General features: G+C 42.8%; 1 protein-coding gene across 7 annotated transcripts; it reads left to right on the top strand.

Moving 5' to 3' along the window:
* The first annotated feature begins 13,983 nt into the window (after positions 1-13,983).
* ZC3H12C (zinc finger CCCH-type containing 12C) lies at positions 13,984-102,126 on the top strand. 7 transcript variants are annotated; one of them, XM_086679179.1, is made up of 6 exons: positions 13,984-14,251; positions 51,446-52,197; positions 86,773-86,912; positions 91,838-92,072; positions 93,915-94,021; positions 95,102-102,126. In XM_086679179.1, the coding sequence occupies exons 2-6, from the start codon at positions 51,518-51,520 to the stop codon at positions 96,496-96,498; spliced, it is 2,559 nt and encodes an 852-aa protein (XP_086535305.1). In that variant the 5' UTR covers positions 13,984-14,251; positions 51,446-51,517; the 3' UTR covers positions 96,499-102,126. The 7 variants fall into 7 exon arrangements, with proteins under 7 accessions (XP_086535305.1, XP_086535306.1, XP_086535300.1 ...); XM_086679180.1 differs by lacking the exon at positions 13,984-14,251 and adding an exon at positions 17,696-17,840; XM_086679174.1 differs by lacking the exon at positions 13,984-14,251 and adding an exon at positions 17,907-18,608.
* The last annotated feature ends 844 nt before the right edge of the window (positions 102,127-102,970 follow it).

Genomic DNA, 102,970 nt, shown 5'->3' with positions numbered 1-102,970 from the left:
TCTGCAGACATCACCAGACACGTCACATCAAGAAGCACCAGGTGATGAAACATTCCATTTGCAACCCCAGGCCCCACGTTCATAAGGACTTTGGAGGGAGATGCAGTTTAACAAAGGTATAGATTCTTTTTTTTTTTTTAATGGAATTTATTGCCAAATTGGTTTCCATACAACACCCAGTGCTCATCCCAACAGGTGCCCTCCTCAGTGCCCATCACCCACTTTTCCCTCCCTCCCACCCCCATCAACCCTCAGTTTATTCTCAGTTTTATAGAGCCTCTTATGGTTTGCCTCCCTCCCCTCTAACTTTTTTTTCCCTTCCCCTCCCCCATGGTCTTCTGTTAAGTTTCTCAGGATCCACAGAAGAGTGAAAACATACAGTATCTGTCTTCCTCTGTATGACTTATTTCACTTAACATAACACTCTCCACTTCCATCCACGTTTCTACAAAAGGCCAGATTTCATTCTTTCTCATTGCCAAGTAGTATTCCATTGTGTATATAAACCACAATTTCTTTATCCATTCGTCAGTTGATGGACATTTGGGCTCTTTCCATAATTTGGCTATTGTTGAGAGTGCTGCTATAAACATTGGGGCACAAGTGCCCCTACGCATCAGCACTCCTGTGTCCCTTGGGTAAATTCCTAGCAGTGCTACTCCTGGGTCATAGGATAGGTCTCTTTTTTAATTTTTTGAGGAACCTCCACACTGTTTTCCAGAGCGGCTGCCCCAGTTTGCATTCCCACCAACAGTGCAAGAGGGTTCCCGTTTCTCCACATCCTCTCCAGCATCTATAGTCTCCTGATTTGTTAATTTTCGCCACCAGCCACGCTGGTCACAGCGTGAGGTGGTATCTCAGTGTGGTTTTGATTTCTATTTCCCTGATGAGGAGTAACGTTGAGCATCTTTGCGTGTGCCTGTTGGCCATCCGGATGTCTTCTTTACAGAAGTGTCTATTCATGTCCTCTGCCCATTTCTTCTCTGGATTATTTGTTTTTCGGGTGTGGAGTTTGGTGAGTTCTTTAAATTATTTTTTTTTAAGTTTATTTATTTCTCAGACAGAGAGAGACAAAGCATGAGCGGGGGAGGGGCAGAGAGAGAGGGAGACACAGAATCAGAAGCAGGCTCCAGGCTCTGAGCTGTCAGCACAGAGCCCGACACGGAGCTCGAACTCACAGACCGCGAGATCATGACCTGAGTTGAAGTCGGTCGCTCAACCGACTGAGCCACCCAGGCGCCCCGATGAGTTCTTCATATATTTTGGATACTAGCCCACCAAAGTGCAGATTCTGCCAGAGGCTACTGACTTTTGAGACTGTTCTGATTCCCATGGTACAATCCCTGTCTGCCCCTTACACCCCCTCCCTCCCTTGCACACTACGCTTGATTGACAGTAAACTACTCCAGTTCCCCGAACCCGCTGTGTCTTTCAATCCTCCTCATCTTTGCAACCTCTGCCTCTCGTCCTTCCTTTGCCAACCTGTTCATCTACCATACTCCTGTCATTCAAGTCGCTGCTTAAGGAAGACCCCCTCCCTCATGCCTGCTGGCTTCCCTTCTCCCCTCCCCTTCTCCTTTCCCAAAGTAATCCCTCCCTCTTCTGTACTGGAGATGGATGGTGCGAAGTTTTCTAGCTGACTCTCTGAATTCTAGTTAACCTGAGTTCAGCTCCTGGCCCTACCGCGTAGCGATGGCAATCTTGGACAATTTACTTAACCCTTCCGGTTCCCATTTCCTGACCTGCAGAAGGGGGCGATAATACTATCCACCTCGTAGAGCTGTTAGAGCTAAACAATGTAAAGAAATACAAGTGCTTGGAGCAGGTTCTGACGCATAGTGAACCCTTCTACCATTGATCATATCACATTGGGGTGGCTACACATTCGGTTTCACTTCACCCCACTGGACTGGCAGCTTCCTAAGATGAAGAATCATGTCTAATTTATCACCGGGCCCAGCATATGGTAAACGCACAACAAGTGGGCTTTTAGCTGAACCTAATAGTGGTGTAAAATATGAATGTCAGAACTCCTTGCAATTCAGTGCAATTCAAATGCAAGGGATTTTAAGTGGCTCACGCTGTACTAACCGCGGTGAGAGATCCTCCTTCCCTATGCTCTCTTTATAACTGCCTTTTCCTTTATGACTTCACCTGAGCCGTTCATCCATCAAGCGCCTGCTTTGGGCCAAGCACTGTGCTAAGACAGTTAAGATTTCTTAGTGAACAGAAGGCAGTCCTAAGCCTCTAGAAAGACACAGACAAGGGACGCCTGGGTGGCGCAGTCGGTTAAGCGTCCGACTTCAGCCAGGTCACGATCTCACGGTCCGTGAGTTCGAGCCCCGCGTCAGGCTCTGGGCTGATGGCTCGGAGCCTGGAGCCTGTTTCCGATTCTGTGCCTCCCTCTCTCTCTGCCCCTCCCCCGTTCATGCTCTGTCTCTCTCTGTCCCAAAAATAAAGAAAAAAAAAAAGTTGAAAAAAAAAATTAAAAAAAAAAAGAAAGAAAGACACAGACAAGTAAACGAGCGTAGGAACCAGGTCCTGTGAGAGTCACAATGAACTAGCACACAAATGCCAAGGGAAAATCTGAGGAAAAGCAACCATCTGATTTTTGATGTCCGAGGAATGAAATCTGGCTGAAGGTAGGACAGTGGAGTCTTCGGGAGGTGTAGTCTTCACCCACTAAGTTAATAACTGACCAACCAGCTGCCCAGGGGCACCCTTCTCGTGTTATTAACGGCAGCCCAGAGCAACCCTAGCTCCCTTGCAACATTACTTCCTAAAGAAGACGCCACCCTTAGAAGTGGGTAGAGTTGAAGGCACAATATGTTGTGAGATGCCTGGGGCCATATCCTAGGTCTCCTAGAATTCGCTGCAATAAATCTTCCTGCTTTATGCAACTACGTCTCTTCTTGGAAGGATCCAGGTGTTTTCAAAGCACCAGTTAAAATTATACACGCATCAATGATTTTTATTATGGTCACAAAGACCTTGATTCTCTTTGCATGTAACGTGTGCTCCACATCTAAAACATTCGGAGACAATCTCTAAGTTCTTGCATTAGTGAAACATTTATTGGACATCTACTGGGGCACCGTGCGTATTACCGCTACCCCCAAGGGCCGGCATCTCTTGACTTTTTAAATTCTTCATTTCCTTTCTCCATGATCTCACACTCCGTTTCCCCACACCTGTGGGTTCGTTGATACAATGCAGTAAGTTGAGGGAAGTGTAAATACATGGGAGACATGAAAGTCAACAGAATCCCTCATCGAGTTTTGAGTGGCTTCTGGCCTTAGCCAGAGGGACTCCATTCTGGGACTTCCAGTCTGGTTAGCAGGGAGTGCCTTCCTTTATCTGAGCATCACCGTGGAGCAGTCCTCTTTAATTCACACTTTTCCCTCCCCGTGTCAAGTACAGCACTCCCCCTCTCCTATTAGCAACAATATAATTCTACATGTTGAATTTGTGTTCATTGGTAAAGGTTAAGGGTTCTGGCGTCAGGCAGAGCTGGGTTTGAATGCTGCTGGCTCCCGACCAGTAAAGTCACTGTGTGCTTTTGGGTAAGTTACTTAACATGTCTGGACCCAGCTTTCTCATCTGAATAGAGTTGTTGTAAAGATTAAATGAGATAACATATAAACAGTTTAATCATTGTTCTAAGTGCTTTATTGTATGAACCCATTTGTCTTTTACAAGGAGCTCATCCCGTAGGGAACTTAGGGGTAAATATCATGTCACCATTTTATAGCGATTTCTGCCAGCCCACACCTCCCTTACATGCCACATTCTGTACTTCCCGGGCACAAAATAAAGGCAGCTTTCCTGCCGCGGCTGGCCTTGAGATGTTGCTAGCCCCAGGCACCCAGCCCTTGAGCCCTTCTGAAGGGGACCTCTGGCATGCCCACTGTGGCTGCTGGGCTCAGACAGCCTTCAGCACTTTGCACTAGCTGCAAATACATCTTGCATTTTAATCCAAGAGAGCGGGCTTTGCTGACATTAAGGACGTGGTGCAAAGCTCAGCTCTTTAGTTTCCAAATGAATGAAAATGACACATTGAAAGCGAGGCTGGCCACAGCATCTCGCTGGAAAACAATAATGACTCACAGGAAAGACAAAGACTGAGTAAGCACTAACGAAAGGCCGCTCATACCTTCATTAGCATCACACGGGACAATATGGTCTTGCTATGGAACAACCAGAAGCATATGGACAAAAATCTCCCAGGCTTTTGAGGACAGTCTCATTCCCATCTGGCTTGTCAACTGCCTGTCTTCCAAAGGAGCTCCACTAGGAGTTGACAGAGGATATACAGGGGTCACGGATATACAAATGTTTGCATGTGGCATGCATCTGCATCAGGACTGGCATTGCTAATCAATTGTGAAATGACTATTAGATAGCTTTAAAAAGCAAGCTTATTATTTACAGTCGAGATGTTGGACCACAAAAACATTCCACTGGTGACAAAGAGAGATTGACGTTTCTTTCTGTAAGTATATACTGTCAGAGGTCAGGGGAGAAAAAGAAAAAAATCTAAGCATAAATCAAACATTTAATGTGTGACCCTTTCCTTGTTTATTATTATTACTGTCATTATCATCACTTTGTAATGCATATCTTAAGCACAATAGCATCTTATAACACGTAAGCTTTTCTTTCAACCTATTCATTATTTTTATAGGTGATCACTTATTCGCTGTATTAATAATTATCTTTGTGCAACAACAAGAAAACACATCTTGATTTTTAATGCTAGTAAATGTTCACAATTTTGAAGTAAAAAAACTATCTACATACCATCCCACAGGGAAAAAAATTACTGAGGGAAAAGGGTCTCATGAATCACTGTTGCCTTCACTTTCTTGGGGCCTTCTTGGGAGTTACCAGCAAGGATTGGGAGCTAAAAGGAGATGTCTAGAATCTTTTTTTTTCCTTAATTTTTTAATGTTTATTTATTTATTTTGAGAGACAGAGCATGAGTGGAGGAGGGGCAGAGAGAGAGGGAGACACAAATCTGAAGCAGGGTCCAGGCTCTGAGCTGTCAGCACAGAGCCCGACCTGGGGCTTGAACTCACAGACCGTGAGATCATGACCTGAGCTGAAGTCGGAAGCTTATCCAACTGAGTCACCCAGGCGCCCCAGTGTCTAGAATCTTGTATTAACTAAATCAAGTGTTTGGTTACCAACATCAAGCATTCTTAGAAGACACACTTCATCTATATTTTTAATGGTTTTGGTTCCCCAGCATCTAAAACTCTTTGCTTGGCTTGAGAAACCTAATGAGGCAGAGCCCGCCCCTCACTGCAGAAGCTGAACATTCCAGGTGCCAGTTTGCCCAGCCGCCCTTGCAGCTATAGCACTGGCACATGGTCTAAACTGATTGGATGCACTCACATCAGAATTTGAACCAGGAGCTAGTGACCGAAGAAAGAGAGCCCTCATGGGCTACCTTCTGGCAAGAATCATAAGAGGGCCAGAAGCTACACTTGTTTTCCAGAGGTGCAGCAATCCTCGTGGCCCCTTCTGGTACCAGCATGGGGTGGTGATAGGAAAGCTGTGGTGTCTGCACCTGTCACCAGAGACGTGGCTTCTAGGTCAGCTTTCTTGCTCCATGGGACTTTCCCTCATTTTCTTCATTGTCTTTCTACTCGCTCGTCAGCATGGCAGAAAATTGTGCATGTGTAGACTGCTCTTGCCATACTATCTCTCATCAGCTTTAAGGAATTTCTTCTTCCTACACCTCTGAAAGAATAGAAAGTCTTTTGTGGGAATTATATCTTTATCCTACTCCCAGAGAGTACTGCTACTTAAGAAAGTTTTCAGCAATTAGCTTAACCCTTCGATTAAAACCTAAGTGGTCTCCTACTAAGCCACCAGGCTGCTTGGGACCTAAGTGATTCGAGGTGGTTACAGTTCACATAGAGCTTTCCAAAGCAAACATCTATGAAATTATAAACATGTCCACTTGATAAAGGAGATGGTAAGCATTAGAAAAATATACTAACTCGCCCAACGCACAGAACTGGTTGAAAGTGGGACTAGATTTCGGAGACTCAAAACCCAGGCTTCAAACTTCATACTTTTTCCTCTATGTGACTGTATCTCTCAGCTGTGTCGTTCATGGTGGCCCTCACACTCAGAGCCCAGAGTCATTTCCAAGGGAAATTGCTCCGTGCTGAGCCCCTGCTGACAGGATGGCTATTCACACCCCTCTCTGGCTTCTATTGATTGAACAGGGGCGGACAGCTGACCCCAAAGAAAGGCAATCCACAGACTGGTCAGCAGTCTCTGAGGTGGCCTGACACGAGAAGTTTTGACTCAACAGAGGTGACCTGAGTCAACCAGATTCTAGCTGATTCTTATTGCTTCTAACCGGGAGACCATAATTGACTCAACCTTTCTGTAGATAGTTGCTGTAAATGCTATTCTGATAAACGGATTGTGTAGAACAAACTTGTTCAACTTTCTATTTTACCACTTTTACATAAACATGTCCTGCAGGACCTCACATGTTTGAAACCTCCCAGTCTTCTTCATCTCCGATAACTATTTTCCTTTTAGAGATTCTGTTCTGTGGGCTCCTCAGTCCCACACAGTCTCGATCCTTTCTCTGCATGATAGGCAGCACTTTGAGCACTGAGCCCTCAGTGCTTTACATAAATTATCTTCTTTTAAGGCTCACAGCAACCCCATAAAGTAAATACTATTCGTGTCTCCATTTTACGGATGAAAACACAGAGGGGTGGTGGTGGTCTGGGTCCAGGTGGTGATAGAGGAGAAAAGGGGGCAGATCAACAGATATATTTCAAAAGCGGAACCAACAAAGCCTGACTGCTGAATTAGACGTGGAAGCCAGGGAGGAGAAGAATCAGGGATGATGCTTAAGTAACAGAGGGAATTATGCAGCCATTTGCCCAACCGACTGGTCATCTCTAATTGGATGTTCCAGAAGCCCTTCCAGAAGACAAGTTCACCATGTCTAAAACCGAAGTGTATCATTTTTCCATAAGACCTGCTCTTGCTTTTAATATTTTCTTTTTCAAAGAGCATCACCACCACGATTATTAAGTGGCAGGTACTTTGCAGAAAGGATTGCAAATGAGAGAAGCCGTTTAAGACTACAGTCCAGATCCTTCTAGATAGTCAAAGTTTTCTCCAACTTACCCATCTGTTTACTAGACTTTTAGCTTCATTGTTTGACCATACGCTTTTCAGGGGCAGAGATTGTGTATATAATTAGAGCTAACAGTTACTGAATATTTGCCAAAGGTCAGGGCTTATGTTAAGCACTTTGCAGGCATCATCCCATGTAGTTCTCCCAACAGCCTTGGGAGGCAGGGCCCAGGGCACCATGGTTAAGAGCCCGGGTTCGAATCCTGCCTCTGGAGTATGCTTTGGGGGAAGTTACTCAACTTTTCTGTGCTTTGGTTATCACACGGGACCCTGGTAGAATAGAGGGGGGACCTCTAACTCAGAGAGACAAGATCAAAGAAGGCTTTCTAGAATGGAATGAATTGCTTTGTTCACAAAGTATTAGGGGAAAGGTGTTGCCAGCAGAAAGAGCACACCAGGTGGAGGCCCAGGAATAAACCAGAGCATGGAACCTTGTGAGAACTGCCAAGGCACTTTACCAAGAGCAAGGAAGGGGGACAAACTCAAGTGCCTACAAGAGCCAGGCAGGTAAGGTAAGTGAGAGGGGCTGGCCAGGGATACGATAATGGGAAGGTGTGAGGTTGGGGCAAACTGGAGAGCAAGGAACCATCCACTGGCGCCAGGTTCTACTCCCAATACAGGCTTCATTCTCTTCCCTGACCCACCTGGCTTACACTGCCTTGGGGCTCCTGCACTTGCTATGGCCTCTACCTGGAATGTGCTTTGCGTAGGCTGGCTCCTTTGCATCATTTCTGCTCAGATGGGAGTTTTAAAAAAAAAAAAATTAGTTTATTTATTTTGGAGAGAGAGAGAGAGAGAGAGAGATTGAGCGAGCACAGGTGGGGCAGGGGCACAAAGAGAAGGAGAGAATTCCAAGTAGGACCCACACCGTCAGTGCAGAGCCCAAGGTGGGGCTCGAACCCACGAGCTGTGGGATCACGACCTGAGCCTAAGTTGAAAATCAGACGCTTAACTGACTGAGCCACCCAGGTGCCCTAGCTAGATGGGATTTAAAGGAATCCTTCCCTGATCACTGCCCACAGCCACCACTGACCTGCTATGCTAGTACTCCGCTCTGATTTCTTCAGAGCATTTGCTAGTATGTGAAATTATTTTCCATTTATTTGTGCCTTTCATCTGTTGATTTAATTGTGTATTTTTAAATACAAGTTCTACCAGAGCGGGAAAGTTTTCCAGCACCTACAACAATGGTTGACATAGTGGGAGCCCCCAAAAGGCCATCTATTCATTTTGAGTAAACAGAAGGTGCGTTTACTGTGCACCTACTCACTGCCAGATACTCTGGGCTGCAGAGATGGATGTGGTAATCACCAGAATATAGGTGGCACTTCATGCCACAGGAATGGGTGAGAAGACCCGGGACAGGCATGTGGAGCCAAAATATAATGGGTCAGAGAGGAATTCTATGTAGGAGTAGACAGAACAAAACCCCAAAGAGACGGATCTGGGGAGGTGAAAGGGAAGCAGGAGAGATGTGGTATCACAGAAACCAAGGGAGAACAGAGCCCATGATATAAATTACCACTTGATTAGATAATCTGCTTCTGGCTGATGATTCTGTGCAGTAGCTTCTTGGGATGTGGCTGAGACTTGTTGGCTGTGTTGTATTTGTGTTGTGTGCCCATTGGGGACTTCTGAAGAAAGCCTTATCGACCTATCTCCTTTCTGTCTGGGTTTCCTGGGATATAGCTCACTAGTGATGTCATATCTGTTCTCCTTTCACCTTAATTCAAGTAAACTTTCCAGAATTCTCCTCTTCGGATAAACAAATCTCCATTTATGTAGGCATCCTAGCTGGAAATAGATATCTGTATCTATATATCTCTGGTATCTGTCTATCTAAATCTGGATCTGGATCTGGATCCGGATCTGGATTTGTACCTCTCTCAGGTGATTATAAGGGCCCAAAAAAAAAAAAAAAAAAAAAAAAAAAGGCAGGGTTAGGGGATGGAGAGTGACCAGAGTATACATGAAGGGAGGCTATGTGTGATATTCCAGATAAGAGTGTTGAGGGATGACTTTGCCGATAAGGTGACATTTGAGCAGAAGCCTGAAGGAATTAAGGAGCAAACCTTGTGGATATTTGGGGAAGAATGTTCCAGAGAGAAGGAATGGGCAGAACAGCAAGAAGGCCACTGTGGCAGGTGGAGAATGAGCAGGGGAGAATAGCAGAAGACAGGGGGTTGGCCATGTACAGGGTGGACTGAAGGCAGCAGCCTTGGCCTTCAGCTTAGGAATTCTCCAAGGCTGCTTTAGGGAATAGGGGGACATCCCAATGGTGCCCAGAATAGAGCAGGTGCCCAAAAAGCACTTGTTAAATGAATGAATCCCTAAGGCGGACAGAGAATTATTTTGAGATCTGCATCCTGGAGTTCACAGCTAACTGAGTGAGTCCCTAACTCAGGCAAGTTTAGCATTTGATTATATTGAATTTAGTGTTTTCCCTGGATTTCCCCCCCAGTGTATGTCTTAATGTTTCCTTTAAAAATTTGGTATAGGGTCGGGGCGCCTGGATGGCTCAGTCGGTTGAGTATCTGGCTTTGGCTCAGGTCATGATTGCACAGTTCATGGGTTTGAGCCCTTGTCAGGCTTTACACAGGCAGCCCAGAGCCTGCTTCAGATTCTCTATCCCCCTCTCTCTCTGCCCTTCTTCACTTGTGCTCTCTCTGTCTCTCAAAAATAAATAAACGTTAAAAAAAAAACTTTATTTAAAAAATTGGTTTAGGGGCACCTGGGTGGCTCAGTTGGTTGAAAGTCTGAATCTTGGTTTCAGCTCAGGTCCCCATGCTGGGCTCTGCACTGTCAGCATGGAGTATACTTGGGATTTTCACTCTCTCTGCCCCCTCGCCCCCCCCCCCCCCACTCACATGTTTCCTCCTTCCCTCCACCCCCCCCCTTCAAAATAAATAAACTTTTAAAAATAAATAACAAAAAACAAAAATTTAGTTTATTTAGGACATAGGCCATGTCTTTTATTTTATGATGGAAATTCCAGTGCTGGAATTCAACACTTGCTTGGCTTAATTAAATCAAGAAAGGTAGTGGAATATAGATACAGAATTTAAAAAAAAAAAAATTTAGTGTTTATTTACTTATCGGTGGGGGGGGGGGGGCTCAAACCCACAAACCGCAAGATCATGACCTGGCCCAAAATAAAGAGTCAGATGCTTCACAGACTGAGCCACCCAGGCATCCTCAGCAGTTCCTACTTTTTACTGGAAACCTTTCTAGAGAAATTCAGGAACTTATTTTATTTTGGATAGCTCCAAGAGGCAGTTAAATGTTCAGTAAGTTTTGGCAAGGACAACTTGTTTACTAGAAGGCATGTCCAGATAAAATATATTGCCATCACTTTCTGTGTTTACTTTGCTAAACTACGTGTTTGTAACAACATTTTAGAGTGTTGGTAGGATTGAGTCTATACAATAACTTGTATTGTCTTGGGTGGTCAATTCTTTATATACAAAAGCAATAGCTAGGATTTACCAAGGCTCTTTTATATATGCAGCTGGCCGATAGTGAAACTGAGGGTCAAGTACTCCTGCCTCATGGATCTTGAACACGGTTAACCACGGAAGTGGTTTTCACTGGCTTTTCTAGTACCGGGTAGTATTCCGATGTAGTATTTTAAATTATCACGAGAATACATGTTCATGGCAGAAAGTTTTTAAGACATGTAAGAACACAAGTTTTCAGAAATAACAAATTATCCCTCATCCCATCACCCAGAGATAAACAGCCACCCTTACAATTTAAAAAAATGTGGGGGCTCAGTCGGTTAAGAGTCTGACTCTTGGTTTCCACTCAGGTCATGATCTCACAGCTCATGAGTTCAGGCCCCACATCGGGCTCTGCACTGACAGCATGGAGCCTGCTGGGGATTCTCTCTCCCTCCCCCCCCTCTCTCTGCCCTTCCGCCATTCATGCTGTCTCGGTCTCTCTCAAAATAAATAAATAAACTTTAAAAAAATAAAAAAACTGGAGGAGGTCACATGATAACTAAAGAGCCAGAGAAACATTTCAAGGGAATACTGATGTTGTTTCAAATAAGGTAACTGTTGTGACCAAAATGAAGGACCATGAGGGATAGGAATCAATACACGGCTGAACCCTAGGCTAAGGTACTGCCTGACTCTGCCTCTGCTTGTTAAGTGTAAACCTGTATGCTCTGGACTGACCACAGGATCAGCAAGACAGAACACAAATCGCTCCTCTATGATCAGAGCTCACCTCCACCAAACTCCTGACTGTGATCAGCGACTTCCCAAAACCACGAAAAGCCATCAGATATTTGTATCATATTTCTCTCTTGAGCCTCGGTCACCTACCTAGGCTTGTGGCACTCACTTAGGGGACCCGTAGAGATGTACTTAATGCTTCCTGCCTGGCGGGACTCCTCGAATCCTCATTTTGGACTCCTGGATGCTCTTTGACCGAATATCCCCTGGAATGTCTACATTCAGACCCAAAGAGCCGAGAGTGGAAATTTCCCTGTGACTTCCTCTCTTAAGGTTACAAGTAAATACCCAGAAGCCTGTAGGTTGGCTGTTTTCCCTGTCTCCCTCTGACCTCAGCCACTAGGCTCACTCACCTGTCCCCCATCCTAGACTCTGAAGCCAGCCTAGACCCTACATCAAGGTGACTTTCCCAACCTAACCACCCAACTCTCCAGCGGCACAGTGACTCAGCAGCAAACCCGCTCTGCTTCCTGTGAACTGCAACCCTAATTATAGGGCTCTCGCTTCCATTTTACTGTTGTGCTACTCGTATGTGTTTGGGGAAGCTGTCTTGCTCTAATTCGCTTGTGATTGGTTATCTTTCTTTTTTCCTTCCTTCCTTCCTTCCTTCCTTCCTTCCTTCCTTCCTTCCTTCCTTTTTCTTTCCTTCTATCTTTACCAAGCCCCTACCTGGTTCTGCTATTCAGTAGTTGGCTCCTTGCCCTATTCCTCTATGCATAAATAGTTTTCTACCTCCCCAGTTCTTCTGAGATTTGAATTCTGCTTTGCCCATGCTCCCAGATGCTGGAGGCCTGAGGCCTGGCTCCCCTGGCCATGTCTGTACTGCCTTCTGGCAGATTAATGCCTAAAGAGGCAGCCACGGGCTAGAGAGTCACGTGGTGCTGTGGTCCCCAGAACGGAGCCAGCTTGAGTGCTTTCTACACGTTGGGCACAGAAGAACTGAGGACACTGCAGAGAGCAGGACAGACAGAGCTCCCACCTTCCAGGAGGTTACCTGCTGATGTGAGGAGACACAATAAAACAGATAAGCAAATATAATTCTAGGAGTGAATACTGTGGAGAGAAAAGAAACATGCTCATGGGCGCCAGGCCTCCCGCTGATTTTCTGTGATGCCAGCCGCTTACGTGAACTGGTCCTGTATCTGCTCGTGAGAACTTCCCTGAAGGCTCCTTTAAGGTAAAGCAGTTCCCATCAAAAATCCTCATAGAATCTGAGTTTGAAGCTTTTGACAATTAAGTTGTGAAAACAGCGACTAATCCCGCTAATGCTGGCTGGGAATCCTTTAGCAATTATGGGACCTCCCCTTCCACATGACCATAGGAATCTTTCCCTTCACTGGGAAGCCCCAGAACCCACACATGCAACTCACAGGACTCTCAACTTCCTTTTCCTTGTGGCTGGGGTACTCTTTGCAAAAATAATATCTGCTTATCTATAAAATCCAATAGAAAAGGGCAGACAGTAGCACATATCACCAATAAAGGTAGACTTAAAAATGTTGGGGGGAGAGCTAAATCAAGCACCCCATTTAAAATTCAAAAGCTATAAATGGTTATAGAATAAAAAGGGACTCTCTTTTCCATGCGTCCTTTGAATAATCATCCAGTCCCCCTGCCCAGGACAACCACCATGACCAGCTTCTTGTGTGTCCTTCCAGAGATAATGCAGGCACGTGTAAGCACATGTAGAAATATTCTGTTTTTCACACAAATGGTAGCATATTATATACACTGGTATTGACATCACTTTTTCAAAAACAATTCCAAATGCATTAAGCCACTTCATTCTCTTTAATAGGTGAATGACAGTCTAATGTATGCAGATACCACAATTTATATAAATAGTCTCCTATGAATAGATATTTAGGTTTATTCCAGTTTTGTTTTTTTTTTTTTTTTTTTTTTTTGCCTCTGCCAATAATGCTACAATTAATATTCTCGTGATACAGCCTTTTAACACCGGGTATACTTTAACCCGAAAATTCCATCATTCTCTTTCCAACTGGCTCAGTTATGTGCGTTTGTAATTCTGTATACGAGTTTCCTTTTAAAACAAGGGAAGCTTGCAGAGGTGACGAGGATGTTTCTGGTACACTTAAAATTGCACAAAAAAGATTTTGTGCAATTTTTACAACAAAAAGTCTTTCAACTTCTGGGCAAGGTGAACTGTCATGACACATGTTGGTCCTTGTCAAAATGGCAACGTGCCACCTTAGGAGCAGTTTTAAATTCAATAGTAAACGTTCGTGATTCTCAAAATTCCTATGTTGACCAAATGTGGTAAATTAGGGCAGCCACGCTGTCTGGTTCAGGTAGAAAACCAAGCACATGACTGTATGACACAGCATATTGAAAACCTTGTGTTCTGCTCTCTGGGGGCCTCCCACAAATGCTGGAGAAAAAAAAGAAAAAAAAACAGGAGTCATGCTGCTGATATAGAATCTTGTGGTAACTCCATCAAGAGAAAGAAGTCCTGGGATTGGTCAACAGCACGTATCTCGTGCCCTCTAGTTTCCTTTCCCTACGAACTCAGCATTAAAAAGCAACTCTAAGCAGTCCCTGAAGGACCTGGGCAAGGATGTGTTTTTTCCCTCTGTGTCTGTCTTCTACAGATCATACTGTTTAGGGGAATGATATTATTAAGAAAACTTTACATTTTGTGGATGGTTGGAATTAACCAGAATTGTCTGGAAGACACAAACCGAATGAAAAGTCACAGCAGTCGTCTGGCTATGGGTGCAAAGCTCTTCAACCACAGGAAGTCGAGTGCTGGCCAAAGGGCTGGCGCTGAATGAAGCGCACGGAAGGGACCACTGACATTGTCTCAGCTGAGTAAGGTAAGTGCTTTGGTGGAAAAGGTGGAGGCAGGAGAGAGAGTTCTTTTGCATCCTCAAGCATGTCCATTGTATACACACATTTTCAAAGAGGAAACTTCGAAGGACATCACTAGGAAAGTTCTGGATAGAGTAGAAGCAGTTGCTGAGGGTGTGTGACACTTCTCAGTCTGAGAGTGGCTTATGGGCCCTCACTTTTTAAGTCCCTGGAGGTCTTAGAAAAGGCGGCTGGCAATTGGAAGTTCCAGGCTGAGGGTAGTCAGGTGGGAGGTGATGGCCATCTCAAACTGTCTTTTGAAGTTCAAATGTGAATATAGGTGTGCAGCAGTCTACTTGGGAGCTATAGTTTAGAAAGAAGCGCTGCTCTTTTTTTTTTTTTTTTTAAGTTTATTTATTTATTTTGAGAAGGAGAGAGAGAGCACAAACAGAGTAGGGGCAGTGAGAGAGAGAGGAGAGGGAGAATCCCAAGCAGGTTCCATGCTGTCAGCACAAAGCCCGATGCGGGGCTCGAACTCAGGAGCCATGAGATCATGACCTGAGCCAAAAGCAGACACTTAACTGACTCAACCACCCAGGTGCCCCACCAAGTGCTGCTCTTGTACCCATTCTCTCCACCCTGACCAACCCCCTGTCCCTAATCTGTTCTTTCCAAAGCATTTGCTTTTAACTAGTGAGGCTGTCCCAAGGCTTTAACTTCTGTGGAGCTGCGGCCACTCAAATTCTTTTCATTATGTGCAATTCAAAGTCACAGCTTGAGGTCCAAGCTTGATTTTATAACTAAAATACAGATTGGTTGTCTCTCCAGAATTGGTCATGGCAAATGTGCCATAGTTGCCAAATGCCTATTTTGAAATTTTATTGTCAAGACATTCAAAGTTTGATCCTCAATTTCACCGTCTGCAAAACGAAAAGTCGGATCAGGCCAAATGAGCTCTTAATTTTCTCTCATCAGTCTGATATTCTCTGAACTCATGGATTTTCTTTCCTGTATATTCTTTTGCTTCTAAGTTAATATAATCTGGACTCAAAAAGAGAGACATTCCCTAATACTTATTTGTCTCAGGGGCACAGAAGCATTTTATTTTTGTTAGAGATTTTCTTTCAACTCTTGTTGACTTAAGACGAATAACCACGCCTGGTTATTCTTATAATAGTGAGCATTCAAAGTTTTCATACCCTCTCTGTAACATAAAAGTCTCATTTATGTAACTATTTGTCTCTTCTAAATAAGGCCATAAAACATTGCCACATACATATTCCACTATTACCACAAATACATGCCTAAAACCAAAGTATTCTCAACATTTGTTCAGGAAAGTAGTTTCCCTACCCCTAGGCTTCCTCTTTTGCCCAGTCTGCAGTACTAAAGGTTTTACATTTACACTCACAGAGTTACTTTGGACTTCTCCCGTTTCTCACGTCTGTCTTGGTCAAGTGTATGCAATCATTCACAAAGCCTCAGTACTTTTCAAGTCCCAGTGCGTCACTAAACTGTCCCTTCCTCTCCTTCACTATTTACTTCAGTATTTCATGTCTGTTCTGCCATATTGGCTGTCAAACGTGTCTCACTGCACATACCCCGTCCCTCCCCTTTCCAAACCATCCAGTAACCATCACAATATTTATTTTCCTAAAATAGGATGTTCTCCACGTCACCCTGCATTCAAAACTCTTCACAATTCCACAAAACCCTTCCAATTCATTGATACGCCTTTCCCCATCCGCTCTGTTTATCAAAATACTATTCCTCATCATTATCCAGCTTCATTTTCTTGTCTTTTTGAAGCCCAGGCTCTTCTTCTATGCCAGTCTTCTCAACTGCTCCAACTGAAGGCAACCCTTCTTTGGTCTGAAATGTCATTGGATTTATGACCCATGACACACACTAAACACTTATAAATTCTCTTGTCTTCTTTGAACTTTCATGTGTTTTTATTTCCCCAGCTGCGTCGTGAGGTAACTAAGGGCAGTTACCATATCGTGTTCTCGCAGTGGGTCCTGATTCCAGAGGGAGACTGTGCTCCCACCCGTGCACTGTTACTGACTGTGATCTTGGTCTCAGTTTTCTCATCTGTGAAATGGAAATAATGATACTTACTTCCTCACAGGGGTTTTGTGTGCCTAATAGGAGACAACACATGCCAAGTCCCTAGAATGGTAAGCATTCACAAATGTTGGCAGTTGCAATAATTATTCATGTCTCTTAGCTCCAGACTACCTAATATAGTGCCCTGGTCTGTAACTATGCTTAATCAATACTGAATGGAATTCAGTTGAGTCAATGAGGGAACTAAGACTGTGTGGGTGATATACTGTGGAGTAGGGGAACTCCTGGCATCACTAAAATCATGCCACAGATGCTGTCACTTATTGTCAGCCAGCCAGCCTCTTTTTAGGTCCCCGCCGCTCCCCGATACTGCACAAGAGACTTCTGAGGGTTTGGCTCAGCGAACAGGGGATGATTTCCCAGAGCATCCCTCCCTGCTTGCCAATCAAAACGGACCGGGCTGCAGAGATCAGGGCGCCAGACAGCCTGAGGGTCTTAAAGGTGATACTAGAAACGTGGACCAGAGAGCTCTTGTGTCCCAGAAGAAGCCTACCCGTCTGCTATTTCCTTTAATAGGCCCCAAGCCCAGCCTGCTGGAGGGGAAAGCAGGCTCAGCAAGGTGTACCTTCCGTCTTACAGTTACCAGGATGTCCATGGGCACCAGCCAGCAGGATGCTGTCAGCTGGGACCCCGTCATCAATAGCTAAAGGGCTACAAATGTTGGCCAAATAAGTGGGGACACCTGTACTGCTCGACGGAGCCATAGAGGCAGATTTTTTTTTTTTTTTAAGAACTGGGAACTATAAAGTTGTAGCCCCAATAAGGGGTATGGATGTCACTACCATTAAGTAACCCAAGCAAATTCAGCAGATCCCGGCTTAAATCACATATGCTCTATTGAAAACAATTCAGAGAGACAAGAGAGAATTTCATTAAAGGTGAAAAGTCTCATCATCAAAGGCATGATGGTCCAGTTAAACAAGGATGTGCTTGGACCGCAGACAGGCCTGTATATCCTTCCTGTTCAAACCGTGTCGTTTCAGCAAATTTTTCTAACCTCAATTTTCTGAGGGATAAAGGGGATAATAACACCTAGCTCACGTGGCTGTGGTGACACACACATGAGACAATGCACTTAAAGCGGGCTACCCAGTCTGTGGCGCATGGTAGGGACACAAGCCACATAAATTCCCTTCCCTTTCACTCCCAAGGCGGATTCATCCGGCCCAAGGCTAGGAGTGGGGCAGCCGCTGAGAATTCCACAGGCAGGCGAATACGATTATTTGAACATTACTGAAATGTTGACCTAAATTGTGCCGGCGGTTGGACTACTGACAGGAGAGAAAAAAAGGCTCTCTGCTCTCAGCGCTCTTCACTCTTGCAACTCAGCGCACAGGGCTGTCCGTCTCCTCCCAACCTCCAGCGGGAGATCTGGATTTATCCCGGGTTTAACCTCGATTTTGACACACTGCCATTTCCAATAAGGCCAGTTTCCTTGCCGAAAGAAGTCCTTCCCCTGGGTGAAATCCCAACAGCTTCATTTGTGTAAGTTCCCTTATTGGTCTTGCTAACGCGGGTGTGGTTTTTCCTCGTTACAGAATATTGATAATCAGCAGAGGAGCACGGGCAACTCGCCCTAAGTAGGCAGCCTGTCGGTTTCCCTGCCCGCCCAGGGAATGAATGGGCCGCCTTATTGCTGCGAGGACGAGGTGTCGCCGAGCAGAGAGGCGCCCTCCCGGACGGGGCTGGGGGGCGGGCCGGGAGAGGAGGCCAGGACCCCCGGGCCGGGCCGGGGGAGGGCAGGGGTGCGAGGGGAGGAGGCCAGGCGGGCTCGGTGGAGCCCGACAGGTTCCCGTGGCTCCCCTCACCCCTCTCCACGCCTCCCGGGTTTTCCCCTTGGCTCGGGGTTTCCTGTTTCAGTTCTCGGTGATCTCCAGCAGCAGGTGCTGGTTTGCCAACCTCGGCTCCAGAGGAGGCGAAGGAGAAGGAAAAGAGGGAAGGGGAGGAGGAAGCGGCGCGGCGGCTGCGGCTGCGGCTGCGGGCGGGCGGGCGGCCGAGGAGCGAGGCGGCAGGCGGGAGAGCCGGCTTCGCTCTCGCCCGCGGAGCAGCGGCGCGGGCGGCGGGCGAGCCGAGGCCCCGGCGCGCGGCCGGCCGGCCGGGCGGGCGGCATGGGGGAGCCTCCCGCTCGCCCCGCGCCCTAGCGGCGGCCGCGGCGGCCCAGGGCGGAGGCGAGAGGCGGCCGGCCGCCGGAGGGCCCCGGGGCCGCCCCGGCTTCCAGGGCATGTCGTGATGGCCGCGGAGAAGAGACCGCAAGTAGGTTGAGCAACAATTCCGCGTGCGCGCGCGGCCGGGGCGCGAGTTGTGCAAGCCCGGGGGAGGGGGCGCCGGGGCCGCGGTCCGCGGGGAGGGAGAGAGCGAGGGCGCGCGGGCGGGCGCGGCTCGGCGCGGGGAGGGCCGGGGCCGGCCGCCGTCGCTTGCGGGCCCCGCCGCCGGCGCGCCGCTTCCTCGCGGCGTCGGCCATGCCGGGCTGCGGCCGCCAGGTTTGTCCCCCCGGCGGCGGGGGAGGGGGCGGACAGCGGCCGGAGGGGCCCTGCGGGAGCCGCGCGAGGGGAGGGCGGCGCGCCGGGAGGCCGCGCCCGGGCGCCGGGCGGAGAGGCCGGGGAGGCGGCGCCGGGCGAGCTCCAGGCCCGGGCGGGTCTGTTCCCCCCCCCCCCCCGGAGGACGGGGAGTGCGGCGGGGAGGGCGTGGGGGGGGGGGAACCGGACTGGGCGCCCGCGGCTCCCGCAAGCTCGGGTGGGGCCGAGCGGAGAGCCCGGCCCGCCGTCCCCGCGGCCGGAGCCGTCCTCGCCGGCACCTCGGGCCGGGTGAGGCCGGAGACCCGGGCCCCGCGGCCTAGGGCAGCGGTCCACTCCCGCCCACCCGCCGCGGGGCTCGGCCGCCGAAGATGGAGGCGAGCCCGGGCGCTCCGGACGGAAACGGACCCACGGCGCTGCCCCCTGCGGCTCTGGGCGCCGCGCGCTCGCGTGGTGAGGCAGCCCCCGGCACCTCGGATCCAGCCCCAGCCCTTAGCTTTCGTGACGCGGCCCCGGCGGAAACCCCTCCGGCGTCCCCGTCCCTCCTGCGCCCCGCGCCCCTCACCCCTCGGCCCCGGGGCGCACCCCGGTTTTCACCTCGCGTTCATTTTAGACGGGCCGCTGCTTCCCACCTTCAACCCCCGACACAGCCCTGTTCCACGTCGAACTCGGAGAAAGGATCCCCGCTTTCCTTCCCTAAACTGCCTCCCCTTTCACCCCTTCAACCCGTTCAGAAGCAGCCTGAGCTTCCAAGTACCGATTACTCTAACTGGGAGTCTTGCCATTTGGGTAACCGTTAACAATACTGGTTTGTGCTCCGTGCTTTGTGATAAAGAGATGAAATCTGAATCCAGATTTAGTCAAAGTTTTCCTATTGGTTGCAAGGCTGGGTTGGAGTATCCCCCAGGCCGGTGAGACGTTTATTGATTCAGATTTCTTTTTTCTTTTCGTTCTTTTCTTTTCTTTCCTTTTTTAAACCATCTTGGAATAGTTACAGAGACACTTGGGCTAGTATATTTAGAAATTTGGTAAAATTCATCAATTCTTGACTCATTTCCTCGTTGAGTTTTTCCAGTGCATCTTCTAAACGGGAAACAGTGGATATGCCTCAAACACTTTTTGGGCTTTCCAAGAACCACAAGCAATACAGCGTTCTATCCATATCTATCTCTATAGATAGATAGAGGTATCTATAGAGATAGATAGGAGGTATCTATAGAGATAGATAGGAGGTATCTATAGAGATAGATATGTATTTAAGTCTACATATGTTTAGGTTGTAGAAGTTTGTTTAGGTTGTAGAAGGTATGACTTACATGTATTTAAACACTCACATTTAAGTTAATTTTAATGGCAGTTTCTTCATCTTGGTGTTACCGGACTATAAACATAGCTTCGCCAAATATTTGTAAAATTATCTTACTATCTTACCTCTCTGTTCACCTGTTTGCTTCTAATTTGGTGTTCTTATTTTACGTTATCTATACCTGTGTCTTTGAAGATACCCTTAAATATCGGAATGATCTAGTAACTGAAATCTAGAATTTGAAACGTTTTGAAATCTAGAATCCAAAACGTTTTGAGTTTGAGTATTTTTACTTAAAGAGTGGGTTTTACTTCCCAAGTACTGTAAAATTCAACCTCGGGCATCTGGCCATCACTAAAATACTGGAACATTACAAACAAAGTAAAATAAACTTTTTAACCAAACGACAACAAAAAGGCCGTTGAATTTAAATCTCCCTTTGATAATGAACATCTAATGAAACTAGTTGATTAACAGTGGAAAATATTAAAGAATAGGAAACAGAAGCGTGGAATGTTTGCATTGTTGATGGGAGTTTTTATTAGTCACTTCCTTTTATTAAGTATTTGTTGTAATTATCAGACTAATAAAAATAACCTATTTTATATTACTGGCTTCTCCGGGAGCTAGGTTTCACGGGTTATATCTGCCAAATTGGACCCCAGGTGCTTCATGGAAATTCTATTTTTGAAGTATTTTCCTCATTCTGCACCTGAGTTACCTTGTCTTCATTCTAGCAGACCACAATGGCTTTTACATTAATTTTAATTACCGTAACAGACGTAAAAGTGTTGCTATCATTTTATAGCTTTCAATTCCTTTTCTGTACCCTCTTGTAAGTTTTTATACTCTTTCTGGGCTTTTCACTGTTTTTGTGCGTAAATTTAGAAGAATTCTCTCATTCTGATGGGATAGCAATTTTAAAGAAACAAACATAAGATATTAAGTAGATTTTTTTTTTTTAATCCTGTTAGTGTTAGAATGTAGGATTGTAAACCAGTCTCCAGTTACTGCTCCCTGGGCACCAGTAAACTTTTATTCCCTCAGCAGATAATTAATTTAGTGTTGATCTAGGTGCTGTATAAGGCCCCTGACCTCTAGAAGAAGAGACATTAGGAACAGCTAGAACATGGTGCTGGATGAAATGGACTAAGGGGGACAAACGAAGAATAGGAAATGCAGGTATTGTAGTGGGAAAGGCTGTTGGCCAGGTCTCCAAAGTAAGATTCAAGCTGGTAGAGCGGGGTAAGAGTCCCTTCCAAGCGAATACTGTGAGGCGAGGAAGGCAGGGCGTGGATGGGCCAATAGGAGCACCGAGTGGCAAACACGGTTTCCGGGTATAGCTTTTGCTGGACAGAGAAATAGTAAATAAGGTCAGTGAATAACAAAAAAATGTATTAAGTCAGGTTTCCAAATGCAAACCAAAGTGAAACCAAATTTAGAATCCTGAGATGCTGGGGTTTGATCTCCAGTCTACCAAACGTCATAAGAAATCTTGTGTCTCGGAGGTGCCCACATGCCTCGTGGACTTACAACGTCTGAAATACCCTGATTTTTACAAAACTTGAATTTTAAGGTCCACCAGAAGACCTGTTATAATATTTGCTGCTGTTTGTAGTTTGGAGAAATGATGAACAATTGAATTTTTTTTTTATGTATTTCATCCCAGAATATATCTCCAGTGTCTCGGGGAAGAGACTTTATAGGGCAATTGAGCTATTTAAATGAGGTGGCCTGGGAAATGTGCACCCTGTCTGTCACATCTGGTGCTTTATGGCATAAAGGTAGCTTTCAGATCTGTGATCTGGAGACACCAGTTCTCCATCCTTGCTGTGGTTTTTGTAGCTGACATAACAGCTGTTATGTATTGTGTGCCGATGTGCCCGACCCCATGCTTACACACTGCTCTTCTGGTCCTCATTCTATAGATGAGGAAACCCAGACACAGCGTTCAAATAGCTTCGAGTCACACGGGTAGAAAGTTGCAGAAGGGAGCCGGAACCTTTGCTGCCTGACTCTGAAACCCATGCCCTTACCCCTTGGGCAGTTCTGTCTCCCTGTGATTCTGTTTTTACTTTGTTCCCTAAGACGTGTCATCGTGCGTACATATGTAGACACACATCGTTTGAAAATTAAGAGGTGCATGGTCATTAGCCCTGATGGGTCTGGAAGATGAGAAGACATACACTAACTTACTCTCTGCCAAGTACTCCCGGGTCTGGACAATATGAAATCCCGTCTGGCCGAAATAGTTTGGAGGCAAGGACCGTGTCTTTTCAGCAGATTGCTTAGGGTCCCTAAGAAGACAAACCTGAAGACAGTTTTAGTCTGACATGGGGAACACTTTAACAGAAACGTAGTCCCACCAGAAGGAGCATCTTTTGGCAGAAACCACAAAGGTTTTTATGAGTAGTGATTTTTACTGACGTTTACAACACTTTTTTTCTGGCTAGAGTAACGTCACATGCTTCCTGGTAAAAGACTCAGAAAACGTAGACAAACGTAAACAGTTTTTTAAACCTCTATGACCCAGAGCTTGCTAAAAACACTACGATGCATTTCTCTCTTTAACTTTGCTGTGTACCAGCAAAGGATTGTTTTACTTCGTTAAAATGAAAATGGAAAAATAATCCCCCCGTAAAGCCTAGTGTGTGTGGTTTTACATCACAACACTGACAGTGATTCTTAGGCTCAGTGAACGAGCCCACAAGCAGATGTCTGAAAAGTCAAAGTGTTCTGCCTTCAAGGTAATTACCCACTCCTTAAGGGTGGATAGGGAATAAGCAGAAAATCCCAAGGTTGTCCTGTTTGCCTGGAACATTATCTTTTCTTCGGCTCCTGGCTCGCTGTCGAGGCCTCTGCTTAGATCTCATTTGGTTTGCTTTGTTGTATTTTTAAGGCTGACGACAGTAGGTAACACTTAATTGTGCCAATCCTCGTTCCAGGTGCTGTCCGTGTCTGTTATACTGCACTGCCCTTGAAAAAGTATTTATGGCCTCTTTTTCTTTCCTCCCCTGATGAAGAAAACAAACCACAATGTGGTCAAATAACTTACGGAGGTCTCACAGTTAATAATGGCAGAGCCAGGGTTCCAGGTTGGTCAGGTTTACAACCCCCTGCTTTAAACAAATATTTAGGGCTCTGTAACCTAATGTGTGTTAATAAATTTGGTAATGTGAGATTTAAACAATGTGATGGAATCCTCTTTCTTAGAAGTTTGGTTCTAAAAAGCTTGGTTTCTAAAAAGTTTGGTTCTAGAGGTCTTTTTCTTGTGCAGGTAGAATGATAGAGCTTTGCCCCCCACCTTCCCATCCCCAGGTAGCATACACTAAGGATTTTCTCAGGATATTCAAAGTATTTCAAACATTTTCTTGCTAAGAACATGTCATTTAATCCTTATTCTGTGTGAGTTACACATGTTTTTCCCCCAATATTTTAATATCATTATGCTTTAGCTGAACATCCCAATGAAATGTTTTCTGCACCTGGGTCCTTAGGAGTCATAGAAGTAATGTTCAAACACAACAAGCTTTAAGGTTTTTGATGGCCAGAAAGCTTTCCAGAAAAGTTGAATGGATACGTATACCTGTTAGCAGAGAGAGAGAGAGAGAGAGAGATTGGATTTCATCATGTTTGAATGCACTATGGACTTTTTGGGGCACCTGGGTGGCTCCAGCGTCCATCTTCGGCTCAGGTCATGATCTCACTGTTGGTGAGTTCGAGCCCTGCATCAGGCTCTGTGCTGACAGCTCAGAGCCTGGAGCCTGCTTCGGATTCTGTCTCCCTCTCTCTCTGCCCCTACCCCGCTCACACTCTGTGTGTGTGTGTGTGTGTGTGTGTGTGTATACGCCCTTGTCTCTCAAAAATAAATAAACATTAAAAAAAATTTTTTTAATAAAATTTTTGACAGTTTGCTAGATGAGCATTGATACCTAATTTTAATGCTGGCTTTTTTTTTCGCCTTATATTTTAAATTGTTTAAGTACTACAAGTTGGTTAAGAAAAAGCAAAGAGAGAATGAAAGCCACCTGGAATCTCCTTACCCAGAAATAACTAATGTAAATATTTGGATGAATCCTCTATTTTTTATTCCCATAGGTGTACTTTACAGAGTTTTTACTTGGGTTTTTAAGTAGAAACACAAGCGTTCCATAATCTCCCAGTTTTGGGCAAAATTATTTGCTTGCTCCCCTGTGTTTTCAAAATATTACATATTCCTCCCTAATCTTTGAATATTTGTCTATGTTTAACGGTTTACTTCTTTCTTTTCTGCTTTTTGCACCTCTACTCTTCATCTGCAAACAGAAAATACTACCTAGAGCATAGATTTGTCATAACGATATAGTGATAATACAAAATGTTGATAACAGTACCTTATATGTGCATATGATTTTTTTATCTTGTTTTAGGTTCCCTGAGGGCTAGGACTCTGTGGTCTACCTTGTTCTAACCCAACTCTGATACAACGCTTGGCACCTAGTAGATATTTCATGAATGTGTTGTTATTGAAGGGCCACATAGCACTTAAAATGAACCTGCTAATGTGGGTGGGATGAACAAAAGCCTGTGGATGGTGAAGAGATGGTCACAATAATTGATTCAGAGCAAATAAGAGAATTGGTGCCCAAACTGTAAAAATTAACTTAGAATGAATGATGAGATTTCTTGAGGGGCCATACAGGTTTGCCTTCTAAGAATATAATTAACCTTATCTACCCCACTTAGCAGGGGAAGGATATTATAAAACTGACTTGTGTAAAACGTTTATTCTTAAAGTCTTTGAAGAGTGAAATGTTTAAACTGTTTTAAGTGGAAGATTTTGTATGCAGACATGATAGTTTTCTACCTTCAAATAATATGCAGCTTATAATTTCACTTACTGTGAAATCTAATAATAGCTAACATTTATTGGGCACTAACTCTGTGCCAGGCACCGGTATTAAGCACTTTACTTACATCATCTGATTTAGTTTCACACAGTTCTGTTAGGTTTATACTGTGGTTGTTTTGCCTATCTGCTAGGTGATGGAACCGATGTCCAGAGATGCTTATAACTTGGCCAAGGTTATCGAGATTTCTGGTTTATCCTAAAGTAAATGGCAATACTTGCTCATGCCTTTTTGTTTGTTTGTTTGTTTTTTAAATGGCGGGGGCAGCGGGACCTCATGATGTATACTGATTTATATCAGCGAATTCTTTGGTCTTCTTGACGTTATCTGTTCCTTGCTGACACTGTCCCTCCCTCCCTCCCACTAAGCCGGGTTGGACAACTGAAGGCTTATGCTGCACAGAGAAAGCAGGTGGGACCTCAGAATTGCATCTCAGCTCTGCCCTTCCCAGACCATGACCTTAGGCAAGCCTCAGTTTCCCTTTGACTTTTCTCAGCTATCAGACACTGTGTACTTCGCAGAGTTGTTTTTACTGAATCAAGATCATGAGCACAGAAGTGTGCCAGGCACTCAGGATTATTAGAAAATGCTTTAGCTGTATCCGTTGATTTGATTGGACAGAGATTTGGTTTGTTTTGTTTTTCTGTCTCCTTATTCACAGGCTCTTAATCATGTCCTGAGTGGTTGGGATTCCCAGGTAGGAAAAGCCTATAAAATTGAGTTGCCGTTACTGCTTTTAATATGTCAGTTTGTATTATAGATTTTCCGAAGGGCTTTCAAATCTATTACTTCATGTTTTTTAAGGTAAAGCTAAAATTAGTTTTTGTTCTTTGTTCTTCGTCATCTGTCCTCATTTACTATTCAAAATTATGTGGGTTTATTTTATCCTTATTCTGTGACTTAGTCTGTTTCACATCTTGGCTTTTACTTTCTAGCTCATTTTTATTGTGTGCTTACAGGGAACAAGTTCCCCATGTAATTGAGGCTTTCTGCTTGTTGTTGACTTAGACATTTTTGTTCTACCTTTGAATTGTCATTTTTGTTAATTGCCTCACTGATGTGGCGATCTTCTATATTAGATAACTTCTGGAATTTTGCTATAATTTTAAATGATTAGTACAGACTTAAAAGGCTTAAAACGTGCAGTAAATTATCTATGTTGATAAAGCAAGTATTCCTGTTTTTGCTAAGAGAGAAAAGTACCTTAAGTAGCATAAAAGTCATGGGCATAAAAGTATGTTAAAATTGGCAATATAGTGCATAGGAAGAAACACTCTGAGGTAGCGGAAATATTTTCTAAACTGCATTTCTATTATTTTGATACTTCACTTTATCTTTTAAAATTAAATTTTGAGTTTCCTTAACACCTTCACTTTATCACATTTTTAGAATACAGAAAAAAGATCTAAAATGATGCTGAAAATCATCTGTGATTCTCACCCAGAGATCATTTTGGTATCAGTGTTGCCATTTTTAAACTTTTAGCCCATATAAACACATTGCTTGTGTTGAGAGAGACAGAGAGAGAGAGAGAGCTAGCGGGGTAGGGGCGGAGAGCGAGGGAGACGCAGAATCCGAAGCAGGCTCCAGGCTCTAAGCTGTCAGCACAGAGCCCGACGCGGGGCTCGAGCTTGTGAACTAAGAGATCAAGACCTGAGCCAAAGTCAGGTGCTGAACCAACTGAGCCACCCAGACGCCCCGATTCTGTTCCTTACAAATTCCTAGATGTGTCGTGAAAATTGCACCATTTTATATTCTTACTGGCGGTGTGTCTGTCCATTCTTTGTACCTGTTACTATTTCCCCACATAGGCTAGCTTTGCTCATTTGAGAGAGAAGAATGGGCATGATGGTGTTAAGCAGCTCATTCTTTGGAGGCAGAGGGACTGAGTTTGAATTCCTTTTCTGACACTTACTGGCTATGTGATCTTGAACAATTTTTTTATTTCCCAAAGCCTCAGTTTTGGGGGGTTTTTTCCCTCTGTAAATTTGTGATAGTAGTACCTACACTCATGGTACTGTCCTATAATAGTGTGGTTGTGGAGATTAACAGATGATGTGTATTGAAGCATATGTCCTTGAGAGATTTTAGCTGTCGTTATTTATTATAAATGAGATTTTCCATCTTTATATTTTATAATTTGGTATGCCTATATTTTATACCTAGTCGTAGCTGGTATAAAGGAAAAGTTACTCATTTTTAAATAACCATCTAGCTACCTTACTGAACTCTTTTATGTGTACTCTTAAATTGTAGGACTGAGTTCCAACACCTTTTCAGTCTGAGTCTCTTGATTTTTCAGAATAGGTAATGGTGATAACAATAATAACAATTTTTTTCAATACTTCAATTCTACTTTTTCTTCTTATATTGTGTTGGTTGAATTTAGACAACGGTGTTGATGAATAGTAGGCATTTGTTGATGACTTGGGCTTATTTCTGATTTTAATGTGACGTCTTCTCTGGTATTTCACTTACTAAATGTCAGTGGCTGTTGCTTTCATAGATAGGTAGGAATATATACACATATTCCTGCAAATAACCATAAAAGTCAAATGTGAGAAACTTGAAAATAGATTTATGTGTTACGGGAGGATTCCCTTAAGTTACTAAATCCTTAAGTATCTACTAGGCACATCTTCAAAAATATGTTTTCAGTGTTTAATTCATATTCTCTTCTTTTTTTATTGAACATGCAATCAATCAATTTAAGTATATCTTCAATTTCAATAAGTTTGAAATATCACTGCTTTCAATGTACTTAATGATTCGATCCGTGTCTCATTGATACACCCTTCAAGACCTACTCTTGTTTTCACTTTTGTCCATTGTTGTATCATATTTAAATGAAATGAAATCATATTTGAGTAAATGAAACAGTTTTGCCCCTGGAATAGAACCTTTTATTCAAATGAAGTCTCAGGATCAGGGTCCCAGCGTCCTCGTTATTGAGCCTCTGAGGCCTCTTTTAGAACACTACTTGAAAACTTCTTCCCCTCCGGAAAGATTCAAGTAATTTCTAAATCCCCCAAACTGACAGTGCCACTAAACTGACATTTTCAGAAGTTAGCAGGAGAACTACCTCGTGATCTCATGAGGTTTTATTAGATTTTATACTGAAGTCCTAACTTAGCATGTTTACAGAGATGATTAAGTATGGCAATATGTGCTACAATGAAAATACGGTATTCACAAATCTAGGTAGTATCTTTCTATCATGAGGTTACTGAAATTTTGGTCCTTGAGTCTCTTCTTTTTTCTACATTCTTCCATGTATCCATCATTATGGTTTAAAACCCCGTCAATATGCCAGGGATGACCAACTTTATCTCTCTCTTATGCAGCTGCCTTGACACAGCTCCCTTTGGATAGCTATTGGTATCTGAAATGGAAATCATCTACAACAATTTCTATCCTTCCAAATCTGTCTCTTTCCAAGCCTTCCCGCTTGAGTGTCCTTCATTACCTTCTTCTCAGCTGCTCAAACCAAAAATCTACCAAGCCCTTGATTACCCAGGTCCCTCCTTCCTCTTCCACAACCAAGCCAGCGCATGAGCCTTTAATCCATACACATAAGGAATTGAATTAATAAGGTTCTTCAATATTAGAAATATCTATTATCATAGAATAAAGTCTACCCAGGTAATGTGTGTTGTGACAGTTTGAATATGCTATGCAATTCACTTTATATGTAGAACTTCTATGGATAGAAGTAAGATTATGCATATATTTAGTTTCTGTGCTATTTTTGTTAGGTTTTGTCACCAGCATTATATTAGACTTTTAAACCAGTCACATGCTCTCCATGGTGTCCAGTGCCCTCAAATAATCTAAGTGAAGCTGGATGTTTTGAGGTTTTGCTGGAACACACCCATGGAACCTGTAGGCTCAGCAGCCTTCACCAGGAATGGAGTCGAGGGTATAAATCTTTCACAAGGTTGTATTACTTCCATGGTTATTGACACTCGTAACCTTTTCTTAGGTCAGCTTTAATGATGGATTCTTAATTGATTGGCATGCAGATTTCTGGGAAGAATCCTTTTCATCTCCGTGAACATGACGTGTGTAACATTCCCTATCTGCAGGACTCCCCACCTCTTGGTCACAGTTTCAGGGGGGTTGTCATTCATTCGTGCATTCAGAACCACTCCTCCTTAACTGGTTCTGCTTTTTCCTTTTTGCTTCCTAATTTCTTTGTGCTTTTCATTTTATTCCTTTGTTCAACTTTATTTGGTTCGCTTGCTCATTTTAACCTTTCCAGTTTAAATTTTTAATTCCTTTATTTCTTGTCTTCTATTAAAAACAATTAAATTTTCTTTGAGTTTCATTCTGGCCACATCCCATAGGTTATAATTTTTTTTTTATTTCTTTAACTACAGAGTTATTTGGAAGAGACTTCTAATTTATAGATCGGTGGTTTTTAAAATCTGTTTTTGGCACTCTGCTGCTAACTCCTGTCTGTGTATCATGGTCAGAGTGTACTTCCATTGTCTAGGCTTGGGTTTTTACTAAATGCCTTGAAGAAGGTAGGCTCGTGTCCATGGCTGTCTGTATCTTAACTTTGAAGTCAGGCAGCCTGTGGCGAATTACTCTGTGAGTACTTGAGATAAGGCTCGTTGTTACCATCATTGTTATGGCTTAAACACAAATACACCTGGGAGGTTAATGCCCTCATCATCATTTAAGGCCTGTGGATAAGAGAAGTAAATCTAACATTTTGCATTTGGGGGGCTGTCATCTTTGTGTCTTAACTTCCAAAATAAGCTGTTTTCACAGTTGGTTTTAAAAGTGTTTTAAGCGGAGCTCCTCTCCTCCTCTAGGAGGAGGCCACACTTCTTGGCCCTGGTACCGACCCTTCCTTTGTGCTTTCTAGGATGTTCTGGGGGTAGGAGCTGAGCGAGCACCTGTGGCTTCTCCATGGTCCTCCCTGTGCTCTTCACTGATTTAACGGTATGACGGGGAGCATCTTCCGAATCCTCCCCACTGCCCCCCTCAAGACCGTAAAGCTTTGGAAATAAAAATGAACTGTTCTTTCCTGACCTGTGTATGGATGGCTGGATAAACCGGCCAAGAGGAATGGCAGAATCTTTTCCCATTCTTGAAGGTGGGGAGTGGTGGCAATTCTAGTGGCTCCTGTGACAAAATTAACAAATTACTCTGTTTCTGAAGGAGAACCAAGTGCTTCAAATTACTGCCTTTTTATTTCCCGGTAAGCTCCCTGCTGTCCAGTGTGCTCTGAGGTCGTCTGCTTGCATTCGGGGGAGAGCTGCTGATTGGTCCCCACACGTCCGCGCTCTTCCCCTTTCTTCCCCTTTTGGAGAAAGATTGCGAGCTGGGAACCAGAGCCTGCTAATGTCTGTACCCCGTCCACAGATGACACAGATTTTCTGTACCGAGACAGACCCTAGACTCAGAGTGCAGGTAGCTGTTTAAAGTACGATTTTGGAGAAACACCAGGAATCCGCTTGTTAGGAGAAATCTCGCAGAATTGATGCTGCGACTTTGGTCGAGGGAGGCAGTTTTCCTGCTGGCCTGGGCGGTGGGCAAGCACGTGCCAGGCTGGCAGCTGCAGCTCGGCCTGGAGACCACCCCGTGCCGCGAGAGCACCTGAGGGAAGCCGGGGCAGGTGGAGAAAGCACTTTGGAGCTCCTGGGTGACAGCCAGCAGCCAGACTGCCAGTTTGGCAAGTGTGCTGCTGGGTGCTGAGTGTTGGGCCCGAACGCTCCTGCGAATAAACAGGTAGATCAGCAGTGTTTATTACCCACCTTGGTAGCAAATGAGCACTTAGATTCTTTGTGCATTTCAGTAGATTGGGTACTTCTTTGATGATCAGCACCTAATCCAAGCAGGACAGTTCAACGTGGATTCACGTTTGATCGAAATAATTTTTCTTGTCACCACGTGCTAGCCTCGGACTCGATTTTGTGTGTATTATCTCTACAGAAATTATCCAAACTGGAAGATAAGATAAAGAGGTGAGTTACTTATTTTAGAAATACTAGTTCAGAAGACTGATTAATCTGTACGCTTGCCAAGTCTTTGCTTCACAGTAATGTAGCTTTTTGTTTACCAAACCAAATGGGTTAGGAGTCTCTTGGAAGAGTGAGGAACGGGATAAGCTGACCCTGCCCTCCCTGCACCCTCTGTTCTCTGTGCACATGCGTGCACACGCGAGCAGGGAGGAGGTGAGGTGCGGGGGCGGGGTAGGGGGGCTGAGGACCCACAGTGTGCTCATGCTGTCACGTTTCACCGGCTTTCATCAGCTTCCCCATCTAAGTAGTCATTTGCTCTAATGAGCTGTCCTTTCACCCCGTCCTCCAGAATCCTTCTCACTTAGATGTGTGATGACTTCTTGAATTACACAAGCCTCCCAGCGCCCCCAGTGGTCTGTCTTTGGGAGTTTGGGGTTTGGGTGGGGGAGGGACTGAAGCAGCAACATAGGGAGTCTGTAGGCGCGGCATTAAGCCCCAGGTGTGGTGAGGGCTGCTCAAGAAGGTGGAAGATGTGTTAGAAAAGGAGGCAGGAGAGCCACAAAAAACAAGCCCCTGCTCCTGAGTTTCTTGCCGGGAGAGGCTTTTTCTCTCTCGCCCCCTGGCAGTCCTGGCCCCCTTGGTCGCACAGAAGCAGGGACAGCCTGAGAGTTGGGGTAACGTTAACAGGCTTGTAGTTGTTCTCATTCACTCATACACAGATGTGCGCACCCTTTCTCTCTCTGCCCCACTGACTCCATTCTCCTGCCTTGTGCTTCTTAAAGAGGAGAAACCTCATCCTTCTCCAACACGCCCCCCACAGTCTCTTTCTGCGTCTTATTCCTTGCCTGCCGCCAAACTTCTCAAAAGGATACATGTGCTGTCCTTTCCTCTTCACACACTCTGTGGCTGGGAGTTGTAACCTGTGGCCTGCGGTTCCCCGGGGGACCCATGGGCAGAACACGGGCCTTTTGTCATGTTGGGCGGGAGGAAGTTTACGTCTTTGTGTTCCTGGATCTCCTATATTCCTGATATTCAGCGTTTCCCCCGATGGTGAATGTAAGCAATAAACCCGATATCAAGAACAGCCTACCTGACTTTGTCACCCGTAGAAATTGCAAACGTGTCCCTCTCTGTTTCAATTCAGGTAGATTCTCTGAAATGCCTTTTTCACTGTTAGCTGCAAAATCTCGGTCCGTGTCAGGTCTGCCTCTGCATCTTGTTCTTTGGGATGTATGTTTTTATTTTACGTATTTACCAGCACTTCTTTGAAAAGCGATCTGTAGACTTCATTAGCCCGCGAAGGGGAGGTCTGGCACGCTCGGAAAAAGCATCTGCCGTCCACCCCTCTCTCCGTCGCCCTGGAGTAGCTCCCTGCGAGGCCGCTAACCGCCTTAACCCAGTGTCCTCAGCCTTTTTGCAGGGGATGTGTGCCATTCGCTGCCCTCGATTTTTTAATATTTTACTTCTTCTTGGTCTAGACCCATTGGCTCTAATTGAGATAATATATCCTGTTTGTTTCTTTTCTTTTTTTCTGTGTAGCTTTAGATACCTGTCACCATTTGCTTGGCCTATTATAATACCTTCCTGACATGTCGTCTTTGAGTTTCTTTTACCCCCCTCAAAACCAATGCAGCTGGAGTGATCCTAAAATGTAGTTAGAAACACATCATTCCCATTGTCAGAAACCTTCAGGGGCTCCCCATTACCTTTCTAAATTGTGGGAAGAAACAGACCAGTCCCTTTAAAAAATTTTTAATTCCCGTATAGTTAACATGCCATGTAGTATTCATTTCAGGTGTAGAATATAGTGATGATTCAACACTTCCATACATCACCCAGTGCTTATCACAAGTGCCTCCTTAATCCCCTTCACATATCCCCCCCCCCCACATACGCCCCCATCTACCTCCAATCTGGTAATCATCAGTTTGTTATCTGTAGTTAAGAGTCTTTTGCTTGGTTTGTCTCTTATTTTTCCTTTGTTCATTTGTTTTGGTTTTTTTTAATTAAAAAAATTTTTTTAATGTTTATTTTTTGACAGAGAGAGAGAATGAGCAGGGGAGGGGCAGAGAGAGAGGGAGACACAGAATCTGAAGCAGGCTCCAGACTCTGAGCTGTCAGCACAGAGCCTGATGTGGGGCTCAAACCCACTGGCTATGAGATCATGACCTGAGCTGAAGTCAGACACTCGGGCAACTGAACCACCCAGACACCCCCATTTGTTTTGTTTCTTAAATTCCACATATGAGTGACGTCACATGGTACTGGTCTTTCTCTGACTAACTTATTTTGCTTAGTATTTTACTCTCCAGCTCCATCCATGTTGTTGCAAATGGCTAGATATTCTTTTTCATGACTGATACTCCAGTGTGTGTGGGGGGGGGGGGTAGACATATTTATTCATCAGTAAGTGGACACTTGGGCTCTTTCCATTTTTGGGGGGGTGGGGAAATACCCACTAATGAAATTAGTGGGTCATAGGGTAGCTCTGCTTTAACTTTTTGAGGAACCTCCATTTGTTTTCCATGGTGGCTGTACCAGCTTACATTCCCACCATCAGTACATGAGGGTTCCTTTTTCTCCACATCCTCGTCAACATTTGCTGTTTCGTATGTTTTTCATTTTAGCCATTCTGACAGGTGTGAGGTCGTATCTCACTGTGGTTTTGATTTGTATTTCCCTGTCGATGAGTGATGTTGAGCATCTTTTCATATGTCCGTTGGCCATCTGGATGTCTTATTTGATTTGGAGAAATACCTATTCAGGTCTTCTGCCCACTTTTTAAATTGGATTATTTGGTTTCTGGGTATTGAGTTGTATAAGTTCTTCACATATTTTGGATACTAACCCTTTATCAGATACGTCATTTGCAAATATCTTCTCCCATTCAGTAGGTTGTCTTTTAGTTTTGCTTCCTTCACTGTGCAGAAGCTTTTTATTTTAATCTTGTCCCTATAGTTTACTTTTACTTTTATTTCCCTTGACTGAGGAGATACAGGTAGGAAACTGTTGCTGTGGCCCATGTCATAGACATTACTGCCTGTATTCCCTGCCATCATCACTGTTTAAAAAAAAAACCTTCAATAGTTTCCCAGTACCAAAGTTGAAACTCTAGTATGGCCTCTTTCTGGCCTCTTCTACGGCAGTAGAATTAATCAAACAGCAGTATTAATCACACAGTGTTCTGCATATTTTATTATCTGTCACATCTCTGGGCCTTCGATCCTGTTCTCTGGGCAAAAATCCTTTCTCCTCCCACCTTACCTTGCTCACCACCTTCCCCCCAGCCACAGACACATACACCATAGTCTGGGTGGGACTGATATCACCATCTGTCTGTACTCACCTCTCAGAACCTTCTCAAATCATAGCCAATGTCCTTGTCTCTTGTACCCTTATGTGTTAATAGCATTAATTTTGACATACCCTCTACTACACAGATGGTCATTTATCGGGTCTCCCTAGTACACCTTTATATCCCTTAGGGAGCACTTGTATCTATGTTTATATCGTCTCTCATCTTCGCTCAGCATTATCCCTTTGTCACAGCGGGTTTTAAATACACACTTGCTGAGTGAGCACGTGGACTCCTGGAACCCAGATTTAAGCTCTCATGCAGTGTGGTTGGGTGCTCACGGACGATGCTAGTTCCCCGCCTTTCATCAGAGCATTACTTCTTAAATGTATAAATGAAATGTGATCAGCTGCCTAACTTCCATAAAAATGCCCTAAGAACCGAGGTGCTCCATAATTAATGATGTTACTATCGATAAAATCCCTCAGTCATAGGAATTCTTTCTTTTCATAAAAGATTTTGTTCAATAGCAATTATTTAAGGGAAAAATTATCACAGCTTTAATTGTTCAATAGTTAATAACTTCTAGGTCTTAGGAGAAAGCTAACTCTGAAAAGTGAAGCAATTTATTACTTTAGGAAAGTTCTGTGGAACTTTTAGGAAATTAAAATGTTAATGAAATTGTGAGAGAGGTGGGAGGGGATCGCCTTGTCTAGAGCCATTTATTTCACAGCCCACCATCTAAATTGTTAAACTGAAGGAAATGTTTTCTTATTTTCTACAAGAAAAAAAAAAAAATCCTTGTTTCCTTTCAGGTGCCTCTCATTACTTCTAATTATGCTTCCATTTTCTCCCTCATCCGTTTACTCCTGCCCACCTTCATGCCAGTGTTTTTCTTCTGAATCACTGACTCCCAACCACCTTTATCATCATGTTCCCTTTTGGCTTTCCCTCAGCATCTTGTAATTATTTTCACTGGCCGAGATATCATGACCCTTCAATCTTCAGCTTTTCTTACAAAAAGCTTGGGTATGTTTGGCTTTTCCAAACTAAATGTTTGGAACTAAACTAAACTAAGTGTATTAAGTCATTTGATCTGTATAACAACCCTGTGCTGTTGGTGGTATTGTCCCCATTTTCTGGTTGATGAAACTGAGAGCAATGGAATAACTTGTCCAGGTTACTCAGTTGTTGGAAGAGGGCATGGTATGGTGTTGGTTTTTATATTCATAAATTAGGAGGTCAGCCTCTTTTTCTTTGGACCCTATGGTGGAACAAACTCTGCCCTGGAATTTATAGTCAAGGTTCAGGGACGTGGTTCAGAATAGCACTAAACCAGACCTGTAGAAATAGTGGTTCCTCTATCGGAAAGCATGGCCCACCCAGTCTAGTCAGGCACTCTCTGGTACACTGACCGTATCCCTTTGCTAACAGCAAAATTGTGCCCAAATATGGCAAAGCAAATACTTAAGGAAAGTGACAACACAATCTTATATTTGATTCAAAAATTCTTGGGGAAATGTAAGCATATATAATCCACAAAATGTAATTGTGTTTCTATATGAGACAATCTATTAATATAATTCATAATGTTAGTAAGCCAAAGAAAACAGTATGATCACTTTAACATATTAATGCAATCCACATTCCTGATTTTTTTCTCCGTATCTTTCATGTAGGAGGAAAATGTATTTCTATAAGTGATTTTTCAAAGGCTCTATATAGTGTGATGTGTATATGTATAGTTGTATATAAACAAAGAATTGCATATAGCTCACACTTGCTGAATGCTTACTATGTGCCTGACACCATTCCAAGTGTTCTATATTAGCTCATTTAAATTTCAGAGCAACCATATCACATCTTTTTTTTTTTCTATTGAGAAAAATGGGGCCTGGCGTGGTAAATAAGCTCAAGGTGAGGGATTATGTGTTGTATATCTGTATGTGTGAACACCACCTAGCCGGCAGTCCATATATGCTTAATAATAAACTCCCAGAGGCATTCCCATCAGTATTGGGAAAAACACAAAATAGCCATTGTTATCTAATAATACAGTGTAATTAGACAAAAGGATGGAGTAAGAGATCTAAACATTGGTAAGAAAGAGGCCATGTGATGATTTTACGTTATTGTATGTATCTGGAAATCCCCAGAGCCTCAGGGAGACACTGATGGAAACATGCGAAGTTCACGGAGGTACCTAGTTCACTGAAGTTTTATGTGAATAAAATAATATTTTAGACACCAACAATAACTAGTCAGTAAATATAATGACAGGAGAAAAACTTCATTCACAGCAGCAAGAACAAAAGCAAAACATTTTAAGACAAGCTTAGTAAGAAGTTTGTCTTTTGTGAAGAAATCAATTTTTTTTTTTTGCTGAGGTATAATTTACAGTCAATATCGTATGAATATTAGGTGTACATCTTAGTATGTTCATACATTACAAGATGATTCCCATGAAGAGTGTCATTACCAGCTGTCGCCATACAAAGTTATTACAGTATTCTTGACTCCACTCCCTAGGCTGTGGATTACATCCCCGTGGCTCATTTATTTTGTAATTGGAAGTTTGTACCGCTTAATCCCTTTTTTTTTTTTGCCCCTCCCCTGCCCCCCCCCCCGCCGCCGCCCCTGCCCCTCGTAACCACCAGTTTGTTTCCTGTATCTCTGCGTTTATTTCTGTTTTGTTCATTTGTTTTGTTTTTTAGATTTCATGTATAAGTGAAATTCTATGGTATATTTATTTTTCTGAATTATTTCACTTAATCTCTCTAGGTCCATCCATGTTGTTGCAAATGGCAAGATCGCATTTCTTTTGATGGCTGAGTGATATGTGTGTGTACCAGATCATTCTTGATTCAACAGTTCAACAAATCAGCAGTACTTTTTAAGCAAGTCCTACTATAGCACAGTCTCCCTCCAATTACCAACAGCTTTTTGATTAAAATCTGTCAAAACGGTTCTAAAGTATCTGCATGTACATGTAAAAATAGCCAAGAAGAGAATAAGAAGATGAGAAAAAAAATGTAATTGGGGCACCTGGGTGGCTTAGTTGGTTAAGCGCCTGACTCTTGATCTCAGCTCAGGTCTTGATCTCAGGGTCGTGAGTTCAAGCCCCACATTGGGCTCTGTGCTGGGCGTGAAGCCTGCTTAAAAATGTAATGATAGAAGACTTGCACATTCAGGGTCCCCAATATACTATCAGTCTACAGTCTTAATATATGGTATAGGCACAGAAATAGAAAAAAATCAATGGAACAGAACTGATAGTAAGTAAGCCCAAGTTTACAGGACATTAGTATAAAATAGGGTCCTATCACTCCCATCTCAGATTAAAAGCCAAGGCCTTAGTGTGACCTCCAGTCTTGCTTCTCACCGTAGGGTCAGTGGGCCAACAGCCATGGCCTCAGCTGTGAGCTTGTTAGGATGCAGTATCTCAGACCCCAGCCCAGACTTCCTCAGTCACAATCTTGAAGATGTTCATGGTGCAAATGCTATATAAAGTGTGTGAGGCACTGCCTTTTAGAGCTCCACTTGACCTGGCTTCTTATGTGGGTCCCTTTCCGTCCTCATCTTCTCAGTCCTCCCCCTGCTCACTTGCCACCCGTCCTGCTGGCCATGTTGCTGTTCCATAAACACACACTCCTGTCAGGCTTTTGTACTAAATCTTCCCTCTTCCTGTGCACATTTTCTTTGCTGTCTGTGCAAATATCACCTTAGCAGAGAAGCCTTCCCTGACTGAAAGTTTCTTTATAGCCTTTTCCATCGCCTGACATTTATGTATTGTATATATTCTCTCCCTGTCCCCCAGCCAGGCTACACAGTAAGCCTGGGGAGAGAAAGGGGCTTCCTTCATTCCTACTATCTCCCCAGCACCTGCACCTCAGAGGTGCTCAATTACTGAGTGAAACTGGCATTAAAAATACCAGTCCTAAAGGTTCTGAGGAGAGGGAGAAGTTACACTCAGCTCTTATTCTTCATCGTACTTTTGTAAAGTTGCTGCAAGTCCTGAACCATTGCTCCTAGAGGAAATAGAGGAGTAAGTTCCTGTGAGCCTCCAGTCAAAACACTTCCATGGACCAATCAACACATAAACCGGTTGCCAGTGTGTTGCTGTTTAAAGACTTTTTTAAAAAATGTTTTAACATTCACTTTTGAGAGACACAGTATGAGTGAGAGAGGGGCAGAGAGAGAGGGAGACCCAGAATCAGAAGCAGCTCCATCCGGGCTCTGAGCTGTCAGCACAGAGCCTGACGTGGGGCTCATAGTCCCAGAGCACGAGATCATGACCTGAGCTGAAGTCAGATGCTCAACCAACTGAGCCACCCAGGCACCCCGTAAAGACTTGTTATTTCATATATAGTGTTGGTTCGTTCACCCACACCGACCCCACGGCCAGCAGTGCTTGAGGCCGGGCCTACCTGGGGCGTGTGCTTTATATGCAAGGCCTTCCTGCGCTTCAGGACACTGGACAGCGCTTGAGCGCCGGGCTGGAGAGCCATTTAAACTGCAAATCCAACAAAAAGCACAAGATGCAGAAGACCCAGCAGTAAATAGTACTTTTCAGCAGCCATGTTGACAGTAGGAGAGCTTGAAGGAAGAGGCACAGCCTCACTAAGTTCAGCCTCAGCTGGAATGTGCCTCAGGCAACTCCGATTTTCCACCTCTCCTCACACAGGCCCGCCAAACGGCTTTGAACGAGTATGAATTTGGAGGGAACAAATATTTCTTTACCAGGAGGCAGATTTGCAAACACAGAATCTGCCAGTAACGAGGACCACCTGTACATCAGTCTTTCAATAAATATGTATTGTGTTTCTCTGTGCTCTGCTCCTAGAATGATCTACCACTCAAACATTTATCAAGTCCTGGCCATAGGCCAGGCCCTGTGCAAAACTCAAGTCCTCCAAAGATAAATTTAACTATGTTCCAGGAAAGGTTTCTGCAGATTTGGGGCTTAGCTGAATCTTCAGTAGTAATGGGTAGGATTTTAACACGTGAAGCTGTGAAGAAAAGGTGTTTTAGAAGAAAAAACCTGTAAGTCACTAGCCATTTTAAACTTGGGTACCCATTAGACACACCTGGGCTATCGCCAGTTCAAAATAAATAAACAACTAAACCTCTCTAGGCATGAGATTCTGGCATCCATATCTTTTAAAACCCCAGATGGTTCTAGTGTGCAACCAAATTGAAAGAATCATTGCTTTATTTAAAGCACTTAAACTCGTGTTTGGGAAGAATATAGGTTATGTGACGGGAAGATCAAATCAATCTGGAAAAGGGATTTTGACCCAGGTATTGAAATGCTGTCATTTCTTTATTGCATATGTCTTGAGTGCCTATTGTATGTGGAGCACTTGGCGGGGTACGGGGGATCCATCAGCCAGACCCCAGGAGTCCCTGCCGTGCTAGAGTTGACAGACGCTGTTGGCAGCTGTTGAGGGTGATTCACATTCTAAATTTAACTTCTTATAGTATATGGTGATTGGTATGGAGGAGTCTTGTCAGGGAGGCTCATAAATCTAAATTTAGTATCTAAATGATTACATCTCTCTCTTATGGAATAGAACTCTGTAGAGAAAAATGTTATGAACTCCTGTGCCGATTTCGCTCGGCAGCGTCTAACACAACCGTTCGGTTGGCTAGCCTCTCCGTCTTGTTCAGTTTCTTGAATACCAGGACAGTTGGCTAAAGTCAGTAGTGCAGTACTTGGAAATCACTGGCGTGAGGGCCTTATAGGGCACTAGCTCCAGCATTTCATGTTCCCGTCTTAGAAGAATTGGTATGTCAGGAACTTTTTCTATCATGACTATTAATGAGAATTTCGATGGAATTCTTAATAAAGAACTTTGGTTGGGTCATAGTTGGTTTGTAGTTACTTTTGTGTCATTTTCTGCATCCCATGCTTTTCTCTCCCCAGTTCCTTTCTACTCCGGTCACTCTTACACACTCTTCTGGGCCATTCGTAAGATCAGACTTCATGACAGAGCTTTCTTTTAATTCTGTCTGATAGTTATTCTTTATAGCCTGACTCTGTCACTTTCACTTTTCAACAAAGCTCTTGACCATGCAGTGTTTGAATTAGTTTGCTGCGTGGAATTATTTAACACCTAAAGAACCAGACCCATGTCCGTCCTCCACTGGGATGCACAGGCCGCAGGTACCGTGTTGTACATGAACGAGTACACAGTGGGTGGAGCGGGGGTAACGGCAGAGACAGTGGACGATAGGGGCCCCCACAGCATCAGGAGAGAACAGTTCTGACTAGGCTTTGATAATGAGGTTGCAAATATTGTCATTACTGTAAGAGGTAAGGTGTCATCAGGTTGTCCTAATTCGGAGAATGTCTTACCTGTATTTTATATAAAATTACACACTTTGGGTCAGCTTTTCTTGAGAGTTTCAGTTATATTTAATGTAATTGTGTATTTTAATATGGATGATATCAGGTGATTTCTGCCTCTTTTAAAATCATTTGTGGCCTTTTATGCCTATGAGTTTTCTCTCCCTTTACTCCCTTTTACATTAGCCGCTTTAGGAACCTGTGACGTGAGCATTCAGGATGTCATTTGTACTCACTGAGATTTTCTAAAATTCCTTGTTCCTTGATTATTTACAAGTTTGATAAGAATTGAAGATCATCTTAAAGTTTTTTTCTATTCATCTTTGAGAGAGAGCGAGAGAGCGTGCGAGTGGGGGAGGGGCAGAGAGAGAGGGAGACACAGAATCCGAAGCAGGCTTCAGGCTCTCAGCTGTCAGTACAGAGCCCTATACAGGGCTCAAACTCACAAACCGTGAGATCGTGACCTGAGCCGAAGTCGGACACCTAACCGAGTAAGGCACCCAGGCACCCCGAAGAGCATCTTTTTAAAGACTTACTGCTTAATGAATTTTCGAAAATACTGAATAAGAAGTTAATACTGGGAAATAATTGAAGCCTTACACTGTGGAGTATGTTGTCACTTAAAATGACTGCAGAAAAATTTTGCTTTTAGTCTACTGGGAAGAAATAACTGTTTTTTGTGTATTTGCTATTTGTCTCTGAACCCTCTTAGTGATGTAGCACTGAAAGATTGTCAGACCCTTAGAATTTTGATATTGAGGGACATTATCTTCCCTCTTTTAAAAAAAATGTTAACATTCATTTTTGAGAGAGAGAGAGAGAGAGAGAGAGAGCATGAGGGAGGGAGGGGCAGAGAGCAGGAGACACAGAATCCGAAGCAGGCTTCAGGCTCCTAGCTGTCAGCACAGAGCCTGACAAGGGGCTCGGACCCACAAACTGCAAGATCACGACCTGAGCCGAAGTTGGAAGGTTAACTGACTGAGCCGCTCAGGCGCTCCTTATCTTCCCTCTTATTACGGGACTTTTTCTTATGTAGAACTTTTTTTTTTAAGTTTATTCTGAGAGCGAGCATGCCTGTGCATATGGGAGGGAGAGGCAGAGAGACAGAGAATCCCAAGTAGGCTCCACACTGTCAGTGTGGAGCCCAGTACAGGGCTCAGTCTCATAAACCGTGACATCATGACCTGTGCCGAAATCAAGAGTCAGATGCTTAACCAACGGAGCCACCCAGGTGTCACAGAATTTTTTCTTTTTTAAAAAAACGTTCCCATTATATGTGTTTTAACTGTAGTCTGACCAGAGTTAATTTACCTAAGTCTTCATACCATTTTTTGTTCCCCTTAATAGCTCTTGATAGCAAAAGCTTCTGTTGAATGTTGTTTGAGGGGGTGTTTTTCCTGCCTTAGTTCTGAACCAAGTGAGAAATAGACAAAGGAGCCAGACACATGGACATCAAAATAGCCTTTTTTTTTGGTGGAACCATGGCAGAGCCCAGCTTGGAGGGCTTGATAACCTTGAACGTCCAGACTAGAAAGCTTTAACCACCCAGTCTGGGGCAGTGCTGGGGAGCAAGGCAGCCGTGTACTCTGTCCGTGGGCAGATGCCCAAGGGAAAAGGGCAGAGGAAGGGGCCAGGCTTTGCTTACAAAATTCTTCTTCCCAGACTCCCCCACCAGATCAGTCCTCCTCCAGTGAGGAGGCAGAGGCCAGATGGAGTGTTGTACCCAAGGAGGCCACTGTAGTTGGGAAGTTGAAGCCAGAGCAGGAGACACCAGGAAAAGACCTCTCATCACAGAGAGGCTGATGTGCCCTCAAGCCACCGCTGCCTTGGATGTTGACAGCAGCCTCAGTGGCAGAACCAGGGCTACAGGAACACTGCAAAGAGCTGAGGGCTCTGGGAGAAGCTCACCCTGTCATGAAAGAGAAATAAAACTCGCCCACGAGCGCTTTCGTTCACATGCTGGTACCGATTGATTTTGCTTCATTCTCTTACCCTGTGTGTGTAGATTAGGTTTTTGTGGGTTGGTTATTTTGTTTCTTAGTTTAATTCTCAAAAATTAGAGAAGAGTTTTGGCTGAAATTTTAACCTCTGAACCTTTGGGAGACAGTTGGGAAAATGTGACATGGTAATTTCACTTCCATGGTGTTAGGATCAAGGAAGATCGTGTACTTTGGGAAACAAATCCACATTAGGGGGAAGGTACTGGGAAGCGGGCTTGTATCACCAGTGATAAAGAGAATTGATTTCCAGACATCAGCATCAGAGCCCACGTGTTCACATTCAGACTTGAGCAAACAAGGTCCTAACATTAGACACCCCCTTGGCATTGACAGATTTCCGCGCGCTCCCCAAATTACAAATGACACCTGCCTTGTTTTTTCCTGTCTTAGCCGCAGGCCTGCTCAGCCCTGGTTTGCGACGCCCCGGAGAGAGCCCAGTGCAGCTGTTTGTATTGGCTTTGGGGTGGGGCGTGGCGGGGGGGGGGGGGGGGGGGAGGGCGGGCAAGTGGACCAGGCAGTGCCTATGACTAAGAAAGCCAGACGGGCTTTTCACCTACAGATGTTTTAATGTGCTTAACATTATCCAATACTAGCAACCAAGATAGTCTAAATACCCCAGCAGGATCTGATTAGCTTTTTCAGATCACTGCCTTTATTTGCTGTTTGCAAAAAAGCTTAATCCAGTGCTAGAGATCAGGCTCCCTGCTGAGCCCTTGGGTAGTTTTCTCTCATTCTTTGTGTTCACAGTGGCAGGAATTAGTGAGAAGATTCCTCCTCCTCCTCCTCCTGAATTAAAGCTATAAAGTAGTAACTATAGTAGCAGGGGATAAAGAGAAGAAAGGAAACCCAGGGGAAAAGAGAGGACTTTCTATTCATACTAAAGAGTTTCCTTTTTATACACACAAAAAAGTTTTAATATGAATTCATAAATATTGACCTGTCTCTCTGAGTGCATAGCTTAGGTTTTATTAGGGTTTAGTTGTAACTACTTTGCTTTCGTGTGTGTTATATTTTTTATTTTTTATCTTGCTAAATCAAACTCCATTTTACCAAAAGAAGTACATTTGCTAACCATCCTAGTGGCCTTGATTTATGTTTCTTACTCCTTTTGCTCATGAAATTTTAAAGAGAAATACCACCACGTCACTTTTAAAACATTTTTTAACTTTCTTCGCTTCTGTTACATTCATATGCTTACCCAAGACATAAAGTCTAAACTCTGTGTAATTTACCTTATAACTTGCAGTAAACTATGTTAGAGATGCTTTATCTTTAATGCGCTTACAACATTAGACCATAGGCTCACCTAACTGCAGAAACATTACCGTAAATAACCCTTGGCAGAAAAAGAATGGTTTCTGCTTTAGACCTAATAATTACACTTAGTTAGAAAATATTTCCACAGATTTTGAACTTTTCTAACATTTGGGAATGATATACCTTAATAAAATAGTAAACTCTTTGGAGAAAAAATATAGACAGTGATCTAAAAAGTATACTCTGTGTTTTTATTTTATTTCTGATAACAGGACTTTTTCAGGCTTCTGGTAGGCATAAGGAATGTTTTCTTCAGTGAGATAACTGAAAATTTGTAACTGTATGGAGTAGGCCTTCCTCTTGGGTTGTAAATAGAGAAAATCTCATTGACACTTGAGTGGACACAGTAAGGGCGTGGCCAGGAGTCCCAACTGGCACTTTTCCCCCAAGTGTTCACAAATGACCCTAACGGAGAGTAGCTCCAGTATTTGTGATTGGTTTCTATCGTTAGGGGTGCTTTAGCCAAATTTTACATCTTGGCTCTCATAATGATACAATGATAAATCCTAGGCTGTGCATAATTCAGCCTGTATCAGAAAGTCGAATTTTAGTAGCAGCTCCTGCTTTACCTGGAGGAGAGTGAAAAGTGGGTGCGTGCTTGTGTGGGCGGGTGGGGGCGCGAGCTCACAAAAGTAGGTGGTGCGTTGGAGGTAGGTTTCCTTTAGCGGGGGGGGGGGGGGGGGGGGGAGTATTTTCACAACACCTGAGGGGTTGTAAATTTTGGTTGAACTTCTTTAATTGAGGCCACTCAGGATGAAACTGCAGCCCTCAAAAGCATGTAGTGGTAGCATTGTAAGTACTGCATTCTGGAAGTTGGAAATAAATCTGGGGTAACAAGCTTCCTCCCCGAGGAGGTCCATTTTGGTCATTCTTCCCCCCATATTTCTTCTTCATAAAGTTAACTTGTTCCTGAGCTGGAATTTGAGCTGAAATACAAATCCCTTTAACAGGTGTAATAATGTTGTATATTAGAACATAATGAAAGCTTTTATTTAATGAGATGGGTGAGTGGAATCCGTAATAAAAGAGTTTTACGTGGCGTTGCACATGTGTAAGGTGAGCCGTGCTGGCGATTTTAGGCTGAACGTAAGCAGTTTTGTCTAAATGTATAGTTTGGATGACACATTTGGCACACAGTTGGACCACACTCGTTTCGTCTTCCCACACTACAGGACTAGTGAACTCACTTTTTAAAATTCTGTGTGTAAGCTCTTATCGCTCCCCCTCCCTTTTTTGTCTTTTTATTGGCCTTGCAACAAACGAACCAATACCTAAAAATATTTTGGATTTCCCAGTGTTTCCAGGGAAATCGTTTGACTGTAGCCTTCTGTCTCATTTCACTAGTCACTCATTTATTAAAGAAAGGGATTACTGCAGTAGGGAATCGCTGCTTTGACACACTTCATTTTCTTTATTTCTCAAAACCCCAAAGCTAATAGACTGGAGTGGAGCCTCAACTTTTTGGAAACATGCAACTCTGACTACTTGAAAATAGAATTGGTTTCTTTGTTTGGTGCATGAAAAGCAAGGAGGAAAAGCCGAAGGCCGCCCAAGCCAGGTGTTTCTTGTTGGCAGCCTGCTGCCTAATGACTCCGCTCCCAAAGAGCAGCTGCCGGCGAGTGGCCTTTGTCTGGCCTATTGTTGCCCGCACACCCCTCGTTAATACACACGCTGCCCGGGGCAGGCCCCGGGAATGACATCAACTCGCTTATGGTAGGAACCTGCGAACCTGACGCAGGGAGCCGAGCTTGGCCCGCATCTGCCCAACTAATTGTGAGCTCCCGCGCCGTGATTGGCTGTCCCTCCACTCGCTAATCGGTTCAGCCAAGACATTGCCATTGCATCTGTCCAACCATTCATTGTTCTTCCTGGCTGCCTGCACGTCTGCGGCTACCACTGTGTTAAGGAGTTCCCGCTGAAGCTGCTGCAGAAACGTCTTTGTATTTTCCTGCCGCCGTGAGTATCTGCGCTACTTAATGCCTGCCTCCCAAGTTCAACTTGGCTAAATACCGAGAGTATTGACTTGAACTTTGTAGAAGAGAGGATACGCCTCAAACGAAAGCCTACAAATTATTATGGAGTGCCAAAATACAAGATCATTCTCTCCGTAAAATACGTGCAGCAGATCTTTTACAGGTTTATCTTCTGGAGTCCGATCAGTCATTACAGCCTCATGAACGTTTGCAAGGCGCTGCGCACGGCACGTGATCATTTGGTAGTTAAAGATAAGTGATGATCACATGTTCTGATATTTTGACAAACAATGAATTAGGATTTTATCTTGTCACATTCTTAGGTTCCTTAAAGTGTCACTGTCAGACTTAGGTGCTCTAAGCTGATAGTAAGATATGATCGATTTTCCTACTGTCCTAAAACTCTAGCTTGGGGAGATGGACCGATGCACAGGTAGATGTTTCAGAGAGCTTGCTGTAAATACAGTGACTAAGTGTTCACCTGCTCTGTCAGCGGTTTTTGATAGTAACATAGAGTTCTGATTTCTCCCATCTCTTTTTCCCTGCAGTGGTTTCAAACATTAGGCTGAAGATGTCGTTCCCATAACTATTGCTTTCACGAGTTGTGTAATGGGGAAAGGAGGAGGAGACAAAGACTTTCATCTATCAGTTGGGAGGGAAAGAGAGAGCATAAAGAGTTAAAAAGAGGTTTTCCTTTCTACCACATGCCCTATTGTGTGAACATATGCAGGAGTCTATTGAAAGTTTTCAGAAGATGGGCAGGCCACCAGTTGCTGGTCTCCTGCAGTTCTAGTAGACATCTGCTGCCCCAGAGCATTAACCAATCTGTTCAAAGGGACATCCTTCCTTTGTTAGCTAGAGGGATGCGGACAACAGCACTCACTGAAATACAATGGTAATTAAATACACAGAGACTACAGCAGTAGGTATTTATTACATATTCATTATTTTATTTTCATTGTTCTCATAGTATTACCATTTGGATAACAACCAGAACCCACTTTATGGCATTGTAACTTTACATTACAAACAAATAAATTGATTTAACTACTTTGTGGTCTAATATTCCGGATCTGTGAGGCTCTTTAGAATAAAAACAAAAACAAAAACTTTTTTACTGGATTTGAGGTGAAGGATTATCCAAGTCATCTAATGAGAACTTTCAAAGATCTCACCAAACGGGGGAATTCGTGTGTATACAACACATTTCTAGTAAATAACCGTTCTATTATAAACCTACTTTCAGCTAATAGAAAGTTTCTTTTTGACAATTAAAATAGTTACACTTCATCATCTACAAAATTAGCATGAAAATTTGGTTATTTTTCAACAAATAATATTATTTGATTTTTAATCTATTAGGCCTTTGGCAAAGAAAATTATTTCTGTGTCCAGGATAGTATCTGGACGGAAGCTATAGCTTTGTAAGTGTAGAAATCTGTGTTCAGACCATGATATTTTTGCCCAGTGCTTTTTGTATTCATGAATATAGTGTGTAAAGGCCAATTACAACAGATTCCTGATATAAAGCTTAAAAGTTAAGCCATATTTTTTGTAGTTTTTTGATAATGATGGGAGTATAAACGCTGACCTATTTTATGTGTGAAATTTTGTCTACGTTGCTTTTTCATGAACTGGGGGAAATTAGCCTTATTGGTTAATAGTTGATTAAAGGTGGTTTACCTATGTTTGCATCTGAGTACATGCAAACCTTAAAAGTCTAGTAAGCAATTTAGAATTAAGGAGAAAAGTATTTTCTGTCTTACATGTAATAAGAAATGTGATGGTATTGAAGTCTTTGCTGTCTTTTTCAACATTACATTGATAATTTTGAAGGCCCTGAACAAGAGTAAAGACCCTTTACTGTTCTTTGTCCTAAGATTTCTTGTAATAATTCCTTTAAGTTTTGTACATGACATGAACAAGTACTGCAGCCTATGAAAATATTTTTTCAGCTTTTAAATCTTAAGACTCGCCTTTAATATTTTATTGAATGATTTCAAGATCATTTGTGAAAAAAATTTTAACTGCCATATTAAGTCAGGGCAGTCTTTTACTAATTACGAATGGGTAAGGAAGCATTTCAGAGATGAAAGTTTTAAAAACCAAATGTTTGCCATTTGATCGGTACAAATAAGGCTGCTTCAGATTTGGATTATGTAGTGAAGAAAATCTGTGTGGCTTATAGGCCTGGTAACAACTCCTTTGCCCTTAAACTTACTGTTTCATATTTAGTCTGTTGATTGACAGAAACTAAAAATTATTTAACTGCTTGTTTAGGGAAGATGACGTTGGAAAATTCTGAAGTAACCAGTTGAAATATGGAACATGAAGAGAGAGGCCTGTCACTGTGGAAAAAAAGGTTCAGTGAGAATATTTGAAAAGAAAAAACTGTTTTGCCTAACAAAATAAAATGTTAGTTTTTTTTTTTAAAGTAGGGTAGATCAAGCTTACTTTTATCCTTAGTGTTAAAAATCATGTTAGCCCAGTTATCGTAAACTTTTTATTTAAATAGGATGTATAAATTACATGAGTGATTATAAGTTAAAGGTGTGTGATATTCACTGCATTTGTATACAGTTGCGTTTTCTGTGGTTTAATATTATAAAAAGTAAACTATTGGCAATCTCATTTTTTCTCCCTATTTTATCATTATAGCTGTAGAATAAAATTTAATAGAGCAGTTTTACATTGTGTCATGAACACTTTTTTAGATTAGACTGAAGTGATATAGAAAGATTTAAATATTTGTTTAGGGTGGATCATTTATGGTTTAAAAATCTTTACAGTATTGGTTTTCATTTCTTTGGAAAATGGGAAAATTCAGAATAATTTCACTTACTCTTTAAACATAACATTTCATTTCCCTGTTCCCCAGTGGCTGTGTTTTTGATAAAGTATTCATCTTTTCTGAAACTGTCCCAAAGGAGGACACTACTGCTCAATATTAAAATAATATCTCCTACTTCAAGTCAGGGATTGGGTCAGTGAGTCATTACCATGAAGAATTATCCCACAACAGCGCTTGTGCAGAACCCAAACTTTTCGGGGGAGATCAGCAGCGTGGCCCATTAAATACACTTCCTGCAGTCAGAACAGATTGCGGGGTTTACGGAACAATGATGTGGGAGCTTCCAGATTGGCCTGGCAGCTGCATTGTTCTCGGAGGGTAAACCAGACGCACTTAAGTCCCAGTCTCTTTTATAGGCTTTTGTTCATACCAAATTATTCTTTGACTGTGCTAGCATTCATGATGGCATGTTAAAAGAGTGCAGCTTAGCAACCAGCTTCTGGTTGCCAGGCAGCCCAGCTTCCAATAGGGTTTTCCTTGTTCGAGATACTTTTGGTGGGAGCTCTGCGAAGGCCACGGTGCAGATTTTTCTTTTAACTGTATCCCTTCATTAGGATTCTGTTGTGATTTGTTACTTGCATTATGGTGTCAGTATATTACAGTAGTTAATAAATCACTGGGTGTAAAGATGTGCTTTCAGAATCCCTTCCTTTAATTCTAAATAATTGGGCTCGTGCATATCCATATTAATAGGAAAAAAATGAAATAGATACGGCTCAGAGTTCTCCTAAAGAGTGTCTCTTTTTATCAGTTGTGCCGTCCCAGGCCAGGAGAACTTGCTGTTCCTTTAAGACTAATGAACGCTCTATTAATAGAACAGCGTTATCTGTCTTCTCGAGGGATAAAACCCGAAGAAACTCCTGTAGAAGTGTGTAGGAGTTCCACACGGAAGAAATGTTAAGTGTGTGGTTATCAAGCTAAAGATTCCATGTTCTGTTCTCTAGTATTTACCATACTTAATAGAATTTATTTCATTATGTGGAAATACTTCACTCTCTAATAAGTTCACCAAGTATGCATTCAGATGTTTGACTTCTTAGAAGAACACTTAGCATTTTTCTCTTAACATTTATATAATAGCTCCTTTCTAGTGTAAATAAGATGTTGAAGAGCTTTAGAATAAAATGTTTTTTACAATTTTCTTTTTTAGATTACTTAAATAGGTGTTTTATGACAGTCTCAAATTCAGCTACCCCTGCCTTACTAATCTCCCCAGATGGAACACTGGAATTGCCTTAATAAGTAAATTTACAGCCCTTGCACTGAAGCACAAGAACAGATAATTTTATTTTGCTAACCTGTTCCTGGTAGAGAAATAACAATGATTCCCAATGACTTTAAGGAAAACTAGTAACACAGCAAAAGCATTTAAAATTTTTTTTTTTCAACGTTTATTTATTTTTGGGACAGAGAGAGACAGAGCATGAACGGGGGAGGGGCAGAGAGAGAGGGAGACACAGAATCGGAAACAGGCTCCAGGCTCTGAGCCATCAGCCCAGAGCCTGACGCGGGGCTCGAACTCACGGACCGCGAGATCGTGACCTGGCTGAAGTCGGACGCTTAACCGACTGCGCCACCCAGGCGCCCCAGGAAAAGCATTTTAAACAGCAAAGCATTCCTGGGGGTGGCAGGGGAGGGAGTAGCAGAAAGGATGACTTTTTAGCGAAACATAGATAATGGTGAACTAATTATCTGATATAATACAGAGAGATATTTTCTTCTGTAAAATGCAGGAAATTAAGATAACGGTCAGTGTACTTAACTGTATGCTGCTAATTTTATGAGAACGATTTCATTTCTGCGCTTTCTAGCAATGTGCACAGAATAAAAAAGAGCTCTTTTCCCCTGGAGTGAAGTAGATGGTAGTGTCCTTGACAGTAAGGGTGGCGTATCATTAAGATTTGTATTCGTTACTATGTTCAGCAGTCACAAAATAAAGATTGTTAGGACAAAACTGTTCATCTCCTAAACGGAGTAGGATTCACTCTGTAATTATTTCATTCTTTGTTGGCCGTTGTACAATTGTGCTTTTACAGCACACCCCCTAAATTTTTTTTGAAATGTCTTTAGGTTGTTGTTAAGCTTGATCCAAATTAACGTCAATTTTTCAATTACAGTAAAGTTAATGTTTTCCTTTCTCTCCGTATGGCTTTCTCTTTAATCTTTACAAATGTTTATGAACTCTTTTAGAGAACTTGTACACAACCTATCCTGGTATATCTAAAACATGCTTTGGGGTAATGTTCTAGGTGTCGCTCTGGAAACATTGGCCTTTCTGACAGTGGAAAGGTCTCTTCCGTAATGGTCGAGAAGCATCATGACAGAGTGGGCGAAGCATGGGTTTGGGAGTCGGGCAAAACTGGGTAGAAAAAAATCCAGTTCCACTGGTTATTTTCTTTGTCACCTCAGAGGGATCGCATGGCATTCTAATTCCTAACTTCTTCATCTGAAAAATGGGGCATGATGCCATCTTGGGCAAAGGTGTTCCGCGGGATGAGAAGACGTAGGTAACTGCAAAGTATGTATTCGGTATAGTTTGGTAATAAATAATCTTTCAACTTCTTCACTGAAACAGGAATGAAACTGTACATAAGAGATTCTAAATATTTTACATTTTTTCTCTAGGAATACGGGGTGCTTTGCATTCAGGAATACAGAAAAAATAGCAAAGTGGAGTCAAGTACACATAACAGCTTCATGGGCTTGAAGGATCATCTGGGGCATGACCTAGGCCACCTTTATGTGGAGAGCACTGACCCACATTTAAGTACATCTGTACCTTGGTCAATGGTGGAAAAGCCAACAATGGATAAAGTTAATTCCGGGAAGGAAGAGAAAGAGGTGTCTGAAGAGAATGTGAGCTCTGGTGACTCTGAAGAAAGCACAAATTCCGATAACGAGTCAGACCAGTCGAGAAGCATTTCAGCAGAGCCATGCTTATTAACCAAGACTCACAGACAACTGTGTAGGTCTCCCTGCTTAGAGCCTCACATACTCAAACGCAGTGACATTTTGCAAGACTTTAAACCTGAGGAGTCCCAGACTACCTCCAAGGAAGTGAAGAAACCCCCCGATGTGGTGCGAGAATACCAAACAAAACTAGAGTTTGCACTGAAGTTAGGCTATTCTGAAGAACAGGTTCAGCTTGTGCTCAATAAACTCGGTACCGATGCTTTAATCAATGACATCTTGGGAGAGCTCGTCAAGCTTGGAAACAAAAGTGAGGCCGAACAGACGGTTAGTACGGTCAACAGTCTAACGCGGGAAGCGCCTTCCCTGGAGTCTCAGCGGTCGGACTCTCCGATGCAAGAGCTCGTGGCGGATGACGGGGAGAACCTGAGACCCGTAGTCATCGATGGCAGCAATGTGGCCATGAGGTAAGTGCCAAAGTCTTCACTGGGTATTACTAAACCATCTTTGAGAGGTGTTCCTAGTGTCGTGACCACTTTCTCTTCTAATAGTCACTGAAGTCAAGGTTATTCTGCATCCCCACATTAGCTTATGTATTTTTTGAAAAATGTTTAATGTTCTCATTTATTTTTGAGAGAGAGACAGAGAGAGCAGGGGAGGGGCAGAGAGTGGGGGACACGGAATCCAAAGCAGGCTCCAGGCTCTGAGCTGTCAGCACAGAGACTGATGTGGGGCTCGAACTTGTGAACCGGGAGATCACGACCTAGGCTAAGGTTGGCCGCTCAAGCGGCTGAGCCGCCCAGGTGCCCCTAGCTTACATATTTGGAATCGCATCTCTTTCACTTTTCTTCCAGCTGCCAGGGGGCTCTGCCAGTTCTCCTCCCGTTCATCCTTAGATACAGACCCTCTTTCCCCAGATACATGTCTTTTTGTTCCTCATCCGGCTAAATTACTGTGGCGTAGAAATCCATGCGTATTCCTGGTTGAGTGTTGACCACTAGTTTTAAACGAAGAACTTGACTGTGATAATATTCAACAATTTTGGAATCTAGTCAGGTAAACGGTCTACTTCTAGGTAAAGGCAAATAATCCTAGGGGGAAACACCACTTCCTTTAGAAAACTGTTTATATTGATTTGGGAACAAATCAAAGTTAGAGTTTCAAATTTTTTTGTTTCACTTAAGAAATGTAAACTCAAAAATAATTCCTTACAAGCTGGGGATAAAAAAGCCAAAGCGAAACTTCTAATGAAATTCTTTCTATGAATTTTAAGAACTCAAAATTTTAAGTGCATCTAAATTCAATTAGTGTAAAGTAAATAACCCCCAATGTTCAGAACACTATGAGGCTTATAAAGATGTGTAAAGGCATTGATTCTTTCAGAGAGCTTAGCATTTCACACATGGTTTCTTAAAAAGTGATCTGAGGATACCACAGAATCGTCGCAGAACTTATTAGAAATGCACATACTAGACCAGTGCTGTTCATTGGAAATGCACTGTGGGGCATGTGCATCATTTAAAATTTTCTGGTACCTACATCAAACAGTTAAACAGGTAAAATTAACATGGATGGTATATTTTATCTAGGCTTATAGACCCCAAATATCCTTTCAACATGTCATTGATAACGTTATTAATTAGGTATTTCGCCTTACTCTTTTGATACTGAGTCGTAAAGTCGGCTATCTTACACTCACAGCACGTCGCCGTTCAGACGAGCCTTACTTCAAGTCCTCAAGGGCCACCTGGAGCTGGTGGCCACCATACTGGGCTATGTAACTCTAGAGACCTGCCGGCTCTCCACGCGGACTGCCCAAGTCCAGACCCAGGTGCAACTCACACATCTCCTTGTGTAACGAATATGCCAGCTACCAAGAATGTGTACTGACATTTGAGAAGCACTGTTTTTAGCGGGTGAGGGTGAGGACTTACACACAGGGTATGAGAAGGACCAATTTGTAAGCCTCAAGATAACCTTCTCAGGTAGGACCAGCATTATCTTTCTTTCAGTTATAAGCCAATGAGACTTGCAGGATTTGAACTGCTCCTCCCAGGTAAAGCATAATTCAAACCCATGTATACCTGACTTCGAAGTCTGTACTCTTTTTATCGGATAATGAGAGATAAAAGCAAGTTGAAAAGGTTCAAGTCAGGCCTTCTAAGGCCTTGAGTGCCAAGCTAGAGAATTTAAACTTGACCCTGATCCAAAGATAATTGAAGATTTTTGAGAAGAGGACTATAAGAGTACAGTTGTGCCTTAGACTGTTAATCTAGCAGTGATGTTTAAAGTGGATCATAGGGACACCTGGGTGGCTCAGTTGGTTAAGCATCCAACTTCAATCACTTCTCAGCCTTTTGGCTAAGGTCAAGTGTAGTGTCCAACTTCAGCTCAGGTCATGATCTCACGGTTCGTGGGCTCTAGGTCTGTTTCGGACTCTGCGCTGACAACACGGAGCCTGCTTGGGAGTCTCTCCCTCTCCCTCTCCTTCTGTCCTTCCCTGATTCCCACTTTCTCTCAAAATAAATAAACCGGAAAAAAAAGAAAGTGGATTATAGGAGGTAGATCAATGTGGGTGCAAACAACCCTTTCTAATGGAATAAAGAGGGCCTGAAGTGGCATAGAAGTATGAAGTGTACATACGGCCTTGAGAAGGCTTTCAGTAAAATAACCTACTGTTTAATCTTTCCCGAATGAGTTTTTTTTCCTTGTAAAAATCCAGAACTAGCGAACAATTACTTTAGCAGAGTGATCATTTGTAAGGTCTAAACATCATGAAATCTCCAGGGGAGAGCCTAACGAATGAAGGTTCTGGAGGGTCACCTGTAACTATAGCCAGATATGACAATCACCAGGGCAAGTCTTGGGCTCTACGCTTGGAGAATCTGAATGAACGGGGCTGTGGTAGAGCCCACATCATCATATATTTTTGAAGGGTGAAGGTATTTCGGATGTATAGCCAGTGTCAAAAATCACTCAGCATGAGGGGGCGCCTGGGTGGCGCAGTCGGTTAAGCGTCCGACTTCAGCCAGGTCACGATCTCGCGGTCCGTGAGTTCGAGCCCCGCGTCGGGCTCTGGGCTGATGGCTCAGAGCCTGGAGCCTGTTTCCGATTCTGTGTCTCCCTCTCTCTCTGCTCCTCCCCCGTTCATGCTCTGTCTCTCTCTGTCCCAAAAATAAATAAACGTTGAAAAAAAAAAATTAAAAAAATAAAAAAAAAATCACTCAGCATGAAATGTGCATATTTACAGATCAGGAAGCAGAAGAAAGTGATAGTTCAGGGAAAGAGTAGTGTGAAAAGCACAACTGTTAGAAAAAAGTAAAATGCTAGAAAAACCAAGGATGTACTAATGCCGTCAAACTCGAAGAAGAGCAGGCTTTAAGGAGAGAGATTAGAGGACACGACAGCCAGGAAGTCACTGTCTTCAGGAATGCCACATGGCATTAAAGATCGAAGCCCGGTTACAGGGATGCCAAGGAAAGAAGCAATGGGGGTGTCTGGCTGGCTCAGTCAGTAGAGCACGTGACTCTTGGTCTCAGGGTTGTGACTCCAAGCCCAGCAGTGGGCATAGAGCCTACTTGAAAAAAGAAAAAGGAAAGAAAGAAAGCAATGAAGAACTACAGCTAGGTCAGTATTGTAGAAAGTTGACAGAGGAAGTGGAAAAATAGGATGAAGGAATGTTGGGGCAGGATTTTGTTTCGTTTTCAGTTTAAGAATGAACCTAGATAAGGAGGGGGTGGGAAAGAGAGTCTCCACAAGAGACGAAGACAGTAAGACTAGGACGGTTTGGCCTTCAGACCGAACCAACTGCCAATTCTGACGGAGGAAACAAGAAAGGCACAAGTGGAGTATTTGGCGTTAGAGGGGAACGCGCTTTTAGAGAGGCGCAAAGGGCATGAGATTTATAAAACCTGGAGCCCGCAGAAATGAATTTCCGAGATGGGTGTCCTTTAGATAAATGATGTCACAGTTGGGTCAGCCTCACATCAACTCATATGACCCAAACCGGCTCCCAATGGAAATGAAAGGTACTTGGATGATGGAAAATTTACGTAAGACTCTAAACTTTACTTCTCCCACATGGTGCAAATTATCCACAGGAAAACTGATTCAAAAATAGATGGCATAATGAAGGCATTTGAACAATCTATTCTTACATAATTATGAAAACAAACGTCTACCCCCACACCCTTTTGGCACCCCCCTGTATCGCTTGCTGTAAAGACGGGACAGTGCAGATTCTGTTCTCCTCTCCGTCATATATTTTAATCTGACACTTAAACGAAAGTGCTTCAGGCATTTCAGGACAGAACAGGTTGACAGGAAATTTTTATTATAGCAGAATTATACTGTCAGTCACAATAAAATGTTGTACCACGTCCATAACTTTGAAAGTGCCAGAACTCATGAAAATTCATAGTAAACTTTCATATTCTGCCATTTATAAGATCTACATAAAGTAAAAAAAGTCATTTAAAAATACATATCTACTTCAGATTCATAATCTTATTTTAACAGAAATGTAGATAGATTTCATCCATGTCATGTCTCATAAAATATAACATGGTCTTTTCAGATTAATTTCCCACTCATGATAAGTTAAGCAAACCTATTATATAATAAACTCATACACAAAATAAGTAAATACAAGCATGAGTTAAGAATAGAGTACTATTTTATTTTCTTTCTGATCTCTGAGGCAGAATGATTCCATATATAAGATGAGTATATTTTAGTTTCATTTAAATGCTAGCTATAGAAGTGATAGAAAATGATTAGATAGAAGTTAAAGGTAGAAAAGCCAGGGCATTTTTATTGAAATTGCCAAAGGAGACTTTTAAAAAAATTAGTTCTCGGGGCGCCTGGGTGGCTCAGTCGGTTGAGCGTCCGACTTCAGCTCAGGTCATGATCTCACGGTTGGGGGGTTCGAGCCCCGCGTCGGGCTCTGTGCTGACAGCTCAGAGCCTGGAGCCTGCTTCGGAATCTGTGTCTCCCTCTTTCTCTGCCTCTCCCCCGCTCGCATTCTGCCTCTCTCTCGCTCTGTCTCTCAAAAATAAATAAAAATTTAAAAATTTGTTTAAATTAGTGCTTTACATACCACTTTTGTGATTCTGAATTGTTAAAACTTTCCAGCCCCACTTTTCAGAACTGAAAAAGGGGGAAGTCTTACGGGCTTGTTATTAGACTTAAAGGTAATTAATACTGGGGCGCCTGGGTGGCGCAGTCGGTTAAGCGTCCGACTTCAACCAGGTCACGATCTCGCGGTCCGTGAGTTCGAGCCCCGCGTCAGGCTCTGGGCTGATGGCTCAGAGCCTGGAGCCTGTTTCCGATTCTGTGTCTCCCTCTCTCTCTGCCCCTCCCCCGTTCATGCTCTGTCTCTCTCTGTCCCAAAAATAAATAAACGTTGGGAAAAAAAAAAAAAAGGTAATTAATACCAAGTGCCTGGGATGTAATAGGTGTTCAGTAATTACGCTTACTGCATTAGCTCTAGCTTCTAGATTTCAATCCAGAATATAGTAACTCATGTAATGAATACTTTGTTATCCCAGGGTTTTATTTAAGTGTTTAATAAGCATAGCAATTTAGCAGTCCATTTTGTTCCTATGATTTATAGGAATATTTTAATTTTTGCCTTAATTTTATATCGGTGGTTTTCTGTGATGATTTCTACAGTTTCATAAAGGAGCCTTGGATCTTAGATCTGGGTGCCTTCAAAGTTGCACAGAGACAAGCCGCATAACCAAGATAGACCCCAGAGTCCAAGGTTGCAGGGGTCCTACTGTGTTGCCTTGGAGGGAGCATGCTTCTACTTCCCGTTGACCAACATGCTTTATTTTCCTTTATGTTTATTTATTTTGAGAGAGAGAGCGAGAGCACACGTGTGCATGAGCAGGGGAGGGGCAGAGAGAGTGGGAGAGAGTCCCAAGCAGGCTGCATGCTATCAGTGTGAAACCCAGCTCGGGGCTCAAATTCATGAACCGTGAGATCATGACCTGAGCCAAAATCAAGACACTGAACCAACTGAGCCACCCAGGCGCCCCTGATTAATATGCTTTTTAAAATGCGCCACATGGATAGAAGTTCTGGGTAAGTCTGTTGAATAAACAATTCACCAAAAATTGACAGTTCCCCAGAACTTACTGTAGCATAATTTGTGATACTATTTCACTGCTAAGTATGGAGGACGTCAGTGTGTTAAAATAGAAAGGTGAGCTAAGTTTAGAGAAAGCCCTAAACTTTTGCATATAAAATAGTAAGAATTCAAAACCTGTTGGGTTTCTGAAATATGAAACAGAGTGAAAGTTATACTGAGTGGAGCTGGAGTAACAAATCCTGACAAAAAAGTGCGGTTGGTTTTAATTCCTTAAAAAAAGAAAATCCCTCTTTAGTAATTTAGCAAATTGGTCATTCAGTCAATAGGCCTCTTTCCTTAATGGGACAGATACTTGATAATGTAGATATTCCATGAAATGTATGCCTCAGAAATAAAGCATGATTATTATTTATCATATTTCTGAAACTAAATTCTTAGGATACTGTGATTTTCATTTCCTCCAAGTAGCTTTACAACTTTTCAAACCCTGTGATTCCGTTAAACTGAAGGTAGTTCATCAGTGGAGTTGAATTCGTCTCAGTCCACATGTATCCAGTAGTTTAAATTTTTTTTTTTACATTTATTTATTTTTGAGAAACAGACAAAGCGTGAGCGGGGGAGGGGCAGAGAGACAAGGAGACACAGAATCTGAAGCGCAAGCTCCACGCTTTGAGCAAGCGGTCAGCACAGAGCCCGACGCAAGGCTTGAACCCACGAACTGTGAGATCATGACCTGAGCCGAAGTCGGATGCTCAACCGACTGAGCCATGCAGGCGCCCCTGTGTCCAGTAGTGTAAATTCATATTTTTCCTTAAAGAAATCCAGTGCTCTTTTCTTTTACGTGTGGCTTAAGTTACCAGGTGACTTGTCCTGTCATTAACGACGTACAGTTCTGAGAGCTGTCATGGATGGGAGTATGATAACTTGGGGTCAGTGCACTTTGATGACTGAGATTCCTTGATTTCCTTTTTCTTTTTAAAAAAATTTTTTTTGATTTCCTTTTTCTTGAAGTATAATTCACAGACCATGTTATATTAGTTTCAGGTGTACAACATACCGACTTGACAATTCTGTACGTTGCTCAGCTTTCACCAGGATAAGTGTAGTCACTGTGCACCGTTATTACAGTAATATTGACTGTATTCCCTATGGTGTATTTTTCGTTTCCATGACTTATTTTATGTCTGTGAGTTTGTACCTCTGAATCCCCCTTATCTGTTTCACCCGTCCACCACCAACTTCCCCAGTGGCAACCACCAATTTGTTCTCTGTATTTAAGTGTGTTTTTTTTCTTTTGTTTAGTCGTTTGTTTTGTTCTTAGATTCCACATATAAGGGAAACCATAGGGTATTTGTCTTTCTCAGCCTAACTTATGTCACTTAGCCTAATACTCTCTAAGTCCATCCCTGTTGTCACAAATGGCAAGATCTCACTCTTTATGACTAAGTGATATGCTTGTGCATGTGCATGTGTGTGTGTGTGTGTGTGTGTGTGTGTGTGTAACTATATCTTCTTTATCCATTTAACTCTAGATGAACACTGAGATGGCTTCCTTATCTTGGCTATTGTACATAATGCTGCCATAAACATAGGGGTGCATGTTTCTTTTTGAATTAGTGTTTTCCCTTTCTTTGGGTAAATACCCAGTAGTGCAATTACTGCATCGTGTAGTGTTTCTATTTTTAATTTATTGAGGAACCTCTCTACTCTTTTCCTCGGTGGGTACATCAGTTTGCATTCCCACCAACAGTGCACAAGTGTTCCCTTTTCTCAACATCCTTGCTAGTTTGTTTTTTTGGTGTTGAATTGTATGAATTTGTGAGATATTTTGGATATTAACCCTTATCAGACATATCATTTACAAATATCTTCTCCCATTCAATAGGTTGCCTTTCATTTTGTTCGTTTCTTTTGTGCCAAAACTACTTGGATGTACTTGCAATAGCTTATTTTTGCTTTTGTTTCCCTTGCCTAAGAAGACGTATCTAGAAAAATGTTTCTACAGCTGACGTCAAAAAACTTACTGCCTTTGTTTTCTTCTAGGAGTTTTATGGTTTCAGGTCTTAAATTTAGGTCCTTAATCCATTTTGAGTTTATTTTTTGTGTAAAGAAATATTTACTTTGGAAATATTTTATTTAGAAGTACGAATTTTGGAGTAAGAAAGTGGTCCAATTTCCTTCTTTTGCATGTAGCCATCCAGTTTTCCCAGCACCATTTATTGAATGGGCTGTCTTTTCCCCATTGTATATTCTCTCCTTTGTTATAAATTAACTGACCATGTAGATGTAGGTTTGTTTCTGGGATCTCTAGCCTATTAAACTGATCTGTTTATGGGCCAGTATTATACTGTTTTGATTCATAGAGCCTTGCAGTATATCTTGAAATCTGGGGTTGTGATATTTCCAGCTGTTCTTCTTTCTCAAGATTGCTTTGGCTACTCAGATTCTTTGGTGGTTCTTTACGAATTTTAGTATTATTCTACTTTTGTGAAAAATGCTACTGGTGTTTGATAGGCCTTGCATGGAATGTATGGATTGCTTTGGATAGAATGTACATGTTAGCAATATTCTTCAAATCCATGAACTTGGGTGTATCTTTCCATTTGAATCATCCTTAATTTTTTTTTTTTTTTTAATCAACCTCTTCTAGTTTTGTGAGCATAGGTCTTTCACCTTCTTGCTTAAATTTGTTCCAAGGCATTTTACTCTTTTTGGTGCAGTTGTACATGGAATTGTTTTCTTAAATTCTCTTTCTTCCCCTTTGTTTTTAGTGCATAGAAATGCAACATATTTCTGTGTATTAATTTTGTATCCTGCAACATTACTAAAATTAGCAGTTCTAGTAGTTTTTGGTGCAGTCTTTAGGATTTTCTATGTAGAGTACTAAGTCATCTGCAAAAAGTGATAGTGTTATTTCTTCCTTACCAGTTTGAATGCCTTTTATTTCTTGTATTTGTCTGATTACTGTGTCTAGAACTTTCAGTACTATGTTAAATAAAAGTTGATGAGAGTGGACATCACTCTCTTCTTCCTGATTTTAAAGGAAAAGATTTCAGTTTTTCACCATTGAACATGATGTGAGCTTTGGGTTTGTCATATGCAGCCTTTACTATGTTGAGGTATGTTCCCTCTGTACCCACTTTGTTGAGAATTTTTATCATGAATGGATATTGTATTTTATCAAATTGCTTTTTCTGCATTTATTGAGAATATCGTGATTTTTATTCTTCCTCTTGTTAATATGATATATCATGCTGATTGATTGCAAATATTGGACCACATTGGCATCCCTGGAATAAACCCCACTTGATTAGGATGAGTGATTTTTTTTAATGTATTTGTTAATTCGGTTTGATTATGTTTTGTTGACAATTTTTGCATCTGTGTTCGCGAGACGTATTGGCTTATAGTTTTCTTATTTTGTAGAGTCTTTGTCTGGTTTTGGTATCGGGGTAATACTGGCTTCATAGAACAAATTTGGAAGTTTACCTTCCTCTTCTGTTTTTTTGGAATAGTTGAAAAGAGTAAGTATTGACTCTTAATGTTTAGTAAAATTCACCTGTGAAACTATCTGGTCCTAGACATTTGTTTGTTGGGAGTTTTTTGATTACTGATTCAATTTCATTAATAGTAATCAGTCTGTTCATTGTTTCTTTTCCTTCCTGATTCAGTCTTGGAAAATTGTATGTTTCCAGGAATTTATCCATTTTTCTTGGTTATCCAGTTTGTCGGTGTGTAATATTTTATGATATTTTTTTATAAACCTTTCTATTTCTGTGGTGTTCATTGTTACTTCTTTTCATTTCTCATTTTATTTATTTATGTCCTCTTTTTTTCTTGATCAGTGTCCCTAAAGATTTATCAGTTTTGTTTATCTTGTCAAAGAACTATCTCTTAGTTCCATTGATTTTTCTCTTGTTTTTTTGGTCTCTATTTCATTTATATCTGCTATAATCTTTCTTCTTCCTTTTCTTCTTCTAGCTGCGGGTTTTATTCTTCTTTTTCTAGTTTTTTAGGTGTAAAGTTAGGTTATTTGATATTTTTCTTGTTTCTTGATAGAGGCCTGTACCATTACAAACTTGCCTCTTAGAACTGCTGTTGCTGTGTCCCAAAGATTTTGGACCATTTGTCTTCATTTTTATTTGTTTCCATATATTTTTTAATTTCCTCTTTGATATTTCAGTTGACCCATTCATTGTTTAGTAGCACGTTTTTTATTTTTTTTATTTTTTTATTTTATTTTTTTTTATTTATATATGAAATTTATTGTCAAATTGGTTTCCATACAACACCCAGTGCTCATCCCAAAAGGTGCCCTCCTCAATACCCATCACCCACCCTCTCCTCCCTCCCACCCCCCATCAACCCTTAGTTTGTTCTCAGTTCTCAACAGTCTCTTATGCTTTGGCTCTCTCCCACTCTAACCTCTTTTTTTTTTTTTTCCTTCCCCTCCCCCATGGGTTCCTGTTAAGTTTCTCAGGAGTAGCACGTTTTTTAGTCTCCATGCATTCTTGTTCTTTCCAGATTTTTTCTATAATGGATTTCTAGTTTTATGCAGTTGTGGTCAAAAAAGATGCTTGATATGATTTCAGTCTCAGATTTATTGAAACTTGCTTTGTGGCCTATCATGGTATCTGTTCTGGACAGTGTTACATGTACACTTTCAAAAATTGTGTATTCTGCTCTTTTGGGAGGAAATGTTTTCTGTCTGTTAGGTCCATCTGGTCTGATGTGTCATTCAAAGTCACTACTTCCTTGTTGATTTTCTGTCTGGGTAATTTGTCCATTCATGTAAGTGGAGTGTTAAAGTCTGTTATTAGTGTATTACTGTCATTTTCTCCCTTTATGTCTGTTAATATTTGCTTTATGTATTTAGGTTCTCCTATGTTGAGAACATAGATATTTATAATTGTTATATCCTCTTATTGGGTTGATCCCTTTATCATTATGTAGTGTCCTTTGTCTCTTGCTACAGTCTTTGTTTTAAAGTCTTATTGTGTCTGATAGAAGTATTGCTACCCCTGCTGTTTTGGGGGCTCCCATTTGCATGGTATGTTTTTCTACCCCTTCACTTTCAGTTTGTATGTGTCTCTAGGTCTAAAGTGAGTCTCTTATAGGCGGCTTAGAGAATGGTCTTGTTTATCATTCGGTCACCCTATGTCTTTTGATTGGAGCATTTGGTCCATTTATATTTAAAGTAATTATTGACAGCTGTGTACTTATTGCCATCTTCGTTGTTGTTTTCTGGGTGTTTTGGTTTTTTGTTTGTTGGTTTGTTTGTTTTAGTTCTTCTCTGTTCTTTTTCTCTCTTCCCTTGTGGTTTGATAGCTTTCTTTAGTGTGCTTAGATTCCTTTCTCTTTATTATTTGCATATCTCTTATACATTTTTGATTTGTGGTTATCATTGGGTTGATAGATAACATCTTATGTGTATAACAGACTATGTAAGTTGATGGTTACTTCAGTTGGAACATATTTTAAAAGCCCTAAAATTTTATTCCCCCCACCATGTTTTATATATAGATTTCATATTTTCCAACTTTTTTTGTATATCCCTTGACTAATTTATGTGGATATAAGTGATTTTACTGTACTTTATATTTGCTTTTACCTGTGAAGTTTCCTTCCATAATTTTCTTCTAGTTATGGCCTTTTCTTTTCACTTTTAAAGGATTCCCTCTAATATTTCCTGTAAGGCTGGTTCAGTGGTAATGGTCTTTAATTTTTGTTTATCTGGGAAACTGTTTCTCTTCTTACTCTGGATGATCTTGCCGGGTAGAGTATTCATGGTTGTGGCGGTTTTTTTCTTTCTTTCAGCACTTTGAAACATACCATGCCACTCCTGCCGAATTTTATCCAAAACTTTATCTCGCCTGTAAAGTTTCTGCCCCCAAATCAGCAGACAGCCATAAGGGATTTCCCTTGTATGTAGCTATTTTCTTTCTTCTTGCTGCTTTTTAAATTCCTCTTTAACACTACTTTTTGCCATTTTAATTATTGTGGGTCTTGGTAAGGACCTTCTTGGGGGCTATTTCTGCTTCCTGACCTGGATATCTGTTTCCTTCCCCAGATTAGGGAAGTTTTCAGCTGTGATTTCTTCTTATAAACTTTCTGCCTTCTGCTCTCTCTCTCCTCCTTCTGGGACTCCTCTAATGTGAGTGATATTACTCTTGATGATGTTGTTGAATTCCCTTAACCTACTCTCATTTTTTTATTATTTATTTTTTATTATTTATTTATTTATTTATTTATTTATTTATTTATTTATTTATTTTTTGCTATTCAGCTTGGTTGCTGTCCATTATCCTGTCTTTCAGATCACTGATCTGTTCTTCACTGTCCTCACATCTGCTATTTATTTTCTGTAGTATGTGTTTTTCTTAGTTCTGTTATTGAATTCTTCAGTTCTGACAGGTTCCTGTTTCATATTTTCTATCTCTATTTCTATCCCTATCTCTATTTCTATAAGTTCTCACAGATCATCCACTCTTTTCTCAAGTTAGTACCATTACTTTGAATTCTTTCTTAGGCATATTGCTTATCTCCATTTCATTTCGCTCTTTTACTGCCTTGTTACTTGTCTTGTTCTTTAGTAGATATTTCTCTGTCTCCTCATTCTGTCGGACTCCGTATTTGTTTTCCTGTGTTAGGTAGGTTCTCTGGGTCTTCTCGTCTTGCAGTGGTCTCGTGTAGAAGAGGTTCTGTGTCCTGTGTTCCCCGTGTGGACTGCATGTTCCTTGCTGTCGTGGCTCATCTGGATTGCTTTCGACCCAGCCAGCGGCATTGACCCGCTTTGTCTAGTTTGGGCATACTGGGCATGGTTTGGTCCCCATGCTGTTGAGAGGCCTGAGGCCACTGCCGTGGTTGCTTGGTGGGCAAGCCAGCGGTCAGACTCGGTATCTGCAGTTAGCTTCTCTGCCACAGCCACAGGGCGTGCTCCCCGTGTGACAGAAGGGCTCTTGTTGGTGAGCAGAGCTGGCGATCAGACAAGGCGCGTGCCGTTGGCCTCTCTGCCACATCTACATGTGCACTGAAGAGCAGGGCTTACCCCCCTATGCGGCCAGCTAAGAGGCTGGCCTGCTGGAGCTGTGGGCGCATCGGCGTGTGGGGTTACCTCCCTCCCGGGGACAGGAGTCACTTTGCAGTGGTGCCGGGCCCTCTGGGATTGCCTGCAGGGTGTGGTGGGACACAAGCTGCTTTGGAGGCCTGCCCGCCAGGGTGGGTGGATGAGACGGTGCAGGTCCGCAGGGGATGCTGGGGCAGGGTTTGTGGTGGTAGCGAGGTGGGTGTAGAGTGGCTAGGGCTGGCTCCTGCAAGCCTCTGGCCGTCTGGACTGGGCATCAGAAATGGCACCTGTCAGCACGTTGGCCCCCGGAGAAATCCACAGTTCTCTCCCCCTCCATCACACGTTCTCAGATTAGCCAATAAATCTCTTACGTGTATACCACAGGCGCTTTTCAAACTGCTGCTACCGTGCTGTGCCTGGGGGTGGGGGGGTGATTTTGCTCCTCTGGCTCTTGATGGGCAGGGACTCGCTTTCCTCTTGCCCTCTGGCTCTACTGGCATTAAGCCCACTGATGTTTGTGGTTCCCCGAGTTGAGCCCTGCTGATTTTTAAAGCTCCTGAAGTTAAGCCCCACTGGTTTTCAAAACCAGATGTGGGTGGCCTCATCTTCCCAGGACAGGTCCCCTGGGGCCATGGGCACCTGGCATGGGGCCACGCCGTCATCTTCTCCCCGCTTACGATTCCCTCCCACTTGTGGGTGTTCCCACCAGAGGTTAGGTTCCCAGCCGGGGCTCCACCCCTCCCACCCTTTTCAATGTAGCCCCCTTCCTATGACTACTTGTAAAAGGTCTGTTCTGCCAGTCTGGGGGTCATTTTCAGAATTAGTTATATGGGTGTAGCCGTTGGTGTATCCATGGGACAAGGTGAGCTCGGGGTCCTCCGAACCGTCTTCCCGACCCTAAGAGGGAGAGAGAGAGAGAGAGAGAGAGAGGAGAAGGAGAGGGACAGCGAGCGAGAGAGGGGAGAGAGACTCCCCCCCGCCCGCTCTCGCTCTCCCCACCCCCCCCCACCCCCCAGTCCTTGAGTTCTTCAGCAGGCTTCCGTGACCTGGTCACCTGATGACTTCGTTAAAATTAACTGTATCTCCACATTTTGCTTTAGTTTCTATCCGTGATGTGAGTAGTGAACAACAAGAAAAAAACCAGAGCGTCATCAGTCCCCCACATGATGATGTAGTACAGATTCTCCTGTTGAATGGAATGAAAACGAGGCACACCAGCCTTTTCTTTCTGATATGAACGAATTATTGAAAATCCTCCCTGTCCATTCCCCTGCATCATGGCAAGTCCTCTATCTTGGTCAGGGAACCAGTATTTCTGGGTTTAGATCAAATCTCCTGACTGGTAGGTAGCCTTTATTGGTGTATTTTTGTGCAGAGTATTAAGATAAATATTTTCTTTGCTGCTAATCTCAGGTAGACCACTTTTGGCCAGTAGGGTCCATGCTTGTATTGCCTCACTGATAATGATAAGGAGCCACCAAAAAAAATTACATAAGGGAAGAGTGGTATATGAAATTTGCCTTGAACAAGTTCACTCTGTAGAGAAGTTTAGAGAAGGATTTCAGCACTGAGACTGCAGAGAAGGGGACAGAATTATATTTGAAAATATATGCAAAGGTTAAATGATGGACAACTGGAAAAAAGGATGAACTAAGAATATTCATTGCTCTCGTACACTAATCAAAGGGCAGAGAATGGAGACGTTAACCATTTCTGCCTCCACCCCCAAATAAGGCTTGTGATCGGAACCAGCCGGTGTTAGTTAACAGGGATGTAGACAAGCTCTCCAGGTGAAACAGTGAAGTCGTTTCCTTAAAGAGTGAACGGAAATCAGATACAGATTTTAGAGTCAGAGTGTGAGCAGAGAATATGTGTAAGTTGTGATAACTTTTCTTTACATCAAGACTAATGGGGTAAACCCAGATATTTATAACCTACAAGCAGAGTTTAGTATTCTTGATAAATGTGATTTAGCTTCTGATCTTTTCAAACCACAAAGGCTTTCACGTATCTAATCTGGTTTGTGAGGTTTTGTGAACTTGAGAACTGGTTTCAGTTGTCAGTTTGAATACTGAAGGTCATTTTACCCAGGCTCTAAAATTTGCCTCCACTTATCTGGTGTATTCCTTGTCCTTGGGCCTGTTTGCCATTGAAGTACATCCCCCAATTAATAAAGTAAAATCCTCCTGGACACCTAGTGCAGGTGTTCAGTTTGCACTAACAAGAGAGACTGCGAAATGCCAGAGTTCATTTGTATTTGGTTTTGGTTCTCAACACAAATCAAAATTCTTTGCAACGGACCTGTGTGGCTTTGAGCACTTGTAAGGTACCTAGTCCAAATTGAGATACTCTGTAAACGTACAATACATACCACATTTTGGAAAAGTATGCGAAATTTATTAACTTCTGTGTTGGTTATGTTAAAATGATCATTTTTGATAAATCGAGTTAAATATTGCTAAAATTGTCTCAGCCGCCTTCTCCTTTTAAAATGTGCTATATCATGCCTTTTAAAATGATGTATATATGGGGCGCCTGGGTGGCGCAGTCGGTTAAGCGTCCGACTTCAGCCAGGTCACGATCTCGCGGTCCGTGAGTTCGAGCCCCGCGTCAGGCTCTGGGCTGATGGCTCAGAGCCTGGAGCCTGTTTCCGATTCTGTGTCTCCCTCTCTCTCTGCCCCTCCCCCGTTCATGCTCTGTCTCTCTCTGTCCCAAAAATAAATAAACGTTGAAAAAAAAAATTTTTTTTTAAATGATGTATATGGCTCACATTGTATCTCTACTAGATAGCCTCTCAGCGGAATGCTTTTTATGCCCCAGCTTAATCGGGGCTTACCTTTAATTAAAGGACAGCTTAATTTCCCCCTAAGTGAGTATCCTGGGTATTACTTACAGGCTAGCTGGCCGTGTCCCATTTCTCTTACTGTTGTAAAGAACATCCTTAGAGACTACAAAAAGAATCGAAGAATCATGACTAGTTTTCTGTTTTTAATTCTATCAGTGTGGAATACGACAGAGACAAGTACTAGTTATATTCCACTGCATCTGTTTATAATCTTAAATCCACAGATGTGGTGGTCATCAGTCATGAGTTTTAATAGGCCAGTGGTCCATAAACTTTCCTGTTATCTCAGATGTGTTTAAACCGTAACCTAGCAATCAGCAACCTTAGTAATCCTGTTACCTGTGAATGAAGTTAATTAAAGATCACCTAAGCAGTGTTCCCAATGATAAGACATGGGAAATGTTACCCAGCTATATGCAAAAGGAAAAAGTGATTAGGGTCTATGTTCCCTACTTTTGCTGAAATTGAAGACCTCTTTACATGTACTTAATAGATACGTTCTCTTCAGCACTTGGATCGAGATTAACTAGGTGTGCTTCCTGTTACTAATTTTGGCTTCAAATAATGGACCTCATAAAGTCAACACAGTCTTTCTCCTTCCCTTTTTCCTTACACTTCTCCATTCTCAAAACTCTCTTGGCCCCCCTGCCGTTAAATCTGTAACCAAGTGGAGGGTAATGATAAACTGTTTTACATTTCATATATTTCATCGTAATTTGGGCGTTGAATATTTTCCTTATTCCATCAGTGATTTTTCAGACTTGTATTTTCTTAAAAGCAGTATAACCCTGCAAATCTTGCTGGAAGCCCATTTTCTTTTTCTTTTTCTTTTTTTTTAATTTTTTTTTAACGTTTATTTATTTTTGAGACAGAGAGAGATAGAGCATGAACGGGGGAGGGTGAGAGAGAGGGAGACACAGATCTGAAACAGGCTTCAGGCTCTGAGCTGTCAGCACAGAGCCTGATGCGGGGCTCGAACTCACGGACCGCGAGATCATGACCTGAGCCGAAGTCGGACGCTCAACCGACTGAGCCACCCAGGCGCCCCAGGAAGCCCATTTTCAAAACCGACAAAATCAGAGATCTGTTTGAATTGAGTGGTATAGGCAGAGCTTTGTTTCCCACTTAAAAATCCTCTTCCCTGCTGCCTCGAAGGGTCTCTGAGCCACAGTGTGGAAGTTGGGCATTCAGTCTGGTGAACACCGATTAAGTACTCTCTAACAAGGGAGAGATGGTTAGAGATTACTAACAATCTCTAACAATGTAGTTTCCGGTGGTACGTGCAGTATCCTCAAGACCAGGTTTAGCTTCCAAGTGATCTTGGCCTATCGGAAAAAAGACGAGAGATCATAAACTTGAGCAGCTGTACGAGTGCCAAAATTGGCATCGGTCAGTCAGTCGTATGAACCTTCAGGATAAAAGAAAATTTTGGATTCCTGGGAGGCAGCACCTGGAATTAATTAGACATTCTCATACAACATAAAATTTAATTAGACTCCAGAGTGATAGAAGGCAAAACTTTCTCTTCTTTCCATATTCAAGGTTCTATCCAGCTCCACTCTTTTCTGCCTGCTTAAGGAACATAGGATAGGCGTGAGACATTCTTTTCCATAATCAGAAAACGATGAAAAAAATATGTTAGTGAAGAAGGTCTTAAAGCCATTTTTTAAAGAGTTCTTTAAAATTAAAATCTGTTTTCATATGTCCAGTATGGCCTATGTATGATCAGGGCCTAAAAATTGAGAAAAAAAAATCAAGTAGTCAAATATTTGAAGAGCCCCTGACTATATTAATAATTTAGTGCTCGATATTTTTATTAGTTTTATCATATTAGTTATTCTGTCATTAACATCCTGTGCACCCTGACTTCTTGCCACATAACTAAGTCTAAACTCCAAGGACTTAGTACAAAAGATTCAAATATGGTTTTCTAGTTTAAAGGGATACCTTTGGCTCTTACATATTTCACTGTAGGCACTTGACTGACAAACCCTGCTAACTTGTATCCTTGCAGGTAGCTTGATATAATGACCCATTAAAGCCGTAGGAGTTTTATAATCCTCCCTGGACCTTCCAGTGGAGGGGAGCGCATACTTCTAGGTCATATATTATACTTATATAAAAAATGATATACAGAAGATTATAAAAAAAAAGGCAAGTGTCCTTTTTTCAGTCCTCTGATTGATGAGCTTGATTACTTTTTGGTTTCTTTTGAAAACTCAGTGTGGTGATCTCTGTACATCAAATACATTTCCCTCAAAATCACAATTTACTGTTACTGGTGAGATTATTTTATCAGTTGCATTTTCATTCCAAAGTAAGTGTTTTCCATTTTCTACAAATTAGGACTACAGGGACACGAGAGAGTAGCGGCACTGGTTTGTCACCACCAGTGAGGTGACGAGGGCTCTCTATGCGCCTGGCGCCCTCCTGGGTGCCTTACGGACGCCGCCTTGTTCGTCTCCCCCCCGCAGGGTACACAGGTTGACTTCCGTTTTAAACATTAGAAAATTGAGGTTCAGGGTGACTTACCGCGGTCCACAGAAAAGTGGTAAAGATACCTGATCACTTGTCTCATCCCAAAGGTCGGTCATTTTCACCATATTGGCCCACTCCCTAAGAGCCATCCCTGTTGAGCAGTCCTGGTATTATAACTGCTGTTGTTTCTGTCACAATAATTAGCTGTGCTACTTTATTACTAGTATGACCTTCTAGGTATTATTTTTATAATTAGATCAGTTATGGAAAGACTTGTTTAAGCAGGAAGAGCTTTCCTTTGATCCTGTAAGTCCTATGCTTGCTACATCAATACCAAAACAAGAGAATAAAAATCACTTATTTTTTTTATTGAAATATAGTTGCCATATGCCGTATTTGTTTCGGGTGTACAACATAGTGACCCCACAATTCTATACATTAGAAAAGGCTCCCCACACTCAGTGTACTTATCATCTGTCACCATACAGAGTTACTGAGATATTATCAACTCTATTGCCTGTGGTGTACTTTTTTCCCTGTGACTTATTTTATAGCTGGAAGTGTGTCTGTCTCGGTCCCCTTCACCTCTTTTGCCTTTTCCCGTAAATCTCTTCCCTCCGGTGATGGCCAGTGTGTTCTTTGGGCACAAAGAACGTGTCTGTCTGACTTATTTCACTTAGCATAATACCTTCTAGGTCCATCCGTGTTTTCATGAATGGCAAGGTCTTACACGTTTTAAGGCTGATAATCCAGTGTTCCATTGGATTATCTACCCCACATCTTCTTTATCCATTCTTCTGATGGACATTTAGGTTGCTTCCCTATTGTAAATAGTGCTGCAATAAACATAGGGGTTCACGTATCTTTTCGCATTGGTGTTTTCTTTTTCTTTGAGTAAATACCCAGGAGTGGAATCAGTAGACTGTATAGTACTTCTTTTGTAATTTTTTGAGGAACGTCTATACTGTTACCCATAGTGGCCAGATTATGGCAATTTATAATTCCACCAACAGTGCTCGAGGGTTCTCTGTTCTCTGCTTCCTCACTAACACTTGTTCTTTCTTGCATTTTTGATACTAACATTTTTTTTTTTAATTTTTTTTTTTCAACGTTTTTATTTATTTTTGGGACAGAGAGAGACAGAGCATGAACGGGGGAGGGGCAGAGAGAGAGGGAGACACAGAATCGGAAACAGGCTCCAGGCTCTGAGCCATCAGCCCAGAGCCCGACGCGGGGCTCGAACTCACGGACCGCGAGATCGTGACCTGGCTGAAGTCGGACGCTTAACCGACTGCGCCACCCAGGCGCCCCGATACTAACATTTTTGAAACTAGCCATTGTAACCGGCTTGCAGTAATCCCTGATTGTGGTTTTGATTTCCCTGAGGGTTAGTGATGTGTTCAGCATCTTTTCATGTATCTCTTGGCCATCTTCATGTCTTATTTGGAAAAATGTCTGCTTAGCTCCTCTGCCAATTTTTTTAATTGGATTATTTGTAGAGTTTTTGTTTTTGAGTTGTACAAGTTCTTTATATATTTTAGATAGATATAAGATATACTCTTGTACACATAACTTCTCCCATTAGGTAGGTTGCCTTTTTATCTTGTTGATGGTTTCCTTCTCTTTGAAAAGGATTTTTTTTAATGTTTATTTTTGAGAGAGAGAGAGAGCACGAGTGGGAGAGAGACAGAGAGCGAGGGAGACAGAGAATCCGAAGCAGGATCCAGGCTCTGAGCTGTCAGCACAGAGCCCGACACGGGGCTCGAACCCACAAGCTGTGAGATCATGACCTGAGCCAAAATCAGATGCTTAACCGACTGACTCACCCAGGCACCCCCTGCAAAAGGTTTTTAGTTTCATGTAGTCCCAGCTTTTTATTTTGGGTTTGTTTCCCTTGCCTTGGAGACAAATCCAGAAAAATATTGCTGAGGCCGATATCCAAGAGATTACTGCCTATGTTTTCTTCTAGTAGTTTTATGATTTGGGGATTTAAATTTAGGTCTTTAATCCATTTTGAATTTATTTTTGTGTACGGTGTTAGAAAGTGGTCCAGTTTTCCCAGCACCATTTATTGAAAAGTCTGTCTTTTCCTCCTTGTATATTCTTGCCCCCTTTGTTGTAGATCAATTGACCGTAGAAATGTGGGTTTGTTTCTGGGCTCTGAACTTCGTTCCAATGATCTATGTGTCTTTTTTTGTGGCACTACCATGCTATTTTGAGTACTATCGCTTTGTAATACATCTTCAAATCTGGCATTGGGACACCTGCAGCTTTGATGTTCTTTCTCAACATTGCTTCAGTTATTCGGGGTCATTTATAGTTGTAGACAAATTTGAGGATTATTCTTCCAGTTCTATAAAAAAAATGCTGTTGGTATTTTGATAGGGATTGCATTGAACCTGAAGACTGCTTTGGGTAATATAGACATGTTAACAATATTTATTCCTTTATCCGTGTCTCACAGTTTTCAAAGTACAGATATTCTATCTCTGTGATTAAATTTCTCCCTAGGTATTGGGGCACCTGGGTGGCTCAGTTGGTTAAGCTTCCAACTCTTGATTTCACCTCAGATCATGATCTCACAATTTGTGGGTTCAAGCCCCGCATTGGGCTCTGTGCTGACAGCACGGAGCCTGCTTTGGATTCTCTTTCCCCCTCTTTGTCAAAAATAAACATGTAAAAGAAGATTTCTTCTTAAGTATTTAATTCCTTTTGATGCAGTCGTAAATGGGATTGTTTTTTTATTCTTTATTTATTTTTGAGAGAGACCTTGAGACAGAGTGCAAGTGGGCGAGAAACAGAGAGAGAGGGAGGCATAGAATCCGAAGTGGGATCCAGGCTTTGAGCTGTCAGCACAGAGCCCAACGCAGGGCTGGAACTCACAAACCATGAGGTCATGACCTGAGCCACAGTTGGACACTCAACCGACTGAGCCCCCCCAGGCGCCCCAAGTGGGATTGTTTTCTTAATTTCTCTTTCTGCTAGCTCGTTATTAATGTATAGAAATGCAGCTATTTTATATCATGCTACTTTACTGAACTCATTTATTAGTCTGATGGGTTTTTGATGAAGTCTTTAGGATTTTCTGTATGTAATATCTTATCATCTATAAATAGTGACTGTTACTTCTTCCTTACCAATTTGGATATTTTTTGTTTTTGTTTTGTTTTGTTTTTTTGTTGTTGTTTTTGTTTTTGTTTTTGTCTAATTGCTTTAGCTAGGATTCCTAATACTATGTTGAATTAAAGTGGTGAGGGAGTGGACATCCTTGCCTTATTCCTGATCTTAGAGGGAAAGTTTTTTGTTTTTTTTCTTTACCATTGAGTATGATGTTAGCTGTGGGTCTGTCACAGATGGCCTTTATTATATTGAGGTATGTTCCCTCTGCACCCGCTTTGTTAAGAGTTATCATGAACAGATGTGTATTTTGTCAAACGCTTTTTCTACATTTATTGAGATGATTGTGTGGTTTTTTTTTTTTATCCTTCGTTTTGCTAATGGGGCAAATCATCCAGCCTTGCATCCCTGGAATAAATTGAGGTGAATGATCCTTTTAATGTATTATTGAATTGTTTGTTGATAATTAATTGAGGATTTTTGCATCTCTGTTCAGCAAGGATATTGTTCTGTAATTGTCTTTTTTTTTTTTTTTTTTTTCTGGCTTTGGCATCAGGGTCATGCTGGCCTTGGTAGAATAAATTATGCTAGCTTGTTTAAAACAATATTATTGTTTCAGGAACTGGGAATGATAAGGGATCGGGTCCTAGTTGTCCAGGTGGGATTCAGGAGCCCACAGTTTGTCAGGTGACTCTGTCTTTCCCATGATCCTTTGGTTCTGCTTTCTCCCATGTAACCGTCATTCTCAGACTCTTTCTGTAACAGCCCCACAAGCTACTTGTCCTTTTCTCATCCTTAAAAGAAGAAATAGGTGATGGTCTTTTCCTCAGAGCTCCAGAGAAAATAGTGAAAATTCTCACTGGCCTAACTTGTGTCCTGGGTCTATTCCTAAATCCGTCAGTGTGACAGCAAACACTGGTCCTCAACTTGGGGAGCTTCTGTCTTGGGCCTTCGTCCCGGGTAGGGAGAGGGAGAGAAGGGTGCAAGAATTGGGTCAGGTAAGAGTGGCTAGAAGCCCATCCTTAAATGAAAAGACCATTAGCCAGTCAGGAATAACAAGCCAACACCTGGATGTACCTCATTTACTGGGTATTAAAAATAGCGAAACTGTATCTTACTAACAATTTTACTTGATGTTTAATGTGAATGAAAAACAGGTTTTCTCAGCTCTCTTGTTTCAGTAGTACTGTGGTATTTAACAATTAGACCATATACAAATGTGAAAAAAATGGGGGTGGGGGGTAAAAGCAGATGTGCTTGTCTTGTTCTGATCTTAGAGGAAAAGCTTTTCGCTTTTCACCATTGAGTATGATGTTAGCTGTGGGTTTGCCATATGTGGCCTTTACTACATTGAGGTATGTTCCCACTATACCCATTTTATTGAGAGTTTTTATCACAAACGGGGATACTGAATTTTGGCAAATGCTTTTTCTGCATCTGTTGAGATGATCATGTGGTTTGTCTTCCTCTTTTTGTTAATGTGGTGTGTGACACTGATGGGTTTGTGGGTACTGAACCATCCTTGCATCCGTAGAATAATTCCCACTCGATCATGATGGATGATCCTTTTAACTTAGATTTGAATTCTGTTTATATTTGGATGATGATTTTTACATGTATTTTCATTAGGGATACTGGTCTATTTTTTTTTTCTTTTGCAGTGTCCTGATCTAGTTTAAGATTAGGGTAATGCTGACCTCAAAGAATGTATTTGGAAGCATTCCTTATCAGTTTCTTGTAAGAGGGATTTACTGTTCTTTATGTGTTTGTTAGCATTTATCTGTGAAGCCATATGTTCCTGGACTTTTGGTTTTTGACGGTTTTTTGATCACTAAGTTTCATTACAGTAATCAGTGTGTTCAGATTTTATGTGTCTTCCTGATTCAGTCTTAGAAGATTGTATGTTTCTAAGAATTGATCCATTTCTTCTAGGTTACCCATTTTCTTGGCATGTAATTCTCCAGAGTAATTTCCCATAATCCTTTGTATTCTGGTGATGTCAGTTGTAAACTCTCTTTTCTGATTTCATTCATGAGTCCTCTCTTACTTCTTGGTTAGCCTAGCTAAGGTTTTACCAATCTTATCTTTTTCAGAGAACCAGCTCTTAGCTTCATTGATCTTTCCTATTCTGTTTTAGTCTGTATTTCTGATCAGTATTGTTTCCTTCCTTCTTCTAGCTTTGGGTTTTATTTCTTTTTTTTTTTTTTTAATGTTTTTTTTTGAGAGAGAGACAGACAGACAGACAGACAGACACAGAATCCAAAGCAGGCTCCAGGCTCTGAGCTAACAGCTGTGGGGCTCGAACCCATGAGCTGTGAGAGCATGACCTGAGCTGAAGTCAGACATTTAACCAGCTGAGCCACCCAGGTATTCCTGTTTGTTCTAATTTCTTTAGGTATACATTTAGATTTTTTATTTAAGACCTTTCTCATTTTTGAGATAGGCCTATATTGCTATAAACTTGACTCTTACAACTACTTTTACTGTATCTGAAAGATTTTGAACTGTAGTGTTTGCATTTTCATTTGTCTCCAGGTATTTTTTTTTAATTTTCCCTTTATTTTTTAAAATTTTATTTTTAAGTAATCATTATTCCCAGGATGGGGCTCAAACTCACAATGCTGAGTTCAGCAGTCACGTGCTGTACCAACTAAGCCAGCCAGGTGCCCCTCTGGTTGTTTTTATAGTACTTCTCTGCTTTCTTGCTCTTTGCTTGTGATTGATGATTTTCTTTATGCTTCGGTTTCCTTATGCTTGGATTTCTCTTTGTGTGTATTTATTACAGGTTTTTGGTTTGTGACTATCATGAGATTGCTATATACTTAGGATGCTATATATGAAGCTGATGGTCACTTAAGTTCTAACACATTCTAAAACACTACATTTTTACTCCATGTTATGGTTATGTCCTATTTTACTTCAAGTGCCTTGTCTAATTTTTGTAGATATAATTTTACTACTTTTAATCTTTGTACTAGCTTTGTAAGTGATTGATCTGCTACCATTAAGTTTCCTTTTACCAGTGAAGTTTTTTCTTAATTTGCTTCTAGTTAGGGCCTTTTCTTTTCACTTAAGTTGTCCCTTTACTGTTTCTTTTCAGACTGGTTTAGTGGTGATGCACTCCTCTAACTTTTCTTTGTGCAGGGAAACTTTTTCCTTCACTTCTGATCTCCTTGGGTTCATCTTGTTTAGGGCTCTTTATGCTTCCTGGAACCCGGAGGTCTGTTTCCTTTCCCAGATTAGGGAAGTTTTCACGTCTTCTTTCTTGTAAATTTTCTACCCCTTTCTCATCTTCTGGGACCCCTATAATGCAAACATTAGTGTATTTGACGTCCCAGAGATTCCTTAACCTCTCATTTTTTCAAATGTTTGCTCTTCAGCTTGGGTGCTTTGCATTGCCTTGTCTACCAGCTCGCCCATCTGTTCTTGTGCATCCTCTAATCTGCTGTTGATTCCCTCTAGTATGTTTTTCACTAAGCCACTGTATTTGTCAGCTTTGACTGTTCTTTTTTTGTATTTTCCCTTTGTGGAAGTTCTCATTGAGTTCATGTATTTTTAGGTCTGTCATCCATTGAGCGTCTTTAGGACCATTACTTTGAACTCTTTATCAGGTAGATAGGTTATCTCCATTTTGTCTAACTCCTTACCTGAGGTTTGGCTTTTTTTTGCTTTTGGATCACATTTCTCCATCTCCTTTGACCGTGTGTGTTACTATGTGTTAGGTCAGCTACGTCTCCTGGCCTCGTGTACGAGGCGTTCTGTGGTGTCCAGAAGCACAGTGCACCCTCCTGCTGCGGCTGGGCACAACTCCTCTGGATGCTACGGTGAACGGAACTGCCTTTCAGCCCAGCTGTCTGCAAAGACTACCAGGGCCACTGCTGTGGGCATATGATCAGTAGGGCTTGTCCTTGGTGCCTCTGAGAGGTCTGGCTGTAGTGTAGGTGCACTGGTTGGTGGGGCTAAGTGCCCCATCCCCGGGGGAAAAACTGCTATGGAGAGGTGCCGGTCCTGACCAGGGCTATCCATTGGGTGGGGTGAGTCCTCAGGGGAATGTCTGGGCAGGAAGAGTAGGGCTGGCAAGGTAGGTGCGGTGTCCGACTTGGTTCCTGCAAGCACTGGGCCAGCTAGAGTGAAGGAGAGCAAGGAGACCGGTGCCCAGAGCACCTTCAGATCCCTGCCCCTTACGTACACCTCCCAAATTAGTAACACTTCGCATGTATCCCAGGCGCTTTGCAACCTGCTGCTTCTCTGCTGTGTCATGGGCTAAGAAATACAGCATGCTGACATTTTAAGGGAGGAGACACGATTTACTACAGCCCTCGAGCCCCCCCCCCCCCCCCAGAGTGAAGCCCCACCAGTTTTCAAAGCCTGACGTTCTGGTGGCCTGACTTCTCAGTGCAGGGTCCCAGGGCCAGGTATGCCCTCCTTGGTCGCCTCCCTCCTCAGGGAATAACTGCTCCTGTGGTCCCCTCCCACTGGGGGGTTGCCGCCACACTGGGGTGTCTTTCCCCATGCCTGCCTGCTGTGTTGGTCTCCACGAAGTGGAGGGGTTGTGTCAGTGCCTCCGGGGAGGGGAACGTGCTCAGGATCCTCGTGCTGCGCCTTCCTCGTCCTCCTCCCTGCAGCCTTCTTTACAGGCGACACAAATAACACGTTAATGCAAAACAAACACTCAAACTATAGCAGAATCAATGTGGAAGAGATAAGATAATGAAAAAGGGACTCATCTGTTTTCCTTTCAGTGCCATCAAAAGAATTGAAAAGCAGTCCCTTTTAGTAGATCCCTCATTCCACTTTTAGATTTCTGTGTTTTTCAGTTAATCCTCCTGTCTACCACTGATGACAAGTCAGAATCCTAAACTTTTATTTTTTAATGTTTATTTTGAGAGAGAGCATGAGCAGGGGAGTGGCAGAGAGGGAGAGAGAGAATCTCAAGCAGGCTCCACACTGTCAGCGCAGAGCCCAATGCAGGGCTAAAACTCAAAAACCGTGAGATCATGACCTGAGCTGAAATCAAGAGTCGGACACTTCACCGACTGAGCCACCCAGACACCCCTAGAAGTTAGAATTCTAAAGTAACCCTTCCTATCCTTTGGCTAACCCAGTTAATGATATGTGCATATATAACTTGAGAAATAATATAGGACATTCTATTTCGTGCATATTGCTGATGGAACGGTTGGCCCATTAGCCCCCTCTTCTCAGTCTTGTTTTGTGGCAAACTACATTACAATACGTAGTGCCCTGATTTTTTCTATTACAAAGTATGCCTTTATAGCCCTTTAATCATCAGAGGTGACTAAAGACACATCAAGAAGTATACTTTAATTCTCCATTGGGAAGCGTATGTGGTGGTGTTACATAGCAAGGCATGTTATTTTGAGTGTTTATGGAATTGTCCTGTTGAAGACCAAACTGTGTGCTTTTCCAATTTGTTACAGAGGTACATATGAATAAAGATAGTTCTGTTAGATATGGAGACCATGAATTTACGAGTGAAAAGTTAGGACAGTGCCAGTCTTAGGAAGAATACGCCAAGATGATCTGCATCTATTTTAGCTCCCCTTGGGTTCCAGGGTCCAGTTCACAGGGGGTTGCTCGTGTCTGTGAGTCAGAGTCCCTCCACAGAAGTCTCTGGGCCTCCGTCACCTGGGCCCGAACTTAGTACTGATGTTACAAAGCCTGTCTTCTTCAAACTCTGCCCACGGCCTGGCAGACACTCCACAAGTATCTACTAAGTCAGGTGCCTGGTCTCTCGGGGGCTTCCAACTTCCAAAATACTCTGCCTGTAGTACAGAACATGGCAGCCCTTAATACTATACAGCAGGTCTCTTCCCCACAGATTAATGGCATTGGGGGACACCAGAGGGACACGTGCTGCTCAGGATCCTCACAGGCGAAAGAGCCAGTGGACAGGTGTCTAGGTATACCCACCATCGTGTGTGTTTCTGGGCCTGGGTGAAACAGGAAAAGTCCATACAAATTGCAGACACGAGCAAGGACAGGGAAAGGTTAAGGTTGGATGAAGACATGTTTCTTTTCTATTTTTATTTTTTAATTTTTTTTTTAATTTACATCCAGGTTAGCCTATAGTCCAACAGTGATTTCAGGAGTAGATTCCTTAATGCCCCTTACCCATTTAGCCCATCCCCCCTCCAGTAACCCTCTGTTTGTTCTCCATATTTGTCTCTTATGCTTTGTCCCCCTCCCTGTTTTTATATTATTTTTGCTTCCCTTATGTTCACCTGTTCTGTGTCTTAAAGTCCTCATATGAGTGAAGTCATATGATATTTGTCTTTCTCTAATTTGGCTTAGCATAATATCCCCTGGGTCCATCCACATAGTTGCAAATGGCAAGATTTCATTCTTTTTGATTGCTGAGTAATACAACATTGTGTGTGGATGTATATGTATATATATTTATGTATATATACATGCAGGTATGTATATGTGTATATACATATACATACACATACACCACATCTTCTTTATCCATTCATCCATCGATGAACATTTGGGCTCTTTCCATACTTTGGCTGTTGTTGATAGTGCTGCTGTAAACATTGGGGCGCATGTTCCCCTTTCAAACAGCATACGTGTATCCCTTGGATAAATGCCTAGTAGTTCAGTTGCTGGGTCATAGGGTAGTTCTGTTTTCAATTTCTTTTGAGGAACCTCCATACTGTTTTCCAGAGTGGCTGCACCAGCTTGCATTCCCACCAGCAGTGCAAAAGAGATCCTCTCTCTCCACATCCTCGCCAGTATCTGTTGTTGCCTGAGTTGTTAATGTTAGCCATTCTGAGAGGTGTGAGGTGGTATTTCATTATGGTTTTGATCTGTATAACCCTGATGATGAGTGATGTGGAGCATTTTTTCATGTGTCAGTTGGCCATCTGGATGGCTTCTTTGGAGAAGTGTCTATTCGTGTCTTTCGCCCATTTCTTCACTGGATTATTTGTTTTCTGGGTGTTGAGTTTGATAAGTTTTTTATAGATTTCAGATACTAACCCTTTATCTGATATGTCATTTGCAAATATCTTCTCCCATTTCATTCAGTTGCCTTTTAGTTTGGCTGATTGTTTCCTTTGCTGTGCAGAAGCTTTTTATTTTGATGAGGTCCCAGTAGTTCATTTTTGCTTTTATTTCCCTTGCCTCTGGAGACGTGCTGAGTAAGAAGTTGCTGCGGCCAAGATCAAAGAGGTTTTTGCCTGCTTTCTCCTCGAGGGTCTTGGTGGCTTCCTGTCTTATATTGAGGTCTTTCATCCATTTTGAGGTTTTTTTGTGTATGGTGTAAGAAAGTGGTCCAGGTTCATTCTTCTGCATGTCGCTGTCCAGTTTTCCCAGCACCACTTGCTGAAGAGACTGTCTTGATTCCATTGGATATTCTTTCCTGCTTTGTCAAAGATTAGTTGGCCATACGGTTGTGGGTCCGTTTCTGGGTTCTCTGTTCTGTTCCATTGACCCATGTGTCTGATTTTCTGCCTCCACCTTTCTCCATCATTTCCCAACGCCAGTATGTGAGGAAGTGTATATATCCTTATTACCCAAGAACTTTGTCTCTTACCTGTGCCTGCATTTCAGTAACAAGGTAACCAAAAAAGCGAAGAGGGTTAAGGGTCTCTTCTGATCTGCCCCTGAATCCATGCCCATGGGTCTGGAAAATGCATCTGTGAATCACAGATGCAAACGGGTGGAAGACTCATCCAGCCACAGCCCCATGGCTTCTCCCAGGTCACCTTTTCAGAAAGATTTCAAAGACTGCCACGAGCAGTGCCTCCCAGCAGGTGTGTGAGGCTTCAGGAACAGCCTGCATTGTCGGAGATGCCCGAGGCCAAGGCATTTGGTTGGGGGGGGGGGGAGGGGGGGCTCATGTTTAGCCCCCGTCATTCCTGTTCCATGTCATTCCTGTTCCATGCATCAAGCAGAGCCGTGCAGGGTCACCACCCCAGGCAGGCAGCCAGTATCCGTCTTCCCTCGGAGGGCTGTAGGACTGAAGACCTGCCGTAGAGGACTTTGGTACATGTCTGCACGTATCTGCAGAGCAGGGGAAAGTAAGTGAAGATGGAGAATGTCAGCCATGAAAAGGGCACCTGGGCTCTTTCCCTGTCTGATCTACCCAGCAGTGCTGGGTAACTTCTCAACGCCCTTGAGTCCTTGCAGCTCCTAAGGGAGAAGGCTGATCTTCCCCATGTTGAGATGAAAAGTTGCTTTGTATGGCTCTCCGGCCAGTTTCATCTTACTGTTTGGTAGCCTGACTCCTGTCTCCCCTTTCTTTCTAGTTATCAGGGCAACCGTTTGCCAGCCGGATACTTTCTCTTACCCCAGTTCGCAAGACTCCTTGTTCCTTCCTCTTCATCATTTCTGCTGCCCTGTGTTTTGCACGATGAATGTAGGGGATCTTGGAGGTAGAGTTCACATCAGAACATTTGGGTAAGGCCAGCAATTTTCCTTCTTCCAGAGGGAAGTTATCCTCAGACCCTGAAGCCACTGGGAAGTATCCATCCAAAAAGTTGTCTCCTTCTTCTCAGTTCCAGACAAAGAGGGGAAAGGGGGAAAGGAGGAACAGCAGAGAAGGCTTTGAGAACTAGGAGAAAGGAGCCTTGGGTTTCTTATTCATTCTTTACGGCTGTCCCAGTTCATCTTTTCATTAATTTCCTGATGTTCAGAGATACCAGTACTCCTTTTATTATTTTCAGTAAGGTTTTTCTAAAAATCCTTATAAATATACCAATTTCTCTACTTCATCTGAGCCTTTCTGTGGCCACTGCAAAGCAGGATTTTTATAAGCAGGCTGATTCCAAACATGACAGAGTAAAATAAGCCTTTTAAGAAAGACACCTGCTGGTAGGCCCCGGGTATTGGTGAATCACCTGTGAACTCTGAGCCTGTATTACACGTTTTGCTCAGTAGTAATTCAGAATTTGCAGTAAGAGTTTCAAATTCTCCCTGGGAACCCAGTCGAACTGAGTCAAAAGGACACATTCTGTCAAACATTCAGGCTCTCTTATGTAATCACAGGTGGCCACAAATGTTCCAACAAATTCAGCATCACAAAGACTCACTTGAGGTGTACCGTCTTTATTGCCAAATTGTTGAAACAAAAAAAAAAAATCAAGGCCCAATGGAATATGCCAATTCATAAATATAGAATTAGCTATTTTTATTACAGAGAAAATGCATGCAGACATAGCCCATAAATGACTACAGACTGTAATGAGTCTTCTCTATTTATATGGAATTAAAGCTTCAGTTCTTAAACATCATCCTACTTTCTTTTGGTAAACATTCAACAGATAGTTCATTTGCCCTAGTAGCTTCATTGTGCTTGCTCTGACGTCCTGTTTTGCATATATTTTGTAATCAGGCTTACTCTGTTTTTCTAATTCCTTATCAGAACGTCCTACAGTTGCCCTTTCTATTGTATCCAGCACCTGTGATGAGTCACATCCTTCAACATGCCTCAGGAAGGTTACCTTCAGTTCAGTCTCCCGAAGCTCTCCTAGTCTGTACAAGTCCCATCTGCACTTGGGAACCACCGAGTAGTTCTCTGCTTGGGCTTTTAATAATTCTGGGGATGATTCTGGGCCTTGGGGGCTGGAAGGCACTTCCAAGACAACAGCCACCATGCCAGGGATTTCATGGTTCGCATTCATTTCTTTGATCTGATCAGGAGACGACCGGCTGAGAAGAGAGCCAGAGGCTGGGGGACCCACTGTTCACGTCAGCACTTGGACTGCCTCTCCCTGCCCCCATGTGAGCTCTGATCTGGGTCAAGCATGAGAGCCAATTGCTAATTGCATTAAATATGATTTCACATTAGTGTGGGGTGTTACTATACCTGGAGATGGAACTACTATGTTTTAGGAAAAGCACGCCTTCAACTTTACCAAGTATTGCCAAATTGTTCTCCTGAATAGTTGTACCAATTTACACTCCCACCTGTAATGTATGAGTTCCTACTTTCACACATCCTTGGCAACATCTGGTGTTTGCAGACTTTATTTTTTCCAATCTGATGGGTGTGAAGTGGTGTCTCATTTTGGGCTTTAATTTGCATTTCTTCACTATTGAGCATCTTTTCATATGTTCGTTGGTCATTTGGGTTTCCTCTTCTGTGAATTCACTGTTCATATCTTTTGCCCTAAAAAAATGGTTATTCTCAATGTATAGGAATACTTTACATAATCTGAGTCCTAGCTTTCTTTTTGGCTCTGTATGTTGCACATATCTTGTTCTAATCTATGGCCTGTTTATGCATATGCATTTTTGTTCATGCTTTTACATAAAAAGTCTTATGTACTCAAGTTCATCCGTCTTTTCCTTGATAACGCACAGTTGTATGTCATCTTTAAGAAGTATTTCCCCATCCTAATGTCAGTGTATCCTGTAATTTCTTTCAAAGTTTTATAGTATTTTTCATATTTGAATCTTTGATCTACAGCTTATTTTTGTCTATGGTAAGAGCTAAAAAATACAATTTTATGGTTTCCATATAAACTCCCAGTTCTAGTGCCATTTGTTAAATGGTCCATCTTCAAATTAATTTCTAATGTCACTTATACAGAAGTCTCACCTTCAGCTTGCTTTTCTGTTTCCTGTTTTTTTAATCTTTGCCCGTATCAATATAACCTTGATTGGATATCACTAGTTTTATGCTACTTATTGATCGCTGGTGGGGAAGTTCCTCCCGTTTTGTTCTTTAATATTCTTGGCCTTTTTCTTCTCCCATAGCAATTTTAGGATGAGCTTCTCAAGTTCCCTAAAAATCCTTTGGAGGGCTTTTATTGGAATTTCAGTGAGCTTGCAGATTCATTTGAGAATTGTTGTCTACATAAAGTGAGTCTTGCCATCCATGAAAATGGTATATTGTTCCTTTCATTCATGTCTTCCCTTTGTTTGTTTTTAACATTTGTTTTTGAGAGAGACAGAGCTTGAGCAGGGGAGGGGCAGAGAGAGAGGGAGACACAGAATCTGAAGCAGGCTCCTCGCTGTCAGCACAGAGCCCGACACGGGGCTTGAACTCAAGAACCATGAGATCATCCCCTGAGCCCATGTCCGACACTTAACCGACCGAGCCACCCAGGCACCCCCAGGTCTTGTCTTATGCCTTCATTATAGGCTTTCTCTTTTTGTTTTCTCTATAAAACTCTTGCCTTTTTCCTCCTTAGACTTTAGTTTTTGTTACTTTTACAAATGGGATTTTTGTTAATTAAAACTTTAAATTGGCTTGCTGTTTAACAGTACAAATTTTTTAACTACAACCTTGTGTCTTCAGTGTAATAACATGTTGTAAAAGAATATTGTCTGTAGGATACAGCCCTGTCTGTGGAAATCTGTTCGGTGGCATAGTACATAGCGAATTTTATAAATCTTCCACAGGGTCTTGAAAAGATTTTTCTCTTATTCTCTGCAGGGTCTTGTGCATGTCCATGAGATCAAGCTTGTCATGGATCCAGACATCTATATTCTTACTAAATGTTTTCTGCTTCATCGTTCAATTACTGTTTTTTCTTCTAGTAATCCGTTCATCATTTCCATTACTCAGTTCACAATTAGGATAGCTTCCTATCCTAAATTCGTTTTTACTATTCCTTTTTGTGAATTCATTTTTACTATTGTTTAATAACTTTTTTATCCCTCTGTTTTTATACATTAAAAGAGCTTTCCAAGTTTTCTTTAGTTTATGGTACAACTAAAAAAGCAGACAAGGATGTCCTTAGCTACAACTAACAGAAAACTTGACTACGGTTTCTTAAAATGGGGGAAGTATTTTTTGTGAAATAACAAGGTCCGAGAGATAGGTGCATGTCTTTCTGCTCAGAAACCAGGCTTTCTTTATGTCCTTGTGCATCATCCACAGTGCGGTCCCCTCCCGCCTTGGGCCGGTCAGATGGCAACGGGGGTTGTGGGACAAGGAGAGGACAACAACCTTTACCATCAGGATTGCGGGGCCTGATACCCCTTGAAGCATCTGGAGAATCTCTGTTCCGTGACTGTAAATGATTTGCTGTTGCCACACATTTTGTGAACATTCTTTAATTAGAAGATAGAATCTTCTATTTCTGCAGTAAAATGTGACCATTTCCCTTCCCAAGTGAAGTCACCAGGGAGCAAGTGCTCATGTAGAGGCAGAAGCAGTAAAATGCACAAGCTTCAGTAAACCAGGTGTCATTCGGGACTGGCCAAGTACAACACACTTAGATTTCAAAGCATTAATACAAAATAAAAATACGGTCAGTTTTTAGCGAGTGTTTGTATTTAGGAACGGTATATGTAGTCTCTTAAGAGATGATCCCATTCTTTCCTATAGCTTTTCAAAAGACTGATTTGAGTATTTTCTATGAAACTCAACATCACTTTGTCCTTTGCTGGGGCATCGGCAGGACCATCGCGTAGCCCTTCTTACCTAGGAAATAGGACCTCAGACTCCCCCTTCCTGTATCCCTTTCTCTGAAACTTTACTGCCTCGGATTCTGCCCCTAACCTTGCCCCAGCCCGGTTTTTGGAACATGGAGTATTAACACTGCGGTTTGCATCTCCAGCCGTCAGTATCTACAGAGCAGGTCGGTCTGTCTCTGTTTTATCCTTAAAAGGATGACATAGATGGTTCCAGTACTTCCTCGGAGGAGTCTACGAGACTATATTAATACACCTAATGTTCAGTTTGTGCTAAAAATGAACAGAGCATTTACTTACCTTACTTGATTCACCCCCTCCTTAGCACCGAGAAGTAAAGAATATTTGTCTCCATTATGGAGCTCAAGCTGCAAAAAAAAAAAAAAAAAAAAAAAAAAATCATTACATTCAAAGTTTTAAAACCTGTATCAATGTTATTTTTGAATTATTAGATTAAAACGCACAGGCAGAGCCTGGTGCTAGATAAATATTTATTGAGTGACTGCACTTTTATTTGAGCATTTTCTTTTAGGCACTAAGACTGCTTAATCCAATTTTGAATGCCCTTTTGTCGTCATTAAGCCTTGTCGGGCACAATAGTGTTAAACAGAAACCAGGTGTCTTTTCATTGAAGAACACGGGAAGTGTCTCTTGTAGGAGATGAAGCGTTGTAAGCGTGATTTTCCGGTTATAGATATCATTCTGTGTGGCTTCTTTTTACATTTGACTGAAGTTCTTGCTGTGGTGGTGAAGTCTTCCTGTCCTGATTTAAAAGAGCTTGTAGCTTTCAGACTCGTCAACCTTTACAACTGACATGTAAAAACTTGTTTTTTATCCTCCACCAATTAATCTCCATTTTCCTATTTCTTTCTCACAGATTTTCAGCTTTTCAGTTTACCTGAATGTTTCTCTGAGCTATACAGCTCCATCTTAAATTTGAAATGCATCACTCTTGTCATTAGGGGATCATTTCTGTTTACAAATTTGAATGAAGTTGTAACTTTAGATTTTGTTGTGTCTTAACGTGTTCCCAAATAACGTTTCAGCCATGGAAACAAAGAAGTCTTTTCCTGCCGGGGAATAAAATTGGCAGTGGATTGGTTTTTGGAAAGAGGCCACAAAGATATTACAGTTTTTGTTCCCGCTTGGAGGAAAGAGCAATCCCGACCTGATGCTCTTATCACAGGTAAGCCCCGTCAGCTGTTGGAAGCTTGTAGCTTCCATACACACCTGTGCAGGTGTCGGGCACTATCAGGTGTGTCACTGAGACCCTCATCTGTTTCTGTTAAGTCAGTGCGTGTGACGGCCCCTCTGTCTTGGGTGACACCTCAGAGTTGCTGGTGAGTTTACAAGCTATCTGATTATGTTAAGAAAACAGCAATCCTTGCTCCATAGCCAGTTATCTGGGCTTGGGGTTTCGTTTTTAACCTGGAAGCTTTTTACTTCAAATTTTGTGAAATTTCGACCTTTAAAATTCTGGCTTTGCCACATACTTACCAGCCATTGACTGGGAGCATCATGCTGAATGAACATCTTTGGACCTCCGTTTTCTCACCTGCTGTATGAAATTAGTGCCTGGTCAAAACAGACCTGTAACACCCTGGAGGTATGCTCTCTGGGGTCAAGTAGAAGGAAACGACTTGATCTCAAGTATCTGTTATTTCGCACTGTTTTGTAATTTTTAAATGTGTGAGTTTCAGGCAGAAACTGTCAATGACTGTTGAACATTTTGCTCAAGTTAAGTGATTCTCTGTCCACGTACAACCCTTCTTGCCCCTCTCTTCACCTCCAACATGAACAAAATCTAAAGAGCCTGTGTGAAGAAAACGACATTTTCAAATCAAAAACAAACGGAGAGACCACATACCTGAAGGGAAGATTAAAGACTCTAATTTTATCTGTAATCATGAAACCATTATTAAGCTAGCCTAAGAACAGATAGACAAGATATGGAGGAGTCCAGAGCTGTGGAATTAGACCCTGCTCTGTATAAACTGTCACGGGAAGAAGGTGGCATAAATTCAACCAGGGGCACCAAGACACTGGATAACTCTTGGGGAAAATATACATATTTAGATCCTTCTCTTATACCATGTGACAGTAAACTCCAGAGAGTTGAAGAATTTTCACAACACAATCGTCTCCGAGTGGCTGGGAAGACCTTTCTAAATGTAACATTTTTAGAAGACATTAGGAAGGAAATGACACGTAGTTGCATTAAAATTTAAACTTGCGTGTTTTGGGAAATCTTCTGAGGCAAATAAGAAAAGTCACCGTGTTTAAGGGGAAAAAAGTACAACAAATAAAGAACTTATGTCCTTAACACATCAAGAGCTCACACACATTGGTAAAATCAATGCAGAGCCCTCCCAGAAATGGTAATGTGGTGGGAACAGTCTGCTCACAAAAGAATTCAAGTGCCCCGTAAGAGGAAAAAGTTCAACCACGTTCGTCGTTAAAGAAGTGCAACCTCAAACGACTCTTATTTTTCAGCCAGCCAATTGGCAGAGATTGAAACGCTGGTCAGACTCAGTGCCCGACCAGAGCTGTTCCCTCACTGCTGTGGAAATGGAATTTGTGACAACTTTTCTAAAAAGCAGTTTGGTCTTAAAATATTAGTACTCTCGGATGTACTATTTCCCCTTCCAGGAATAAGTCCACAGAAGATAAGCAGAGTTCCAGGCAAAGATTTACAACCACAAAGTTACTTGTAGTAGAAAAAAAATAGAAATAAACCCTACCTTCGTTAGAACGGTTCAGGGAGTCAGAGTATGCGAGTATTTGGCCAGAACTTCTAACGATCCGAGGAAGTGGTCTTTTACATGAAAGGATTTATTACTGTGTGCGTGTACATATGCACGTATACACATGCATGTGTGTACGTAGATCACCGATGGAGAGGACACAATACGCAGAAAACGACTAGCCGAAGTGTTCCCGGTAATTGACTCTGCGTCATGACTTCGTGAGGTTTTGTTTCTCCCCACTTCTTAGTATTTCCCTTTACCTTTCCTCATTTTGCTCCAGGAACTTGTAATACTTCAGTGATCGGGGGAAAGCTAAATGGAAAAAGAAAACATATCGAAACATGTCAATGCCTGGAAAGCTTGAGCACGAAAGGAACATGAGCCCAAGAAGAAGGGGAAATGACCACAGCGAGGGGGAGAGTGGCTGGGTTTTAGAGGCCAGCCTGCCAAGCCTCCGGAACACCTCAGGCTGCGGCTGACTTTGTAAAATGCACGCAACTACGGCGGACCCTGGACCAGCACGGTTTGAGCTGCGCCGGTCCACTCGGAAGCCGACCTTTTACAATACGGTCGTGTAATTCTCACGGGACCGTCTCCACTGTGGCTTACTTGAAGAATACAGTGTATAATACACACAACAAAGAAAATACGTGTCGACTGGCCTACAGTAGTCATGTTTGAGGGAGTCCAAGGTTACGTGGATTTTCGACCGCGTCTGGGGTCAGCAAGTACCCTAAGTCCTGTGCTGTTCGGGGGTCGCTTAAAGGTCGTTAGGGGTTTTCTCCCTCAGGGACATCGTTCTAACTAAAACCTGTAACCAGGTCATACCTGGTTAACAGTCCGTTATTTTTTCACCGTCTTAAAAACATGACAAATCTTGCAAGTTGTCACCTAAAGATTCAGACTAGTGTGTCTGCCAGCCTTCCGGCAAGTTAACACTTACTTCCCAGGCACCAAGCTATGTATCAGGGACTGTGTGAGGAATCTGAGAGCCACTTAAACCTACTAACCATACTGAACCCGTATTTATTTAAGGTCGGATTTCTTTTCCTAATCAGTGTCCTTTTTACCTCATTAGCTATTACAGAAAAAGTAGATTAAGCAAGATGACCGTTAGGCCACCACACTGGTTTCTTCAGTCGCTTCGTGGCATACCACGTATGAGGAAACACTCCCACAGATCAAGTACCATGGGTTATTCATGAACACAGTCAGGAACCTGGAGGACCCCAGAATATGCATCTCTAGAGTATCTCATGTCTTCATTCTGCAGACGCTTACGGAGTATCTGCTACCGTGCCGAAGGCCATGGCCATAAACGTTCTGAGGGCAGGCACCACGTCTCTTGTATCAGGGAAGCACAAATAATTAGAGTAGAATAAATCCTATAGTTGAGACCAGGCTTCTGATTTTGTATTGGTTTTCTGCGATTTTTATCTCAAATTAAGTTGAAGAACGGTGTTTATTGAGAACTCGCCAGGCACGGTGCTAAGTGCTTTGCCACATGACAACTCACTGACTCACTGACTTCTCCCACCCGACCGACTGCCTCTCCGGCTCAATAAGATATGACTGCCGGATACAGAAAGTGCCAGAACCTGAGATTTACACATGATTCGCTGATGAGAACACCCCCGTTTCCACCACTTCTATTCTGCCGCTTTTCTACACTGACGTTCTGGTCTCGGTGATCTCATGTCAGGAACGTCATTGAAATCCGTATGCCATCGTCAGAGCCAGCAGACCCCTAATGGCTCTTGTGTTCCCTCCTCCCGGGTCCCCTGCTCATCCTTCTGTTGTGGCAATTCCAGTCTTTGCTTACTCGGTTTGCATATTCCTCCAGTGACTGATGGCTTCCCGAAGAGAGGTCCTTCTTAATGCTGGTTGGCGGTTGATGCTTCACATACCATAGCATGGTATCATAGCACAGCCGTGATCAGTCGCTGGAGAGAGCGATTTTTTTTTTTTTTTAAATTAGCCATTCCAGTTAATAAACATGGAGAAGTAGCCTGAAAAAAAAAAAAGTCATGACCTCATGACTCTGTGCCAGTACAAACGATGGTGGGAAGACACGAAGTGTGAGAGCAAAAGTAGAAAGAAGGGATGGTTGGGGGAGAATCTTTATCATGAATCACAATATGAACTCTGGCACCTTTTAAAAAAAAAAAAAAACCACTACACGGGTCCATTACAAAGGGCCGTAAGAATGTTCTAACATAAGATGTTGGGAGCTTTCCTCTACCTGTTCTTTTTCTATGGCAGCTCTCCCCTAAAATCCTTTTTTTTTTTTTTTTTTTATGTTTATTTTTGAGAGGAGAGAGAGAGAAACAGTGCCAGCTGGGGAGGGGCAGAGAGAGAAAGAGGGAGACACAGAATCTGAAGCAGGCTCCAGCTCAGAGCCTGACACGGGGCTCCAACTCACGAACCGTGAGATCATGACCTGAGCCGAAGTCCGTCACTTAACTGACTGAGCACCCCTCCCCTGGAATCACTTCTGATCTCTTCTCATTCGGTCCAGCCCCTGTCAGGCTGTCGTCATTTGTTGCCACACGTTTCACAGGAAAAGACGCGAGACATGTGGTGGCCACATCTGTAACCACAGCTCTGACTCCTGCCTCCTCTGTGAGCCTTCTGCCTGAGACCCTCCCCCTTGCTGCCTCTGCTACTTCTAAAGCTTCTCAGACTGTCCCACTTAGTCCCACTGCTTAGAAGACAAAACTACAAACCAACAGACTTGTGGGGGGCAGGGCTAGGCCGGGGGGGGGGGGGACTCTGTTGCAGAGCTGCTTTGTCAGAATAGCGGGGAGCGCGAGTGTGAGAGAAGCCAAGTGCCTGCCACAGCCCGGGGCCCCAGCTCTCCAGCAAAACCTTCTCTAGTAGCAGACAGCCCAGCACATTCTCATTAAGCTTTATTCTTTCCAAGTTTTAAACCGTTTTAAGCTCACTTTTTTGGGCTCTTTTTCAAGCCTTGCAACCCTGAGGGACAAATACGGGGAGATACAAGTAAGTTCTGTCCACACGGTGCAGATTATCCTAATTAAGTGACGACTTACGGGGCACCCGGATGGCTCAGTCAGCTGAGTGTCCGACCTCAGGTCATGGTCTCACAATTCTTGGGTTCAAGCCCTGCATCGGGCTCTGTGCTGACAGCTCAGAGCCTGGAGCCTGCTTTGGATTCTGTGTCTCCGTCTCTCTGTCCCTCCCCCACTCATACTCTGTCTCGGTCTCAAAAATAAACGTTAAAAAATTTTTTTAATGATTACATAAACCCATTTCCTATTTTAAAAGCTCACGTTGCACAAAAATAGCCCTGTGTGTTAGGTACGTGCTGATTCCTGAAATCTCACCCTGATTGTTCCTGCAGATCAAGAAATCCTGCGCAAATTAGAGAAGGAGAAGATCCTGGTGTTCACGCCCTCCAGGCGAGTGCAGGGGAGGCGAGTGGTGTGCTATGATGACAGGTTCATCGTGAAGCTGGCTTTCGAGTCGGACGGGGTCATCGTGTCCAATGACAACTACAGGGACCTGGCCAATGAAAAACCAGAGTGGAAGAAGTTCATCGATGAGCGGTTGTTAATGTACTCGTTTGTCAATGACAAGTAAGCAAGACCCTTCCCTTACCGGTGACCCTGCTTCCCTGAAATTCCCTGAAAACACACCGCCCTGGCGGCCGCTCCTGGAGCGCCCCCCCCACCCCCACCCACCCCCCAATTTCCCCTCTAATCCTCAGTGGGAGTCAGGAAGACCACGGAGTCCTGCCTCTGGAGGCCATGTGTGAGCAACAGGTCGTGCCCTGTAAAACACGCACAGAGCAAGTCTGTCATCACTGACAGGGACAGTGTCCATCTTCAGAGAAAGCAGATCTCGGACATATTGACCTCCAAAACACTGCCTTCCAAAATCTACTTAAAGCATTGATAGCTTAAATATTTTTCAAATACATTTGTTAAATGCATGATTAAGTTGAGAAACGGACAGATGACATAAAAGCAGGTCTCCTGAGAAATATTTACAAATATGTGGGGAAAGTTCACCTGTTGATAATCAAAAATGCAAACCAAATCTATCAAGAACATATTTTTTGCCCATTTAATTCACAAAAATATTTTTGCACGTGCTTTATGCTGTTGAACATGTAGTGAAACTGATAGGCAATTCGGTTTGGTTAGCAGAAGCCTTGAAAATACGTACACCCTCTCAACTAAACCATCTCATTTCTTGGAATTTGCATACTGAGGGGAAAAGACCAGAGATGCTCATTTCTGTATTTATAAACTCAAGAATTCAGAGGCAGCTAAAGGTACAACAGAGCAACCAGTTCAGTCGCTGGAATATTCCATCTTGTGGAATATTCTTCAGCCCTTCAGCATTGTGATTACGGAGACTCTTAAGGAACGGAAATATATTTGTTAAGAAGACAAAGCACAAAATTATATTTGTGTTTGTGAGATGTGTTTGCATACAGAAACAACTAAAATGCAACACATAAGGGGAAAATAATTGTATTAAGGTTACAGGATTTTGCACCTCTTCTATTTTTAATAATTTTGCCATATTGGTTTGGCTAATAGTAAACACTTATCCGCTAAGTGTTCTTACCCGGCCATGTGGACACTCTCTTAAGAGTTCATACGACATTATTCACATATTATGGGTAACTGCTTGGCTCATTTGAACTTCAGTGACATAATTAGCACAACTCTCGAGGTGTAACTTTCTTTTGTGGTGCTTTGTGTGCCCTGAAATCTTGCATCCGTGAGATTTTTTCCGTCTCTGCTAAGAGGCAAAGAGAATGGACTGGGGGGTTAAACATGGAACCCTGACTGTGCCATGTGAACTCAGGTCAAAAAACTTCCTTAGGAAAGTGTATTAATCCGCAAAATGGAGCTCATACTTCAAGGTCGCACGATCAGGAAGAAGAGGAAGGGGGGTACGCCCAGCATCGGGCGTGGAACACGGACCGGGGTGTGGTGGGTATCACATCTTCCCATCACCACCCCCCCACCTTCCCCTCTTACTACCGCACCAGGTCGAGGGTCATGAAGCCCTCCTAAAACTTCAGGGTGTCGTTTTCTGAAGCCCTTACAAAATCCCAAGACTGACAGGAAGAAAGAATTATTGAGGACACGCAAGGCTCAAAACTTACTTGAATTACAGCAAATACAAATTTGGCTTGACACATTTTGTTTTCATTAAAAAAGTTTCGTGTACTAATTTTTTTTATGCCATACACGTGGAATCAAAATATTGGATTGTAAATGACAAATCACGGGAGTCTACCCCCAAAACCAAGAGCACACTGTATACACTGTATGTTAGCCAGTTTGACGATAAATTAAAATTTTATAAATACCTTAGAGTGAATCAATGTCGACCTTCTGTCTTTAGAATTAAATGATCAGCCTTCTAATTAGGTATCTTTTCTATTCTGTCCTTGACAGGTTCATGCCTCCAGATGACCCCCTTGGCAGACACGGCCCAAGCCTCGATAATTTTCTGAGGAAGAAACCTATTGTTCCTGAACACAAAAAGCAGCCTTGTCCATATGGTAATTTTCTTTATAAGTATTTATGCCTTTTTTGGGGGGTTTTGTGTGTGTGTGGTTTTTTTGTTTTGTTTTGGTTTTTTTGAGAGAGAGAGAGACAGACCGGGCATGAGAGGGAGAGGGACGGGGAGAGAATCTCAAGCAGGCTCCATGCTGTCAGTGCAGAGCCTAATGCGGGGCTCAGTCTCACCAACCGCGAGATCATGACCTGGACCAAAATCAAGAGTCGGACATCTAACCTACTGAGCCGCTCAGGTGCCCTAATATACACCTTTAGTGCACAATATGTTGCTAAACTCCTGTTAATAAAAATATTTTAAATTTCAGGGGTGCCTGGGTGGCTCAGGCGGTTAGGCGTCCGACTTCGGCTCAGGTCATGATCTCGAGGTCCGTGAGTTCGAGCCCTGTGTCGGGCTCTGTGCTGACCGCTCAGAGCCTGGAGCCTGCTTCAGATTCTGTGTCTCCCTCTCTCTCTCTCTCTCTCTCTCTCTGACCCTCCCCTGTTCATGCTCTGTCTCAAAAATAAATAAACGTTAAAAAAAATTTTTTTTTAATATTTTAAATTTCAGATGGCATAGTGTCTGGTTCTTGTGATTGTAATTAAATTTAAGGAAATGCGTTAGCGCTGAAAAATTCATCATTTTGACCTATTTGGATTCAGTGCAGATGCCCTTCCCAGAGTTTAAACACGGTTCCAAAAACTCAGCCAATGCTACGTGAAGTTAGTCGTCAGGCGGCTCAAAACGTGGGGTTTCTTCCATCTACGTGCACGTCAGATTGGCCTGGGTTTCTCACATTCCCGCGGTGTGGTTTGCTCTTGGAAACCACGTCCTGCCTGATGGGGAAGCCGTCCCGAGGAGAATGGGCAGGGAGGGAGGGGGTTGGGGACTCTGGAAGCAACTGGACAGGACTGAGGCGGGAACCACTGAAAGGCGGCCCTTCGCCCAAGTAAGGAACAGAGGGGCGGCCCCGGGAACCGCCGCGCCGCCTGTGTTTCTTACCCGAGTTCCAGCAGCAGCGCCAGGCTGAGGGGCCGGGGGCAGGCGGCATGCTCCTTTGCCTGACTAGCTCTCCTGTCCACAGGGAAGAAGTGCACCTATGGCCACAAGTGCAAATACTACCATCCCGAGAGGGGCAGCCAGCCGCAGCGGTCGGTGGCTGACGAACTCCGGGCCATGTCCAGAAACACGGCGGCCAAAACGGCGAACGAAGGCGGGCTGGTGAAAAGCAACAGCGTCCCCTGCAGCACTAAAGCGGACAGCGCCTCGGATGTCAAACGAGGCGCTCCCAAGAGGCAGTCGGACCCCAGCATCAGGACTCAAGTCTACCAGGACCTCGAGGAAAAGCTGCCCACCAAAAACAAATTGGAAACCAGGTCCGTCCCCTCTTTAGTTAGTATCCCGGCGACTGCCACTGCAAAACCCCAAAGCGCTACGTCTTTAAGCAACGGCCTTCCATCCGGAGTTCACTTCCCACCTCAGGATCAAAGACCCCAGGGGCAGTATCCTCCGATGTTGATGGCAACCAAAAATCACGGCACGCCAATGCCTTACGAACAGTACCCCAAATGCGACTCGCCTGTGGACATCGGGTATTACTCCATGCTGAACGCCTACTCGAACCTGAGCGTGTCCGGCCCGCGCAGCCCCGAGCGCCGTTTCTCCTTGGACACGGACTACAGGGTGAGCTCCGTGGCTTCCGACTGCAGCAGCGAAGGGAGCGTGAGCTGCGGGAGCGGCGACTCGTACGCGGGCTACGGCGACCGCCCGTACGTCAGCTCTCCCGACCCCCAGCTGGAAGAGAGCCTCAAGTGTCAGCACGTGCACCCGCACAGCCGCCTTAATTCCCAGCCCTTCCTGCAGAACTTCCACGACCCCGTGACCCGAGTGCAGAGTTACAGTCACGAAGAACCAAAGTACCACCCCAAGGCGCCTCTCCCGCACCTGGCCGTGCACCTGCAGCACCCCGCCGTGGGGGCCCGGGCCAGCTGTCCCGGCGACTACCCCTCGCCGCCCGGCTCCGCCCACTCCAAGGCGCCGCACCTGGGGCGCGCCCTGGTGGCCACCCGGATCGACAGCATCTCCGACTCCCGGCTCTACGACGGCTCTCCCTCCCGCCAGCGGAAGCCTTACTCGCACCAGGAGGGGCCGGGGGGCTGGGAGCGGCCCGGCTACGGGGTGGACGCGTACGGCTACCGGCAGACTTACTCCTTGCCGGACAGCTCCACGCAGCCCTGCTACGAGCAGTTCACCTTCCAGAGCCTCCCCGAGCAGCAGGAGCCCGCCTGGCGCGTCCCCTACTGCGGGCCGCCCGCGGAGCCCCCGAGGTACCAGGACAGCCGGGAGAAGGTCTATGTCAACCTGTGCAACATCTTCCCGCCCGACCTCGTGAGGACGGTCATGAAACGGAACCCTCACATGACAGACGCCCAGCAGCTCGCCGCAGCCATTTTGGTGGAGAAGTCCCAGCTGGGTTATTGAGAGACGATGCATCTTTGTGGTGTTTAGTAGTTTTTTGTTCAGCTCAAACGCTGAGGGAGGTTTGCTACAATAGCACATGTGATCTCCTTCTCGGCAAGGAGGTTCTATAGTATCCATTTCTGTGAAGTACTGTATCATGGAATCTGTATGTATCGCCCCACCTAGTGGAAATATCACGGGATTGCTTTACATGGAAACTTTTTTTTTTTTAACATTTCCTTTTTAAAGCTCTCTCCTCGGCTGGAGATTTTTCCAGTTTGATTTCTTAGATGTCTCTGTGATCTTTGATATTCCTCTTTGGTGCATCAGGGGTTTATATGCAGCACTTTTTATCCTTGTTTCGTGTTTTCTTAACTTGGTGTTTGTCTATCAATCGCGAGCAATTACGATACCTTCAGAACGTTGAACATTTGACTAGACCCTAGCCAACTATTTTTTCAAGCCAAGCTCCATTGGAATCTTTTACAGCTTTTTAAGTTATTTTTATTTGGGGAAAGTGGGCTTCTTTGTGCTAGAATCATTATTTATAGAAACAAAGATATACTACCGCACTGACTTTATATTTGAAACAAAACAGAAGTTACCAGTTTATGTTGAAATGGGTAACCGTCTATATATTAGAATGATTTACAATATGGCACTTTTCATTGTTCTAGTTTTGTTCGGATTTTTTTTTTTCTGTTAAGTAATGAGTTAATTTAATATGGTTGATTTAAAGGAAAGCAGATGCAATCAATGGAAAAAATGGTTTCCATTTTATTACTATTTTTCTTACCCAATAAGGCAAAAGCCGCGTGTGCTCCAGCGTAGAGCTGTGTGACCCAGCTATGATGTGCTTCTAGACGGTAGAAACGGAATTGAATTCCCAGATCCTCCTTAACCTGTATTTTTTAATGTGTTTGTCTTTTTCTTTTGGGGGCACAACAAGACTGGATAAAATAACCCTTTCACAATACTTGCCTGTTTTTAATGAATCTAATTATTCTCAATGCAACTTTTATATTTAATATACTCTTTAGCTTTCCCGCTATTTATCAAGGCTGGCCTGAGGGGGGGTTGTGTGTTGAGCATATGCAAAGCTGACTGGTACTGCACTAGAGGGAAGGTGGTGGTGGTGGACTTGTAAATGGTAACTTAAAACGTTTGTAAGATAGTGTATATTTCCCATTTTCCTGGAGGTAGTTTTTTTTTTGGGGGGGGGGCCTGTTATATTATTAAGGCCAGATTCTTGCCACAAATAGTGTAGTTTTAGCTACAGACTAAAGTCTGTTCTAGTATTAGTAAGGGATATTTCTGGTTTCCAAGTCATGGGTTTTGCTAGATGCGAATTCATGTTTGTCTTTAAAGGGCGGACCTCGCACGCGGGTGGGGGGGGGGGGGGGCAGACGGCGGGGGGTTGTCACGACCTCCACTGTTGCCTCCAGGCTCTGAAATTCTCTTCGTGTGACAGACTCCTCTGATCTCTGCCTCGAGGCCCTGGTCGTTCTGATTACCCTACATGCCACAGTTTGAAGTAAAGCCCTGAAAAGCCAGAAAGTACCTTTTACTGTTGATACAAATTGTATCTTTTTAACTCTAAGAACTATTTTGATTTGTAGATCTAGTGAACACACCAATGTGTAACTATGATTAGACTTTTGGGCAACATTTTATCCCTTATTTAAATACAAAATTTTAAAGTAAAATTGAGGTCTAGACTAGGGTAGAGCATAAAAAGTAACAATTTAGGTAAATAAAAGTGTCTGTGTTAGTTTTATATAATACATTAAAATATATTAAATACACTTATTGGCATTTTCTTTCTCCTAAAACTTACCTAGTGAGAACTTAAAAAAATAAAGGTAAAATGCTGCCTGAAAATAACGTCCGAGCACCTTTGACTAGGATAACATTTTCACTACTTGTGTGACACTGTGTGTCACATCGAGTAGGAATCGGGTACACAGTAAATGCTTCTAAAAGGCATTGTGCATATTGACATATCCAATAATCTGAACCGTGTTCAGCAAACTTAATTCAGGAAAGTGGCGTTCTACATAATTATTGCTGTTGTTTTTGAGGTGAGGGTGGCCCTCGTCTGTGCCCGGAAACCGTGCGGACGGTGCCACACCTGCCATTCCGAGGGGTGTCTGAGCGCGACCCTGCTCACTCGTGACTCCGTTCTCCTCGATTCCGTCGGTCAACTATCTGTAGAACAAGTTTCAGTGTAGAGGCTAAATGAGTGCCAAAAATAGGGTGACGAGTGTGGAGTACCTTTTACTGTAGTCCTGTTCCAAGCCTTTTTTGTTTTGTTTTGTTTCTCGTAAGCGTGCAAGCGTTTGTCAATTCTAGGTTTTGCTTCCATTTTCTTAGTCTTAGCATTTCCGTTAGCTGAAGATTCTGCCACAGTTTACTGCATTTATTGAAATGAGGTCTTCGGTGAAACGTAGGTCCTGCTTTTCACGTGGCCTGCTCACCGTTTGTAGCCGTCTGTCATTGCTTCCTGGCTTCTAGATTAAGGAAAAGTAGTTGTAGCTTGTGAGCACCTGTCCTGAAGTGACTAGCTCTGAACGACTCACACTGAAATCCTGCAGTGTAATTCACTGTGAGCTAAGAAATAGCAGTTTTCTTAAGAGGACAATTTGTCCCCCCCTCCTTTTTGTTTTGTTTTGGTTTTGTTTTGACACCCACGTGGCTTTCAGAGCTTAAGAATGAGACGGTTGGCAGACTTTAGATACAGCGAATTCTTGATGATCTAAAGCAACAAGTAAAAGGGTCCATCATTCAGTTAAATCCGTAGCTGGTCCCAAACCTTCACTGTCGCCGGAACTTTCACCTTAATCCTGTCTTTCACCAGACTTGCTAATAACTAACTGGAAAGGGAGGGAGGTAGTAGGAAAACTGCCCCAAGTGGTCAGCTGAGAGAAGAGAACGAATTCAGATTGGAATCTTCTGCCCCGAGTAACTGACAGTTGACGGTACTTTGCACAGTCATTAGCCGGTTCCTTGTCTCTGTGTCTTACTACAGAGGGAGTAGCACCCAGCTGGCCGGTTACTGGCCGTCAGTATTTCCTCCTTTCTTGCACGTGATAATGTCAGTTTTCAGTCTGTTGATGATCTCTGTATCCTGATAGAGTTTGTCATTGACCTCAACATTGAATGAAATGCACACCAGTATAAAATGTTTGATACTGGTAGAAACTTGAACTTTGTGCTTTTATGAAATTTCCTTTATGAGAACATGTAATATAACTAATAAGCGCGGTTTTCTATGTATATATACGCACATGCATACGTATTTGTTATCAAGTATTAAAAACAGGAGGGTGGTAGGCTTTCGGTGGCTAACTTTCCCTTCGTTGAACTATGTATGTTTCTGAGTTGCGGACGACCAAGCCTAGAGTCTGGATGACCAATGATAAGATTTAGAACCACTTGAATGGAAAGCAACTCTTCAATGGTTTTATTCCTGGTATTTTTAAAGAGTTATTTTGATAATTTTAATAGAGTGTGTAATTTTAAAACACACACACACACACACACACAAAGTAGTATTGATTATACAGATAATTATTTAACATGTCTTTTATGGATGTATCTATGTATATGGACAGTAATATATTTATAAAGCAAATATACTTTGATTATGTCGTAGCTGTTAGTTTGTGATAGGTTAGAGGGTGCCTCTGGGTACAGAGGTGTGTGTGTTTTGAAAACTCTCGAGCTGTTTTTCCCCCAATTTAATGGCACTGACCCTAAGGTATATTTGGTTGTCGTTCTCATTTTTGCTGTCGGACTTCCTTATATAAGATGAGCCTCCTAGGTATACACCAGCCAGTCAAATGAAGCGTAAATACATGAACTGCACACGTGCATGAGAATAAGAGAAAGCAGAGTTAAGAAAAGTAGAGAAACTGCGTTATTTTTGATTGGTCTGGGCAACTCCCTCGGGCAGAGGTTGACTGGCGTTTTCTGTAAAGGATCAGACGGTAACTAAGTCAGAGTTCGAGAATCATACACTCTGTATAAACTACTCACCTCTGCACTTAGAGCATGAAAGCAGCCACAGACAGGAACGTCAACGAGCCGTGTGGCTGTGCAGCAACAGAACCTGACTTAGGCCAGTCTGTTCATCTCTGTCCTAGAGGGAGAAAAACAGGCCTATGAAGCAGTAAGTTCTGATCCATGTTAACGTAGAAGCGAGAACCGTATTTCAGTTGATGCTGTTGATGGCTTTCAAAAGAAGATTTTGAGCCTGTCCTATTAAAGCATCTTTCTTATTCAGTCACACCCATTATATATTAGCGACATTTCTTAACGTTGAACCGCACACAAAGAAAGCATTTGGTCAACAGATATTTTACTAAGTATCGAATTTTTTTCACGAACTTTGTATTTCTATTGATAAATGCGAACACCTTACCTACATTTTGTGTTTTAAGGGCCTCACGGACCAAAAATTCTGTTGTATTTTGAAAGTTAGCATGTAATTAGCCACAAAATATTTTAAAGACTGCATTTATCCGTTCTGTTTTTCTGCTGGTTTTTTGACTTCTAAAAAAAAAAAAAAAAAAAAAAAAGACGACAGATGTGCCCTTCTTTAAAAGTGGTTTTAAAGAAGATAAACATACTGTAATTTCACATACTATATAGCTTTATTCTGTAAGATTTAAATTGTGACCAGTGTAACTGTAGCGATAATGTGAGTGCATTTGCTGTATTGTGGCTCTCTTTACAAGAATCCAAGTGTATCCCTGCTCTCTCTGTCCAGATCTTTAGTGTAGCTTCTTGAGACACCTTAGGACTGTCCTTGGTGAATATTCTGAACACGGTCACGTGTGATTTTAAGTCCGTCGGCACCACACACGGTCGGGCACGTTCACTCACAGCACTGTCATCGGTGGTGGTCACATTTTCACACCGTTTCGCTGGGAACAGTAAATGGGGTGGAACACCACCGTCCAGTTTAGTTACTTTGTTTTAAAATTGCAACACACCTCTAGCTCTTGACCGCATCCACTGTTTAAAACGGTCACTTCCCCCGGCCCTTTAAGGTCATCCGCTCCCCTGCTTTTTGCTTCCCTTACAATAACACGGTTATGTGCTAGGAGTAGCTTTTTCCCTAAGGTCCGTAGCCTCTAAGATTTAAAAACAATTTAAGGTTTTGACCATTTGGCAGTTAAAGTTTTTTGGAGAATTTGGTGCATGTCTTCATTTAGTTTTATAAAATTTTAAAGTTCCACTTTTCAACCACATATCCAATCTGCCAGTCGTCTGTCTAGGTATTTCAAAAGAATAACCAATTGTTTGCTGTCCATTAAAGCTTTTGACCCCTCTCGTAAAGCAGCTTATGTCTTTAGGGAAAAAGACCTTGAAAAGCAGTGGCTTGTTTTTTTAAACGGTTTAGGTTTTAGATTTTCTTCTTTTTTTTTTTTTAAACTTATGTTTCCCAGCCACCACAAAATACCCACAAGCATGCGAACCTCCTCAGAGACGTAAACGTAGTGCTGTACGTGACCAGAGACTGATCTCATCTTCTCCTGTGAGGTGGTGTTCTTCCTGAACCCTAGACGCGTGCCGATAGAATTTCCAATTCAGCCCTTCAGACTTTTCTTCTAGGAAAATAAAGTCAAGAATGTTTAGAACCACCATTGGACAAAGTGATGTGATTCTATTTATCCTATGTCTGCTCTGTGTGTTTCTGTATTGGAATTTTTACAACTCCAAAAAGCAGTGTTTTAGACCCTATCAAAACAGCTATGTGATTCTGCCACAGAGAAAAAAAAAAATTAAAAAGTTCATTTTTTTATGGTGGTTTGTTTTTGTTTCACAAGGAAACGGACCTCCTGCAGAGGCACAGACGCTAAAGAAATCGGAGCATCTCTCTTGTCCCTTGGCCTGCCGACATTCGGCGGCGGTAACGGGGGTGTTCCACAGGACACCCACCAGCCCCTTATCGATGCAGTGGAGCCAAATTAATGCCTGCGAAAATTGCAATTCAAGGCCACAGAGACCCAGTGGCCCTTCCCTACCATTTTAGCAATTGCCCGTCTAGGCTATTCCCAGCCTCAACTGTCTCTGGCTTTGGGCCTCACCTCTTGTGACCCGAAGACCTCTTCGCTGTATAGATGTCTGCTGCCTCTCTCCTTGCAAGGACCAGCCTTAGTACCCTACCCGGGCCTGCTCGCAGTAGGTTCCCTTCCCTTGTGACCTGCTGGGAGTTGAAAATACTCTTATTTCATCATGTGGTCACAAACCCAAACTGGTGTCGTGATCTTCATGACTTCAGCGTATTCACGTTCTCTGCCAGAGTCGAAGATACTTTTCTTTCCACATCAGATGGGTTGTTTTTTGTTTCCTCTTGTCCGATGTTTTTGTGTGTGTGTGTGTGTGTGTGTGTGTGTGTGTGCGCGCGCGCGCGTGTGTGTGTGTGTGTGTGTGTTTAATTGCCATTTGTCCGGTATTTTCTTTACCCCTTACCCCTCCCCTTAAG

Source organism: Puma concolor, chromosome D1 (assembly GCF_028749965.1).
Source record: "Puma concolor isolate L17-30 chromosome D1, mPumCon1.1.hap2, whole genome shotgun sequence".
In the NCBI taxonomy this organism is placed as follows: Eukaryota; Metazoa; Chordata; class Mammalia; order Carnivora; family Felidae; genus Puma; species Puma concolor.
Note: the sequence above shows the minus strand (reverse complement) of the source record. Positions and strands in the feature narration are given on the sequence as shown.

Excerpts from the sequence above, each read along its gene's own strand:
- ZC3H12C (XM_086679174.1), top strand. The coding sequence starts at position 17,976 with ATGGGCCGCCTTATTGCTGCGAGGACGAGGTGTCGCCGAGCAGAGAGG. Across the intron at positions 86,913-91,837 it reads ACCTGATGCTCTTATCACAG|ATCAAGAAATCCTGCGCAAA; the intron begins GTAAGCCCCGTC and ends TTGTTCCTGCAG. Across the intron at positions 94,022-95,101 it reads AAAGCAGCCTTGTCCATATG|GGAAGAAGTGCACCTATGGC; the intron begins GTAATTTTCTTT and ends TCCTGTCCACAG.